At 37.5% G+C, this 144179-nt stretch overlaps 4 protein-coding genes across 7 annotated transcripts in view; 1 reads left to right on the top strand and 3 right to left on the bottom strand.

Moving 5' to 3' along the window:
* Positions 1-3617, top strand: part of LOC101737320 (uncharacterized) — a 6602-nt gene extending 2985 nt beyond the window's left edge. Inside the window, exons 4-8 of the mRNA XM_004932777.4 lie at positions 1-414; positions 488-586; positions 1464-1641; positions 2271-2406; positions 2829-3617. The exon at positions 1-414 is cut by the window's left edge and continues 794 nt beyond it. Coding sequence (XP_004932834.1) covers positions 1-414; positions 488-586; positions 1464-1641; positions 2271-2406; positions 2829-3429 — 1428 coding nt within the window. The 3' untranslated portion in view covers positions 3430-3617. The remainder of the gene's footprint in view (positions 415-487; positions 587-1463; positions 1642-2270; positions 2407-2828) is intronic.
* Positions 3618-6603: 2986 nt separating this feature from the next.
* On the bottom strand, positions 6604-49880 carry LOC101744584 (band 7 protein AGAP004871). The gene is made up of 7 exons (XM_038013806.2): positions 49675-49880; positions 49294-49403; positions 35641-35713; positions 34140-34222; positions 32328-32587; positions 12670-12850; positions 6604-8395 (listed from the first exon to the last, which is right to left on the bottom strand). Exons 1-7 carry the CDS (start codon positions 49694-49696, stop codon positions 8294-8296), a joined length of 831 nt encoding a protein of 276 aa, XP_037869734.2. The 5' UTR covers positions 49697-49880; the 3' UTR covers positions 6604-8293.
* Positions 49881-55046: 5166 nt separating this feature from the next.
* Positions 55047-68716, bottom strand: LOC101744434 (uncharacterized). Its single transcript, XM_012695986.3, has 8 exons — positions 68590-68716; positions 66968-67120; positions 65929-66064; positions 65354-65481; positions 64625-64750; positions 63338-63502; positions 59713-59937; positions 55047-55198 (listed from the first exon to the last, which is right to left on the bottom strand). Exons 1-8 carry the CDS (start codon positions 68714-68716, stop codon positions 55077-55079), a joined length of 1182 nt encoding a protein of 393 aa, XP_012551440.3. The 3' UTR covers positions 55047-55076.
* A 12227-nt stretch (positions 68717-80943) lies between these two features.
* LOC101744290 (transient receptor potential cation channel subfamily A member 1) lies at positions 80944-143781 on the bottom strand. Of its 4 annotated transcripts, XM_062670970.1 has the most exons (22): positions 143636-143781; positions 130553-130705; positions 108449-108605; positions 105565-105655; positions 104280-104349; positions 97324-97449; positions 96592-96888; positions 95613-95852; positions 94436-94543; positions 93320-93498; positions 92476-92755; positions 91398-91567; positions 89055-89199; positions 88246-88344; positions 88083-88190; positions 87335-87602; positions 86809-87014; positions 86109-86297; positions 85239-85511; positions 84976-85135; positions 84660-84790; positions 80944-84258 (listed from the first exon to the last, which is right to left on the bottom strand). In XM_062670970.1, the coding sequence occupies exons 1-22, from the start codon at positions 143777-143779 to the stop codon at positions 84115-84117; spliced, it is 3738 nt and encodes a 1245-aa protein (XP_062526954.1). In that variant the 5' UTR covers positions 143780-143781; the 3' UTR covers positions 80944-84114.
* Positions 143782-144179: the final 398 nt, after the last annotated feature.

Genomic DNA, 144179 nt, shown 5'->3' with positions numbered 1-144179 from the left:
GAAGACATTATTTTGTTAAAAATGATGAAAAACAGAGAAAAGGTTAAGAACGTTAAAGAAAAAATAAACAAACAACCCAAAATGACTCAACTACCAAGTTTTGGAAAATTACCCACTATAAAAGTAAAAGAAAAACAAGAAGTAGTAGATTTATCATCAGAAAGTTCATTAAAATGTGGTGATTTTGAACCAAGCAAACCAAAGGATATGATCCAAGACACTAAAATTGTGCCGTTTTCGTTTGCTTATGAAAAACATAATCCCTTCGAGCCAATAATATTTAAGGCAAATATAGACTGTAGTGATCCTTTTACTGAAATAATTCCAACATCAAGTCCTAACGTAGAATTGAAAAAGAACATTGATAAAAATATGAAGATTAAATCTGATATGGTTCAAAATAGTGATATCTCGGTTAGCAATCTTAAATAAGTTATAATGAAAATAATGAGATAAGTAATATCATGTTCAATTAAGATTTTTTCAGGCTACTTCATTAAGTGGTATCGTGAAGTATCAATTATCGAACAAGGAATTCATTGAAAAAGGTTGGACAAAATTACCAACTACAAAAATAATGCGTAAGGTATCTAAAAATGGAATTAAAATTTTACTTCATTAAATAAATGGTGATAATGTCACATACTATTTCTTTAAAAAAATTCTGACTGTGATCAGTTAGACTAGTGGAAGAGAAGGAAGCAGAAAATGCTCACTGAGCCAAGCCAAATGAGCCAAGATAGTCAGTTTTGGGATACAATTTTAAGCAACAACCATAACTGCTACCCTAATTGATATATTTTGCTAATTGCAGTCATATGAATCTACAATAATTAAATTACTATGTATTCATTGACAGCACTGAAGCGCTTCTGACCAAATTAAAGGTTCACAACGATTACGTGACGGTCGATTGTGACGTAGCTATTATCGACAGGTAAAGTACAGATTGGCTCAGTGGTATCGAATAAATTACTCGATGTAATATAAGCTATAGCCTCAATAGCTCATTACTACCGCATGACAATAAAAAGGGACCGCTAACAAAATATTACTTCTACCATTACAAACAAAAAACTAAAATTATTATTAATAGACAATTAACAATCAACAGAAGAATTTGTAGTGTTAGGAACTGATCATGGTCTTGTAGTGTTTCTCAACAGGTGACCTTGAAACTCATCTACATTGGCAATTACCGTATTATGGCATAGAGCCAATTAATAAGACTTTTGTTAGATCTGTTTATATTACGATCTTCGCCCTTTCTCTTGAAATGATCGATTGAAATATGATCTGACAGAATTAGTCTCTTCGATTGGCCAAGTGTCAGATAAGGAGCTCTTCAATTTCGATGTTTTGAGATCTTTCACTTCCATCGAAGACCATGCCTTTGTTTCAAAAAATATTTTGAGGTTCTTCAATTTTTACAAGAAATGTCGTTTTGTAATTGGTATTTTTAGATTAATATTTACAAAATGGTGCCAGCTAGTCTTGAAGGTGATTGGTTCGAAAGGCACAGGGAGGAAAAAATTATGCACTACAATTCCGGCGAAGTTCTAGCTGAAATAGATGAGACCGGCCACGGTAGATGGTTTTATAAAAATGGAAATGTAGCGTTACATCATTACCAAGCTAAAGGTACTGTTCAAGATAGATATGCTTTTTATTGGTAATAAGACTTAATTTGTGATTGTGTCGTATAGCTTGTTACAACGTCATATCTATTTGTGCACCAAATTACGTAGGTATTGTGAAGACTTCAACTTTGGATGCAAGCCACGATGGGCCTATCTATGCGGCGCTGAAAATTGCGATCTTGAGTTATTAGGGGCTGTAAAAATATCAGATTAAGTGTATAATTACAACCCTAAAGCAAATTGAAATTTACAGAAAACTGTATTGAAAGTTGCAGAATATATTATAATATAATTAGACTGCACTGTAGTTTCTTGGCGTAATATAACAAGTGTGATCGCCACAAATAACGAATGGTAGGTGGTTTTACTGCGAACAGAGGTAAAACTGAAGATCGTCGTTGTAATGATAGTGTCTCTGATGTTGGGATTACAGTTTAGATATATGTACTTAAAATTGGAGACTTGATGCATTTATATCTTGTATACTTTCTAAACTCAAAGGTATAAAATTTAACTCCAAATTCCTCTAAATGTATTCTCGTAGCCTACATACACGTTTTCTCAGGGAAATTACGTTAAAGTTGGACACTGGTAAAAATAAAACAACATGAAAATATTATAAATTTTTAGAGAAGTTGGCAGATCAGAGATATGTCGTGTATGGTTCTGGAGAAAGCCTTAATGGTAAACCAGTTCGCGTAAGCATTTTGGCAGCCTTTGACTATTTAGGAAATGGTGTTGTTTACGATGATTTTGGAAACACCAGGTAACTTTAAGCACGTTTTATATTCAAGTAAACAATCATTATGAGCTTTACGTTGATTAATAGAAATATTTACTATGTTTCCATATTTATGCGCCTAAGTATGCATATATTTTTTTTTCTTTTTTTTTTATTGCTTAGATGTGTGGACGAGCTCACAGCCCACCTGGTGTTAAGTGGTTACTGGAGCCCATAGACATCTACAGCGTAAATGCGCCACACACCTTGAGATATAAGTTCTAAGATCTCAGTATAGTTACAACGGCTGCCCCACCCTTCAAACCGAAACGCATTATTGCTTCACGGCAGAAATAGGCGGGGCGGTGGTACCTAGCCGTGCGGACTCACAAGAGGTCCTACCACCAGTAAAAATCATATCTAAATCACTTATGAAAACACGCATTAAAGAAATGTATTTATTTTAGGTTGAAATACAATCAATTTGAAGGGATTGTGTGCGATTCAAAAATAGCACCGTTCACCCGATGGAAATGGCACGACCTGAACGATCCTCTTGTATTGGAGTCGGTCTTCATTGATACGTACGAGAAGAATATTAATTCATCATTTCCTGAATTCGTGAACGAAGACAAAGATGCAACACGAGAACAATCGAAGAATCCAGAAATGCTTGAGATTGAATTGGAAAATCAAGTCAAAGAGAAATCTGATAAATTACTCAAAAAATTTAGGCCATTTCAAATTCGAATGAAGGCTTTCAAAATAAATCAACAGTTTTCATTAAGAGTGATCGATCAAACGAACATTTACCTGTTGTTTAGGGTTGGAACTATATCACTGAAATTGAATCTGGGGATGTTCTTGGTCAGTAACGAGATTGTTGATACGGAATCTGTTGACGTTAGTCAAGTGGTCACTCCCTACGACAGACTCCCGCCGAAATCGCAAAGCGTAGCTGATATTCAACGAGTATTGTTTGAAGTCAGGAAATGTCGAAAGGCCGATGCAGCCTCTCGAGTTAATACTGTTGGTAGAAGTACACAGACGACTAGACAACTTGAGTGATCAGATAGACTAGGAAAATAAATGGAGCGTAACAACTAAAAATACTGAAGACCTACTAAGCTTAGTTATAAAACTAAGCAATAAAGAAGATATGATTTTAATAATAATTTCATATTTAAACTTAGTAAAAAACAATAACTAGAATGTATGTATTATGGTGTTACAATAAAATGTTAAAAACCCAATAATTTGTATGTGTGTTTTAGTACATAGTAATATTTACCATTTAATAAATTGTTTAAGACTCGCGTGGAGTGCTCATGAGAGGTCAAAAAGCGTGTTGTCAGCTACGGATAGCTGGTTTCTTGATTGCATTTTCTTATCCCGAGGACATCGTTATTTTAATATTAATAAGCTAGCGGTGTGATACATTTTACCAGGTGGCACTCGAGTTCAACGACCTCGTTTGCGCATCCACGCTTTTATAACCGTTCACCCTCCATTTTTTTATTGATGTCAAAGTCAGCTGTCATTAGTTACACTTGGATGATTATTGCCAGAGTTTCTTTGCAGCGTTGTTTTTTCTTTCTTCTTTTATTTAATTTTCTTATTGAAAAAATCAGGACTTAACAATGTTATACTCGTACATTATAAGACTTTATTTTACAATCCGATGACAAAAGAAGTTTTATTTTTAGGAATTAAAAAGTCGTCGTTTGAATTGCAATATAAAATAAATTAATACACAATGTACTCAATGTGGTTCCTTGAATTTTCTGTATATTGACATTAATTACATTACATACATTGTACATGAATGGTGGTAGGACCTCTTGTGAGTCCCCACGGATAGGTATCACCGCCCTGCCTATTTCTGCCCTGAAGCAGTAATCTGTTTCGGTTTGAAGAGTGGGGCAGCCGTTGTAACTACATTGAGACCTTAGAACTTATGTCCCAAGGTGGGTGACGCATTTTCGTTGTAGATGTCTATGGGCTCCAGTAACCACTTAATAGCAGGTGGTCCGTGAGCTTGTCCACTCATGTAAGCAAGAAAACAAACTATTAGTTTCATTTATTTATTTACTATTTTTTTTATTTACTACATGTAGAACCAACAGCCAACTAACATAGTATAATAATATAACAAATAGTTAAACAAAAATTAATTTAATAAAAAAAATAATTACAAAACATTTAAATTGGGTGAATGGGTTAGAAACGTATATAGGGCACAAACAAAGATACGATATTAAGTTGTTATGACATATTTTTGAAATAAAACCCGCGATGAGACAGAAAATAAGTGAGATACATTAATCTCTACAACGCGACCATAGTTACGTGATTATTAAATGCAAATATAGGTACTATTATTATTTTCCCAATAGACCCGTAGTTTGTAGTGCAACTAGCTTCAAAGCAGCCGCTGTGAAGAGCAAAGTATTTGTTTCTGCAGCCCAAATTTCTTCGTCTTATATCGAAATATGAATAATAAACAAACTTCTAGGTACTTTGTGTCGATCTTGAACATTATCACCGCACACGCAGCATTACACACTCTTTCCGTCGCGGGTATCTTAACAAATATCTTAATAGGTAAAGTCGTCGTGGCCTAAAGGATAAGACGTTCGGTGCATTCGTATTGCATCGGCAGTCGATGCACCGGTATTCGAATCTCAGGCGGGTACCAATTTTTCTAATGAAATACGTACTCAACAAATGCTCACACGATTGACTTTCACAGCGAAGGAATAACATCGTGTAATAAAAATTAAACTCGCAAAATATAATTTGCGTAATTACTGGTGGTAAGACCTTTTGTCCGCGCGGGTAGGTACCACCACCTTGCCTATTTCTGCCGTGAAGCAGTAATGTGTTTCGGTTTGAATCGTGGGGCAGTTGTTGTCACTATACTTCAGACCTTAGAACTTATATCTCAAGGTGAGTGGCGCATTTTCGTTGTATATGTCTATGGGCTCCAGTAACCACTTAACACCAGGTGGGCTGTGAGCTCGTCCAACCATCTAAGCAATAAAAAAAACACGTTGACAGGTTACCGGTGCCCTGCGTGACGCACTGAACTAATTATGTCGATTTTTGTTACTAAGGCCTATGTATTGCCTAAGTTTGCTTTATTTTGTCTGTTAATATATGTTTTAGTATTTTAGGTCTCTCAGAAATAGATTTATTATTAGTAGTATCAGATTTGTGTTTCCCAGAGTCTACTACTCGTAGATATACTAGTACCTCAGTGATAAGATCGAAGAGAGAAATTGAGGTAATTACTTCAGTGCGTTACGTAGGTCACCGGTGATATACATGGCAGTCAACGTGATAAAAAGGGATTAAGGAATTTAAAAGATAATGGGTAACGTCTATGAACACCAAGAGCAACCTAGTCCGCATACTAGTGTTTTCAATATTCATATACGGAGCAGAGACATGGACTATAAAGAAAGCTGACCGCAATCGGATTGATGCCTTCGAAATGTGGTGCTGGAGGATGTTGGGTATTCCCTGGACCGCACACCGTACCAATGTATCCATCCAAGCTCAGCTCAAGATCCAGACTAGACTCTCCACCATTTGCCTGCGAAGGATTCTTGAATACTTTGGCCACACTGCAAGGAAAGACAGTGACAGCTTGGAGAAATTGGTGGTCACTGGAAAGGTCGAGGGCAAGCGACCAAGAGGCAAGAACCCGACCCGTTGGACGGACCAGATTCGTTCAGCCCTTGATACCACAGTGCACGATGCTCTGCACTCAGCTGCAGATAGGAACAGATGGCGGTGCATTATAAAAAAACAAACTGTTTCAAGGCCATGACCACGACCCTCAGTAATGAGGAAACCGACGCAAGGAGGAGGAGGAGGAGGGCAACGTCATACAGCAATCGCCATGCACTAGGATCTCTTGTGAGTCCCCACGGGTAGGTATCATCGCCCTGCCTATTTCTGCCGTGAAGCAGTAATCTGTTTCGGTTTGAAGAGTGGGGCAGCCGTTGTAACTACATTGAGACCTTAGAACTAATGTCTCAAGGTGGGTGGCGCAATTACGTTGTAGATGTCTATGGACTCCAGTAACCACTTAACACCAGGTGGGCTGTGAGCTCGTTCACCCATATAAGCAATAAAAATAAACCTTAATGAGTAACGTTTAGATTCCGATGTTCAATGACATCTCTAGCAAACGTTGAGTAACATGTAAATATTTAAATTAAAATAAAACACGCATTGCTGCTACACGTACATTTATTCATAACAATATGATATTATTATAAGGTAAAATATGTTAATCTTTAGCCATACGATATTAAGTACAACGTCGATACATTGAATGATTGTAATCAATATCAGAGAAATTAAGAAGATAGTTGTTCTTAAAAATTACAAACATTATTTATACGTTCAAAAATCTATCTTATTTTGAGACACTATCAAGGAGGTTACTGTTAATAAAGAAATAATATGTTACTGTAGCAAGCTTTTGGACTATCTTCATCAATTTAATATGCCACTTCAAAATATTATCATTAATCCGTTTAATTTTCTTTTAACAGTTTCGATTTAATTAAGCATCGAATTGCCTTACAAACAGTTCTCTAAGCATCGATCTACAACATTTCCAATAATGAAATATAGTCCATTGAGATTTAATGTTTGATATTTAGAATATTAATAAGCAATTCACAAGAAACGTAATTACGAATCTAACTCAGATGTAGCGGTTCTATTGTGTATCATTCAATATATGTATCATTACATTATCATATACATCAATGTTTGTATCATTTTAAGAGATTATGTAATATATTCCTTAATGTATAATCTTAAAACAACGAATTTGTACTAAAGGTGCATTGTCAGTGAACACGAAGTGTGTTTCTTTTATAACATAAAGGAAATGATAAACTTACAAACCATCAAAGGACGGCTTATCTAAGTATCTACTAACACTGCGATACGTCCTCCGCGGCAGTCCTTACACTAACTTAGTAAATTAGTACTTTCTTCTTCATAATAAATTTATAGTCATAGTTTTTTTTGTTTACGAATAAAATGAAATGTCTACATGATAAAATTAGTGGCTTCAGCAGCCTCGCCCGCCTAAACTACAACGATTAAATATTTCCATTAAATATGTCAATTATTTTTATTAGAATTCCCGCTCTCATGAACTTCACTAATATAGAGCCCTTTATTACGTGAGGTTCAGATGAAGGTAGCCGCGTTCATGCGAAAGGCTTTCATCATGTTTCATCCTTTAATGCAATGCCCTACGAACACCTTCATGTACATACAAAGTACTAAGGGCCTAGACCCGTTTACGGGCTACAAGAACTACTAAAAGACGGTTAGCCTGATATTTATAACACGTATCTTAATATTAATAGTGTCTTAACTACTTTATTGTTAAGTTGATATTTAAATAAGCTAAATTACGTGCAGTGTTTTTTTTTTCGTGCAACTACTAAATAATGTTAAGTATCAATGTATATTATGGGATTCCTTGTTCCCAATTGTTTTCTTTCTTTCTTATTAACCGTTCTATTTAATGTGCAAATTTATACATAATAATAGCAATAACATTAGTTATATAAACCTAAGTGAAAACAAAACGTTGATAGTTTATATTACCATTGAACTATGATGTATTATTACATAAAGTGCATACGTTAAAATCCAACCCAGCCAGTCGATTTTAACGCATCTCTTTCAAATAGCAAGGTTTTCCGAAACCCATATTGTTAGTTACCAATCAACGTTAAAATAATAACTTATTATTCATAGTGGTATAATAATAATATATTCAGTGTGCACTTAATCGATATGATTAATTTATAAAATCCTTAGAACGTAGATAAAATATTAAATAGAATAGCATTGGTCAGTAGAAATACATTCCAACGTTGGGGAATCCAGTTTACACGGATTCCTCTCGCGCCTTGATGAAGTAGGTGAGGAGGTCGATTGGCAGTGGAAACACGATGGTCGAGTTCTTCTCAGCCGAAATTGTATTGAGGGTCTACGTCAAACAGAAAAAAAATACATAATATCTCTGGTATTAAGGTAAATGAGCCAGGGAACTGTTCATATGGCTAGATAATTGAAGGCAATCGATAATCTATACTATTATAATATATAAATCTACAGTGGTTTTAACGGATGTTCCGTTATAACTACTGAACCATGCATCCGATTGACTTGAAACTTGGTATCCATGTAGAAAATACATGTACTTAATGGATAGGCTAATTATACTAAATTGTGTGTTTTATATATTATTACTTTACATGTATATTATATTGTGTGTTATTATGTGCATGTATGTATTTTACTATTTTATACATAGGTATATTAAACTGTAGTATGTGTATTCTATAATACTGAGATGTTATTTTAAGGAAGATTTTTGTTTTGAGTTTGTTCTTTTTTTTTTGTTTTGTTGTTGTTTGTTATTCTTTTGTCAATGCATCTACCATGCATTATCTCTGCACCACCCTATGGTCGACTGGAAGAGAATGCCCATGGCATTAAGTCCGCCTGTGTACAAGTTTTGTTTTGTGCATAAAGTATAAATAAATAAATAAAATAAATAAATATATATGAGTAATTATTTATATCAGTGTTGGACTCCCTACACTAGTTACGGGGGCGTTAATGATTAGAATCTTTGTGGGGGTAAGAAATAATAATGTTAATTTTAAATGCCCAGCGAAGCGGACGGGTACAGCTAGTACTACCATAAATCTGTTTAATTAAGGCTTTAGTAGTCGTTCGACCGTGAGCACTCATAACTAAGTTCAGGTCAGACGACTTCTAAAAATATTAAAAACATACCTAGTGACGAAACTGCGGCCATCGAAAGTTAGATTGGGTAAGACCATGTACCTTTAAAGCAAAGCTGGAAGAGTCTTTGCTATACGCAAACTGTTAGAAGCGTATTTGGAACCAACAAATGGACATGGGCGGCTGGGTTGCTTAATTGCGCATTGGCATGACGTGGTGCTGGTTGGCTTTTGTGAATTTTGTTTTTATTGCTTAGATGGGTAGACGAGCTCACAGCCCACCTGGTGTGAAGTGGTTACTGGAGCCCATAGACATCTACGACGTAAATGCGCCAACCACCTTGAGATATAAGTTCTAAGGTCTCAGTATAGTTATAACGACTACCCCACCCTTCAAGCCGAAACGCATTACTGCTTCACGGTAGAAATAGGCGGGGTGGTGGTACCTACCCGCGCAGACTCACAAGAGATCCTACCGCAAGTAATAAAAAAAAAAAATTAAGTAAATTTTCGAAGTTCCCTATCACCGGTGACTGATGACCCATAAAAACGAAGTTAATAAGTAATTTACTGGTCCACTAACATCAAAACATGCCTTTGAAGTTTGATGTTCGATAAAATTCGATTTTGGTATTATTAGAAAATTGTAAGAACCTCGATACAAAAATCATGTCCAATTAACAAAATAATATTAAAACGAGGCCTTGTTTTGTTGAGGCTTTTAAATTTCCCTCACCATTTTCCATTTTATCGATCGATGATTTTATTTATAACCGTTACTGGGAAATAGCAATATGGGATTTCGAACTTACAAATATGGTGGTTGTTCTTTACTCGATATAATTTAATTTTACTATTGACCTACTGTGTACAGTACAGTAGTATATTGTACCTTTAGTAGTAGTATACTATAATCTACTAGGAACCTTTTTCAATTCATGAACATGCTATGTAGCTGTCATGGTTTAATGTGAAGGCTAATCACAAATGAACAAAAGGATTTTTTGGCGGGAACGCGAGGAGTGAAGTTGTGTGATTTATTTTATTTTGTTTATTTAGTGTTTCTTCAGGTTTAAATGTGTAATAACGGTGGTTTATTAACTGTTTAATATCTGTGAAAGTGCACGAATGTGGGAAAATGAAACAAAGCCGCTGGACGTAATTCCGTATAATTAATTTCATCCCAGTTGATTAATATCTCGAATTAATCATCTTCACTTCTTTTCATTTCATTTTACTTCAAATTATCATTTTTCATAAAAATAAGAATATAACTTAAAATAAGACATGACTTAAAGGCCTTAGTTACCAGGTCATAAAATTCCTTAAAAAAAACAAATGAAAAAAAGTATCTAATATGTTAGATCGCCTGGATCTAAGTAACGAAGTATTGCACGTAGAGAGTAAAATTTATAATTCGACGCAGACGACGGTGCCACGCAAAGCTACCGTCGCCTTAAGCACTTCCTATCTAATCCTCCCGTACCAATCTTAGTGCTTTTAGGCAATCCAAGCAGCGATCTTATTTCTCGTCGAATATGACGAAGGGTTCGACGTGCAATCTAACCCATAGCAACAGCCTATTGAGTTTCTCGGCGGATCTCCTCTGTGGGTCGCGTGTCCTATCAGGTTGAGCTCTGTGACCTTATCTGTCAAATCGCGCGTCACTGGAATAGCCTGTTCAGGCTATCTGTGATTAGGTAGGAAAAAAAGATAAAAATTTAAACATTACTAGATTTAAAAAGAAACAGAATGCGATACACTTCAAAATTGAAGCTTAATAATACTCCGATATTTCGGTAACCATGAATTTTTTTATTCCTACTAATTCAATTTTTAATTGATTCCGTTTTATTCAATATTAATCTCATTAAAATAGTGCCTTTGATCATATTTATCAGGCACCGGTGGCCATCAATTTTAAACTCAATTTTGTGCAGATGGGTTTCTGGTTGTTTCTTGTTAACAAGCCGCAAGGGCGCTTGCAGCATGCGTCATTGTTTTCGACATAATGCAATAGTTAATGAAGCCGCGATAATGTTGATGTAAAATCCATGCTGCGCTTGTGGTCGCTTCGTTACGAAGTATTTAATTAGTATGGTATCGGTGTGTTGATTTTAATACTGTTAATAGGCAAAAAAAGCTTTCGATAAATAAACCTCCTAATGTTTGGAACGAATATATGAAAGAGTCAAATGTATGTACATACATGAGGCATAATAGGATTTGTCTGGTCTCCTATATAATTTTTTAAACATTTAAATGCCTGATTCATGAAGCGTAATTACAAATCCTTCTAAAGTAAATAACTAAACAATCAGTCGTAGGTTTAAGACCGAACGTAATACTCAAACTATTCATTTAAGAAAAAAAGTAATTTTTAGGCTTTACAAAACTAATTTAAAACAGTTTAAAATACTGAAAAATCGAAGGTACTGTGGTAAGTATTTCTAATAAGCGATTTATTATGCTATCAGCTTAGAAGCATGCGGCTCATGTGAATTTGGGCTCACATCTGAATTTGGGGTCCTTTGACCATGGTCCTCAGAAAGCCCAATAAACGAGCAATCTGTAGCAATCACTCTTGTAGTGAATTTTAATTTAGGATTATACGTGAAATTAAAATATCAATTCACAGAGGGCGCTACCTTACAATTATTTACTAATGACAAAATTTTACATATACTTAAGACGTTTAGGATAATTGTATTTTAATTTTGGAAGGTTTCACTTCTACCACGTGTGAATTGTACACATTTTTTTAATATTTTTGTTACTTTAGGATATATATAGGTAATCCTCCTTTCAAGATAAAGTTTTATTTTTGTGCATTTACCGTATGTTAGTTGAAATTATCTTTTTACTGGTGGTAGAACTTCTTGTGAGTCCGCACGGGTAGGTACCACCACCCCGCCTATTTCTGCCGTGAAGCAGTAATGCGTTTCGATTTGAAGGGTGGGGCAACCATTGTTACTATACTGAAACCTTAGAACTTACATCTCAAGGTAGGTGGCGCATTTACGTTGTGATTGTCTATGGGCCCCAGTAACCAGTTAACACCAGGTGGGCTGTGAGCTCGTCCACCCATCTAAGTAATAAATAAAAAATCCAGTTATACTTACACCTTAGAAAGATAAGAGAAAATTGTTCGCAATCCGTCCTAGATGTTATAATCTTTCAGAATAAGTAAAACGCTATATGTACCATTAAATATTATTAATACATATTGTTTGCTAAAATGTGAACTAAACTAAAATAGGAATTAAGGTTTGATAATTTCAAAATTTTCGATGAAAATTTGTATCTTTGGTGTTAATTTATTACGTTCCTAAAGATAAAGTTGTCGTGGGTTTTTTATCTTTATTAAGACATATAATAGAAAAACACGTATGTGTGTATATGTAAAAATCGCTAATCAGTTTCCTTAGTAGCAATTAATAATTGAAGACGTTGTGAAAAGTTTCAAGTTCAAGATAAAACGATTTTGTTGTTGTTTTCGCCGTCTTCTTACCTGTAGGTATCGTAGCTGTAAAGCGGCAGGGCTGTCACCAATTACTTCTGAGGCCTCGCGGAGAGCTCGAGAAGCTTTCTGTTCTCCCTCGGCGGCGATGACCTTGGCACGAGCCTCGCGAGCAGCCTCGGCTTCGGCGGCCATGGCACGTTGCAACTGCACCGGTAGACGGACGTCTTTGCTGTTAAAAAATAAATATGCATCTTAACCCATGTACTTGAAGGTAGACATTGGCTTGGCCCTGCCATAGCTGACGTCCATGAGCGAAGGTAATCACTCACTAATAGGTGGGTTGTATGCTCGCTTGCCTACAAGGACAATAAAAAACCTTTACTTTTTTTTATTGCCCCTGTAGGCAGACGAGCATATGACCCACCTGATGGTGAGTGGTTACCGTCGCCCATGAACCTCAGCAATGCCAATTTCTATATAAAGATAAAGTAAAAGTGATTAGTGCATAATAGCTATCTATATCTATACTAATATATAAATCTACAGTGGTTTTTACGGATGTTCCGTTATAACTACTGAACCATACATCCGATTGACTTGAAACTTGGTATCCATGTAGAAAATACATGTACTTAATGGATGGGCTAATATTTATATGAGTGTTGGACTCCCTACACTAGTTGCGGGAGCGTTAATGATGAGAATCGTTGTGGGGGTGAGAAATAATAATCTTTATTTGAAATGCCCAGCGAAGCGGACGGGTACAGCTAGTTTACTATAAGAATAAAGAAGTCGTGTTTTAGAAGTACCTGATCATGGTTTACATTTGCCTGCGCAGAGCATCTATTCCGCCAGGCATATAATAATAAGATGGGGTATTCGAAATTATTCCAAGTTTATTATCCTACTCGTGTAATACGAAGAGATTTGGGCGACGTACGTATTATTAATAAGATACGACGTCCAGATCTTTTAAATTCAGTATAATCGATATTTTTAATTTACAAAGAAATTGAATCAAGTCAAAGACTCTAGAAATCTATTTTATCTCGCGGGACAAAATGCTCGTTTGACAACTCATATCAAATCAAAAAAAAAAAAAATTATTCAACATAAATGAAACTACATACTTGTTGAACGTCAAAAAGAACTACCGCCAATTCATAAAAACTATCCTCCGTCCTGAGAAGAACTGGCAAGAAACTCAGCGGGCATGTATTTTTTTTAAATATTAGATTTTTTTAATATTCATTTTTACAAGATGTGTTATAACGTAACAATTATTGCAATATTGAAATGCCCGGAGCGAGCAACTCATTCCCACTTTGTGCAATATTCTAGATAATACTTGACTTTATAGTAAGCTTTATTGCTCAGATGTTCTTTAATAGTTTTCTTAACCCTGTGTATATGTAGGTTCTGAACATCTTGTGGAATTTTGTTGTACAGGCGCACAGACAAACACCCGAATGAATTTCGTATCTTATGTAACCTACTCGTCGGCACAACAAGCTTGTGTTTGTTCCTAGTATTTCTATTATGTATGTCCGACTTTTTAGGAAACTCCTCAATATGTTTACGAACATACATCAAATTTTCAAAAATGTACGGGAATGGCATCGTGATAGCTTTAATTTCTTTAAATCTTTCCCTCACGGATTCCCTTGAGTGTTATGTTATAAATAGCACGTATAGCTCTTTTCTGCAGAATAAATATTCGAATAGAAATTCCACAGCGTGAATATTCCTTTGAGTATTCCATAGTGGAAATGTCATCAGAAATACTAATATGGCTTTATTCCTTTCGTCATATCGGGATTGCGCACGGTATGTACGCTTTGCATTTGAGACGTATGTTGCAACTGACCCGTTTCGGCCAAACTAGATGTTTTCCGGTTCAGAAACTAGTTACCGTAAAACCAATTTCACTGCTCCTAGTATCTAGGGCAGTATGAGGTCGTTCCGGGAATATTATTGGATTCTGAATTTGTCCGTGGAATTTAAATAGTTATTGTCATTGAGTGTCAACAAAAAATATCAGAGACATCAAATTAAAACAAATTTTCAGACTTACATACATTTTTTTCCTTTCATTATCTAAAAATGCGAAAGATATGTTTTTTGTTTGTTACGATTTCACGTCTTGATTACTCAAGTTGTTTTTTTTCAACCACGTCATAAAATAGATACAGGAAGGTCATAGTTCTTTTATTCCCCTCATATACCTTTCATACAAAACACAAGTATTATTTCCAAATACAGGCAGGTTAATTTTTGATAGATAGATCAAAGCTACGTTTAAAAGCTAGCTGTATTCTACTGATAATTTATTATAGCATGCAAACAAAGTCAATATAAAAACCAAATATTAAAACCTTTGTGAAATATCGTTTATATCAACAATTCAATCCATTTCCATTTGAATCAAATTGATTTTAATCCTAACCATCTAAAGTTCAAGGATGTATCAATTTTGACATAGACTTTCAAATTATGGTAAGGCATTTATAAAATTGAGACTTAGAACTCATGTCTCAAGTTGGGTGTCGGTATTTGCTTTGTTGATGTCAATGGGCATAGATAACTTCTTACCACCAGGTTGGTCATGAGTTCGTCCATCCATGTAACTAATAAAAAAAAGCTAAGATCTTGTTCTCATAATGTCTTAAACCCCAAGGATTGGCAACGCAAAAAGGAGACCAAGGATCTACCACGCACACTCCCAATTCAACGAAGACCGCTCTAAGATTAAACACCTAAAATTAGAATTTCCAAATTTTCCATTTAATCATCCAAACTTGGTTTTCACCGTTATCAATTTGACTTTGTTTAAAAAATGTATGTTTAAAAAATGCATTAAAAATACATTAAATCAATAAAAAAACATACACATACATACTACCAATATTGAACGATTTGTGTAATAGATGGCGAAAATCAAACTCTGAACTCAGTAACTCCGTAAATTCGGAGAGGCCTTTTTTTTCTACCTTTGCTGATACTCTTGAAAGGCTATATTAGCGTTACCCTAGCGTGTAGGTCTCGGGGATGTTAAACCCGGAGATGTTGCTAAGACTGGCCCTAGCAAGAGCAGTGCTTCGCAGAATCTACCACCGGATCGGAAACGCGACCCACTGAGAAGATCTGCCGAGAAACTCAGTGGGCTATGATTAGGTTTTTTAATTTACTTGCAGAGTCCTTGGTCGCAAGCGACGAGTTCGGCGAGGATGGTGACCGGTGATAGGGTCAAGTCGACTGTTTACCATTCGGTTCACAAGACCAGGTATGTAATTTCCGGCGGCCACGACAAGAGGGTTTTCGTGTCGTACCGCATTCACAAAGTGGTGCATTTATGCCAACTGTATATACTTACTGATTGAGTCAAGCTCCAGATCATCATGGAGATCCACATTCCTTAAGAACCACGGTGTTCTGACGAGGAGAGGCCTATGTCCAACAGTGGACCGACCGATAATGACTATGTGGTTAGTGAACATAGAATAAAAAAAAAAGTCTAACAGAGGTTGGATCGATTTGTTGATTAAAGAGGATGAACAGATAAAGGTGCGTCGTGCCATTTCATTAATAAGTGTGCCAATTGTATCAAGGGTGTGTTCGGACTTGCGTAATTCGTTACATACTATTAATTAATTAGACGACAATTACTGAACTTCAAACATGCCACAATTAATATTTTCCAATAATGTAGTAGTTGACTTTAAAAAATTAGCACTTATAGTGTGTAAAATGACACGTAAATACGATAATTAATACATGATAATATTATTATATTGTGTCTATCTGTAGTAATTGAAGCCAAAAGGTCATTGTGATACTGCTATGTAAAATTGGTCTTAAAGTTATTTAGGTAGTCTGCAATGGAAATCAATTACACTGGAAGCGCCAAACCGTCTAAATTTGTGAGCTGCGATACACCTCGTAATTTTATACATATATTTCTTAATTACGTTCAATCGATCACATGAGTAAAAAGATACGAAAACATAATTCTTTTTTTTTTCGAGATACAACGGCATTAATGTCAGAAATAATATTATAATAAAGATATGTATCTGACGCTTAATGAAGAAGAGCTTACCTACTACTACCTTCTCCTCAACCAGTAGTTGGTAACATTTTCGCATTTTTTTAAAAGCGTGTCCGTGTGTGAAGATGTACTATCTTCGATAGGTAATAGTGATCGGTGGTAATTTTAGTAAGCGGTGTACGTTTCAACAAATCGCACCGTTAGCATTATAGAGACTCAACCCAAAAATATGTTTTTTGAATAACACCGAATAAAGTTTTCTAACCGAAAAGATGTAGAGGAAGGGGACGGAGTGAAAGAGACCAATAGTTAAGTTTGTCCCTTTTATAAGCTACTTTTGGTCATTTGATAATGAAGAGTCGCTGAAAAAGGTCGCGTACTAGGTTCATTTTTGGATTAAAGTCGAAATAAAAAAAAAATCCGAATTGGGTCTCTATAAGTCTCTATAAGGGTGCGAAATGAGTGTTTATTTCCTGGGAGTAGTCACAGCGAAGCATGACTGGATTTCATTAGTAAGAATAAAGTTTTTTTTTTTTTTTTTATGTTTGAAAGTTTACTGGTGGCCCGAAGGCCTTTCCAGTTTCACCAGGACAGGTGGGCGAGCAAAGGCTCAGCCAAGAGGGGCGGGATTTGCTAACAACTGCCCGAGCGCCTCCGAAGGAGACCTAACAACTCAAGAGCAATTGTTTCGCGAATGAATCTACTACCGGATCGGAATCGCGACCCGCTGAGAAGATCCGGCGAGAAACTCAGCGGGCTGATGCATGGGTCAGGTTGCACGTCGACCTCTTTGTCGAGTTCGACGAATACGGTTACCGGGGTCCCTAAGCCTGCTCCTAGTATTAGAGCTGAAGGCGTCTAATGCAAAGGTTATTGGATCTGATGGATCCGTAAGGACGTGTCTAGGGCGTCGACGGTGACTGGCTCCTGCATGATCAGGATTCGGGGAGTAGTCAGCGGCGGCAACGATAAGGCGATTATCATGACGCATAGCCTTATCGAAGTATCGTTCCGACGCTGACTTCATGTATTTCCGAATTGATTCGAGGCCCAGGTCGTCGTGTAGGTCAACGTTCCTCACGAACCACGGAGCCCCGACAGCTAACCTGCAAAAGCGGGATTGTAGAGATTGGAGGGTGTCTATGTGTGTGCGGGCCGCGTGAGCGAACACCACACTCGCGTAAGTCATGACGGGCCTTATGCAAGTTTTGTAAAGTGTCACCTTGTTCCGAAGGGACATTTTACTCCGCTTACAGATCATGGGGTAGAGTCTACCGAGAATAAACGCGGCACGGTCACGGACTGATTTTATATGCGGGCGGAATGTCATCGATGCATCCAGGGTAACGCCCAGGTACTTGACCTTCCTAGCCCAGGGTATGGATTGACTAAAGAGAGTAATCGGGGGTGTGAGATTCCTCCTCCTAATGCGGGAGGAAATCCGTGTGGAGCTTCCCCTCTGAAATAGCACCGCAGTACTTTTCGCTGGGTTGATGTCTATGCGCCATTTTCGGAACCACTGTCCTAGGGCTAGGGCTGCGCTCTGAAGCTTCTTCGCGATTAGGGACTTGTTTCTACTGGAATAGTAAACAGTCGTGTCGTCGGCGAATAAAGCTAAATGGGTCGGCGGCGACCGGGGAATATCGTTAACGAATAAGCTAAATAGGAGGGGTGAAAGAACAGAGCCTTGCGGGACTCCAGCTGTGAGAGGTCGTGGGGAGGAGCGGGTTCCCTCGACTCGATATCGAAAAGAGCGGTTCGACAAGAAGTCCCGTATGATGAGCACGAGACTATCCGGCACGCCCATGTTGAATAGTTTGAAAATCAAACCATTGTGCCAGACTTTGTCAAACGCTTTTGCGACGTCGAAGAAGAGAGCTCCCGTGTATAACGGTTTTGGTCGATTAAGCCCCACAAGAATGTGCTCCGTGAGGCGGTGCACCTGTTGAACGCATGAGTGATTTGTACGGAATCCGAATTGTTCATCGATGAGAATGCCCTTGGATGAGACGAAGTCTCTGAGGCGTTTGTAGAGCAGACGCTCATACAGTTTGCCTAGAGACATGAGGAGGCTAATCGGGCGGTAGCTCGTCGGATGATTTTTTGGTTTACCGGGTTTATGTATGCCGATAACGTCCGCTTCTTTCCACACCGCGGGAAAGATACAGTTCGCCATAGCGGCATTGAAAATAGATGCCAACATCACGATGAGTTGGACGGGTAGAAGTTTAATAACGCGGTTGGATATACCGTCGGAACCGGGAGCCTTGCGAGGACGTAGGTCTTTGATCAAGTCTTTAACTTCTATCGGGGTGACGGGTGGTAACGCATCCGATGGTGGCAAGGAGGCTCTGCGTTCTACCTCACTGTCTACTAATTCTACATGAACAGGGTCCACGGATTGAGTGCTGGGCGTGCACTGGGTTTGCAATGTATCGGCCAGCAGCTCTGCTTTTTCATCATCATCTAACGCCGCGAGTCGGCCTGAGGGGCCTACGAGGGGGGGCATAGTTACTACCGTATCCGATTTGAGAGTACGAGCTAAGCGGTAGTAAGACCTTTGGGAGGGCGCGAGTCTTTCTAAGAAATCAGACCATCTAGCATCTCGGACTTCGGCGATGCGAGACTTTACGTCGCGTTGTAGGGCATGCATTCGAATACGATTATCCACGGTAGGATACCTATCGTAGGCGCGGATCGAGGCGTTCTTAGCTCTAAGGAGTTCCCTAATATCGTCGGCCAATTTGAAGCGGTGAAGGAAGTCCTCCGCTACAACTTGCTTCGATGACCTATCTAATGTCGAGGTGATGTGTGACGTTAAGATGTCTATGGCTTCAGCGGTATCCTGAGGAGACGGGGTAGAGTCCGGGCTAAACGGGAGCGATGGTGGATCAGATTCAGCCAGGCTGATGCCCAGCGTGTGCCAATCCACCACAGTCCTCGTGACGGGAACGGAATCGGGAGCGCGACCGAGCTTCATAACGACGGGACGGTGGTCTGAATCTAACTCTGAAAATACTTCGATCGAGTGTAAGCGCAGAGTTACGTTTTTTAATAACGCTATGTCGAGTATATCCGGGCGATGCGCGATATTTAGCGGGTAGTGAGTCGGGGTTAGCGGAGCGACGATATCGAAGGCGAGATCATTGACTAACGCGTCAAGCCGCCTGGCATTCGGGGTTGTGGTGTGTGAGTTCCACCTGACGTGTTTACAATTTAGGTCGCCCGCCAGAATGACAGAGCTCCCCATGCCGAGCAGCGCCTCGATATCACTGCTTAGAACGATCTTATCCGGTGGAAGATAAACGGACGCGATAACGATCGGCGCGTGTCCCGTCAGTGAGATTCGGCATACTGATGCTTCGATGTTAGAAAGCGCGGGGGGGTCGAGTGGGACGCAGTGCAAGGCTCGTCTATAGTAAATGACGGTACCACCACCACGTGCAGTGAGCCTGTCGTTCCTAACCATGTTATAGTTCGCGATTTTAGGGTCGCGGCGCGCGGGCTTAAGCAGGGTCTCCTGCACCAAAAAGATGTCAATTTGATGGTCACGCAAAAAATCACAAACCTGATCACGTTGATTTGCGAGACCGTAAGCGTTAAAAAATCCTATCGTTACGGATAGGGGCTTTATTCTACTTATGTACGCCATTGATTACCGGCGGAGTGAGGGGAGGACGTACGTATTTAATGACGCGTATACGTCGGCGTATTCTTGCACAACGGCGATAAAGTGTTGTGCAGTGGAGGCAGCGCGAATGGCGTCGCCCAAAGCGTTAACGCGCTCAAAGTTGATCGACTGAAAGAAGTCGATCGCTAAAGCGAGATTGTCGGACGCGGTCGGAGGGCAAGTCGCGGGAGAGGGACGAGTCGCGGGGCCGGAACGAATCGCGGAGGAGGGAGTTGTAGCCGTGTTCGTGAACGGCAGCGGTTTCGCCCAGGCCGAGACACTGGGCACCGGCGCCGGAACGAACGCTGGCTTAGCCTGCGACACAGAGGGTGCCGAGGCTTTGATGTCTGGGCCGGAAGCTCGGAGGCGGTTTTGGCAGGTGACGCGGCGATTTATTTTCGGTGCTCGGGGGCATCCGCGGTAATTTGCGGGGTGACCCTGTGTGCGACACAGGACGCAGCTAGGCGGTTCCGTCGCGATTTTTTGATCGCGAGTGCATAGGGCCGTGGCGTGATCGCCTAAACACTTGACGCATCGGGGGCGCGCGTGACAGTTACGGGAAGAATGCCCGTATAATTGGCAGTTATGGCACTGGCTAGGTGTGCCTTTCTTGTGTGGGGTTTCGACGGCGATTCCGGAAAGGCTACAGACCGTTCGGATGTTGAATATTTCCTTACCCTCGGGGGTAGGCTGGAGGGCGACGAGAACCATGTTATATGGCTCCCTACCGCGGCCTGTGTGCATGCAGTGTACGGAGTTAACCGGTAGGCCTTGTTCGAGAAGGTCGGCCTTGACGAGCTCGGCATCCAACTCTTTTGGGATGCCACGTATGACAGCACGGAGTTCACGCTCCTCCTGGAGCGTATACGTGTGGAAACTTATACGCTCCTTACGGAGGTAAGAAGAGGTAAGAAGCCCTATGGTCGTTGGGTGTTCGAACCTTAATTTGAATGCCGTTCGCGAGGTTACGGGCATTCGTGAAATTGATATTTTTGGCCTTAAGGGCCAGGGAAACTCGATCCCAAGCTGCCTTCTCTTGAAGGATTACCGGGGGAGGGGTCTGGGTTTTATTTTGTGCCCCCGGACGCGGCGACGGAGTGGCACGGGCTGGAGGCGCAACGGGAGTCTGAGGGCGGGGGCGCGACGCGTTCGCGGCTTTGCTAATTTTAGCGGCCGCGGGAGCTCGAGACTCCGCGGCACGCTTCTTACCCTTTTGTACCAGGGTGAATCCATCCGTCGATGAGGCGGAGGCGAGGTCGACCTCCATCTCCGAGTCAGAGTCGGAGGACGAGGAGGCGGACGCAGGTGACCTACGAGCAGGTGTTTTGGAGGGCACGACGGAGGCTGCGGATGATCGCGCTGCTGGAACGGTGGCCACGGCGGACGACGCAGCAGTTTTACTCGCCAGTATAGGCGACGCGGGAACGGCAGGCACGACGGAGGCTGCGGTGCTCGATGCAGAAGCTTTGCACGCAGGTACAGGCGACGCAGGAGCAGCGAGCTCGGCGGAGTTCACGATAGGGCTCGCGGTGTGATTAGCCTTGAAAATCAGAAACTCTGAGGCGAGCTGTGGGTAGCGAAGTCGGAGGAACTCCGCAAATACAGCGTCCATGATCGCTGAGTGCCCAGGTGGGGCGGCCCCGGGTCTTAAAAATACTCGCCTTGCGGCGAGGCCCCAACTTCTCGGACCTGAGCGGTTCTATTGAACGCAGGTGGCGATGCAGCGCTATTACTAAAGAGAACACAACAAAATAGAAATAACAAAAAGAATCAAAACAAATAAACACTTCCAGGAACACTTTGTCGGCAGATGTACCACGAACACAGAAATAACAAAAGGAAACAAAACAAATAAAAACTTCCAGGAAAAACACTTGGTCGGCAGATGTACCACGAACACAGGGCGCGCGAACAATGGCCGGACTAACAAAAGCCGGGCGAACAAAGGCCGGACGATCGAGTGGTCGATGAGCACATCCGCACGTGACGGGTGCCTCTATCGGAATGAAGAATAAAGTTTATGTGTCATTAATAGTTAGTTATTCTGTATTTTTTCCGGTGCCTGTCTGAGCATAAGAATTATACAAGATGATGACGTTTTTTTTTTTTTTTTGGGAAATTGTGTTTTTTAGAAATTATATTTAAATACGAATTACATATTGATAAAATGATGAAATATTCCAAGATCGCTTAGGCATTTTTAAGCGAGAACGTGAGTTAAAAATACACAAATAATATAAATAAGCAAATCATTTTCTTGGTCTAACCTTAAACCAAACACTCATTGGCTTCTTGTAGCTTAACAACGCCATCTGCTGAAATAGCTTTAGTGTCATTGTGTCTTTAAAGTAGTTAGTTGCTTTCAATTATGAAAAATAGTATTATTATTCGCCAATAGATGTCGGGAAGAGTCATAAAGTTGATTATCGATAAAATCGATTATTGAAAACACGAATAAAACAACATTTTCTGAAAATAAATCGTAACTAGATCGTTTTATCGCCCACGAAATCCCCTGTATACTAAATTTTATAAAAATCGTTGGAACCGTTTCCGAGATTCAGGTTATATATATAAATACAAGAATTGTTCGTTCAAAGGTATAAATAAGTGCGAGGGTCGGTGCTAGCAACACTCCAGTTTCAGCCCCGTGAGCTCACCTACACACGTTAGGGTGAAGCTGAAATAGCATCTCAAGGCTATCAGCATAGGTAGGAAAGAAATTAAAGGTATAAGATATAATTCAAATTACACGAAGATATTTTGTGGTTAGTATAATCGCGGTCTTTCATTAATGCTTTGTACGTGTATATCTCGTAATATTTCAAGAAGTTTGTTACCAAAATTTAATGTAATAAGAAAAGATGTTAACGTTTCCTTGTGTGCGATATGTAATCTTGTTGCTATTGAATTAAGATTAATTTTCATGGATTAGTCGCAAAATCGATTCGGATTTAACTGCTGCGTAGTTGAATTCTCTGGAAATTTGAATCTACATAATATGTTGATGGTTTGATACGTATGTATATTAATTGCTTTATTTATTACTAGCGACCCGCTCTCGCTTTGCTTCAGAAACATTAAATTTTATTATTGATAGGCGAGTCCCGCCATGCTGCACAACAATAACTGCGGGTGACGCCGCGGGCGAAGGTAGTCTAAAAAAAAGTAGCCTGAGTTACCCCTTATAAAGTCCCGTCTAAATCGTTCCAGCCGTTCCAGAGATTAGCTTGAACAAACAGACAGACAGACAGACAGACAGGCAGACAGACAGACAGACAAAAATTGTATAAAATGTTATTTTGGTGTATGCACCGTATATATATTCATATGGATGTAGTAAAAAGCGGTTATTTCAATATTACAAACAGACACTCTAATTTTATTTATATGTATAATATTTATATGTATGTATTTATTTATATGACGATTCGGACGATTTATTGAAGATTTATTTCAATAAGGAATTAACAAAAGCTGTTGAGATTTGAACCTCAGGTGCCGTAATATTAAAAACACATCAAACGCTAACTAAATCCCCCATAAAACAAATTTGAAGTACATAGTCTGTTTTTTTTCATTTTTCCACTTTATTTTCTAGCATTCGTACTTTATAATTAAATCTACATTTGCGGTTCATTTATCGGTCACCATTCATTCATTATGATCATTAAATACATTCTTTTCACAATTTAACTGGCCACGGTCGTCGCCATTTAATTATTGTGGTTATTACCGTTTAATTTCCGATAAATTTTATTTTTTATATTTCCTATTTCTATTCACAGAGAAATAACGATTTATATCTAAAACTCACGAAAACCGAAGAAAATATGTATTATTTGTACTTCATTCGTTTTGTTAAATTAAAAATAAGAACCGAGAGATATCTTTATAATATATAAACTCGTAAACAATTCCTAGATACTAGAGGTCCCGCAGTAGTCGAAATTCGACTATAATTAATTGGAATTGTAAGTTTGTACACTATTATGATTGTATTTTATACTTCTGTAATCACAAATTTCGCCAAGACTACACTATAAAAAATATTAACAAAGACAAACAATAATTAATCCATTCTCAATTTGACGTCAGGAACACCAGTTTGACAATAAATACTCGTAGTACTAGGCTGCACTAAAAGTATCGGGAATGGAATATTTCCACTGTTCCTGTCATATTAAAATCTTTTTAATTGAAAACTCCTTGGTTTTAAAAATCGAATACCATTTATTTATTTAAAAAAAGATTCTCGGTCTTGTCACGAGGTTTTGTCAAACTTGTTTAGTCGTTGAGAAAATGGAATTGACTCGAGAAAATTCAAGAGCGATGATTTATTATGACTTTCGAAGTGGTTTAACACAAAAACAGTGTGTTGACCGGATGATTTCTGCATTTGGTGATGGTGCCCCATCCAAAACCACAATTTATCGCTGGTTTGCTGAGTTAATGCAGAATGGTATGCTAGCATTTGTTTGCCACAGGTCGTTTCTGAACTCCGTAAAGAGAACTGCAACCGCCGCATCATCCTCCATCACGACAATGCGAGTTCTCACACCGCGCACAGAACAAAAGAGTTTTTAGAGCAAGAAAACATAGAATTATTAGACCATCCGCCGTACAGCCCCGACCTAAGCCCTAATGATTTCTATACTTTCCCTAAAATAAAGAATTAATTGCGTGGACAGAGATTTTCATCACCTGAAGAAGCTGTGGACGCCTACAAAACGGCCATTTTGGAGACCCGAACTTCCGAATGGAATGGTTGCTTCAATGATTGGTTCCATCGCATGGAAAAATGTGTCAAATTTCGCGGAGAATACTTCGAAAAGCAATAAATACATTTTTAAATAGTAATGTTGTGTCACTTCGTTCATTCCCGAGATTTTCAGTGCCGCCCTCGTATGCATGCGTGTGTGCGTCAAATACATGGTATGTGGTGTGTGTAATGTTTTCTTTATTGATTTAATGTATCTTTTATGAATTATTTAAAAAAAATATTAGCATTGTGCACTTCTTCTCTATATCTATACCAATATTATAAAGAGGAAAGATTTGTTTGTTTGTTTGTTTGTTTCGAATAGGCTCCGAAACTACTGGACCGATTTGAAAAATTCTTTTTCCATTAGAAGCCGACATTGTCCCTGATGAACATAGGCTACTTTTTTAATTTTTTTTTTACTTTTATTTTTTTGTTTCATGTGTGTTTTAATGTTTCCGAAGCGAAGCGAGGGCGGGTCTCTAGTTCTCTATAAGTGTGGAAAATTTCATAATCATCCGTCCGCGCATTTTTCGTTAAAAGGGATACAAAGTTTTTGCTTCACGTATTAATATATAGATGACGGCGCCTTCGATATAAAATAACGACCTTAACCGCTTCCGCGTTGGTAGTCATAAATGACACACCCTAATGTTACTAAGTCTACAGTTTATCGACGGGACCGTGTTTACCTTCTATTATACAATGTATTAGTGCGTGTGAACTGAAAATTTGTACAAATAAACTTGTTATAGTTATACAAGAACCGAATTTTGCGTAGCAATTACTCACATGATACAAGATGGTACGTAAATAGGAGCCTTATAATAATATCTTGCTTGTAGAACCAGAGCGAGTTGTATAACGAAATCACTTGTGTATTGTTTCTTGTCGAAATTACTCAAATTCGAAAATATACTTTAAGGAAACTTTATTTACACATTAGAATTAGAATTTAGAATGTAGAATTTAAAATTTAGAATGTAGAAGTTAGAGTTTAGAATTAGAATTAGAAATTACACATTCATAGAAGAACACGTGTTCGTTTCGAATACGTTTAAAAGAATCTGTTCATTTGTATTTATTATAGATTTTTAATCTTCTTAATGAACCTTATTTCAATGCAAACAAGAAATATTTTTTTACGTTTATGCTCTTTATGATTTAGTCCAGCTGCTTAAAGAGAATTTAAGGATCTTCCGGGCAGCCGTGAGTCATCATAATTAAATCAATATGAGTTAAAACAATGTTAAATAAAATAATCTTATTATCCTACCCTGTACCATATTTGTATTGTGTGTATTTGAATTATTAAAAAACAATTTAACCGTCTATAAAACTATAATGTCATGTTTAATATAAGATTTTTTTATGACAAAAGATACTCATATTTTTCATAGAATAATCACCGCGAATTATATGAAGCCGTCAGCGCAAAAGTGGCCTAAGCTTACCTGAGCTTACTATAGTAAGTATGGAGACAACAAGGTCTCAATTTACTTTTACACTGCCTCATAGGCAAAAACAAAACGCGCAAAAATAATGTTGACAAAGCCATTTGTTATCTATGGGCGAAACTAGAGATAGGCCGGTTTTGCATCAAAATTTATTATGTTTTAAATAAATTGTAATATAGTAGAACCACGAATATGAAAAAAATTAGGATAGGCCACTTTTATGCTGACGGCCTCATATCTACGTATACGTAATCTTTTAAAACGTTAGTTATGATAAATTTAAATATGAATAGTATTAATTTAGATGTATGTTCATCATGGCTCAATGTGACTAATGCTCATTCAACTTATGTGAGCTCTGGTAAGGCTGCCCAACTCTGCTTTATTATTACGTTGTATAAAGATTTAATTTAAAGCATTACAATAAAATACAATGTTTGTGAAATTAATTTAAAAAATATATTCAAATATAACTAGCCCCATTAAAACTGACTAACAAAACGAAATAAAAATTAAATTTCAAACTTTCGAAGAGTACTAAGAATAAGCAGTTCCATATAAATAATAAATTATAATTGTAGCGATTACGGAACACATCGATTAATTTTGTACTTACTATGTTTGACAAATACAGATCTTGTGTCGTGAATTTTCAATGACGTGTTACGTAATTAAATTAGTAGCTTCGACTTTATTGTTGTAAGCTTGTGATTTGTATTTCCAAAAGGTTCTTGTTTTCGTTTCTAACTTTCTGAAAGTCTTCAATTAAGTTCTTGAAATTGACTTTCAATTGAATTTAAGTTACAGTCAATTTCCATTGAATCTTTAATTTAAAATTGAATCGAAGGAGATGCCCAAAAGTACCAGTAATAAGTTAAGTTGCTAGAACCAATAGGTACATAATATTCACGCCGCAAATCGCCTTGAAATCCGAGGCTAAAGTCTTCAAACGAATGCACTTTATTTCACGAAAGAAATAGGCAAGTACCCGCAAATGCGGGATTGATTTTGATATGGTCTATTGTCTCATTAGGGGAAGTTGTTGATCATGACGTATTATAAATGATAAATGGTATCTTTCACATTTGAAGCCTGTCATAATCGCATTAGTCGAATAACCTGGACATATTTGGACGACAGATGATTTTCTTACTTTTCGAGACCTCAATCATTCACAAGAAGGAGACGGTGCCTAATAAACGACAGGCTACAAAACTTTAAGCCAAATCAAATTGAAACATTATATCCTAACCTATATAATTACAACTATATTTTTGTAAATCAATTTCGTTTGATAAAGCAGACTACCAATTTAGCACTGAAGTATGAAACCTATAGGTCTATGGAATTTAGTTACCACTTAATTGACATGATCCATGACAGATAGACGTAACTAAAACATGACATCTGCCATTTTGTGTCTGGTACAGAAAAAAATGGCTATTTTTATAGTTCATACCGGGTGTAGGATTGTGTTCACGAACAAAGATTTGGTGGCGCTGGACTCAAAGTTAAACATGAAAAGCGGTAGTGAAATGCTATTTACAGGCACGCGATTGACTTTGTAATTTAAAACTAAGCTGATACTCATAGGGGCGTTCACCTATCTTGGTTTTTGTGTGAGAGTCCAATAAACCTTCCCAAAATTTTAGTTTTCAAATCAAGATAGGCAAGTTGATGATTCAGGACGCATTTTCATAAAAAAAATCTTTATAGATTTGTCAACTACCGCCTTGTAAACAGCAGGCAATCTAACGTAATTAAAAACAGCTGACGCTGACAAGTGCATTGGCTGGTTTGCTGTCTTCGTTGCGGATTTAGAAGGTATTAAAATCTTAAAACGATTTGTATTGGCTCTCATGTAATATTTTCCTCAGTTTTACTTTCCTCATATTTTATTTTTCCTTATTCTGTAGATGAATTTATACTTGGATCGATTTGAAGGTTTTTGTTGAGGGCTTGCTTTCTACTTGCGTTTCAATGTGGTTTACGGTATTAAAATCGATATCATTAGTTCTACATATCACTGATTTCAGAAGTACTGCTTCGTTAGGTACCGAAGCGAGCATTTTTTCTTTGTTATAGAACAAATGTCAGTTTTTTTTAAATGTCATGTTTCCAACTGGTAGGTGTCTACGGAGATTACGAGGAAATGATTTGATATGTCACAATTTATATGAATATTTTCTTGAGATTGCTTACGAAATTCTCAGCGAGAGCGTTAAATTTCAATATTGAACATTGCGTTTTTCACTCCGTTAGTCAACGAAATGAAATGCTCGAAAATAAATTTTCAGCGAAATATCCTCCTGTGATATTTTGAAGAATCCGGATTAAGTTGCTACAGTTTAATTCCATCTTTTTTATTTTGTTCAAAATAAAATAATCTTATTATCCTACCCTGTACCATATTTGTATTGTGTGTATTTGAATTATTAAAAAACAATTTAACCGTCTATAAAACTATAATGTCATGTTTAATATAAGATTTTTTTATGACAAAAGATACTCATATTTTTCATAGAATAATCACCGCGAATTATATGAAGCCGTCAGCGCAAAAGTGGCCTAAGCTTACCTGAGCTTACTATAGTAAGTATGGAGACAACAAGGTCTCAATTTACTTTTACACTGCCTCATAGGCAAAAACAAAACGCGCAAAAATAATGTTGACAAAGCCATTTGTTATCTATGGGCGAAACTAGAGATAGGCCGGTTTTGCATCAAAATTTATTATGTTTTAAATAAATTGTAATATAGTAGAACCACGAATATGAAAAAAATTAGGATAGGCCACTTTTATGCTGACGGCCTCATATCTACGTATACGTAATCTTTTAAAACGTTAGTTATGATAAATTTAAATATGAATAGTATTAATTTAGATGTATGTTCATCATGGCTCAATGTGACTAATGCTCATTCAACTTATGTGAGCTCTGGTAAGGCTGCCCAACTCTGCTTTATTATTACGTTGTATAAAGATTTAATTTAAAGCATTACAATAAAATACAATGTTTGTGAAATTAATTTAAAAAATATATTCAAATATAACTAGCCCCATTAAAACTGACTAACAAAACGAAATAAAAATTAAATTTCAAACTTTCGAAGAGTACTAAGAATAAGCAGTTCCATATAAATAATAAATTATAATTGTAGCGATTACGGAACACATCGATTAATTTTGTACTTACTATGTTTGACAAATACAGATCTTGTGTCGTGAATTTTCAATGACGTGTTACGTAATTAAATTAGTAGCTTCGACTTTATTGTTGTAAGCTTGTGATTTGTATTTCCAAAAGGTTCTTGTTTTCGTTTCTAACTTTCTGAAAGTCTTCAATTAAGTTCTTGAAATTGACTTTCAATTGAATTTAAGTTACAGTCAATTTCCATTGAATCTTTAATTTAAAATTGAATCGAAGGAGATGCCCAAAAGTACCAGTAATAAGTTAAGTTGCTAGAACCAATAGGTACATAATATTCACGCCGCAAATCGCCTTGAAATCCGAGGCTAAAGTCTTCAAACGAATGCACTTTATTTCACGAAAGAAATAGGCAAGTACCCGCAAATGCGGGATTGATTTTGATATGGTCTATTGTCTCATTAGGGGAAGTTGTTGATCATGACGTATTATAAATGATAAATGGTATCTTTCACATTTGAAGCCTGTCATAATCGCATTAGTCGAATAACCTGGACATATTTGGACGACAGATGATTTTCTTACTTTTCGAGACCTCAATCATTCACAAGAAGGAGACGGTGCCTAATAAACGACAGGCTACAAAACTTTAAGCCAAATCAAATTGAAACATTATATCCTAACCTATATAATTACAACTATATTTTTGTAAATCAATTTCGTTTGATAAAGCAGACTACCAATTTAGCACTGAAGTATGAAACCTATAGGTCTATGGAATTTAGTTACCACTTAATTGACATGATCCATGACAGATAGACGTAACTAAAACATGACATCTGCCATTTTGTGTCTGGTACAGAAAAAAATGGCTATTTTTATAGTTCATACCGGGTGTAGGATTGTGTTCACGAACAAAGATTTGGTGGCGCTGGACTCAAAGTTAAACATGAAAAGCGGTAGTGAAATGCTATTTACAGGCACGCGATTGACTTTGTAATTTAAAACTAAGCTGATACTCATAGGGGCGTTCACCTATCTTGGTTTTTGTGTGAGAGTCCAATAAACCTTCCCAAAATTTTAGTTTTCAAATCAAGATAGGCAAGTTGATGATTCAGGACGCATTTTCATAAAAAAAATCTTTATAGATTTGTCAACTACCGCCTTGTAAACAGCAGGCAATCTAACGTAATTAAAAACAGCTGACGCTGACAAGTGCATTGGCTGGTTTGCTGTCTTCGTTGCGGATTTAGAAGGTATTAAAATCTTAAAACGATTTGTATTGGCTCTCATGTAATATTTTCCTCAGTTTTACTTTCCTCATATTTTATTTTTCCTTATTCTGTAGATGAATTTATACTTGGATCGATTTGAAGGTTTTTGTTGAGGGCTTGCTTTCTACTTGCGTTTCAATGTGGTTTACGGTATTAAAATCGATATCATTAGTTCTACATATCACTGATTTCAGAAGTACTGCTTCGTTAGGTACCGAAGCGAGCATTTTTTCTTTGTTATAGAACAAATGTCAGTTTTTTTTAAATGTCATGTTTCCAACTGGTAGGTGTCTACGGAGATTACGAGGAAATGATTTGATATGTCACAATTTATATGAATATTTTCTTGAGATTGCTTACGAAATTCTCAGCGAGAGCGTTAAATTTCAATATTGAACATTGCGTTTTTCACTCCGTTAGTCAACGAAATGAAATGCTCGAAAATAAATTTTCAGCGAAATATCCTCCTGTGATATTTTGAAGAATCCGGATTAAGTTGCTACAGTTTAATTCCATCTTTTTTATTTTGTTCAAAATGTAATTAGAGCATTCGTTGTGTCCGCAATAATTAAGCCGATGTTTCTTGGTGTCAAAACTCTCGTAATGATGATATAAACGGCAATATTATACAAAATTCTTATCTAAATTTCTTAGTTGATTAGACCATAACTATACTGTTATTGAGATTAGAAAGCGAAGTGACGTAAAGTTTGGTCAGGATAGCTCATGTACTCATAGATTCAAAGGCTTATATTAGCTTCAGGACATTCTTTATAGATACAATACTATTGTTCTATATTCAGCTTCCTTAAGTATCGTGTTAATGTCTTGTAACAAAATTCTGTAATTATGTTTATATGAAGAAGATCCTAATTCCGACCGTGTTAGAAACCACTAACGATTTAAAGTAATTCGCTAACGATGACACGATCACAGTCTATTAGATTTTTATTTCTTCTAACGAGACCTTCATAGTGTTTTGTAAGTAGTCTTAACGATCACTGATTCGGAGTGCCGTATTACCATTCAAATATACGACCGCTCTGATCCCGGGTAATAGGGATAATAGATTCTATTCCAGTGGCTTGTGCGATGGTAAAAAGGAGATTATGGGATCCTATCAGCGGGTCATCTGAGTTCCTTCAATGGGACATACTTTAGACAACAGAGAGATAACTCAAGGCTAAAAATAACAATGGATTAATACTAAAAAGTAACGATGCTAAAAATGGATTGGGAGAGGCCTATTTCCAGAAGTGGACGACTGTGGGCTGTTGATAATGATGATGATGATGAAAATAACTAAATGAAACAAATATCTTACCTGAACATGTTATAATACTTACATCTCAACACGCTCCACTTTGATCCCCCAAGCCTCGGTGGCCTCATCCAGTGACAGCTGCATGTTGCCAGAGATCGTTTCGCGCTCACTCAAGATCTCGTGCAGAGGTCGAGTGCCCATTGTATTCCTCAAGGTCGTCTGAGCCAAGAGCCTGGTGGAGTGGTGAGCGTTCTCCACGTTGGCGATAGAGATAGTCGCGTTGTGGACGCGGTAGTATACGACGGCGTCCACGGAAACAGTTACGGAATCTTTGGTCAGCACCTGGTGTTTACAGTAATGTTTAGCACAGATGTTTTACGACCATTTGAAAAGAGACCAGTAGACGAACGAGCTTTAGCCATTTGAATTCCGCCAGTCATCTTGTGATATGAAATCGAGACCTTAATAGTATTGTGGAGCTTTTCTATCCTTCAAACCACTTTCGATGACCCTGTGCAGTTTTTCAACCGTCGTGGTCTAAAGGATAAGACACCGGTGTTCGAATCCTGCAGGCAGGTACTTAATAATTTTTCTAATAAAATATGTACTTAACAATTGTTCACGATTGACTTTCACGGTGAAGGAATAACATCGTGTACCTAATAATAATCAAAACCCGCAAAATTATAATTTGTTTAATTTCTGGTGGCAGGACGTCTTGTGAGTAGTTCCCACGATTCTGCCTATTTCTGCAGTGAAGCAGTAATGCTTTTCAGTTGTAGGTGGGGCAGCCGTTGTACTGTAAAAAAAAACCTTACAACTTATGACTCAAGGTGGGTGGCGGCATTTACGTCGTAGGGGTATGGGCTCCGATAACCATTTAACACCAGGTGTGAAGCTGGAAATGTCCATGGCCTACAAATAATAATTCCTCTAGTCGAAATAGACAATAAAGTATCAAAATCAATAGGCGAGCGTTAGTTGTTCCCTCATCATGGAAGCCGTTCATGAATACTTCGTAGGGACCAATTCATTGAGAATAAAATTTGTTGACCAGATAAGCCTAGCGCTTGAATCCTCAATACGAGTTTGGAACATTTAGGACAGGTTTAAGACAGACTTACTCATCACTATATAGTATAAAACAAAGTCGCTTTCTCTGTCTCTATATCCCTATGTATCCTTAAATCTTTAAAACTACGCAACGAATTTTGATGCGGTTTTTTTATAGATAGTGATTGAAGAGGAAGGTTTATGTGTATAATAACATCCATTAAATAGTGGAGAAATCAATAATAAATTACAGTTTCCGAAGCGAAGCGAGGGCGGGTCGCTAGTTTACAAGTATCCAACACAACAAAACTGTAAATATTTTTTTATTCATGGCTTACTCGTATAATCTTAACAGTAAAACATATGATCTCTGTTAATGATAGGAAAACAGACCGCGGCACAATATGCCTCCAGGCTTAGTGGGTCAAGCTATCGATACATTTTTCATGCGAGTTAAAACTTCATGAGCCCATCGCTTAGCCATCAAATCGATAACTGACCCGAATGACCCTTTTCTGTCATTGTATTAGAAATAGTTATACGGACGTTGTAAAGTAATAAGCATGCCGAGGGGAATCCATAAAGTGAAAAGGGGTGTATACTCCGTTTGAAGTTGTTCCGTATTGTCGAAATTGATATTAGGGCAATTGACAATTTATTAAGGTAACAAATTGATGAATTGTTAATTGACCGATATTCGTTTACAATTAAATAATCTATTAGTATTAATAATTAAATTGTAGAGTTTTATTAAAGACTGAAGTAGTTCACACAAAAAAAAAACAGTACGTATTTAAGGTGTTTGCCTATTAATGAAAATCTGTATAGGAAAGATACTTACTTCTTGTGGTGGAACATCATAGGTACGTGTGCGTAGGTCGACTCGGGCGTACGTGTCAATGCAGGGCAGGATGAAGAATATTCCTGTACATGTTAAGAAAAAAAGTAATTCTTATCTATACAAGTAAATAAAATTGTATTTGAAGTCTCTGATGTTGAAGTGAAGCTTATAGTATTGTTCAAGAGTCGACAGTCGAGAGAAATTTCAGAACAAAACCACCACCATTAATGTGATGTTTATCTTTACGTATTTTTTTTTCCTGGGTGGGGACAAACCTCCTACGAGATCCCCGCATCTAAGGGGAGCGTGGGGTTTGTAGGACTACACTGCGAACCGCGGGCCTAAGGAAATTTTAAGGGGCCCTACCGTACTAAACGACAACTGCTACCTTCCCTGCCATAACTTTCCTTCATTCTCATTTAAATACTGAAATTAAAACCAATTAATTTATTGAGTTCGAAGTATTGAGGGATGAGACGTGAAATTTAAAAAAAACAGAGGTACGGGTGTTTTTGAAAGAATAATATATTATGTTGTTAACACGTAAATATCGGATTGAAAAAGGTTAGTTAAAAATAATTACGCGTAAAAAACAACAGAAGTCTGTGTTTTACAATATTGAGTCAATGAAGATTAAGAGAGCCTTTGTTTCGAAGAAGGTGGCTTTGCAAGACTAGATTACCATTTCGATGAGCTTATTTTTCACTGGATTTACGTTTTGTAGGAATTCTTTTACCAGTACTATCAGATCATTATTTTGTTGACGAAGAGGTCAGTGCACCCTAAGTGTTGTTGTTGATGGTCTCACCTTCATAAAGATAATTGATACGATCAATCACCGCCACAAAATTTTCCGACACATTCGGGTCTAATACAAAAATAAAAGTGTCAGTGTAATTGTTAGTACGTAGTTATTCGGAAGTAAATAAGTAGTCACGGTACAGACTATTGTTGTCCAATCATCATCAGAAAATCAAAATACAGTTTTCATTTCAGACTTTGGGTATTTTATAATTTCCTTCAATTAATTAACTTCTTTTGATTACGTTGTTACGTTATTAAATTTACTCATGGTTTGATGCGTAAAATATTTTTCGGCATGCCCAAATCATTATTTTTTGTTGTCCTTTGTAATATTAATTTCCCTATCTAATAAATATTATTAAACAAAAAAACTCTGCTAGAAATAAGGATTGACTTATATTTTATAGAATTTTAGATAGCTGTCGATCATAATTTAGTGATTCTAAAAATGGACTGTCAATTTTATTCCTTAAAAAGAATAAAAATAACGACGCTTGTGCTTGTTCAACAGAATCTCTTTGAGATTATGGCTTTTGAGATTTTTTGTTGAATTATGTTAGAACTTTACAAAAAAGGTGAGCGATAACTAAGAAAACATCGGTGATCCGTGATGAAACAAAGTAAAAGTCAATCAAAAATATTAGCACTATTGAAGATAAGCGCGCTTTCTTGGTTTATTTATGGGAGAAATACTAACCGGGTCCTTTGGCACCTCCAGACAGTAAACGCCCCAAGCGAAAAATTACAGCTCTTTCATATTCTTGCACCACCTGTTGGCAATAAAAATAATAAATTTAAACAAAATAAAGCTATTCCTGAGCTAAAGATGTTTCTCTAATTGAATCACCTGATCTAAATTGGAGAAATATTGAGCATTTGTCTTTAAAGCGCGTCGCGAAATATTCGTAATAATTCTTTGATTTTAATTATTTTATTATCTCTCTTGTACAGTTGGTATTAAGGGGTTATTGGGTTATTGGTTTTAGTGGTGGTAGGACCTCTTGTGAGTCCGCGTGGAAGGTACCACCCTGCCTATTTCTGTCGTGAAGCAGTAATGCGTTTCGGCTTGAAGGGTGGAGCCGTTGTAACTATACTGAGACCTTAGAACTTATATCTCAAGGTGGGTGGCGCATTTACGTTCTAGATGTCTATGGGCTCCGGTACCCACTTAACACCGGGTGGGCTGTAGCTCACACGTCTACCCATTTAAGCTATAACAAAAAAAAAAAAACATCATGGCCGTCGGCTATCTTGAGATATGACGTTAAAGTCTCATTTTTATTTCACAAAGGCTGCCACAATCTTCAAATCGAAAGAGATATGTAATTACTTCGCGGTATTAAGGGATGGAATTCTGATGAAAACCTTGTTAAATATGTAGATTATATATTTACTGGTGAAAATTAAGGAATGTCCAATTTGTCCTTCATTATTTAGAGCATTAATTCTGTAAATAAGTAGATAATTCATCATCATTATCGATTCATGTGTCTGTACGGTGCATCACGAACCTAACTGCTCTCGATTTTATTTGTTACTAGCGGACCCGGCGAACTTTGTTCCGCCACACAGTTTGTTTTAAACACGTCAACTTCAAAGTTCAACTATAATTAACCATAGAATATATTACGTGTAGCTGTCAGTTGCGTTTTGTTATTACATATCAGTTGCGTTTTGTTATACCACGTTTTATGACACGTCCCAGTGGGAACGTGATAAAAAAAGTATCCTATGTCCTTCTCCTGGTTCTAAGCTACCTCCTCACCAATTTTCAGCCAAATCAGTTCTGCCGTTCTTGAGTTATAAATAGTGTAACTAACACGACTTTCTTTTATATATATAAGATTTCAGATTAATAATTAGAACATAATATTCCGCATTACTCGATTAATTTCAAAACTATCCTTTATATGCGCCTTGTATCGTCTACAAACTATTTACGTCCACTAATCGGAGTTTTACATTTAAATTGTATTACAGAACTTCTTTAGAGTCAGGTAAGAGAAAATAATTTATTTGCGTTTGCATAATGAAGTCTAGCACAAACAAACCACTGGCTCGACTATGAAGATCCCTTTTATATCCCTAACAACTCAATTTATTATGGAAACCAATGTTTTCTTTCCTACGCTTTTTTTTGCAGATAAAGTCACTAGAATTCTTATTTATATTTTCACTGAAGATTTGTTTAAGTTCTTAGTATCTCGTGATCTATAATGCTAGAAAATTACAAGCTGATCTGAGATCAAAACGATTTCATTTCTTAAATTAATTTCATATCATGGACGGTGATAATACGAAACGGAAGCTAAGGTTATTTTTATTATTGCTATGATTTAGTAAAATTACTTTGTATTATTATTTACTATTATTATTTATTTATATTTATTTAAAATCTTATTAATTACATAATATTTTTTAAAAAAGATATTGAAAATACAATTTTTAAAAAACACTATATAAAAATAGATTGCCGCTGATGGCGGTGTCTACGACACAAGCCACCAGTGGTTAGGACTCCAGAGTAAGAAATCTCCTCATAATGCGTGCAGTATCGAGGATAACTGCTTTCTGTATTAGGCCCTTAACCCAGCTGGATAACGAAAGTTTCTTAAGATGTTGATCGAAACTTTTCGCTATCAAGCCGTGTACCGACACAACTATTGGAACAATGATGGTTGAATCAACATGCCACATGGCGGTAGTCTCGTGGGCCAGGTCTAAATATTTTATTAATTTATCCTTTTCTGCCTTCACGAGGTTCTCGTCACGAGGAATGGTGACATCAACCAACACTGCTCGACGCGCAGATCGATCTATTATCACAATATCAGGTTTATTGGCAACAATATACCGATCCGTGATAATAGATCGGTCCCAGTAGAGCGTAACATGACCATTATCAAGAACTGGTTGAGGTTGGTATTGGTAATAAGGTACAGCAGAATCAAGAAAACCATATTTCAGAGCAAGTTGTTGATGGATAATCCTAGCTACTTGGTTATGTCTATGCAAGTACTCGCCGTTAGCAAACCGAGAACAGCCAGAAACAATATGTCTAATAAACTCTCCCGGACGGTGGCATGCCCGACAAATGTCGACCGTCCCATCCTTTAGTATATATTTACTATTATTATTATTTTTTATTTACATACAATAAAAATAAAAACATTGATTTAGATCAAAATATTACTTTAAGCGATGTAATCTTACAGAGAAATATCATAGCAGTTGGAGTGAATGGATATGAATTTTAATAGAATAAAAATCTGTAAACAGTTTTCGGAACATTGATTTCGGTTGATATCCCAATTATATTCGATAAGAACTATCCCACCCTTCAAACTGGAACACCTAAATGCGTCGCGGCAGGTCTGAGCAGGATGCCAATAGTTACCGTCCATTTTAATTTAATCTATAAAATCTATATTATCTATTTAATCTATAAATAAGGTTGATTGTGACTATTACGTGCCACATTGAGTTTCTAGCCGGATCTTTTCAGTGGTTCGCGATTAAGGTCCGATGGTAGATTCGGTGAAGTACCTACTGCTCTGCTTGTGTTCGTTTTTGTTTCAGGTTAAGCCCGTGAGCACACCTACCCGTCCGCGAGTAGCTGGAATAGCCCCTTAGACAAAAAAAAATGTACAATATATAATAAAATAATATATACTAGAGGTCCCGCAGTAGTCGAAATTCGACTATAATTAAATGGAATTGTAAGCTTGTACAGTATTATGATTGTATTTTATACTTCTGTAATCACAAATTTTGCCAAGGCTACACTATAAAAAAATATTAATAAAGACCACAAAGACAAGCAATATTTAATCTATTATCAATTTGACAACAGACGTCAAGAACAAAAGTTTGACAATAAATAGTATGCATGCGTGTGTGCGTCAAATACATGGTATGTAGTGTGTGTAATGTTTTCTTTATTGATTTAATGTATCTTTTATGCATTATTTTAAAAAAATATTAGCATTGTGCACTTCTTCTCTATATTCTCTATAATCCTTCGTCCGCGCAATTTTCGTAAAAAGGGATACAAAGTTTTTGCTTCACGTATTAACATATAGATAATATATAATAGAATAGACTTACATTAAAATCTGTGGCTGAGTTACAGAAAAGGTTTGTAAAAAAACTGCGTTATACAGAAATATGAAAATCACTTTTAACAATCGTACCACATTTTTTTGTTGTGATCTCTCTGGGTATATACGTCATTACGGATCCTCCCGATCTATTAACGGTGCTTTTAGGTACCACAAGCATCAGTCACCGGCCTCGCCGAGCCCGTCGCTTGCGACGAAGGGCTCGACGAGTAAATTAACCCATAGACACAACCCACTGAGTTTCTCCCCGGATCTTCACAGTGGGTCGCGTTTCCGATCCGGCGGTAGATTCTGTGAAGCACTGCTCTTGCTAGGGCCAGTGTTAGCAACACTTCCGGTTTGAGCCCCGTGAGCTCACCAACACGTCGAGGCAAAGCTGAAATAGCCTCTCAAGGGCTATCAGTATCTCTCTCTCTTCGATCGGTTCCTCACTGCTGAGGATCGTGACTCCGTCCGATTTCGTCAACCAACTATCTCCATCGATCCCGCCCTGCAGCCCGGTGGAGTGCGTCGCTGATAGGCATCCCCAGTTCCTCCGCTATTTGGTCCGACCATCGTTTGGGACCTCTACCTCTATAATATCAGTATAGGTAAGAAAAAACCGGAATATATTCTATCTCGCCCTTGTCGCCCTAATATCGAAGAGCACTGTTACAGTTGTATGTTAACCACCGTAAGACCTTGTAAAGTACTCAATTATTCCCTCAGGATTACCTTGTTACTAGTCCGGTATGTTCAAGGACGGCACATGCTTTAACAACGCGCTGTTATGATATCACCATTAAAAAAATCAATAATAAGTAAATCTATTGACGTATTGACATTGACTGCTGACCTGTTGGCGATAATGAAAAAGGCAAACCAAGTACCGCTATTTAAGCTATTTCGATTAGCAAGTTCAGAAGGTTGTATTTGTGAGGTTTTAATAGTGTAATCAGTTCAAATAAAAAAATCTGAGCGTATGTTTTTGTTAATTATCGAAGGGATGATGAGTTCAACGCCCACCAGTTAACCGGCTGCGGAACACAAGTCAATTGATTTGGTAGAAAAGATTTTTCTCTTTTGAAGCCGGAACGCATGATTGCTTAGTGGCAAAAATTAAGCAGTGTAGTGATTACCGACCAACCGACTTAAAATATATACGAGTGATAACTTAATGTCGAAAATATCATAAGAATGTCTATGAAAATATTTTTCAGAAAAACTGATGAGATACAACCCACACAGATTCTTTGATATGGCTTTCAGATAGATGCTTTATTGCCTTTTCCATCTTCAGTTTTATTATGATTTTTTTTTATCATTTATAAACGAGATCTCTTTAATAAAACTTCTCATGTTTCAAAAACCAATCTAAGAATTCGATGGAAAAAAAACATGTTCTTATATCTTAAAATAAAACGACAGAATATTTCAATTATCGAAAACAGAATAAGAAATGAAATATATATTATTTATGCTTGGATGTTAAGTGATAACGTCGCGAGCACCATCACGCAGCTTGAGATCGATGTTGCAATTGGATTTGTGTTTAATGGCCGTCCCAAATTTTAAACTAGCTTTATTGCTTAGATGGGTGAACGAGCTCACAGCCCACCTGGTGTTAAGTGGTTACTGGAGCCCATAGTCAACGTAAACGCCGCCACCTACATTGAGATATGAGTTCTAAGGTCTCAGTATAGTTGCAACGGCTGCTACGTCCCGCAAACCGAAACGCATTACTGCTTCACGGCAGAAATGGGCAGATATGTACCTACCCGGCTTACAATGCACCTTACCGTTGCAATGCAACCTTTATGTGGTCTCAAAACTTCACACCAAGATATTTCGATAAACCAATTCCTTAACAAAAAGCACGGCCGTGTTCCAGCTAAGTGAACCGCAAAAGATAATATACTGTATTATACTCCCATTAGGTGTGACAGGTATAAGATGCGATCGCTTAATTAATTGCGAGCTATTGGGTAGATCCTTGATATATGTAGCTAGTTACATGTTATCGGTGTGCCTATACGTTTTCTTAGAATTTGTTTGGTCCGTGTAACTCTCAGACACAGCCCACTGAGTTTCTCGCCGGATCTTCTCAGTGGGTCGCGTTTCCGATCCGGTGGTAGATTCTGCGAAGCACGGCTCTTGCTAGGGTTTGTGTTAGCATCGTCATCAGGTTTGAGCCCCGTGAGCTCACCTACTAGCCACGGTTACGCTGAAATAGCCTCTAAAGGCTATTAGCTTAGGTAGGAAAAAGAAGAAAAAAAATTGGTCCGTGTTTGGACACGGTTACTAAGGTATCGAATTCATATTAGTGATCAGTCTTAAAACATATTATTATGTTAAGTCTCATAAATACAGATGGGACGATACTAATGGTGGTACGGACGGTGTTCTAAATTCGCAAAATTCAAACGTTTTTTTTTTCTACAAAAATTAATAAATATATATTTTTAGTGGACCGGATTGTGAATTTTTGAATTTACTGGAACACGCACAAGAAACATCCTCAAAATCGATTATGTTTTGGTCATTTTTGTTTAAAGCTGGGCCGGTTGTTAGCTAAGGTATACATTACCGAATAACATAAAAAAAAATTATAAACATCAGAAATGTAAGGAGTGTATTTAATTCTGTAGCAAATCACTCTAGTCATAAGAAACGACAAGTGATTTTTTCGTTTTGAAAGTCAGAAACATTTGTGCGTAATTTTATTTTTAACAACTTTCTAGTATTTAAGCTTGTTTTAATATATTTTTTTTTCTGAAATAACACTAGTATATTATATCTTCAATGGACTAACTGCTAATGAAGAAATCAGCTACGGCGGGTCTACGAGGAGCTACACAACGTAGGCATCGACAGTAAAAAGACTATTTGCTACGGAGATTCTCATTTAAACAGTATAAAAGCCATTGAGTATTAAACTCCGTAGTGGATTAAAGTTCATTTTCACTGGAAACTTTTACAGGTCGTGGTAGCTTGTAAGCTCTAAGTCCGTTTTATGTAGTCGTGAAACTGTCGCGAAACTCCTAATTTAATAAAGAGGCTACTTTTAGGAGACGAAACGGTACGAATACGGCTACGAACTTTTTGGATATGTTTTTGAGTTACCATTCTGTTTGTGAATTAGATCATTAGGCTACTACTTATATGTAATTTCTAAGGAAACGCGTACCTTAGTAAACAGTTTTTATGTAGCATTCTTATTAAAAATCATGTTTTAATCGATATAAAGACATTATTGCTAAGAAGTGTAGTATATATCTAAAACATCGTTAAAAGTATTTTTTTACTAAAACAGTATATAGCATTTAGAGAGTTTTAATGTATTTTTTTATTTAATACTAGCTGACCCGGCAGTCTTCGTAGTGCCTCAATCGATAAATAAAATACATAAGCTTTTGGAGGACACATCAAAGGAAAAACAAAATTGTTATTTTTATTTAATTCCCAGCATTTTCATATTTATCTAAACCTTTTAAACCTTCTCTGGACTTCCACAATTAATTCATGACCAAAATTAGCTCAATCGGTCCAGCTGTTCTCGAGTTTTAGCGAGACTAACGAACAGCAATTCATTTTTATATATAGAGATATATAATTATTTTAAGCATAGCGTCTTTATACACCTCTCCAATTGAATGTTGCAACATTAACGAAGATAGACTCTGTTTGATCAATTGGAAAAAAAGCAAGTGCGTTTATTGTTTTTCACCAAGAGAACCAATAGCGTTCAGTAGATAGCAATTAGAATTGTGTGCAATGGAATTAATTTGCTGTCTGGTTCAATTATCAGCATGTACCACTGATTTAATCACGTTGAAGTTAATAAAATGTTACTATACATGCTAAGCGATAGAAAACGTTCGGACGGTGTAATTATATATTTAATCGATTCTCGAATATATATATCTATGTAATTGTTTATGAATGAATGAAAGAATGATTTATTTTATTTCAGACAACAATAAGTCCATATGTGTACATAGTATCATTGAAACATACTTAAAATTAACAAAGCCAATCAAATAAAAAAGATACATTTATTAAAATTAGTTATCAGTTGAATACATTTCAAATATTCCATTCCACTGATACCTACTTCGAACCATCCATTATTATTATTATTATTGTTTAGTCCGCAAGTGAACCATGGTACAATGGTTCAAGTACTGACAGTCATAACGGTCTGTTAATGCCTTCAGGATGCTGTTAGGGCTGACCCGGACCCGGCCAATCAGGGATGTGCACCTTTTCCGCATGGTTTAGTTCTTTTGTCCCTATCTTATCTAGTAAGTTATGTATTTTTAATGTGTAGGCGTCAATATGTGTTGCGGTATGAAATGTGTTGATCAATGCCATTGAGACTTCAATAATACGTGTTTGAGTGGAGATGTTCACAATATGTTGACAAAACGGCCGTCTGGTGTAGTGGTAAGTGACATGGTCACTACACAAGGGGGTCGCAGGTTCGAATCCCGCCAAGGGAAGATATTTGTATGATAAATATAAAATGTTTGTGTATAATAAATGTATGTGTATAATAAAAATCTTACATTTATTTCCGTTATATGGTACCTGTAACACAAGTTCTTTACGAACTTAGCACGGGACCAGTTAACGTGGCGTGATTGTTAGTAAATATTTATTTATTTATTATATTAATATTCACAATATGCTATTTATGGAATCTACCAGGAGAACCACGCTCAGAAAATAAACCTATTCATAAGTAGGTCTAACCGCAATGAATTTGGAATTTTGTCCAAGCTTCAAGCGGAACGAGTAATATGTGCGAACACAAATATTCATTTTTATTTCTTGATTCTATTTTACTGACATGCATAACACAATATAACTCCTCCTTTATAAGAAGATGTCAGGGACATTTTCAATAAACTACACGATACAAAAGGAGACACGAGGTGTAAGAAGGTCACATCTAGAATTGCAAATGTTTTACTTGGCTTCTCGACATCCACGTTTTCACTTGTAGATTTCAATTATTGAAAATAAATACGAACGGTGTGTTAAAAATAAATTAGAACTGATTTGTAATGTTCAGTTTTGACTGTCGAGTACCGAGGACTGGGGAGTCATTGTAATACCAGCTATTAACACGTTGATTAAAAATGGAAATTGAGGTCTCGTAATTGATGTTTTCTGTCTGAAATAAAAAAAAAAAACAAAATGTGTGCAATTCACACGTGGTAGAAGTGAAACCTTCCAAAATTAAAATACAATTATCCTAAACGTCTTAAGTGTATGTAAAATTTTGTCATTAGTAAATAATTGTAAGGTAGCGCCCTCTGTGAATTGATATTTTAATTTCACGTATAATCCTAAATTAAAATTCACTACAAGAGCTTTCATACACACGTTAGTATTAAAAAATCTCACAGATGGCGCTGTATTAAATAGTATGTATATTTCTGTCTCATTCTTTGTATTTGTGTCTCTTACCTGTCGTTTTTTCCGTTGTATCCGGTTTGAAATCACAACGATTCTAAAGAAGTTTTTCACTTCAAAAAAATTCTGAGACCTTTGTTTCAGTTGAATTATTTTCCAACTGACCGATATAGGTATTTTTAAATCAACCTTTGTTTTAAAAATAAGGCATGAGTTCCCGCGTTATAGCACCAATGAGGCGTAATTGGGCCTGACTTAGGTACTTCGGAGATCTTCACGTTTTATTGAAATTATGATTAGTAAATGTATTGTTAAGTAATTGTTGTTTGACAAAAAGTGTAATGACGTCGTTGTTGATGCTACAAATGATTATTTCTCTATCTTGTAGATGTCTATGGGCTCCAGTAACCACTTAACACCAGGTGAACAGTGAGCTCGTCCACCCAAATAAGCAACAAAAAAAAATAAAAAAACAAAATATGTGTGTGTGCAAGTGTGATACTGACTATCCCACTACACAGAAGCATACATATGGACAATGTTTAGTAGACGATAATGGGGATGCTACCAAGAGGAGACCGAGAACGTCTAATGTGTTCTATCTCATTCTCTCACCGGCTGAATCCTATACATTTATGTGTTTGTGTCTCTATGGACTTATTTTTTCGTTTCATCGAGTTTGAAATCACAAAGATCTCTAAAGAAGTTGCACTTCAAAAAAATATTCAAAGAAACTTCTGGGTGCACCAAAGAATTGCCCGTTGCTTCAAAGAAACCAATATTTAGTATAAATAATTTAAGAGTACTTGAGGTTGAGTAGCGGTCTACATGTGCCCCTGGAATTGCAGGCATCAAACGCTGCGATAACCAATAACTGAGGCGGGTGCTCGTTTGACTTCGACAACAAAAAATATATGTTCGAACTGTTTGAAATAATAATTGCATGCAGTTATTGTGACGAATAAATACCGGAATCTATATATTAATACGTGAAGCAAAAACTTTGTACCCATTTTTACAAATATTGCGCGGACGGAGGAGCATAAAATTTCACACGCTTATAGAGAATATAGAGAAGGAGTGCAGAATGCTAATATCTTTTTCAAATTATGCATTAAAAACACATTAAATCAATAAAAAAAACATTACACACACTTATTTGACACACACATACAATTTATTTGTTTATTTTCAAACTTTTCTTATTATTTAAAGTCTCTGGTCAAATTGAGAATAGATTAAATGTTGTTTGTCTTTATTAATATTTGTCTATAATGTAGTCTTGGCGAAATCTGTGATTACCGAAGTATAATATATAATAGTCTTTGACAATACATTCATATAGTGAACAAACTTATAATTAATTTCAATTGATTATAGTCGAATTTCAACTATCGAGGGATCACTAGTTATATACTAAAAGATGAGACGGTCGACGTTTGTCAAGTATGTCACTTTACATCCAGGAGTGTCTATTATACGAATACTCTATTCCAATTACGAAATCCCATTTGACAGATGTTATTATTATGTTATTGTATGTGAGAATTAATTGTATAATGATTTAGATTGAATGTATATTTGTAAAGAAAAACCTTCATAGTCTAAAACTTTTTAGTTTTAAAAAAAGAATTTTGCTTATAATATGTCATTCAGTAAAAAGAAAGTTATTTTCTCATTATACACATAACAGAAAACGCAATTAAGTCTTTCATTGTTTATTTATTCTGCAGTACCCAATATCATTATAAAACAACATTCAAAGCCCATAATTTAATGAAATTATTATTTTTAACAAACTGAACTTTCTTTTTACTGAATGTCAAACTTCATTGATTGACATATAAGAAAAATTATTTTTATAAAACTAAAGAGTTTTAGACTATGAAGGTTTTTCTTAATTAAATGATGATTTACGAACATGAACAAAAAATGATTATTATTTCAAATTATGCGAAACGTGAAGGGTTACGTTCTAAGAAGTCTCAAAAGGGACTTCGTAATTGGAATAGAGTATAAGCATATTGTTTCTGGATTTTCTAATGGCGAGTACCTGCATAAACGCAGCCATAACAATATTCTATGAAACATGGTTTTGTAGATTCTGCTGTACTTCATTATTAATACAAACTACAATCCAGTTCTTCAGAATTATCACGTTACGCTCTACTGGAAACGATCTATTACCAAGTAAAGGACTATTGTCGTCAATAATATCGTCTGGTGTCGTGATAAAAACAACGATCTAGTGACGAGAAATTCGTGAAAACGAAACAGAGTAAATTGTTAAAGTATTTAGACCCGTCCCGAAGGTTAGAGTTAATTCAAGTATGCTTGTCCCGATAGTCTGTGCAGTGCTTGGTTTGATAGCAAAAATTTTCGAACAACAACCTTATTCGGCTGGGGTCAAGGGGCTTATGCCGAAAGCGCTCATTCTTGACACGGTATGTTTAGTTAGGAGGTTTCTCACTCTGAGGCTCTAACCACTAAGTCCTGGAAACCGCCACCAATAGTAATCTACTCTACTGTATCCTCCAGTGTACTCAAGTGTTTAAAAATATACTTTCTAATCCACATTCTTTAAATCTTGTTTTAAATATGGAACAAAAAATATCTACAATAAATATGTCGGGAATAATGCATATTCAAAAATAAAATGCAATTTTAACCGATAGTCCGTAATGTAAAACTGAAAAACGCGTTATAAGCATAGGAGTCTACAGTTTATCTAATGGCAAATGATTGTTAATGGTCACGGACATCGGCCAGAAGCACAGCTCTATTCCGGATTCTATTTAAACCTCCATTTTGTTTTTAATCTCAATCTTAAAAGCGAAATCTTTTATTTATTTTTCATCATATAGCATTTCACTGAGCATTTATTTTTACTTCAACGTAATAAATAATCTTATTTTCCGTTTCCTTTAAAAAGAACGCTGTGAAAAATACATTATTTTAATTAATTTATTCTGAAGACGAATATTTTATTATAGCTCCCGAAACTTTTATTTAGATTCCTCAGCGTGCTTACTGATCGATGTTAATATAAAATTCTTTTTCAGGAAAGTAAACGAAGTCAATGTCTATTACCAGGCGAAGATCAGCTTCGCAAGTCGGCTGTGTCACACCTCATGGTCGCGTTTATTTGAGAATTAGATTTCGTTTTAATGGGTGTTGCTTTTTAATGTTTTTTTTTTTGTATTTCATTCACAGTCAAAATTCGAACGAGACAGTGTGGCTTTGAAATTAAAAAAAAAACTTTCATGGCCTCACTTTCGAACCATCTAGTGTGAAGTGGTCACCGGAGCCGATACGACATCACAACGTGAATGTCACCACCTATCTTGAGACATCGAAGTCTCAAACATAATAGCAGATACAATACTAAAATGGCTCCAGCTAAAATGGACAGGTTAATGGTACCGACTCGTAGGGCTTACAAAACGCCTTACAAGCGCTTAACAGAGATAAGAATCGAGGAAAGAAAACATATCTCAATATGTAACTGTTCTATATTGTATTATTAGTTTATTTCTGTTCCTTTGCTACGATTTTATTTTACTTTTACTTATTTCCCTCACTTTTGTACCTTAAGTACGTGATTGCCGATAACAACGGCCGAAATAAAATGCTTTTAGCTTTAAATCCACCCTTTGTAACTGTGTGTTTATTTTTGTCAGTAAAGATTAAACATTCAAACGAGAAGGAATAAAAGTTTAAGAAGACACCTTAAGATATAAAATTGTCTAATGATTTATTCGTACAAACTATTTTCGTGTAAAATATTCTAGCTAAAAACCATCGGATATTGTTTATTGCGACAGTATACCGATCGCTGTCACTTTTTTTTTCAATTGCTCTAAACACGCACTTAATATTCCGACCAATCTCTTGATATCAAAATCTGAATAGCGCCACCCACATCAGATGTGAGGTGGAAATGTCGAACGAAATGTATAACGGCTATCCCACTTTTCCAAACAAGCCCCCATGACTGCTTCGCGATAGAAACAGGCAGGACGCCAAAACTTACGGTAGTAACTACGCAAGTAATTTTTTACGTTGAAATGTCATTTGCACTAATTGGTAATTTTTTTTTTGCTTTCAACGAGCTCAGGGCCCATCTCGTTACCGACAAAGTAAATGCCACCCCACCTTGTGGCATCACTTCTAAGTTACAGTTTTATAGTAAAACGGTTGCCTCATCGTTCAAATTGAAACGCATTACTGCTTTACGGCTGGAATGGGCAGGATGGCAGTACCTATCGGGCTTACAACACACGCTACCTTTAAACCGAACCCATAGCTATCAACAATGTAAATGCCGCCACGCTACCTTGAGATATCACTTTTAAATCACAGTTTTATAGTAAAACGGTTGGCCTAACGTTAAAACTGAAACGCATTACTGCTTCACAGCAGAATTAGGCAGGGAATGGTACCCACCCGTGCAAGCTCACAAAACGCCTTACCTCTAAGTACCATTATAATTTGTGTTGTGTAAAGACTTTAGTAACCACTTAAAATCAGATAATAAAAATGACATCTGTCTTAGTTATTCAAACACCATCGCGCTTTAATAAGATTGGCAACGACAAATTAGTGCAAATATTTGTTTATTATGCGCAGTAAATTGTGAGACGTTGCCGCGCCAGCAAGTACATATGTAATTATTCGTAGTAATCGTAGTCAAATAAACAAACTGACGTCTCGGTTACAATATAAGAAAAAAATTAGCAGCAGTCCAGAACTTTCGCTTAAAAGGTGAATGAGTTTATCGAGTTCAGTGATATAAATTGAGGTGTGTGTGAAATTTATTATAAACTTACCTTGAAGCATATGAAGAGCGAAAACGGCATGGTGAGGATCACCAGCATCCATGATAGCACCACCAGGATCTTGCCACATGTCTTCGACTCTGAGTCGACGTCTTCATTCGCTGAAACCGTTAAAATATATTAGAAAAATTGTGGTTTTCTTTTAACAAAATAAAACCGTAGTAATTTTTTACATGTAGTAATGGTTGGATACAAATTCTGGCGACTAGACATTTCTACCATCATGTTTTCTGAATGTGATAAAATAAATGATGAACCACGTTTGTTGATAGGAGAACTACTGCCGCGTTGAACCGGCCAATATATGTTTTAATAATTTACGTGGGAATTTTAAAGGTGGCTATGACGTCAGTCATGTTTAATGATTTGTACCTGTCGCTTCGGTCACCACCATCGTGGTGGAGTCGGAGTAGCGAGCCAGGGTTGCTGCGTGGATGCGACCGCTTCTGACGACTCTTCGCTGTAAACTGTGAGGAGGCTGAGGGCCTGCGGGTAAATATACTGCGCGGGGAGGACGCTACGCCGACCTGTAGCTCGTTTTTGTATATATAGGGATTTAGTTTTTCCTTTGACCATCACTTGCTACAACTTTTAAACTTTGCACTGCCGTAATTTCCATGAGCCTTAGAGCAGTACAAATTTAACTACAGTTGATTCGATTAAAATCAGTCTATATATTTTATGTTTTCTTTTTGTAATAAATAAAATCGTCATCTAAATTATATTTTCGCGTTTGCATTTATAAGTTACAGCATCAGCGGCTTCCTATTGCAGATTGGTGTATTTTTTTCATTATCGGAAAAGAACCGTAGGTGTGGCAGGCATTTATTGTATGAATATTAAATGAAAAGTTTTAGAATCTATCATCTATATTACCTATATTACCATGACGATACCTTAATTTTATCGAAAATTCATTTTAGCGTTATTTTCTTGACTTTTAACTATTATATACAATTTAAATACGTTGTTTTTACTACAAGTATTTACCTTTTACCTCAGTATATATAATATTTATGTTACCTTTGAAACATGAAGATGCGCTTAAATGTTACCAGCTGTAGTGATTAGAATAGCCCTTTATAAAGGCTAAGAAAATATTAGATTTTTGTACTCTTTGTATGATCTATGATAGGCAGATGAGTTCATAGCTGATTTGATTTGAAGCGTTTACTGGTGGCTCTGTCTGGTTACTCTATCTTTTGCGTGGATTTAGTTCAAAAGCTGTACGACTTTTATGTTAATGATCTGCTCTTAAAAATATCTCCTTGTGGCGCCAATATCTACCTGCCACCGAGCGGCCGGCGGCTGGTCGAGGCGATTGTTGTACTTACCTCGCTTCTATGGTAATCTACCCTGTTTATACATTTTAAGAAAATAATCTTTATAGTTTTTGTTAAATAATTGTCATAGCACCGCATGTTGTTACCATAAATTATTGTCATGTACTGCACGATCTGAATTAATTATAACTATTTTAATGTTCTCATTTAAGTGAATTTATGTAATTCTTTTGAGAATAAAGAATATCTTTAACCCGAAAATACCTTATGAGGCTTTGTTTTTGCAGGAATACACATTTGAGCGCAAAATTACCGCTACACACAAGCTGAAGCGACTCAGGGTAAATAACTGTGAATATAACGTAAATATTTCGCTTCAAATTGTTATATTCTCTAAGTTTCAATGTAGGACACAATGCTGTGCATGTCAGAAGTTGCATAGCGACCGCCGCTTATCCTAGTTAGTTGCATTACTCAAACATACAGCGTTTATTCAACATTTTAGCCTGCATTTTCATCATTTTAGTCTTGCATCATACGTGTATATTAGAATTCAATGGAAATTGTTAATTACTCTTTTATTTTGGCCTCTGTAGGCAAACGAACATACGGCAAATCTGATGCTGAGTGGTTACCATGCTACCATACTATTACCATATATACCATACAATTACCATATTATTACCATACTATTACCATACTATACCATTCTATTCTCACGGATGTGTGCTGAGGCATAGCCAATTGGCTGTCTATCACTGAAAACTCTCTGGAAACCTCTTTTGAATAGAGGCATGTCACAACGCTCTAGATACATGGTAGAGGGAAGTTGGTGGGAGGTGCATATGTAGGAAGGAGATGATGGGAACATTTTGAAACATTTCTCAGAGCACTCTTCATAGAACATATGGTACAAAACATAAAGAAAATGGAACCTATCTATCTAGACAATAAAAAGGGCGTAGACTCAGCAATTCTCGTTTACTCTATTTCATTAAAGCAAAATGATAAAAACTTAATGTTCAACTGGGCGGTCCTACTCCTCAGACCGGAATGGCGTGGCTGCTTTGAAGCAGAAATGGACAGGATGGTGGTACTCACCGGTGTCTGCTCACAAGACGCCTTATCGCCAGTAACTACGCAAACAGCTGTTGAAGTTGAAGTATCACTTGTATTGGATAACATTGTGTTGCCTATATGTGTCGGTATCTATTGAACATCCGGTGAGTCGTTCGAGAACTTACTGGTGGTTAGCTTACTGGTTCGAGTCTTACTGGTGGTAGGACCTCTTGGGAGTCCGCGCGGGTAGGTACCACCACCCTGCTTATTTCTGCCGTGAAACAGTAATGCGTTTCGGTTTGAAGGGTGGGGCTGCCGTTGTAACTATACTTGAGACCTTCGAACTTATATCTCAAGGTGGGTGGCGCATTTACGTTGTAGATGTCTATGAGCTCCAGTAACCACTTAACACCAGGTGGGCTGTGAGCTCGTCCACCCATGTAAGCAATAAAAAAAAAGTATAATTTTACTTAAATATTAATAAAGGCACAGAGGGAAAACGTGATAATGTCGCTTGGAAACTTCACAAAACGACCACAAACAAATTCATTTAAAGTTGGACAAAAGCAACGTCGGTATCCCACTTTTTAATAAGAATAAAATAAATATAATCTTAAAATAGTTCTTTCAGTTTTTGTATGAGTTTAGTATTTTATATATACAATTGTTATTATATACATTTAAATATAATATAATGATTTAAATATGAATGAAATGGTCTTATTCGAACATAGTTATTACTCTATAATATTTAAATTTAGTGAAGTCTTCAGAGCACTGTATCTAAAGACTTAGACTATTAAAAACAAAAATATTCAATTAAAATGCATTTATTTATAACGGTAATATAATAGTTGACTTTAATGGAAATCTATTTTTATTTAATGCGTAGATTGGTCTCTCTCTCTCTCTCTGGAAAAATCTCTAGATTATACTTATGTTTACGAATAATTTTGTGTCACAATATTATCCAAGTAAAATGAAATGTACAGAAATAGAACAAGGATCAATTTTATAAATTGTCATCGTATCTTCTGAATTATATGACTTCGGATCTACTTGTAGGAAAAATAACTTTTACGTCGATCCATAAGTGATCTCTTGGTTTTTTTCTTGGGACAGCGACTTTTAGCCAATAACTAGTTTTTTTTTTAATAAACGGTATTTCACAAATGGTGTATTATAAACCTATAAAATTCTACTTTAGCACCAACAACGATTTGATATTGTTAGTTCGCAAGCTGAAATCATAAACATGCGACCTAATGGCTGTAAAAGTAGAAAAAAAACATTTCATATATTAAAATATATAACTACCTTTATATATACGCAGCTAAGAGTGGAAACTATTTAATTAATTATATAACTAAGTTGAAATCCTAAAATCTAACAATCTATAATATCATTATCTCGCAGAACAGTTATTATAAATTTATCTTTAATATATTTATATTATAATCTATAAGAATATCTTTAATATTTATCTCTTTTTATTGTCACTTTTTCTTTTCATCGAAATTCGAACGCCAAAAGTCTAATAAAGTTTATACCTCAAAATTTTAATGTTCACGTGTTATTTTGTTGTTCACGTTTGCATACGAAAGAGAAAAATTGGGTTTCAGGGGAAACTTTGTTTTCCTAACGCTGCCATACATCATACTCGTAAATTCGTGAGACTATTTTTTTGACAAATGTAACATCCCACTGGATTGTTGGTCACACTACCAAGGGATCTAGTTACGCTGGTTTACAGGAATACGTTGGATAAACTCGATTTACCTGAACCGTCTTAATATAGTACATCTTGTTCACTCGAGTTTTAATGAGTGATATTCAACGGAACGTGATGAAGGAAATGTTAAATTTAATGTTTCGTCTCGTATGGAATATCAGAGTTAATATTATGTAGATATATGGATAATTAAAATTATTATATTGAGAATTAGATTAGAATTAGTCTGCTGAATATAAGAAAGATTCAAAAGATCAGACACACAAAAATCAGAGAAAAAACAAAATCTATAGATGCTCTTGAATATGCCAGAAACTTGAAGTGGAAGTGGGCTGGTCATGTAGCCAGACTTAAGGACCAGAGATGGACTGCAAGAATAACTGCATGGGAAGGGCCGCAAGGGAAAAGAAAAAAGGGTCACCCGATATCAAAATGGGAGGATGATATAAAAGCTATCGCTGGCCCTCGATGGATACAGGTAACCCAAAATAGAACCAAATGGAAGGTCTTGGAGGAGGCCTTCACCGTGTTTAATGGGTTCCTGCCAAACATAAGTGAAGAAAATTAAAATTATTATATACCTATTTACTTTGTATTTTAGCAGGAAATTAAAGGCTTTTTATTTTATTTTTTATTATATTGAGAATTAAAACGAATGTTTCCACATAGGTAGACGATACTAAGGTATTTAATGAAATGTTTCTTAGTAATAGTGCCATTGGGAGCTACAAATCGAATTGAGACCGAGAAAAGCTGACCTGTATTTTCTTTGTGGCCTTACGGTGGCATCGTTTCTTTTGAATATTTTATGCTCAATAATATCTGTCAAGTATTAAATTATTTTACATCGATTACAATGTAGATAATAATAGATGTTAATTGAACGAGAATAAATCGAAGTAAAACGATTTTTTTGTTTCATTTTATGAATTAGTAGTTGACAATTGTTGTGTGGTACTTCGGGCAAGATTTTTGACTTCGTACCATAAAATACTGACTGGAGTACTGGTAAGGGGATGCGTGAGTCAATTTTATGATAGATTGTACTCGTTTAGTCATAACCTCTCTGGAGTCTGGGTTTCACTAGGAGCAGAGGAAGCCACAATAAGCAATAGTTGTTATCATAAAAAAATCGGTTAACTGTAAAGTCGGTTTACTGACGATAGTTGAACGTGACAACGTCATAAGAAAATACTGATGGAATGGTTTCATTTTTAAATTATCGCAATTATCGTTGCGATAAACAAAGTGAATGTGCACTTTTCACTGAACTTCATACTTGACGAAAACATGTACGCCTCAGAGCGAGGTAACGCCGCATGAGTCATGTTTTTTCGTGCGTGCAGCCGGCTCCATCGAATTTTAAGATGTTGTCACGTCAAAACTTAAAGGCCGCCACCCACCTTGAGATACGAGTTCTAAATTTCAGTTTTTTGTTCGTCGAATGTATACGGAAATAATATTCTTAACGGGACTTCAAGTTTTATTGTGAAGCCGTATGTATACTTTACGTAAATTTTGTGACGCTCCTGAAGTTTTATGTGAAACGCTTTCCCCAAATCATTTGTCACGTTTGACATTTACCAGCATTCCCTATTGTTACACCCGCGCAAACACGTTTTAGTTACGTAGGTCTACACAAATGTTTGTTTTCAAACGAGCTCATAGGATTGTGTACTTTAATTGCATACAATTTAAAACTAAATTACGTTGTTGGTGCAAGGCTGTTGAACGAAATTGAGGCAGAATCCACGGTTGTCAACATCTATCGGCGCCTCCACATTGTCCGCGTGGAACCATAGCCGAAACGGCTTCACCGTACCTGTACGAATGGAAAATTGATGTACATTAGTTCTATTAATAAAAACAAATTTAAATTGTATCAAATTATATATTATAATAGCGACCCGCCCTTTGGAAACAGAGACGACGATGATGAAGTAAATTTTAAAGTGTTCCAAACGTCGACCATTAAATGAAAATAATAAACGCGAAATGATTACAAATCGTAAAATCTGAGTTACATATAATTGTATCTAACGAAACGCGAAAACCGAAGAAAATGCTACTATACTCTATGAGTATTGTTACGCCGGTAAGAGTAACGCCATCTATCGTCGAATAGTCGAACGAATATCGAAGGATCTAGTAGCATCTAGAACGCTCGAGAGGTACAACGCCATCTATTGTCGGATAGCGAAAACACAATACTCGACTTTTGTAGAATATTCTCGATAATTCTAGGGATGTGGTATCGCCTATAAAAGCGTTATAGAGATGGCACGCAGCCAGTCAGTGACAGGAACTACTCGAAGCGAAACAGCGAACGGACTACCTGAAGCGAAGCAGAAGAAGCGAATTGAGAATTTAAAAGTGTCTGTGTAGTGTTTTAAGTGTTCTAAGTGCTAATACAGTGTTAACTTGTAATTCGGTAGAATTTTTATTTATTCCGAACCCCAGCGTGTAACAGTATGTTACGATGTTATCTTCAAACCTCTTCCAGACATTCTATTTGGTTATGAATTTGCAAACGTTTATGATTTACGTCAAAGGGAAAATCATGAACCGAGCGAGTGCTATTGCTCGGTAGACCGACGTTCTGAATGTCATTCATCGGAACTTAACTTGAAAAAGCGTTAGCAAGATTCAGGCATCTGTCAAATATATTGTATTCAGTGATAGGTAACCGCCACAAACGTGTCAATGCCTAATGACCAAAATCCAGGCCAGATCCGGAAAAAATACTTGACATTAAAGCCTGTTTTAACCGACTTAAAAAAAGGAGGAGGTTCTCAATTCGACTGTATGTTTTTTTGTTTGTTTCTTCATATCTTTTGACTGGATTTTGATGATTCTTTTTTTATTAGAAAGCTGACGCTTCCGGTATGGTCCCATTTCAATTTAGTTTAGTTCTCATAATGGTATCCATGAGAAAACCATATAAGTCTTAAATTTGCATTAAGTACGTGCGCGACAAATAGATGAATAACTCAATAACTCAATATCACGCCAACCGATTTCAATGATTATTGTTTTTAGTGTATACTAATTTGTTTTGGAATATCTTTTTTTTTTTCTAATAATTGAAGTCGGTTTTTATTTTTGTTAAATTTTATTATTGTTTTTAAATTATATTTCTATTTCTTTTACAGCGATTATTATTGTATAGGTGTATATACGGAAAGCAAAGGCAAACGCTATTAACCAATCTAAAATACATAGTCGAAGCGGTGTGTTTCCAAAAGAACCGAACGGGAAGAGTAAACGGTCGCCATCAATAATAACTACGATTGAAACAATATGAACAAGAGAGAAACAATCACAGCGTACGCTTTTAGTCGGGTACACAGAATTAAAAATCAATTTCCACGTCCATTGTGAGTGAGTAGTACCGTGCTGGGACAGATTTGATTTTATCATGTGCAATCGAAGTGTCCGGCGTTCGAGCGGAAGCATCCGTATGCTTAGTGCGTGTTTTTTAACGTTCACGATAGCGTAAGAGTTAGCTCATATTTGTATGGAATGGGATCGTTTGCGTATGTTTGGGCGCTGTTTAAATTGCATAAAAATTCGGCTTAACTTTTACGCTATCGAGTACGTTAAGAAACTCGCACTAAGCACACCGATTTGTATACGCTTCACTTTGCTTGTTTGTCGTAACAAAAATGCGATGGGGATTAAAAACGTTTGTACTGTAAAGTGCAAGAGGAGATCGTGTTTGCTTAATCATTTTTCTTTCTGCGTCCATATACGCGTAATGTAAGCAAACATTTCATGAGGGCGCACATTGATCGACATAACGTCCGGGACGATGTTATTCCGTAATGAATATCTATATATTTTGTTATTGCCTATACATTATTACTATTACTGGTGGTAGGACCTCTTGTGAGTCCGCACGGGTAGGTACCACCGCCCCGTCTCTTTCTGCCGCGAAGCAGTAATGCGTTTCGGTTTGAAGGGTGGGGCAGCCGTTGTTGTAACTATACTGAGACCTTAGAACTTATATTTCAAGGTGTGTGGCGCATTTACGTTACAGATGTCTATGGGCTTCAGTAACCACTTAACATCAGGTGGGCTGTGAGATCGTCCATCTAGCAATTTAAAATTAAAATTTGAATGGACGAGCTGACAGCTAAACTAGTGTTAAGTGTTCATCGAAGCTCATAGATATTCTGAACGTAATGCCGCCACCTATTTAGAGACACGAGTTATAACTCTCAGTTTTATAATGCAACGGCTGTTTCACTTTTCAAACCGAAACGCATTGTTGGTTCACGGTAGAAATAGTTAGGGCGGTGACACCTACCCGAGCGGGCTTACTAGACGCCTCAGGAATCAATAAGGAAGAAAACGTATTAATACTGGTGTTACGAATTGAATATGTTTTCATTCATTAAGTCCTTCCTGTTTGGCGCGTGAGATGAACAATTCCTCTCTTCTAGGAATTCGTTTTATTTCAATATTGTTTTTCCGTTCGATGACCAGTATTCTGAGGCACCCACAGACCGGTCTCATCGTCCAGTGCTTTTTCTGCCGCGAGTAGTATCTTAGCCACTAACATTTAAAAAAAAATACACGCCCGCTGAGTTTGTTGCCAGTTCTTCTCGGGACGGAGGCTAGTTTTTGTGAATTGGCGGTAGTTCTTTTTGACGTTTAGCAAGTATGTACTTTATTTATGTTGAATTTTTTATTTTATTTATTTGATTTGATTTAGCTAAAATCAACATAGAACTTTTTATTTATTGGCAGACAAATAACTAGAATATAAATGATTTCATTTACCAAAAAACTCGACTCAATTAAAAATATTAACAATAAATTGCAGACTTTGTCTTTCGGTTTAGCGGTAATTAGGCTTTAAGGCGTGTATTTTCATTGGTCTCTATAACCTGTCTAACTTTTTTATGTGAATCGGTCATAGCCGTATTTAATAATTACGTTGATAAATTTCGTTACAGATAAGGTAATTATAAGATACAGGTCAAGCTAATAAAAATGTGTCAATAATATTTTAAAATAGCAGTTTAACATGCTAGGCGAAAACCTTGAAAATGTACATATGGGAATAACACGCGGCACTCACATTATTGAATTTTTTTTTTCATCACGCACCTTTTTTTTCCAGACTACGCGTAATTTATACGAGACATTTTAAAATGTTTAGTAAGAAGGCACGTTCATCGTAATTTGAAGTCGTCGTGGCCTAACGGATAAGACGTCCGGTGCATTCGTGTTGAGCGATGCACCTATGTTCGAATCCCGCAGGCGGGTACCAATTTTTCTAATGAAATACGTACTCAACAAATGTTCACGATTGATTTCCACGGTGAAGGAATAACATCGTGTAATAAAAATCAAACCCGCAAAATTATAATTTGCGTAATTACTGGTGGTAGGACCTCTTGTGAGTCCGCGCGGGTGGGTACCACCACCCTGTCTATTTCTGCCGTGAAGCAGTAATGCGTTTCGGTTTGAAGAGTGGCAGCCGTTGTAACGTAACTATACTTGAGACCTTAGAACTTATATCTCAAGGTGGGTGGCGCATTTACTTTGGGGATGTCTATGGGCTCCAGTAACCACTTAACACCAGGTATGCTGTGAGCTCGTCCACCCATCTGAGCAATAAATAAAAATAATAATAAAAAGACACCTAAGCCTTTTGAAGAACATTTCCATGAAGACTTTTTAATTGTCTTTATTTGCAGACGAGCATACAGTCCATCAGATGGAAAGTGGCCACCGTTAGATAGAGGTCAGCAATGCCAGCTGCAGAGCCAACACTGCTGATAATATCATCGCCATTTTGAATATATTTATATTTTTTATTGATTTATATTATGTACCAAAACATATCTGCGCCGTAATCCTAGATTTACAACCTAGAATTCTAGATCAGCAATAAGTAATTGCAATTTAACGTAAATAGCTATTTTGAGTAGTTTTAGAAACATAGAATAAAGTCTACTGACCTTACTTAGTGTCTATTGAGGCCGAATACTATGTTCTTGTCTTCTTTAATAATTTTGAATAGGTATGTTCATTTTTAATTGTTAGCATTACGCATGACTTAGGTTTGTCAAGGTAGTAGTAGGTCATGAGCAATTTACTTACATTGTCAACTTTATAGAAGACCTCACCTTACGACCTTCTGCTAGTTTCTCGCCGTAAACTAATAAAAAAGTATTAAAAACAAATCTCCAGGCTTTGTGCAACGTCCCTAGATGGATAGTTACGTCAGTCTACGGCAACGAACACCGCTTACTAATAAAAACAGCCATAAAAACAACGGTAAAGCTGTTACGGAAATGTCTTCGTGTAATAAAGGACGCTTACTAAGTACTTGCGAGGCTTGCATTGACAGATCAGCAGAGAACGTCCCGCCGCAGATCCTATCGGTGCAAAGAGCTTGATTGGGCTGAATCCGGCCAACGTTTGCCGCACAAGGTACAAGCAGCCAATCATTCGCGCAGTTGTTGGGTCCAGCTCCGGAACCAATCATTGAGTTGACTGGATTGTTGCTGTTTCCGCTCAAAGTGAAAGATCTTGAGCGATTGTTTACTGAAATTAAAGACATTTGACGTTTTTTATTTCACTTTGCATTTTAGTTTATGAGATAGCTTAAATAAGAATCAATTAACGAAAATCATAACAGTAATTTTGAGGCGGTACGAGATCTAACATATTAATTATCGGGTGCTTTCTTAGTTACGTGAATAATCGGCATAAGGCGAGATTCGAGCTGGGTACCTTACTAATTATCTTTACACTATCTTATCTTCGGTTGAAGATGAGAGATGCCATTAAAATCAGATTCATTACATGTTGTCTGTAAAATATCTAAGTCGATACCATCGTCCTAGATTATTTTCGTGGTCACGGATGACTAAGGCGTCGTTCGATGACATTTGAATATTGTCATAACCACCGTCTATTTCTCTATAAAAATATTCTAAGACTTCTAAATTTAATTCCATACAAAACGAACTAATAGTATCTCGAGGTTTGTTCGAGTCAAGTTTTGGTCTTCACGATAATTGGAATTCAGATGTCTCATAAATACTAAACATCTTCTTTATTCAAGTTAGGGCGTTCTGTTTGAGTTCCATAGCCTCGCGAACCACATGTCGAATCAATTTCTTCTCATTAGCGAGTATTTAGATTTTGTCAAATCTTATAAAATATTTGATACCAATGTTCAAAGCATGTTGACAATTTTTTTGTTACTTAAACGGGTTGACTATGTGCAACTTACAAACGCTCGCACGATTTGAGGTCATTATATACGTGAGGGAAGAAAACTGTCATGCAAAAAGAAATGTCAAGGAATACTCATATATCTATATTTACGTTGACTTACTTCAGAACTGCATGTGTGGAATTAAGTAATTAAATTTACATTTCCTCGACTCAGCCCCAAGGCGACTCAACATGATTGACCATCCACTACGAGATACAATTTAATCAATTAACTACCATCGAATGTACATGCAGTATCTATATATTATTAATACGTGAAGCAAAAACTTTGTATCCCTTTTTACGAAAATTGCGCGGACGGAGGAGTATGAAATTTTCCACACTTATAGCGACTATAGAGAAGAAGTGCACAATGCTAATATTTTTTTAAATAATGCATAAAAGATACGTTAAATCAATAAAGAAAACACTACACCCACTACCATGTATTTGACCCACACACGTATGCGTATTATTTATTTATTGTCAAACTTTTGTTCTTGACGTCTGTGGTCAAATTGAGAATAGATTAAATATTGTTTGTCTTTATTAATATTTTTCTATAGTGTAGTCTTGGCGTTGAAAATACAATCATAATAGTGTACAAACTTACAATTCCAATTAATTATAGTCGAATTTCGACTACTGCGGGACCACTAGTCGTTAATGAAAATGTTAAATAATCGCGGCTTAGAATAGAAATCGCGGCTTTGCATTAAAATACATTTCGCCATGAATAATCACATACAAGTGTAATCAGTTTAATATTACGAAAAGCATGAGACGATAAAACGGTCCAAAAAAATCCGGACGGTATTCCAGTCATCCGTGACCATTCCCATCAGGTACGAGGTGTGGGTGCTCGTTTGTCTATAAAAGCTGCTTAACTTTTGAAAGCACCATACTGAAACAGCCATCGAAAATGGCTTATTGAAATCGATTGTAATGAGTGTATCTATTTATGGAAGACTTAAAAGGTATTTTCTCGTCCTTTATTTCGCAGAACGCACTCGAAGTCGATAGCCTACAAGCCGTTGGAAATCTTCGCGCAATAAAATCATAAAGAGAATAAAACAATCACAGTTCGCTAGTGCTCCTCATCTATAACATCCGATAAAATCCTCATTTTAATATCAAAGGTCGTTTGGGAATGCGAAATCACGATCGTTGTTGAACCGAAGTAATCCCAATGCTGTGAGGGAAATGAGACTTCTACTCAAGTTAACCAATGATGTACTCGTGCTAGAAGAGAATTTCTAATCAAATTTACATGCGTTTAAATTTATATTTAACAAAATCTATTTCCAGAAATACTAGGTACACGAATTATTTATTATTTGAATATAGTATTACCAAATTCCAATTATGTATATCGAAGTTTTCTCATTATCCCGACATTATGAATAAGTTTCCGTGGCCCAAAAATAGGATATCAAGTCTATTCTTAGCATCAACCAAACAACCAAAGGTAACATTAAAGGTCATCCTTAATTACTTTTAAAATAATTGACAATTAAAGTTTTAGTTTATCATTAAATTTATACACTCATTAAGATATTGATGTTTTCGATGAGAAATTAAAAAAGTAAATTTAAAACAAATTATTGAGTAAATGATCACTTAAATATAATTTTACAATCGTAAATTGATTGTAAATTAAAAGAAGCCTCGTACCTCGCGAGTGTATAAAATATGTAGTATTCCTGAGAGAAATAAGTGACGTAATTGTCTAATTTTATTTAACTAGAGGTCCCGCAGTAGTCGAAATTCGACTATAATTAATTGGAATTGTAAGTTTGTACACTATTGTGATTGTATTTTATATATAATCACAAATTTCGCCAAGGCTACACTATTAAAAAAATATTAATAAAGACAAACAATATTTAATCTATTCTCAATTTGACCACAGACGTCAAGAACAAAAGTTTGACAATAAATAGTATGCATGCGTGTGTGCGTCAAATACATGGTATGTAGTGTGTGTAATGTTTTTTTTATTGATTTAATGTATCTTTTTTGCATATTTTAAAAAAAAAATTGCATTGTGCACTTCTTCTCTATATTCTCTATAAGTGTGGAAAATTTCATACTCCTCCGTCCGCGTAATTTTCGTAAAAAGGGATACAAAGTTTTTGCTTCACGTATTAATATATAGATGCCTTCGAAATTAGACAATCATGTCACCTTTCGTTGTCTGCTTACTAGGATTTTATTGAAACCTTATTTTTCAACTATCACAGATCGCAGATCGAGGAGACTCATCTAGGCCCGACCTATCAATATTTGTAACTAATATTTACATTTATTCCGTTAAGAATGATAACGTTTATTGGGCCGGTCTTAACTTGACCTTCAAGAGTGTCTGTCAGCCCTCAAGTTAAGTACAAAATTATATTAAGTAAATTTTCTTAAGTAATCATTTCCAAAATTGACCCTATTTATATTTATATAAGATATACGCCTTCATTGAGATTCGATTGGTTTCGTGGTTAGCTATGTAATAAACTGGAAAATACAAGCGGTCATCAAGCATCAGTACAAATATAAAGGTCACCGATCCCCAGAACAATGTGATTATAAAATGTTTGTTAAAGATATTTGAGGTCTGGATCCTGTAGCACGGTGCTTGTGGATGTCCAATGTTTATATTAACTCACATTTTAATAGGATTTGTCAGAAGCGTGCAAATTTTTTTAAAGACTTTTAATTTTAAATATACCTTGGTCGGGGCAGGCGGTGTACAGGATACCGCAGAAGTTCCTCTCCATTCTGATGCAGATGCCGTAGTCTTGATTACTCAGCTGGAATCCTGAGGCTGGGTCATAGTTGAAAGAGCGTAATTGACCAGACACGCCCGTGTAGTACTGGAGGCAGCCTTCGTCAGCTGTTATCATTTAAACAGGTATTTAAAACATTGGGAATAATTAAGGTACCATCTTTGAAATGTTTCTCTTAAAAACGTGAGCTGACCAAGAGTGAAGTGACAATCAAAATTTAATGGCAACATTTCCCACCATTACGAGTTCAAGCCCTCAATTGCATTGATTTTTCCAATCACTGTCCTCGCCGAACCCGTCACTTGCGACGAAGGGCTCGACGAGTAAATTAACCCATAGATACAGCCCACTAAGTTTCTCGTCGGATCTTCTCAGTGGGTCCGCGTTTCCGATCCGGTGATAAATTCTGCGAAGCACTGCTCTTGCTAGGGCCAGTATCAGCAACACTTCCGGGTTGAGCCCCGTGAGCTCACCTACTAGTTCGGTAGATCTAGAATAACCCTTCGAGGTTACTAGAATAGGTAGGAAAAAAAATTGATTTTGATCGGTGTGACCATGTCTCTATCTATTCTTTATTATAAACTCGCGAAAAGAATCCATTAACTAAATGTGAAAATCTTCAATAATTTACTGTGGATTTCAATTAATATACTAAATGAAATAATGTACGCCTTAACATACTTCGTTTGACAGTAACACACTGACTTAAAAACATATGATGAATGATCTTTACCTAGTTTTGTAATTACAAACAATTCGTCAAAGTTTAAAGAATAAGAAAATAAGAAACACGACGTACTCGTATTAAGCGATGCGACTAGGCCATTGTTCAAATTACAGGCGGGTACTAATTTTTCTAATGAATAAACGTACTTAGCTTATATTCACGAATAACTCCTACTATGAAAGAATATTATCGTGTAATAAAAAATATCTGCGAATTAATGCTCGTGAGGCGACTTGTGAGCGTGCACGGGTAGGTAATCGGGTGGACAAATAATGGTGTACTGAAATAGCTTAGACAGTCATAGAAATCTTGTAAGTCCAACAAAAGATACCATCTTCATCCTAGTCGTTTGCACTGTTGGCAGAGTGGCTATCATTGCGGGTAGAGCGCTTCGCAAGACGTCGCCATTCCTCGCGTACTACTTATGGCCTTTCTTGTGCACTCGTTGACGTAAAAAGATACCGTACTTACATATTGATGATTCATTAAATTCATAACTCACCCTTATAGGTTGAACTGCAAGGAATCTGCGTGACTTTGACTTTCCAGATTCTTTCGAACGTATTCCCGCTGGTTACGAATGTTAACTTAACCGGATTTGTTGTTCCGATGCCCGCGTCTATGTACACTGGAGGAAAACATTTTCACGGATTAGCACCTTCACTGGGGAATAGGTCCATATGGACCCGCCACGGTACTTTCAGATGGTGCGGACGAAGATAACTATGTCCCTCTCGCTGGTGAGAACCAATTATTTCAGTTCAGATTATACAGTAGGTATGTTATCTCAAAGTTATAGCATTTTAATGTACGCAACCCAATTTAAAGTTAAGGAGCGAAAATATGTAATCATTGAAATGTCAAGATCTATGAAGGCGACATCTTATTGTAATAGCGTTGTAAGTGTTGTCATTCCTATATTCAAAAACCTTTATATATGTACATAAAGAAAAAATAATAACTTGTACATAGCCGTAGTAAAACTTCGACGTAGCTTACAGAGTAATGAATTTCTTAATAATTAAGTTTATTTTCACAGATTCAATGCCCAATACGGCTGATGCTGTATTAATGAGTAAATACATTGAGTTTGACTGGACTTCGTAGCGCTTGGATTCTGAAGTTTGTTTGAATTTAATATCGCCACTCCGAGTTTCTTCGAAGACGGTCCGACTCGGCTGGACTTTGTACATATTTGATTTCTACAGTTTTGTATTTGGCTATACTCAACTGTGATGCCCTTGGTTGACTCCGCAGATGGCGGGGACCGGGTTACCACCGGACACGATGAACTGGTCCTGGTTACAGACATGGTTTATTGGCTCGGGTCCCGCGATTGTGAATCGATCGAAATCTAATCTGTTGAAGGTTTAACAAAAACAATAAGAACGAGATACTAGGTCCGACACTTACATTTCAAAAGCATGACTGCGTTAGCTATTAGTATAGTAGTAGCAATTAGTATAGTAGTAGCTATTAGTATAGTAGTAGCTATTAGTATAGTAGTAGCTATTAGTATAGTAGTAGCTATTAGTATAGTAGTAGCTATTAGTATAGTAGTAGCTATTAGTATAGTAGTAGCTATTAGTATATTAGTAGCTATTAGTATAGTAGTAGCTATTAGTATAGTAGTAAAGGCAGAAACAAGGGTTGTATAAAAAAGTTAAGAATTTTCAAATCGCGATTTGTTTTTGGGTTTTATTGTAATTGAAATAAAAAAAATCGACCGATATGGAAAGGCCAAGATGTGGCAGGATAACCGTTACGTGTAAATAAATAAACGTGGGAACGATCAGACATAGTTACCTTATCTGACATACGTCAGGATGTGATTTTATGACAGTGAGTTCGCAGGATCCCGTACCGTCGTACGATGAAGGATACGCAGAGCTGACGAAGTAAGTTCCATTCTCAGACGTCGTACTCCCACACGATGTCATGACTGAAGATAATTGAGGTAATCAATCGATTTGTTTTCCAAACTAATCACGTTTATTTCTGAACTCAATAGCAGCAAAATTCGTTAAAGCTTTTCGAGAAATATTGACACGAAGCTTATATGATACAATTAAAGTAAATCGTTTTTTTATCTAGTTGTAGATTGTGTTGTAACAACGTATTAGTAGAGTAGCACTATTGCCTATTTCTGCCGCGAAATAGTAGTCAGTTCCGCCTTACGAGATGGGAAAGCCGTTGCTTAAACGGTAATTTCCAAGGGGCTAATAATAATAAGGTAATTTTCTATCAGCTCCGGTAACCACTTGACACTAAATGGGCCGCGATTTCGTGCATCTGTTCGATAGGTGGTGGAGTCTTCGAACCCCTCAGCTTCTTACCGATTTGTCTGAATGCGTCGCGATACCGGTCCAGTGGTAGAATCAGCGAGGCACTTTTTTAAGAAGCTTCTTGCTAGTGCATATATTAGCAAACCCTCCCAGGTTGAGCTCCGTGGGCGCGCCCATCAGCCATAATATATCCTCAAAGCTACTGGCAGATAGGTAGGCAAAAAAAGAAAATTCCGTTTTCGTATTTTACGTTTTTATTTATTTATTGCTTAGATGGGTAGACGAGCTCACAGGCTACCTGGTGTTAAGTAATTACTGGAGCCCATAGACCTACAACGTAAATGCACCAGCCACCTTGAAATATAAGCTTTTAGGTCTCAAGTATAGTTACAGCGGCTTCCCCACCCCTCAAACCGAAACGCATTGCTGCCTCACGGCACAAATAGGCAGGGCGGTAGTACCTACCCGCGCGGACTCACAAGAGGTCCTACCACCAGTATTGGTTATTAAGTGACTTCACTCACGTAATACTGGCTCGTTCTTTGATAATTGATACTCACAGATACAGCACAGTCCATAGCCGTTGGCGCAGTATCCATTAGCAGAGCCACCTCTGGTTGAGCATTCTCTTGCTGTCATACAGGTGCCGTTGTCACCGGAGGCTCCAGCGCAACCACCGTTTGGGAATGTCACTACAGTGAAAAGCGAGAGGACTGGAAATACAAAAAAACGACCGAACGAATAAGAAAGTCACCAAACAATACCAGCAGGGAAGTATTTTTTTTAATTGCCCTTGGATTGCCATTTTTTAATTGCCCTACCTAGTGGTGAGTGTTTACCGTCGCCCATGGACGTTAGCAATGCTAGTGCTAAGTGCTAATGCTAGTGCCAAGCCAATGCTTACAGTTAAGTACTTTCCAAACTGCTACTAAAAACTTGGTTGAAAAATTGAAGTGTTTTTTTTTAGTTGCCATTGGAGGTAGACGAGCATACAGACCACCTAGTGGTGAGTGGTTACCGTCGACCATGGACGTTAGCAATGCTAGGGCCACAGCCAAGCTACTGCCTACTGTTAAGTACCCTCCAAACTACACTAAAAACTTGGTTGGAAAATTGAAGTGTATTTTTTTTATTTGCCCTTGGAGATAGAACGAGCATACAGATCCCCTAGTGGTGAGTAGTTACCGTCGCCCATGGACGTTAGCAATCCTAGGGCCACAGCCAAGCCACTGCCTACCGTTAAGTACTCTCCAAACTACTACTAAAAACTTGGTTGAAAAATTGAAGTATAATAAAGTATTAGGTCAAAGTAATAAAATTTCTGGTTTGTAGTCGGTCCTTGAAAGGTTTGCAATTTTTTTAAGTTAATTAAACATTTTGAAGTTGTTAAAAAATACGTTGCATGATTCCGTAACACAGGTATTTGCTCAAGCTGATAAAAGAGTGAAAGATACATAGAAAAGTGTGAAACTTTTATAGAATTTGGATTCATATAAAATAAGGTATACCTTGGTACGTATAGTTTAATTCGCGTGCGTATTGTCGGTTCTTAGAATGGAAACAAGATGTTAATTACGTTACGTAGACAATGTATGTATGAAGTATGTAAATGAAGTGTAGACACAAATTAGGCTGTAGCATGAAACATGGAAATTTTACGGCTTTTTCGACGTTAAACATTCGAAGCGTCAGAAAAAATAACTTGTAATTAATAAACCTAAGATTATACCGTAAAAATAGCTATCATTTGTATCTAAGACTGTCGAAAATCAAAGAAAACTCTACTACTGTACTACATAATTGTTTCGATAGGAATACTTCGTCACAATTTTAAATCAATAACACAATATATCATCGCCAAGCATGTGACTAGGAGACGTATGGAAATGGTAGTGCACGGTAGAGGGGGAAGAGGTCGACCGAAGAAGACATGGATGGTATGTTCAAACGACGATATGAGAGGGAGAGGAGTGAGTGTTGAGATGACGGCTGATACAAGAGAATAGAAAAAAAATAATTGCTGTGCCGATCCCACCTAGTGAGGTAAGGTGGAGACAAAGAAGAGAGTATACCATCACCATTGAAATGCTGGCGCGTAAAAGAGATGACGATATATAGTTATACGCAATGTTAAGCAATTCATGTAACAGAAGAGAATTGTAATATGATTTTTGGCACTCACAGCGACTTTCCTTGGGCGCTGCAGGCCAAAATCTTCGTTCTTGTTTTATGTCGTAATAATTCTTTTTATAGCTTCGATTTAATTTTGGCAATGAAACACCATTCAACATGCCTGTACCGTGCACCATTTCTTTTGCATCCTGCGATGTAGCCAACTCTATAAACCTAAACAATATTGGCAGGTAATAAAATTTCATTTTTTTTTGTGTAAGCTAGGCAGTTTATTTGTATACTTTCAGCTGGTAGCGTACGAATGGAAATGTTTTATGAAACACAAATAAAGCGGCCATTTTAATATATATATTATATGTATAGGAGTAGGGGAACAATGGTGTTAAGTTTCTCCTATTATGGGACATTTGTGACAATGCACGTTTTGTTTGTACAGTTTCCTGGTGAGTGTGTCTGCAACGAAACGGAACGCTTTTCCACTTACATCATGCACGTTTGATAATCACTTTATTAATTAGTGAACGCAGGTTGCGAGTTAGTAAGTATTAAAATAAATAGAGAGGTTAACGTGATCATAACGTGCTGGCAATTATGAGCACTTATGAACAATCTTATTCTATAGCCAGAGATACTCACCCGCCGTTCTCGTTTGACAATCGAGGTCAAGCAGCATCGGAAGTGGTCAGTGCTGGGATTGGTGACCGCCTGGGCAAACTAGGTGATGACGGCTTTTAATCTCTTTAGTTTCTCACCGGATCTTCTCAGTTGGTTGCGAGTCCGATTTTTTTTATTGCTTAGTTGGCTGGGCGAGCTCAGACCTGGTGTTAAGTGGTTACTGGAGCCCATAGAAATTTTCAACGTAAATGCGCCACCCACCTTGAGATATAAGTTGTAAGGTCTCAGTATAGTTACAACGGCTGCCCCACCCTTCAAGCCGAAACGCATTACTGCTTCACGGCAGAAATAGGCGGGGTGGTGGTACCTACCCGTGCGGACTCACATGAGGTCCTATCACCAGTAAATTACTCAAGAAGAATTACCCCGCGATTACTCAAGAAGCATCAGCTCGTGAAGTTGTTGGCAAACATTCCTCTTCCATCTGAGCCCTGGAGCTCATCCACCGTTTCTAGCTAAGCCTTCGAAAAGTCTCTCTAAAATAAACTCTTTCTGTTCAAAGCAAAGTCGCTTAAGGCAATAAAAAATGAAAAATATTAATTTCCCAGTAACAAATTTACTTTAAATATTGCGAAACAACCACCGGTTCGTTTGAAAAAAAAAACGTAAAAAATATTATGATTGCATTTTGAAGTCGACGAGTGTCTGAAAAGCTTTGATGAGATTACGGGAACGCGGTTATTTTTTTCTCGTAGAATTCTAAGTCGATGTTGCTGATAATTTAATATAAAAGGACGACTCCGTACAAAAAACGAGGCAATTCGAAGTGCGAATTGAAGAGAACTAACTCATTCCTCTTATGTGCGTAAGCTAAGCAATTTAAACTTTAAGCGAAGTATTTTACGTCTAACTTAAATATAAATATGTATAAATCTAAAAAAAAGATTAGTTGATTTCGTAATAGGTTTTCATTTGATTTTTCGATCATTGTTTTTTGAAGTGAAAACTCCTTTAGAATCGTTGTGATTTCAAACCGGATGCAACGGAAAAAACGACAGGTAAGAGACACAAATACAAAAATGTGTAGGATGAAGCCAGCAAAGAATGAGACAGAAATATACATACTATTTAATACAGCGCCATCTGTGAGATTTTTTAATACTAACGTGTGTATGAAAGCTCTTGTAGTGAATTTTAATTTAGGATTATACGTGAAATTAAAATATCAATTCACAGAGGGCGCTACCTTACAATTATTTACTAATGACAAAATTTTACATATACTTAAGACGTTTAGGATATTTGTATTTTAATTTTGGAAGGTTTCACTTCTACCACGTGTGAATTGCACATATGTATTTTTTTTTTTTTTCTTAAGCCATAGAAATTGTTCTATAACACACAATAAGCGAATAAAATGGTCTTTTGATGATATTTTTGAAGTTACGTAATTATGAGTATTCAATAATTATCATATGACATTAGAATTTAGATTCAGATTTTATATAAACTTACGTCCTTTAAACGAATTTCTATGGAGTTTTTTTTTATGGTTAGATGGGTGGATGAGCTCACAGCCCACCTGATGTTAAGCGGTTACTGGAGCCCATAGACATCTATGATGTAAATGCGCCACCCACCTTGAGATATACTGGTGGTAGGACCTCTTGGGAGTCCGCACGGGTAGGTACCACCACCCCGCCTATTTCCGCCGTGAAGCAGTAATGCGTTTCGGTTCAAAGGGTGGGGTAGCCGTTGTAACTATACTGAGACCTTAGAACTTATATCTCGAGGTGGGTGGCGCATTTACGTTGTAGATGTCTATGGGCTCCAGTAACCACTTAACACCAGGTGGGCTGTGAGCTCGTCCATCCAAGTAAGCAATAAAAAAAAAAAAAGATATAAGTTCTAATAGTTACAACGGCTGACCCACCCATCAAACCGAAACGCATTACTGCTTCACGGCAGAAATAGGCAGGGCGGTGGTACCTAGTCGTGCGGACTCACAAGAGGTCCTACCATCAGTGTAATTACGAACCGTATTAAGTTGTAATGTTGATAAGAAAACTCCTATCTACATTTAATTTTCAGACAACCATCGCTTGTCATCAGTTTCGAATTGCAAGAGGCCTTAGTTTTGAGCACCTTCATAAATATATATTGGCGTCCCGAAAAGCATGCTTTAAATAGTATCTTATTACGTCTGACCGCCATATATATATTAGTCCCTGTAATTTATTTTTCCCAAAGCAAACGAGGTTAAGAGGATTTCTTTTGAGGCGATTTTTCCATTTATGTATAAGTGTATCAAAATAGATTAATCGTCTAGACTTTCAATATATTTCTAGTAAGGAAAACAATCTCAGGTAAATTTATGTATGAGATGAAAATGAGTCTTCGTAATGCATAAATAAGGTGTTACGAAGATATTGTGTTTAAATTTAATCTTTGTCGTAGACGCATACTTTGAAAAATGGGTGGTAGCCACAGATGAGCGATAGAGAACTATAGCGACAACATGCGATCTATTGACAAAAATATATTTATTGACGCAATATCAGTTGATGTTGATCATAACTGTAATTTGTTTTATCACTACAGCTACGATTATGGCTTCATTAACATAAGGAAGATAGTTATTAGAAAATACGAATAAAGCATAATTAAGATAAATAAAATTATAATTATAATTGAACTAGCGACCCGCCCTCGCTTCGCTTCGGAAACATTAAAACAGACATGAAACCAAAAAAATAAAATAAAAAAAGTAGCCTATGTTCATCAGGGACAATGTCGGCTTCTAATGGAAAAAGAATTTTTCAAATCGGTCCAGTAGTTTCGGAGCATATTCGAAACAAACAAACAAACAAATCTTTCCTCTTTATAATATTAGTATAGATAAGAAAGCGTACTCATTTCTTATCTGTATCTCATTTTCGCAGAGAATAAATTAGAAGACTTTACAGGTACCCGCATAGCAAGTACTTAGAACCTATTGTTGAAAACAAAAACAAATATTTTTGTATTGTAATGTAATGCCTTTGAAAAGATCTTAATTCAAGTGTTTTAAAGAATTAAACAACTATTTATGAATCTATTTTGGTAATGTCTGAAGTGGACACTGAGACAGCTTGTGTAGATCTATTGGTTTATAGTCTAGACAATATGTTCCCGGGGCACTGCGATATGTTTTTTTTATTGCCTTTGTAGGCAGACGAGCATACGGCTCACCTGATGGTAAGTTTACGGTGTTTCCTCCACGGCGTTTCATCACCGGGGCTTCCCGAGCGCTATGACATGGCCTTCTTCAAACGAGGCTTGTGGAGAGTATTAACCGGTAGGCAGCGGCTTGGCTTTACCCCTGGCATTGCTGAAGTCCAAGGGTGACGGTTATCACTCACCATCAGGTGGGCCGTGCGCTTGTCTACCTACAAGGACAATAAAAAAATTAAAAAGTTGTCACCGTCGCTCATGGAGGTCAGCAATGCCAGGGGCAGAGCCAAGCCGCTGCCTACCATTAAGTACTCTTTTGGTTTGGAAAGAATCTTCAATAGAGACTTGATTTTCCTGGTGTATATGTGATTAGTGAAAATAATCACTTGCCATCCGTTGTAGCAGATATCAGTCGACCTATGAAAGCAATAAAAATAAATTTCATATAAGTGAGCTCGTATTATTAAGCTTTAGACTTGTGTGGGTCGCTGCCTCAGTCTTATTAGCATTAATTTCTTTAGCTGTTTCTTCAACTATAGAGAAGTTAAAGTATTATTGTATTACTTTCTATTTTATCTTCACATTGTATTTACATCGTATAGCGTTGCGTAGGACTGTGTGTACATGCTCGTCGTGATATGATCCCATAAATATATGCACTTCATTTCAGCAAAATGTGTTGTTGGCGATAGACATTTATATTCGATATTTCAAAGGATGCTATACAAGTATATTTCTATAGCTTGCACTATTCAAACAGTACTTCGCGGTCTTTGAGACTTCGTTTGTTTTAAAATGAAAAATTAAATTTTATTTATGGTTTGAGTAGTGCATAGCCGGCGCGGCGTACCAGCTAATAGAATTCGCTAAAATAATTTCAAGTTGTCGAAACGTATAAAAGTAATTTGTAAAAGTAAATTACAAAATAATCACAAAGCCTTTGGATACAAAATGTTTCAAACGGATTTCAAAGAATTCTTCACTACACGAAGCTGCACAGAAACCAGCCAATAAAACAAAGTTGTAAAAGAGTGAGAATTCAATTTCAAGTTTCGATTAACTTGAAATAATATTTCCTCTAAGAGTTTTCCGTCTATCCTTTATATGTGTCCTCGGTAAATGAAAGAAGTCGATCTAATAAGAGCTAAGTCCTAAAGACAACCAATCTCGATGTTCTTAACGAAATTTACAATGCAGTGAATGTAGTAGACAGCGCAAAAGCCAAATTATGCCCACACAAAAATTGATTGGAAATAACTAACTTCTACATACACCTAGTAATTGAAATCTTCAAGAAATTTGAAATTAAAAATGTCATGTTGAAATTAAAAATCTATGAAATGAACGTTTTGTAAATTGAAATTCATTTTTGTTATAACGTTTTTTAATACCATCAATCAAAATATTAATATATAATATATTACATCCATGGTATTGATGCATCTCAAGTCAGGTGTATGGGAGCCAACAAACTCTTCAAAGTTATTTTGTACTGCCTCTTGGGTATTGAATATTGAATTTCGTCCCTGCCAAGAAGTTGTTCAAACTCAGCGGTAGGATTGAGTATCGTTACTACTAGGCTGCACTAAAAGTATCGGTAATGGAATATTTCCACTGTTCCTGTCATATTAAAATCTTTTTAATTGAAAACTCCTTGGTTTTAAAAATCGAATACCATTTATTTATTTAAAAAAAGATTCTCGGTCTTGTCACGAGGTTTTGTCAAACTTGTTTAGTCGTTGAGAAAATGGAATTGACTCGAGAAAATTCAAGAGCGATGATTTATTATGACTTTCGAAGTGGTTTAACACAAAAACAGTGTGTTGACCGGGTGATTTCTGCATTTGGTGATGAAGCCCCATTCAAAACCACAATTTATCGCGGGTTTGCTGAGTTTCAACGTGGCCGTGTCAAGCTCAGTGATGATCCCCGTCAAGGTCGTCCAAAAACTGCAGTCACCCAAGAAAACGTTGATGCTGTGCGTAAGCTGATTGAGGAAGATCGACATGTGACATACCGCGAAATTCAGGCAACTTTAGACATTGGCATGAGTCAAATACAAATAATCTTGCATGAACAATTAGGTGTAAAAAAGTTGTTTTCCCGATGGATACCGAATTCGCTCTGTGAAGAGCAAAAAGCGGCTCGCGTTACTTGGTGCGTCAGAACTCTCGAAAGATTCCACGCAGGATCCTCAAATGCTGTATACAACATTGTATCAGGTGACGAATCCTGGATATACGCGTACGAACCCGAAACAAAAAACCAGTCACGAGTTTGGGTGTTCGAAAATGAGTTAAAGCCAACAAAAATTGTTCGCTCAGGGAGTGTTGCAAAAAAAATGGTGGCCACGTTTGCCTCCAAAACCGGCCATGTTACGACTATTCCTCTTGAAGGACAAAGAACGGTTAATGCAGAATGGTATGCTAGCATTTGTTTGCCACAGGTCGTTTCTGAACTCCGTAAAGAGAACTGCAACCGCCGCATCATTCTCCATCACGACAATGCGAGTTCTCACACCGCGTACAGAACAAAAGAGTTTTTAGAGCAAGAAAACATAGAATTATTAGACCATCCGCCGTACAGCCCCGACCTAAGCCCTAATGATTTCTATACTTTCCCTAAAATAAAGAATAAATTGCGTGGACAGAGATTTTCATCACCTGAAGAAGCTGTTGTGGACGCCTACAAAATGGCCATTTTGGAGACCCCAACTTCCGAATGGAATGGTTGCTTCAATTATTGGTTCCATCGTATGGAAAAATGTGTCAAATTTCGCGGAGAATACTTCGAAAAGCAATAAATACATTTTTAAATAGTAATGTTGTGTCACTTCGTTAATTCCCGAAATTTTCAGTGTCGCCCTCGTACTATATATAGCCTTTAATTCTTGTTGTTGATTTTAGTTTTCAGGTTAAGGTCCTGTTATTTAATTTTGAGCTATTGAAATATTTAGTTTTGAATGCTACTACTAAAACACTTTTCAGTAGCGTGAAAATATAATCTCGATTTTAGAACATAATATCGAACAATGAATCAAAATGCAATCTCCGCTTTATGACTCAAGTAAATGTTGATTAGTCAATCCAGGCGCAATAGCCATTTGACAGGAAACTGTTCCCCATACCAATCGGTCAAGTGCGAATCGTCCCTATTTTAATTAATGTGGAGAACTGATTGTTCGACGCTAGACTACCTGCGATCTATATATTTCGTAACATAGTATATCGTGGAACAGTATACGAGCTTTTGGTTAACGGATTAAGAGAAATGCTGCTTCGATATTCGATAGGTGGTGGCATTAACGTTGTAGATGTCTATGGGCTCCGGTAATCACTTAACACCAGGTGGGCTGTGAGCTCGTCTACCCATCTAAGCAGTAAAAAAAGATTTAAGAGAAATATTTGCAATTTTAAAGGAGAGCCATTTAAAGTTTATAATATCTCCATGATGACCTGAAGCTTGACTCAGTCAGTAAGTATATACAGTCGGCATCATTGCGCCACTTTGAAAAGACACCACGTCACGAAGACTCCCAATCCATTAGCGGTGCTTTTAGGTACCTAAGTACCGATCACCGTCCTCGCCGAACCTGTCGCTTGCGACAAAGGGCTCGGCGAGTAAATTAACCCATAGACAAAGCCCACTGAGTTTCTCGCCGGATCTTCTCAGTGGGTCGCGTTTCCGATCCGGTGGTAGATGCTCTTGCTAGGGTCAGTGTTAGCAACACTTCTTATTTGAGCCCCGTGATATCACCTACACGTCAAGATGAAGGTGAAATAGTCTCTCAAGGCTTTCAGTATATGTAAGAAAAAAAAGTCTAATTTGAAAACAATATCATAAGAAAAACACTTCTTCAGCTATTTGACTGGAGTAAACTTCATTGAAGTTCAATTAAAAACATAAAATTGTTGTACCTTTAATTACAAAGATAAATGTCGGTTATTAAGCGAAATGTCGCTCAAGCCAAATAGTCTTTCACCCCTCTATTTCCACTCCATTCCTTTCGGTCTTTTGCCATATTTCAGTATCTACATAAATATTTTAGGTTATTTTCGAACGTGATCCTTCCCTTTACTTGAAGCTTATTGCGGAATATTATCAATTAAACGAATTGTATAGTTGTTAGCGCTGGATTTGCATTCCCAGGCTCTAGCTAATCTAATAATTATTTATTATTAATTCCGGCATTTATATTTTCAGTAAAAATATTAACTGCAAATAACAGACGTAAAAGAGATTGACACACCGTTCTGACATATTCTGGATTATAATTGTGTTACATTTCAATGATGGAACTGAAACCATATTTTCAGTTGCGGTCAGAGGCATTCACGATGTCTAATGCTTTTGAAATGCAATTTCAATCCAATCGTCTAGGCATTATGCATGCGGTTCCCACTTTAACCATGGTATGAAATGGTTTAATGTTTACAACACACTTCAATCTCGGCTACAGGACATTCGATGGGGTATATTATGACAATTCATTATATCCAGTAAATAAAATTTACTCTGTACGTGGCCAAGCTTTGCCTATTATTATTATTCGATATTCGAAGTTCGAAAGTTGATGTTCAGATGGAGTAGGTAAACATATTTTATCAAAAGCTGACTACAGGTAGAATGATTAAGATCCGTTTGCAAACCAGTGGTTAATATAAAACTGGTTTGTAAAAAAAAAATTACTCTTTATAGGATGCGAGGAAAATTAGTTTTAATTTTATTGAAAAGCAAAGATACTATTTACCGAAACGTAAAAAAAATATATATGTGGAAATAAACTTTGATTACAGATAGCTGGTTTCTAAATATAGGAAAGTACAATGCATTGCTAAATCAACTCGAAAACGATGTGCAGTTGACACAGTTAGAAATAAATTATCACCACATTGTCATTTTCCGTACACATCCGGTAAATGCTAAAACGTTTTACAACAACGGCGTAATTATTACAACATTATTGTTGTACATTTAAATTGTCTGATATCATTTCGTTCATACAAAATACGTTTCAGTATATAGAATTTACCATTCATTATCCGGCTCTGGTATAAGAACATGTCCAGGATGTTTTCTGACAGCTACGATACGATTTTTTTTTCAAATAATATGGTTTTTTTTTTAAGCTATTGCATAGATTTTCTCGCGGGCCTTGAGCGCGGCTTGAGAGCGGAATCATGAAATTCCGTAACGAAAAAAATCTTACACCCCTCACTCCGCCTACCATGTAGCTCGCGTTCAACACATTCACACGTTGCGCTTGTGTAGTGTCTGTGAATAAGCGCGTGGCGTGACGTCACACTGCATGCGCATCATGAAAAGTTTGCCCATCTCTCTCTCGCACGGTCTAGCTTATGAGTGCGAAGGGGACAGTTATGGTTTTGCTTTTATTAATCTTTAATATAGCGCGGTCTTGTTTTATTATTGTTTTAATATTAAATTATCATTGTCTAATTATAATTGCATAAGTTGATAAAAAATGCTATGCAATAGCTTTACCGCGGCAGTTCCCGAGTGCCACACGTTTTTTTTTATTCGGTATGTCCCAAGACTCACAAAGGCTTTAGTCTACAACGTTATACTAGTTATTTTTTCACGAACACCAGTTTGTTTAGTAAAACTAATAACTGATTCATCAAAATCTAATCGAATAGCATGATTTCTTCGAAGCAGAAATAGGATACAATATTGGTATCATGGGTTTTATAAATACTTTCTGTCATCGGTAATGGTTTATAATTACATGTACAATACAATATAATACAATACAACACAATCTATCTATATATATAAAAATGAATCGCTGTTCTTTAGTCTCACTAAAACTCGAGAACGGCTGGACCGATTTGGCTAATTTTGGTCTTGAATTATTTGTGGAAGTGGATAATTAAGAAAATGCTCGGAATTAAATAAAAATAACAATTTTGTTTTCCCTCTTTATGTGACCCCCGTCGGACGGATTCCTTTTGTTTGTTTTAAATTTATTTTATACAAAAGTTTAGGTCTTTTATTTATCGAATGACGCACTAAGAAGTCTGCCGGGTCAGCTAGTAATTAATAAAATTAGAAAGTTCAACGGGGGAATAAAGGAAAAATTTAATATTTTTTGTATTCTTCTGAAGAAAATATTATACTTTTACTATACACACATTCCATAAAATTAGTAGATACAATATTTGAATCCTAATAAGATTTTATAGATTACTTTACTGAGTGGTGGAAAAGTTTAATAAATTCTTTAGCATTTTCCCAAAGGATAACTTTAAGGAAATTCTATCGGTCGAATCCTGTTTCTCTGAGAATTGCCTTGGATCGTGTATTTATATCGGTTACTTTTATAACATTTTCAAATAAGCATGTACATAAATGAAGTTTCATTGTGCTCTTCAGAGATGCATAGCTCTTTGGCAAATATCCATCGCAAACGACAATTAAGAAAAAAATTACGACAGAAGAAAGGAAATTATTCTAAGGTACGGTATTGTGGTCAGTAGAATCTTAGTTGATACTTAGACAGGAAATAAATTGATGCACTTGCTTTAACGGAATTAAATGCAGCTTTTATTAAATTAAGCTTGTAAATTTTGATAAATTAAAGAAAGCACTCAAATCAGACAACTAACAAACGTTAAATGCGATCTGCAATTTTTAACTTTAGTTCCAGGTCAGTGAACCAAAAGCCAAGCTAGTAAAAGTCATTTCAAAGTAAAATAGAACAGCTCGTTTAAGCCAACGGAGCCGTGATCTTGTTGTACCAACTCTAGCAAACGAATTAAATTAATAAATATACATAATTGTATAATGGCTACTACCGTTAAAGATGATAGATCAACAATCGGGAATGGATGATTTGTTTAAATTAGTTCTAAATTCATTTCTATTGTTTTTTTTTTAAATTGGCACAATCGTTTTTCATTTTGACGCGGAGTCGGAGTTGCATTTGTTATTTAGATTAATTATAATGATGTTTTTAGTTATATCATATCTAGTACATATATATATTGGGAATTTTAAAATAGACAAAAACATCGAACACAGTTTTTTTTTCACTTTTTCATCGCCAATGGAAATTTATGTTTTGAGTTTTTTGAGTCACCGTAAACGATACAGAAGGCTTACAGTGAATCGACTTTATCAAAAATACATACTTATGAGTGGTACAAAGCGTTTAAAACAATCGAGATGTGACCAAAAATTTGCTTCGTTTTGGAAGGCCATCAAAGTCTGCAGCTGAAATTAAACGTCCCAAAAGTGAAGGAGATAGTGATTGAAATTTTTTAAAGCTTGAGAGAGAGAGAGAGAGCTGCCGAACATTCTGTGTCTGACGATGCGACCCGTAAAATTTTAAATAATCACTTCGGTATGACACATGTTGCCGCTCGGCTAGGCCCAAAAGATCTGAATCTCCAAAAACTCAATAAGGCTCGCTGATAACATACTCGAACGTGTCAATTCCGACCCGACATTCTTGAAACGCGCTGTTACTAATGACGGGATGTGGGTTTTTTAAATGGTTTTTCAAAAGGGACGCTCGAACTTTGACAAGTCATAGCGGCCATCTTGGTAAAGCGATAACTGACAATATATTTAGTCGTAGCATCAGAAGATCCGCAAGGACCCGCGATCACTCTCAATGACGACCGATATCGGATGACGTTAACAAACTTTTTGTAGCTTAGGATAGATTGTATGGATATCACAAACATGTGGTACCAACAGGACGGCGCTACTTACCATACAGTACGGGAAACATTAAATTTATTGGATGAGAAATTCAAAGACTTTATCATCTCGCGTAGGGGCGACATCAGCTGGTCACCGAGATCGTGTGACTTAAAACCGCTCGACTACTTTCTGTGGGGATACTTGAAATCTCAATCATAATTCAACAACAGTCAACAAGCTTCGCAGTGGTGTCTTCCAACTAAACCAAAACTCTAAAAAATCACGCCAAAGTTGATAAAAAGTCCAAGTTATGTTGATTGTTTTATTAGACTACCGCAGTGTGTACCAGGAGTTCTTGCTGAATGGTAAAACGTTAAATAAGGAATATTAATATATTTGATCTTTATGTGGCGTTTAAGGGAGAAAATACGACGAAATAGACCCGATATGTAGAAAGAAAATTCTTGGATTTTGTACCACGATACCATCAATGGCCTTCGCTGCCCAATGCTATCAATGTGAACCAACTTTGGACCAAAAATTCAACAAATACTATCGAGCAACAGCCTTCTTCATCAGATATGGCTTCGGCCGACTTCTTTCGTCAAATTACCCGCTCATGGCACTCGTATTCTTTCGATAAAAGATATAAATTAGAATCCGCGACGAAAACTAAACTCAATTCTGGAAATAAGCGTACATAAAATGTTTCGATGATTGGATTATTCGTTGGGGTAAGTATATTGTTTCTGAAGGAGCATACATTGAAGGTGAAAATAAATTTGGATGAATAACTAACATTTTGTGTATTATTGATATTTTTTTGACACTTTCTTGGCAAAGTGGTACTTGAGATGTGGTATGAAGAGAATCAAGTTTTTTTTTAGAAAGAAAATAAAACAAACACTAGTGGTTTATATTTATTTCACCAAATGACATCGACAAGTCTAATTAGTAAACAAATAATGAAATATTATATATTTTAAGTGAATACTTGTAAATCCTTTTATATATTCGCGGGCTGAATTTCCATTTAAAATCACTTATTAATATTCATTTCTAAGTTGACAGAGAAAAGGAAAACTTTTTCAATTAGATTTTTTTATCATAGTGCGACTTATGGAAGTTTTGAAAATACACATACAACGCGCGTGTTTTCTCTTAAACACGAATGTATAGGTATTTTATTGAAATTATTAAATAAATAAGATTCAGTCATTCGAGAACCAAATTAAGATAAACATTGTTTTTCACAAATTTATATTGTTTGCAGTAAAATGAATTTAAAAAAAAAAAACAATTTTGAACTGTAAGGTATATAATAAAATATGTAAAAAAATATTATTCTTTTTTTATCATACAAAAATATATTACCGATTTTGGTTGTTTGTCTAATATGTGAAAACCAATAACTAGTAAATATTTAACGAAAATATTAATTGTAGTGTTCGAAGTTCACTTTGAACATTTGATTTCGATTTCAGTTTATAGCTATGAATAAATAATAAGTCTATTTATTCGTAGGTTTATAGAGACTATTAAAACGTTTCTGTGATGATACGAAATTTAACCAATGTCAAACTTTATTGATAGATTTAAAAAGTTTGACTAACATAGAATATTTACCTTATGTTTTTAAATCCGAAAAAATATACCTTTTAGTTGATTATAATTATAAAGATCTATATAGGAAAAACTATATCTTATCTCTAATCTAGATTAAGTACTAGTACTTAGCTACTAACATTCAATATTCCTATGACTAATTAAGTTATAACATTATATTTTTAATGACTAGCAACGACACTTATAGCTTTTATTCAAACGAAACAGTCATATCAATATATTGTAAACTTTAATTTAGAAAATGTCAGATTGTAAATTTTCGCTGTAAATTATTACTGATAATTCAAAATCATAAAAACTAATGTTAAATAAATGAAATTCATTAGAGTACTTCAGCAGACAAGCGACGTAGAAAGCAAAATTTACCATTAAACTCTTTGTAAAACATCATATAATTAGTAGGTACTTATAAACTATTTTTTAAAACACCAACATAAGCTTACAAACTTACGATTAACGTCTTTACTAGACTTACTCATTTCAGATTATATAAATACAGATATTCAATATTAAATTCGGAATCGTAACACTTACATGTAGATATCAAATATTTGATTTTTACTGGTAGGTACCCACCATCCTGCCTATTTCTGCCGTGAAGCATTAATGCGTTTCGGTTTGAAGGGTAGAGCAGCCGTTGTAACTATACTTGAGACCTTAGAACTAATATCTCAAGATGGGCGGCGGTATTTACGTTGTAGATGTCTATGGGATCCAGTAACCATTTAACACCAGATGGGCTGTCAGCTCGTCCACCCATCTAAGTAATAAAAAAAAGACATGTGGCACTCGGAGACTGCCGCGGTAAAGCTATTGCATAGCATTTTTTATCAAGTTATGCAATTATAAATCGACAATAATAATTTAATATTAAAACAACAATAAAATATAATTTTCTATTTTAAAATTCCGTTTGTCGCCGATAGATGACGCAAAAGCTGAATCGCGTTATCGTTGTTGTTACCCATGAAATTATATGACATATTTTGATAGTACCTAAATCGGTGTTTAGACTTCTTACTTTAAACACTATACAAGCGCAACGTATGAATGTGTTGAACGCGAGCTACATAGTAGGCGTAGTGAGGGGTGGAAGGTTTTTTTCGTTACGGAATTTCACGATTCTGCTCTCAAGCCGTGTTCAAGGGCCGCGATAAAATCTATGCAATAGCTTAAAAATTCTATGATTATTATGTCTGGAGAGTTATAATAGGAACTCAGCAATGTCAGTGCAGCTTCAGAACCGATTGTAACGGTTAAAAATAGATAAATGTACGTATAGTTCGTTTCTATTACAATAAATAGTTCTTTAAATACTTAACAATAATTTGACACCAATACAAGTGATTAATATTATATTAATTATAATTAATCTACGTTAAGCCTGATGACACGTGCATTAGTGCAGGACAATAGTAGCGGAAGTCACTACAAAACACACAGCGACGAGACAAAAATTAAATAAAGAATTAAAAGAGAATTCCCAAAAAAGGTATTAAGCTTAGATGAGGTAAGCAAAAAAATCCCAAGCTGTAGTATGCTGCTGTAGATGCTAGTTGTATCTACTGTTTCTTCTTTACACGTCTTTCACAATAATGGCCCGACTAATGGTCGCGAATCCAATCTGGTAGAAGATTCAGCGAAGTACTGCTCTTACTAGGGCCAGTATTAGCGAATCCTTTCAGGTTTCGGCCCGTGATCTTACCTTTAATCATAACGCCAGAATAGCCCCTTAGGCTACTAATGATTAGGTAGGGAAACAAAACTACGGACAAATTAAGGAGAAGTAACAGTAGTTGGAAAGGGGAAATACAGAAAAATACCACGTAAGATCTTTACTTCTTATTCTCATATAATATATAAAATGCTATTTCGACGGTATTAACACTTAAAAAATTAATATGACCAAACCCAAATTTTACTGGCTGTAAGACGTTATTGTAAGATCCCACAGCTAGACAACACTAGCACACAGCACACAAAGCCACAAATCATTAACCATTAGATTTTAGCACTCGAGATATATGGTGGGATTCATGTTGTGCTATCTACAAGCTTTAATGAATAGACAATGTTGAAGTTGAAGTTGATGTATGTTGATACCAATGTTGAAGATGTCGGTTGCGTGTTTAATCAATAAAGTCTTGTCGGGCCAGACTACGTCGTATATTCATTTGTGGAATCACACTTATATTTTACAGCTTATATTGTTGTTTGTACCGCAAGTCTAATTTGAGGGAGGTGATTTTAGGACGTTCTAAAGTGTCCGGTACCGGGTGCTTAAGGCCGTGATTGCGGAGTGACTGGAGAGCAATAAAGGCTTAAACTGCGATTTTTCACGCCGCCAAATCGTGTGTGACCCAATAAAAAAAAAATTAGAAATCTCAGAGCTACGTGTTGTGATGAATGAGAAATATCTCTATTTCAATTTGAAACTAAAAAGATGCGCAAATCAGGTCGACTTGTTAAATGAAGCAGCTCGGGCCGAATGCAACTTCTTGCGGTTCCTATGAGAGCTCCAGCGGGGAACCACTTTAGTGTCATTCGGCGATACGCCTTCGTCCACATCGTCGGCTTCGGTTTTGATTTCCATTTTCTTGAAAAATAAGTAATTTATATAATCGAGACTAATCTGTTAACAACGCAAGCAACAGTAATATGATACACTATATTAGTCTGCTGTGACAAGTAAACTGTAAAGTATTGGAAACGTCAAACATAAGCCCGAGCGAGTCCAAAGCGCTGGTCAGACCAGATACGCTCTACTCTCAACACTTCAGTCAACGTTGCCATCTACACAGCCGAGCTGGAGATAGGAAGAAGTGACGCAGGATAATCCAAGATAAAGTTATCAGAAGGAGGCCACTACCATCAGCAATGAGGATTATCGACGCAAGGAAGAGGATCTTAAAATATAGCTCTTACCATGTATTAGTATTTTATGATTACTACTTCCGTTGATCAAAGATTACCTAGAAATTATTTTCTAAACAATACCTGCACAATTAGCCGGAGTAGTAAATATTGTTGGTCCAATACATTCTGCATCTCACGGAATTTACGCTTCTGCTTTTCCATTTGTTCCGTTACGTAATCGTCGTTGTTCTCCAAAACTAAGTCCAAGCCAGCTGATTTCAAAGACATTGTAAACAAAATAGCCATCGTTGAAAAATACTATTTGGTTAATTTTTTTCTACTAAACAGCACTCATTCAAGACTTATTTCGCTTTGCTAGTAAATCTTACAGTAATAGGGCACTTAATTATATAATACAGGGTAATAAAAATGTGTAACCAAATCTATATGTACTTACTATCTTCTGTGAAAGGATTACAAAACCATTTATGCAAGATTAAATCCAAAAATCCGAGTTTACATTTCTTATTATTTGGGTATTCGATCAGTTCTAGTTTGTCGACTTTCTCCAATAGGAATGCTGGTAGTTTTCTTTCAAGTTCGGTATGTAAGACGACCTACAAATTTTCCATTATAATTTCTCATATATATGATACCTATATTTACATTTAAATATAAATTTCAATTAAATCGACTAAATACAACTGGTGTTTGACGAACCTGCATAGCCAGCCGTTTCAGCTGAGCGTTTCTCCTAACACTCTCAATATCACCAACGGCCAAACCAATAAGCAAGTTCATTAGAAGTATGGGCATCAAAATCATGAACAGAGCAAGGATTATGAACGTCGGTATCGGGAAAGGCAGAATTATATCAGAGTCATCCTTGTAGTAGGGCTGCACATAAGTTCCGACAAAATCTAATTCACCAAGCATCATAGCGAATGTTCTCATCAAAGCAATAGGGATGTTGCTGAAAGAAAGGTGATTCCCCTGCAAAGAAAGATCGTAGATATATCGTCGCATAGTTTTCGTTGCAAGTCGCTGAGCCTAGCTGGGCACATTCGCTTGGCTTACAAGTACATTCAAATATTACTTGATGGGTTTCTTATTGTTTGAAAAGAAGACGACTAATTTGGAAATCGATTTATCTTGTTAACGAATTATAATAAAACAATAAGTTCCCAGTTTCGATTGAAACATTTCGAATAAATTTTCATGACGTCATGAAATTAACGTTTTTTTTTATACAACCAAAACGACTCAATATGAAAAATAACAAAACTGTAAAATTTTCTAAAACAAGCACCACTCCTGGAAAAAGGTGTAAGAAGAAAAGAAAAAACACAAAAAATGAAAAAGAAAAAGAAAGAAACAGAATAGCAGATACAAGAAACAGCAGGAAAATAAAAAGAAAATTGAAGAAATTTAATTGTTCAATTAAAATGAGTCCAAAGCTATATTTATTGCTTTCTAAGTTCATGGGGACGTTCTGTTTCACGACTATTTTAGTCAGGCCCCTGAATACAGGTCATGCTAATATTTACCAAGAGTAGTAAAGTTTATAAATACCATTTCGACTGAACCCACTTTAGAGAGCAAAATGTAAAAGGCCAGGCCGAACGCGATGATCAGAATGGAGAAAACCATCAACACTTTGATGAGAGTCTGGAGTATTTCGAGAAACATCACAACGTAGATCCCGACTTGATCGAAACGTTGGAGCAGCAATAACAGTTCGAACCAAGACAGGAATACGGTTATCGATGCCGCTGAGAACTGAAAATTAATTTACATAACGATTAGTTTCTTTATGTCAACATAATTTCTATTTATTTTTATTTTTTATCTTTACTCCACGAGTAGTTTGTTTCCTAATGCGATTCTTCTCTCCGTGATATTTGTCTGTCTTAGCGATAAAACCGCCCATTGTATTTTTTTGTATTAAATTTTTCGCATTTCATTTGTTTTGGTGTTTAATAAAGCAAACTCTCCTTCTCCTTCATTCTTTGTTTCTCTCCTTCTCTCTCTCTCTCTCTCTCTCTCTGTCACTTTGTTTTTAATAGTTTACGAAATTACATATTAATGTAAAGATATTATGTAGGTCTTTGGATTTTTGTGATTGTTTTATTTTAGTTCAGTGTTTCTAGTAATTATTACTAATTGACATAAGCTGTTTTTAATAATAAGCAAATTTCCCTTATCCTGTTTGAAGATGGAAGTAAGTGAAATTTTCTTAAAAAAAAGTTGGTAATAATTTTCTTTAACGTAATAACTTAAATCGAATTACCTGATAATTACTATAATGTCCATAGAGAGTTGGAAATACTGTTATAGTGGCACTAATATACAATGTCCAAGATACAAGGTTAGATGGGTCCACTATGTAATGCCATTTTTGCTGCTTTAAATTATATGCTTCCCGCATCATACAGACGGAAATATAAACCATAATAACCACAGAGCTTGTATACATAATTAAGATGGCTTCGAAATCTGTAACATATTAGACTAAGGTTCGAATTGAAAAGAATCGAAATTCTTTTATCGCAGCCCAAAAAAGAAAATGTCGCTTTTATGTAAGATTTAAACTTTCATTGAGCCTCAGTTTATTTATTATTCGGAGCTGGCTGACAATTTTCGAAAGTCTTCCTTCCCTAAAACCTTACTTGGCCTATAATTAAATTGAAAAATCCATATCGGAAATGATGCGCTTACTAATGATCAAATATCATTTTTATCTGTGCCCCTTAGATTATTGTAAATCTTATCTTTTTTAATTTTATAAGGCTCTAAGCATGTTTTTATTTATTTACCTGCATCAATATCCCAGTTTGTTTGTGTTCGATTTGTAGCGGTGTAATTGTAATAGACATCACCAACCCGACTCCTTTCCCTTTTATTTATTGGATTCACGTGCTCCATCAGAAGATATGAATACACAGTGACGAAGATCAGGAAAATACAATAGAACAGCACATTCACGAGATGAAAGTATTTTCCATAGGAATTCCACTTCATTTGCAGGTATTTTTGGCTCAAGGGATGCGCCAATAGCTCTACACGCCCGTGTGCTACCATCGCCTAGATAGGTCCAAAATTTATTAAAATGTAATCGATCACTAAAATAGCAGCGTGTTCAAGTGTATGTACAAAGATTTCGTGTAAACACAGAATGTTCCACCACCAGAAAGTGTAATTAGTTTAACAAAGACGTACAAATTGGTGGGACAGCGCGTGAATCTTCTTTTCCTCTGTTACGAATGGCACAATCTACGTAATGGGTGATTTGTGATACCCTGATTATATTATTTAACGAAAATGCTTTTATCTCACATTAGTACATAAAAATATGTTCGAAACATTTCAATTATATCGCAATAAAACAATGACAATCCGTTTAGTGGTTTATTTGTTACTGATAGCACCGTTTTGCCTAAAGGAACGTGTCCTTGTTTTTTTTATTTTTTATTTAACATGTTTTATACGTAAAGTGTGTCTTTCCGAGTCAGAGTTATAACATTTAACAAAAAGCCAGACGCCAGTGTTCGTTTATCGACTCACGTTGATAACACTCAACGGTTCTGGACGATATTTTGGGTCATTGTGCGCCAGTCTTAGCGCTTCGATTTCATGCTTGGATTTCTGGTAGTATTTGAACGAATACTTAATCTGTGATCAGGAAAAAAAGGTAAAGTTAAAATACGTAACTTATTTACGGACTTACGTTGAGAGCCGGTAAAGGTATTTGCTGGGCCTGTTGAGATTTCCTAGTTCCGTCCTCGTCCATCAATTGAGGGCAGAGCGCCTCGAAGCTGTACTTGATCTATAGTTTTTAAATTGAGATATCTATAGTTAGGAGCGTTTTCAGTCACATCAACTCGTCATGCAATTGTAACTACTGATGTACTTACAGGATTGAAGGCGGAAGACTACCGTCGCGCAACAAGTCTAATGTGAGTGTGTAGGCAAAATATTTACTACAACATACGAAGCAGTGCTACGGTGAAGAGCTTGAAACTTTAAAATTAACCTCATTTAAGCGGCACAATAAGTAAATTAAGAGGATATTCTGATCTCAAAAATTGATAAGACTTTTTTTTATATTTTCAAAGTTTTGATCTGTATGATGCTGAAACATGTGTTTCAATATTCGAATTATTTTTAGAGATAAAGCGGTTTTAAAAGCATTAGACTACAAAAAAATATTTGTAGACCAGAATACACCCTTAAAATCAAAAAGCCAAAAGGTCGAAATGACAATGCTTGCGTCAGGTATAAAACGTTACAGAAATTAGGGGAAAATAACCTTTTTGTTTCCGTATCACTTACATATAATACACTCGATGACGATGTACAGACATTTTCGGTACACACACAACAAGCTTTCTACTGTTATATTTTATTTTATGTTTATTTAAATAAAATAAAAAAAATACATACCCTAATATTTGATAAATGCGTCAAATTCGATACAACGAAAATGTTACCTTTCACGATGATTAAGCTAAAAGTTTATCCGCTATCCAGACTTACATAGAAGCTTTTTGAATCCTTCTTGCAGTTGGCTTTGGTAATGCACTTATCTTGTACAGCTTCAAAGACTCGCGGCATGTAGGCGATGAGAGCCAAGGTCACGCAAGGATGGCGATCTGAACGTAAGGCCATAACTTCTTTGGCTCTGAAATTATTACAATAGGTCCGTTAAATTACTTCCTATTTTGGTTTCAAACATTACTGTATAATAATCGTTAATAAGCAATAATATTTCATTATTAAGGTAAAGTGTGTAAAGCATCCGTTGGCAAAACGCAAACGCAAAACTTGCAGCGCTGCACACAAATACACTGTATTTGTGTGCAGCGCTGCAAGTTTCTTGAACATTTTCAGATTCCAGATAGATAATTGTAAATAGACATAAATGCTTTAACAAAAACCGACTTTAAATAGAATAGAAAAAAGATATTCCAAAACAAATTAATATACACTAAAAACAATAATCATCGAAATTTCAAAACAAAAATCATTTAGGCACCACCATCCCTCCCTATTTCTGCCGTGAAGTAGTAATGCGTTTCGGTTTGAAGGGTGGGGCAGCCGTTGTAACTATACTGAGACATTAGAACTTATATCTCAAGGTGGATGGCGCATTTACGTTGTAGATGTCTTTGGGCTCCAGTAACCACTTAACACCAGGGGGGCTGTGAGCTAGTCCACCCATCTAAACAATAAAAAAAAATTAAGAGTATTGGTTCCCGTACATCTGACTTCTTCAAGAAGGACATTGAAAAACTACCATTGCGCTGGCGATGCATCGATACCATGTGTGCATATTGTGAGTAATAAAAATAAAAAAAAATCTATAAAATAACTTCCAATTTTTGTATACCTAGGCGGCACTGAAAATTTCGGGGATTAACGAAGTGACACAACATTACTATTTAAAAATGTATTTATTGCTTTTCGAAGTATTCTCCGCGAAATTTGACACATTTTTCCATACGATGGAACCAATCATTGAAGCAACCATTCCATTCGGAAGTTGGGGTCTCCAAAATAGCCGTTTTGTAGGCGTCCACAGCTTCTTCAGGTGATGAAAATCTCTGTCCACGCAATTTATTCTTTATTTTACGGAAAGTATAGAAATCATTAGGGCTTAGGTCGGGGCTGTACGGCGGATGGTCTAATAATTCTATGTTTTCTTGCTCTAAAAACTCTTTTGTTCTGTGCGCGGTGTGTGAACTCGCATTGTCATGATGGAGGATGATGCGGCGATTGCAGTTCTCTTTACGGAGTTCAGAAACGACCTGTGGCAAACAAATGCTAGCATACCATTCTGCATTAACCGTTCTTTGTCCCTCAAGAGGAATAGTCGTAACATGGCCGGTTTTGGAGACAAACGTGGCCACCATTTTTTTTGCAACACTCCGTGAACGAACAATTTTTGTTGGCTTTAACTCATTTTCGAACACCCAAACTCGTGACTGGTTTTTTGTTTCGGGTTCGTACGCATATATCCAGGATTCGTCACCTGATACAATGTTGTATACAGTATTTGAGGACCCTGCGTGGAATCTTTCGAGAGTTCTGACGCACCAAGTAACGCGAGCCGCTTTTTCTCTTCTCTTCCGCTCTTCACAGAGCGAGTGCGGTAACCATCGGGAAAACAACTTTTTACACCTAATTGTTCATGCAAAATTATTTGTATTTGACTCATGCCAATGTCTAAAGTTGCCTGAATTTCGTGGTATGTCACATGTCGATCTTCTTCGATCAGCTTACGCACAGCATCAATGTTTTCTTGGGTGACTGCAGTTTTTGGACGACCTTGACGGGGATAATCACTGAGCTTGACACGTCCCCGTTGAAACTCAGCAAACCAGCGATAAGTTGTGGTTTTGGATGGGGCTTCATCACCAAATGCAGAAATCATCCGGTCAACACACTGTTTTTGTGTTAAACCACTTCGAAAGTCATAATAAATCAGCGCTCTTGAATTTTTTCGAGTCAATTCCATTTTCTCAACGATTAAACAAGTTTGACAAAACCTCGTGACGAGACCGAGAATCTTTTTTTAAATAAATAAATGATATTCGATTTTGAAAACCAAGGAGTTTTCAATTAAAAAGATTTTAATATGACAGGAACAGTGGAAATATTTCATTCCCGATACTTTTAGTGCAGCCCTCGTACTAAACGACAACTTCATTGTCAAAAAGCCTAATATACTATTTTTTGGTTATGTTTATATGAAATAATTTGTTCTAGATCCAATAGACGAACAATAACCATGAAATATAGTTAATTCTGAAAGTTTTAGAATACAAAGAATATGATTGAAACCGAGATCTTTACGAGACAAAATTAAGTTTAACTCACCTTTGCTCATGAGTGACCATAGCAAGAGCGGCTTCAGGGAACTTGTAGTATATAGCGTAATCTATTGCGCTCATATCCATATTATTATAGCTTAGTCGACAGCCCATAGACAATAGCAAAGCAATGGACGACGGCTTATTCTCCATTGTGGCCAAATGAAGAGAAGTATTCTGGAATATTTGAAAGATTTTGAAGGTAATTCACTTATATCTGTTTTAGTACCCGATATTTTAAAGGTTTCTTTACAAACATATATTAAATATTTCTTGTTATATGTGTATTCATGATTGGAAGGGCAGTTGCGTTATTTGGTGTTTACGGGGTCAACTTAGCATAGCCCTATGCCATCGTGATTAACTTAAGAGGAAACAAACCGTAAATTTACCGCAGACTGGACAGTAGCGTTCTTGGAGTGTTCTACTGCTGGAGTGCTGATATCTTCAACCAATATCCTGCCACAAAGCAGCTACGAGTTCCGGTTTGAATAGCGATACAGTTATATATCACAATTGAGACATCGACCTTGATATCTCAAGGTGGAGGCATTCACATTGTGACATTATTATGAGCACCTGTGACACAACTTTGCATCAGATGGGCCATGAACTCGGATTCATAAATAGGCGACAAAAAATATTTTCTTAAAACGAAATCGTCGTGGCCCAAAGGGTAAGACTCCCGGTGCATTCATAACAAGAGATGCAAGGGTATTAGATTCCGGCTGGCAGGTACCAATTCAACTAAAGAAAAAATGTACTTAACAAATGTTCACGATTGACTTCTACGGTGAAGGAGTGGAGGAAGGACTTCCATCGTGTGGTGTAAATCAAACCGGCAAAATTATAATTTGCGTAATCACCGGTGGTAGGACGTTGTGAGTCCGCACGGGTAGATATCATCACCACCCTGCCTATTTCTGGCATGAAGCAGTAATGCGTTTCAGATAGAAGGATGTGTGTTCGAAGAGAAGATTTACGTTGTAATGTTTATGGGCTCCGATAACTACTTAACACTAGGTGGACCATGAGCTTGTCCACATATCTCAACAATAAAAAAAAAACAAAAAACAAGAACCTACCCCATCCTTATCAATCTGGTCCAACAAATGAGAATGAACAGAATGCAACAGTTCAATGGTTTTTGTATATCCACTCATAGCGGCCAGATGCAAAGGGTTTCTTCCATTATGATCTCGATGAAGCAAGGCCCCGCGGTTTAATAATAAGTGCACGACTCTTGTATGTCCTTCGCGTGAAGCTATATGTAAAGGAGTTAGGCCTTCGCCGTCACTCTCATTGATAATGAAAGTGCCTTTATCAGAATCGAGGAGTTGACAGGCGGTGTGAAAGCGTCCGTATCTGAAATTATATCAACAAACCTATTAATTAAAAACTAAATCACTATCGGAAAATGCTGTAGATTGATACTTTGCCTCAACAAAAATAAATGTTGGAACAAATCGTCTTTTCGCATTCAAAGTGAACAATTTCCAAAAATATTCGAAATTGAGTTAATATGCGGAATCATTTGGTATAATCAGTATTTTTCTCATAAATACTGTCAAAAGAACATTGTTTAGTTTTTTTTTTTTTAGTTTACCTATGTTTTGACTACTAATAACAAAATTAATACATAGTTTTGTCTTACTGTAAAAGACAGATAATGTAACTAGTAAAAAAAAAAAAAAATGTTGCAAAGATGATTAATATTAAAAATATCACATATTAAACCCTTAAAACACTCTCCTGTAAAATTAGTAAGTTTTGAGATTATAGTTTTAACGCAAGAAGGCGAAATACGATCAAATTAAAAAGTCGATTAGTAATAAGTCTGAATCTCCAAAGATTTTTTTAAGAACCACGCTTAAACTACGAACTAACTGACATGGATGGTAGTAATGAGCTAAAGATTAATAAACTGACCTTGCAGCGAAATGCAATGGACTCTCATTGTTATTGTTCTTGAGATTGATGCAAGCTCCCAAGCGTATCAAGTTCTCCAAAGACCTGATGTGACCTTCACGACTCGCGTAGTGTAGTGGCGAGCACCCGGTGTTGTCTTTTTCGTTCAACAGTTGTAAGAGACTTTTCTCGCAGTGATCCTGGAAATATTTAGTGCAAAATTTAAAGAAAATGAAAATGAAAAAGCAAGCCCGGCCAATCTAATGTTATGTTAATCGTATGAAAAAAAATTCGTGAAACTCTGTTGCAATGTATGTATAATATATTGTGAATTTTCATCAAAATTCGTCTTGAGGTTTTTGTGTACTAAACATTCAGTCATCTTCACTAACTTTCAAGTTTACAATATTCGTAGGATATTGAATATAGGGTACGAAAGCATTACTGGACTTTGTTCATTTGTTTTAACAAACAAAAAAAAACTAAATAAAATAAGTATCATATGTTAGAAAATTCTATTCTATCTGATTCTATTCTTTTTCTGTGACAGTTTCATGTTAGAAGAAACGAATTTAAAAGTAAAAGCATCTAATTTAAGCGGGACAGGATTTTTATCTAGTGACTGAAGAAAAATTAGGCTTCAGCTAAAATCTTGTTATTGGGTTTATTAGGGTTCACGAATCTCCGCGCTCAAATAAATAATAAGACTTAGTAACGTTCTCGAGAATCTGCACAGTTTATTATGTTACGAAATTATCAAAACATAAATATACATAAATACATAAATATATAAACAATAAGAAATTTCGTGTTTTCTTCAGACTTTCTGTATCACAATGAACTTGATGAATTACTGAAATAAAATTGAAAGCAACAGGTTATAAAGTTACACTTCTAAAGCAAATGTATAATTAAAAAAATGAACTTTCTAGACTAACCGGCGGACTATCATAGATATAAGGCTTTAACCTAATATCCCGAAATGGGCAGTGACGTTTCTGATATTTACTTCGATGCTTTTACTAGCGTGTGTATAGAGTGACAATAATAAATAGTTTCATTAATTTACTACTGAATTAGCTCTTCATTTATTTTTTAATCGATAGAGAATTCAGTGAATAATCCATGTGTACTAACCTTGCAGCTCGCAGCGAAATCCTCTAGGCGACCACCATTCATGACGACCAGATGCAACACGTTGCGACTGTTTATGTCCTTTAGTTGTATGTCAGCACCCAAGCGTATCTATACATTATTAATTATACGCTTTTTTAGCTGTTTAGAGAATGCTACACTTACAATAGCCTACATGGGATCTTTAGCTAGTATATTAATCCTTAAGACATCCGGTGTAACAACAACAGCATTGTCCATAGCTTCCTAAATTCTTTCTGGCCTGCCCTTCCCTATTTACCACGTTTACCGTAGCTTACCATATTTTACCACCTCACCATGCTACCTATTTCTACTGTATTCGTATCTTAGGGTCTAATGAACAGGACGTCTTAAAACAGATGACAACATGAAACCAGTTGGACCATGACTATTTTCACCCATCTACGTAATTAATAAATAAATATTGAGACTTCAATTCATGTCTCGTAAAAAATTTAGCCTCATAGTCGTTAATAAACAGAATTTTCTAATACCATTTAATGTAATTTATATAAAAACAATTTGGCTTCCGAGTACAAATTCAATTATGTAAATTTATAAAATTTAATTTTAGAATCCAAACAGGTCAATCAGTAGATTGGTTTTTTAAAAGACTCAATCAACATGATATAGGTTTTATTCTGATTAAAATCACAATTTTAATATCAAACTCGCATGCAACGTTTTATTAATACACGACAAGCTTGCATGAAATTTTAAAATAATTTCCAACTTAAAATGTTAGTGACCTCTGTTTCGCTGCTTAGCTTATAAAGTCGTCGCATTTAAGCTAGAACTGCGATTTATGTAAAATTCTTTAATTTATCGCCACTGCGCTTTATGGACCTATAAAGTCTCTGCATATTTAGGGTTTAGAAGATAAGAGGTCCACAAATTAGCTAACGGATTTTAAATGTCGGATTTTTATTTCATGAGTGAATATTTTAGCAAGATGCTTAAAGCTTGGTGATTACGTTATTAATAAAAAAGTGTTAATTTTTTTTTTCTATTATTATTTATTTATTATCATTGTTTGTCGTGAAATCCGTTATCAATTTGCTTTTATTCTTTTCAATTTCAGGAAAAATATGTTTCTGAAAAAGGTAGATTGAGGAATATAATGTTAATGTAAAAAATTTTTATTCAATATTTTTATTACCAAAGTGTGAACCGTACGCCATCCCGCCCTAGATGCAGCCAAAAGTAAAGGGGACCTTCGCTCCTTATCCAGAGGGTTGATATCAGAGCCTTCGTTGATTAAATAGTTTACGATCTCCGGGTGGTCGAACATGGCGGCACAATGAATAGGCGTCATTTTCTGTACGTCACAGGATGTCAGACACGCATGCTTCTCTTTTGGTTGCATAGTAAACATTAACTTCACGATGTCGAGTGCTCCCTGGATGTGATATCAAGATAATTGGGTATTAATTAAACATAGGCGTTTTGATGATTTGATGCTTGTGACTTTAGTTAGAAGTTAGAAGGGGAAGAGGTCGACCGAAGAAGATATGGATGGAGTGTGTGAATGACGATATGAGAGGAGTGAGATGACGGCTGATAGAAGAGAATGGAAGAGAAAAATTTGTTATGCCGACCCCACCTAGTGGGATAAGGTGGAGAAACAAAGAAGAGGTGTTTTGATGATTAAGTTTTTTATGTATTTGCAGTGTCAGGAAACGGCTCTCAAAGTTAATATACCTGCCATATAGAGTAACTAATATATTAAGTCCCTTGTATCGAAGGTGGGTGTATTTTGATCCTGAATATACATTCCAGAAATATGGATTCCCGGGTTAAGGGTGACACTGCCTTACTTAATCGATCAACCGAAATAAAGGTTAAATTTTGATCTCCATGGACTCTAATGACCTCCATTAAGGTTCGTAAGCTCAATTATAACATCACATTAGTATGTCATATAGTCCTTTTGAATGTAATCATCAATAGAATCAAAAAATATATTTTGAAATTAACCATACTATTTATTTTAAGGGTGTTTATGAATTCAAAATTTCTCAATCTAAAACAAAGATAGTTTATGGATTTCACGCACGTTACCCAAGACCCAGCTGTAGTCGCACGGACTGTTCAAACCTCGCTCGTACGTACGCATATTATAATACAAAAACACTCACTTGAGCGCAAGCTAAGTGCACAGGTGTTGACAGATCATGTTGCTGTGTGGATATTTTTGCTCCGGATCGAAGACACAGCTCTACGGCCTTGATATCACCTCCATGAACGGCTGAGTGTAAAGGGACGTTGCCTTCGTTGTCGTAAAGGGAAATCATTTGCTCCCTAGTACACCCTCTTTGTTCGCCCCACTGCAGGAACACTTCTATAGTCCTTGATGAAGCATTTTTTGCCGCCTCGTGAATGGGATAGTAACCGTTGTTGCAAGGCTTCTTCCATTCAGCGTCCAGATCGGTTATCTGTTTTTAAATCGGTTCATTACCAGTATTAATACTCATACAATATCGATATTTTAATATTATAAAGCTGAAGAGTTTGTTTGTTTGAACGCGCTAATCTCAAAAACTGCTGGTCCGATTTGAAAAATTCTTTAAGCCCATTTATTGAGGAAGGCTATAGGCTATATAACATCACGGTAAGACCAATATAAGTGGAGCACCAATAAATAATGTTTCAAAATAGGGGTTTAAATAGCTCCTAAGCATTCTATAATTCAAAAATATTTATCTTTCTACGTAAATGAAGTGGGAGGTAAAATTTAGCGTTATACCAAAGTAACTATTCCATGCGGACGGAGTCGCGGCAAAAGCTAGTATTGATATAAAATTATTATATAAGTATTCTTAATCGTGGTCCGTCTTTTTAACAAAAAACAAGTCTATAAAAATAGGTACCAATATTTTGGCGCAGAGATCGTGGTCGTGTATTGCAGCGAAATGAAGAGCCGTTCTGCCGTGTTCGCCACCTTGGTTGACGTTGAACAAGGACTTGTACTTCGCAAACACTTGAAGTACGGATACCTGAGCAACATCATACTTTTATTGAAAACTTGGTGATTGATTTGAAGTCGTCGTGGCCTAACGGATAAGACGTCCGGTGCATTCATGTTGAGCGATGCATTGGTGTTCGAATCTCAGGCGAGTACCAATTTTTCTAATGAAATACGTACTCAACAAATGTTCACGATTGATTTCCACGGTGAAGGAATAGCATCGTGTAATAAAAATGAAACCCGCAAAATTATAATTTGCGTAATTACTGGTGGTAGGACCTTTTGTGAGTCCGCGCGGGTGGGTACCACCACCCTGCCTATTTTTGCCGTGAAGCAGGTTTGAAGGGTGGGGCAGCCGTTGTAACTATACGTGAGACCTTAGAACTTATATCTCAAGGTGGGTGGGGCATTTACGTTGTGGATGTCTATGGGCTCCAGTAACCACTTAACACCAGGTGGGGCATTCCGATAGAGGCACCCGTCACGTGCGGACGTGCTCATCGTCCACTCGATCGCCCGGTCTTTGTTCGCCCGGCTTTTGTTAGCCCGGCCATTGTTCGCGCGGCCTGTGTTTGTGGTACATCTGCCGACTAAGTGCTCTTTCTGGAAGTTTTTATTTGTTTTGTTTCCTTTTGTTGTTTCTGTGTTCGTGGTACATCTGCCGACAAAGTGGTTTCCTGCAAGTATTTATTTGTTTTCTTTCTTTTCGTAATTTCTGTTTTGTTGTGCTTTTTCTTTGTCCTGTAGTAATCGCGCCGCATTGCCACCTGTGTTCAATAGAACCGCTCAGGTCCGAGAAGTTGGGGCCTCGCCGCAAGGCGAGTGTTTTCAAGACCCGGGGCCGCCCCACCTGGGTACTCAGCGATCATGGACGCTGTATTCGCGGAATTCCTCCGACTTCGCCACCCACAGCTCGCCTCGGAGTTTTTGGCCTTCAAGGCCAATCACACTGCGAGCCCTCTCGAGGACTCCGCCGCGCTCGCTGCTCCTGCGTCGCCTGTACCTGCGTGCAGAGCTTCTGCATTGAGCACCGCAGCCTCTGTCGTGCCTGCCGCTCCCGTGTCGCCTATACTGGCGAGAAAAGCTGCTGCGTCGTCCGCCGTGACCATCGTTTCAGCTGAGCGATCATCCGCGGCCTCCGTCGCGCCCTCTAAAACACCTACACTTGCTCGTAGGTCGCCTGCACCCGCCTCCTCGTGCTCCGACTCTGACTCGGACATGGAGGTCGACCTCGCCCCCGCCTCATCGACGGATGGATTCACCCTGGTACAGAAGGGTAAGAAGCGTGCCGCGGAGTCTCGAGCTCCCGCGGCCGCTAAAATTAGCAAAGCCGTGAACGCGTCGCGCCCCCGCCCTCAGACTCCCGTTGCGCCCCCAGCCCGTGCCACTCCGTCGCCGCGTCCGGTGGCACAAAATAAAACCCAGACCCCTCCCCCGGTTATCCTTCAGGAGAAGGCAGCTTGGGATCGAGTTTGCCTGGCCCTTAAGGCCAAAAATATAAATTTCACGAATGCCCGTAACCTCGCGAACGGCATTCAAATTAAGGTTCAAACACCCGACGACCATAGGGCCCTCTCTTCTTACCTCCGTAAGGAGCGTATAAGTTTCCATACGTATACGCTCCAGGAGGAGCGCGAACTCCGCGTTGTAATACGCGGAATCCCTAAAGAGTTAGATGTAGAGCTCGTAAAAGCCGACCTGTTAGAACAAGGCCTACCAGTGAATTCTGTGCACCGTATGCACACCGGTCGCGGTAGGGAGCCATATAATATGGTTCTAGTCGCTCTCCAGCCTACCCCCGAGGGTAAGAAAATCTTTAACACACAGACCGTCTGTAGGCTCTCTGGTATCGCTGTCGAATCCCCCCATAAAAAAGGCACTCCTAGCCAGTGCCATAACTGTCAATTGTACGGGCACTCTTCCCGTAACTGTCACGCGCGCCCCCGATGTGTTAAGTGTTTGGGCGATCACGCCACGGCCCTCTGCGCTCGCGACCAAAAAACCGCGACGGAACCGCCTAGCTGCGTCCTGTGTCGAACACAGGGTCACCCCGCGAATTACCGTGGTTGCCCCCGAGCCCCTAAAATAAATCGCCGCGTCGCCCGCCAAAACCGCCTCCGAGCTTCCGGCCCAGACATCAAAGCCTCGGCACCCTCTGCGTCGCAGGCTAAGCCAGCGTTCGTTCCGGCGGCGGTGCCCAGTGTCTCGGCCTGGGCAAAACCGCTGCCGTACACGAACACGGCTACAACTCCCTCCTCCGCGATTCGTCCCGCCCCCGCGACTCGTCCCTCTCCCGCGACTTGCCCTCCGACCGCGTCCGACAATCTCGCTTTAGCGATCGACTTCTTTCAGTCGATCAACTTTGAGCGCGTTAACGCTTTGGGCGACGCCATTCGCGCTGCCTCCACTGCACAACACTTTATCGCCGTTGTGCAGGAATACGCCGACGTATACGCGTCATTAAATACGTACGTCCTCCCCTCACTCCGCCGGTAATCAATGGCGTATATAAGTAGAATAAAGCCCCTATCCGTAACGATAGGATTTTTTAACGCTTACGGTCTCGCAAATCAACGTGATCAGGTTTCTGACTTTCTGCGTGACCACCAAATTGATATCTTTTTAGTGCAGGAGACCCTACTTAAGCCCGCGCGCCGTGACCCTAAAATCGCGAACTATAACATGGTCAGGAACGACAGGCTCTCTGCCCGTGGTGGTGGTACCGTCATTTACTATAGAAGAGCCCTGCATTGCGTCCCGCTCGATCCTCCCGCGCTCGCTAATATCGAAGCATCAGTGTGCCGAATCTCACTGACGGGACACGCGCCGATCGTTATCGCGTCCGTTTATCTTCCACCGGATAAGATCGTTCTAAGCAGTGATATCGAGGCGCTGCTCGGTATGGGGAGCTCTGTCATTCTGGCGGGCGACCTAAATTGTAAACATATCAGGTGGAACTCACACACCACAACCCCGAATGGCAGGCGGCTTGACGCGTTAGTCGATGATCTCGCCTTCGATATCGTCGCTCCGCTAACCCCGACTCACTACCCGCTAAATATCGCGCATCGCCCGGATATACTCGACATAGCGTTATTAAAAAACGTAACTCTGCGATTACACTCGATCGAAGTAGTTTCAGAGTTAGATTCAGACCACCGTCCCGTCGTTATGAAGCTCGGTCGCGCTCCCGATTCCGTTCCCGTCACGAGGACTGTGGTGGATTGGCACACGCTGGGCATCAGCCTGGCTGAATCTGATCCACCATCGCTTCCGTTTAGTCCGGACTCTATCCCGTCTCCTCAGGATACCGCTGAAGCCATAGACATCGTAACGTCACACATCACCTCGACATTAGATAGGTCATCGAAGCAAGTTGTAGCGGAGGACTTCCTTCACCGCTTCAAATTGCCCGACGATATTAGGGAACTCCTTAGAGCTAAGAACGCCTCGATCCGTGCGTACGATAGGTATCCTACCGCGGAAAATCGTATTCGAATGCGTGCCCTACAACGCGACGTAAAGTCTCGCATCACCGAAGTCCGAGATGCCAGATGGTCTGATTTCTTAGAAGGACTCGCGCCCTCTCAAAGGTCTTACTACCGCTTAGCTCGTACTCTCAAATCGGATACGGTAGTAACTATGCCCCCCCTCGTAGGCCCCTCAGGCCGACTCGCGGCGTTCGATGATGACGAAAAAGCAGAGCTGCTGGCCGATACATTGCAAACCCAGTGCACGCCCAGCACTCAATCCGTGGACCCTGTTCATGTAGAATTAGTAGACAGTGAGGTAGAACGCAGAGCCTCCTTGCCACCCTCTGATGCGTTACCACCCGTCACCCCGATGGAAGTTAAAGACTTGATCAAAGACCTACGTCCTCGCAAGGCTCCCGGTTCCGACGGTATATCCAACCGCGTTATTAAACTTCTACCCGTCCAACTCATCGTGATGTTGGCATCTATTTTCAATGCCGCTATGGCGAACTGTATCTTTCCCGCGGTGTGGAAAGAAGCGGACGTTATCGGCATACATAAACCCGGTAAACCAAAAAATCATCCGACGAGCTACCGCCCGATTAGCCTCCTCATGTCTCTAGGCAAACTGTATGAGCGTCTGCTCTACAAACGCCTCAGAGACTTCGTCTCATCCAAGGGCATTCTTATCGATGAACAATTCGGATTCCGTACAAATCACTCATGCGTTCAACAGGTGCACCGCCTCACGGAGCACATTCTTGTGGGGCTTAATCGACCAAAACCGTTATACACGGGAGCTCTCTTCTTCGACGTCGCAAAAGCGTTCGACAAAGTCTGGCACAATGGTTTGATTTTCAAACTATTCAACATGGGCGTGCCGGATAGTCTCGTGCTCATCATACGGGACTTCTTGTCGAACCGCTCTTTTCGATATCGAGTCGAGGGAACCCGCTCCTCCCCACGACCTCTCACAGCTGGAGTCCCGCAAGGCTCTGTCCTCTCACCCCTCCTATTTAGCTTATTCGTCAACGATATTCCCCGGTCGCCGCCGACCCATTTAGCTTTATTCGCCGACGACACGACTGTTTACTATTCTAGTAGAAATAAGTCCCTAATCGCGAAGAAGCTTCAGAGCGCAGCCCTAGCCCTAGGACAGTGGTTCCGAAAATGGCGCATAGACATCAACCCAGCGAAAAGTACTGCGGTGCTATTTCAGAGGGGAAGCTCCACACGGATTTCCTCCCGGATTAGGAGGAGGAATCTCACACCCCCGATTACTCTCTTTAGACAACCCATACCCTGGGCCAGGAAGGTCAAGTACCTGGGCGTTACCCTGGATGCATCGATGACATTCCGCCCGCATATAAAATCAGTCCGTGACCGTGCCGCGTTTATTCTCGGTAGACTCTACCCCATGATCTGTAAGCGGAGTAAAATGTCCCTTCGGAACAAGGTGACACTTTACAAAACTTGCATAAGGCCCGTCATGACTTACGCGAGTCTGGTGTTCGCTCACGCGGCCCGCACACACATAGACACCCTCCAATCCCTACAATCCCGCTTTTGCAGGTTAGCTGTCGGGGCTCCGTGGTTCGTGAGGAACGTTGACCTACACGACGACCTGGGCCTCGAATCAATTCGGAAATACATGAAGTCAGCGTCGGAACGATACTTCTATAAGGCTATGCGTCATGATAATCGCCTTATCGTTGCCGCCGCTGACTACTCCCCGAATCCTGATCATGCAGGAGCCAGTCACCGTCGACGCCCTAGACACGTCCTTACGGATCCATCAGATCCAATAACCTTTGCATTAGATGCCTTCAGCTCTAATACTAGGGGCAGGCTTAGGGACCCCGGTAACCGTACTCGTCGAACTCGACAAAGAGGTCGACGTGCAACCTAACCCATGCATCAGCCCGCTGAGTTTCTCGCCGGATCTTCTCAGCGGGTCGCGATTCCGATCCGGTAGTAGATTCATTCGCGAAACAATTGCTCTTGAGTTGTTAGGTCTCCTTCGGAGGCGCTCGGGCAGTTGTTAGCAAATCCCACCCCTCTTGGCTGAGCCTTTGCTCGCCCACCTGTCCTGGTGAAACTGGAAAGGCCTTCGGGCCACCAGTAAACTTTCAATCATAAAAAAAAAAAAAAAAAAAAAAAAAAACACCAGGTGGGCTGTGAGCGCGTCCACCCATCTAAGCAATAAATAAAAAAGATTAGAAATAGCTGTTGGCGTCTATAATAAATCAAAGGGTGATTTTCTTGATTTCTGTCCAGACCTGAGAGGTGTTCGGATTTTTCGTTATGAATTTAATTATGGTTTGTACACCAGCTGCTTCGACTACAAATTAATCTAAATGCGGTGCACGAAAAACATCTAAAGATGTTAAAACACAAATTAGATAGAAGTCCGTTTTAATTGTCTGCGTGGCTAACGAAAGCCTAAAACAATAAATTTGCAAAGGATTGCGTTTGGCGAGATTCTTGAGGGTTACAACTCTAAAATAATTGTGGAGAACAATTAACTTTTAATGAAGCTAGTGAATATCCTCAAGAACACAAATCGCAAACGGCCATATTTATAAATTAAATGTGATGGATATAATGTACAAATTACGTTGTTTCTGTCGTAATTTAGTCTTCATTTTTACAATGAACATGAAATGGAGGTAGATGAAATAGATTTAATTTTTTTTAAATTAGTAGGATTGTATTAAGCTGCGCAGGTTGGCAACATGCTATGGGCCGTTAGTATGATTAGTTAGACGTAGTTGAATCGCATTTACTCCATTTTAATAACAATAAATCATGCCAAGGTAGATTATGTTTCGACATCTAGCCTTAACCTAATTATACTGGCTATCTGAAATCCAAACAGACGGTACTACATATCTGCATCTTTCGGTACTACGCTTGGCCGAAACATACATGGTCTTTTATCACCCAGTATAAAGTAATTATTATCCTGGAAGAACTAGGCGTCTCCTTAAGACTCTCCAACATTTGCCTACGTAGAATTTTAGAGTTTTTTGGTCACGCTGCGGGGAAAAGGGTGACAATCTCGAAAAACTTCTCATCACCGGCAAAGTGGAAAGAAGAGGCCTAGGGGGCGTAGTCCCATGCACTGGTCCGATCAGATTAAGACGACTTTGGAATCCAGCATCAATGTCGCTATCCACTGCGCGGAGGACAGGAGTGAATGGAGGAACATAGTCCTAACAAAAGTGCTCAGTAAAGGTCACGACCCTTAGAACTGAGGAATACGACGCACAGAGAGAGATAAATTATATAGGTTTTTATTATGAAGTCTGTTATTTTGGTACAGGCAATTGAATTTCATATCGGCTTATATTTTTAAGCAACTGGAAGACCACCCATCCCTTACCTTATTTAGTTCAGTTGCCATGTGTATTGGAGCTTGACACTTCTCGTTGAGGACAGAAGTTTCGACGTGTCTAGAACAATAATATAAAGTTTCAAATGCACCCACGAAAGCTATATATATTTCTGGTTATAAAATCGAAATTTATGACAGGAAAGATAAATAACTGTCAGCAACGCAACGACGACAAATAGGAAGTACGTTAAAAACAAAACAATAACTCAAAGCTGTATCAGAAGTGATTTGTTTTGGGAATATTGTTCTTCGTAAATATTGTCTTCATTCATAAATACTAGAGGTCCCGCAGTAGTCGAAATTCGACTATAATTAATTGGAATTGTAAGTTTGTACACTATTATCATTGTATTTTATACTTCTATAATCACAAATTTTGCCAAGACTACGCTATAAAAAATATTAACAAAGAAAAACAATATTCTCAATTTGACAACAGACGTCAAGAACAAAAGTTTGACAATAAATAGTATGCATGCATGTGTGCGTCAAATACATGGTATGTAGTGTGTGTAATGTTTTAATTATCGATTTAATGTATCTTTTATGCATTATTTAAAAAAATATTAGCATTGTGCACTTCTCTATATTCTCTATAAGTATGGAATATTTCATACTCTTCCATTCGCGCAATTTTCGTAAAAAGGGATACACAGTTTTTGCTTCACGTATTAATTAATATATAGATAGTTTTTTTAAGCTATAAAATAAAATGTTGCTTGTGTGTAATGTATTTCAGAAATTAAGAAAAGATTTACAGTATATTTTATCTACGTTTTACAATTATTCAAAAAGCCTAGGAAATCCTTAAATTTTTTGGATACAAAACATCGCCAGCAACGTTTAGTAATTATCACAAAGTTCATTAGCCCGGCTTGCGGTAAGAGTTGACTGATAGAAATAGTAACGTAAGGAGAAAACGTTATACCCCCTCCATGCGACTTTCTCTGGCTATCTCTTTCTTTTATATACCAGTAGGTGTGTGCCATGATTTATTGTCTCTTTTTGTATTTAATATATAATAATTTTTAATAAATAAATGTGTTCTTAAGATATTTATAAACGTTTCGAAAACCTTTTTGATCATAAAAAAATCGCCTCTGACATGGATCCCACGATAGGACATAATTATTTCTCTTTTTTTTAAATATTAACTCAACCATGGGCTTGCGTAGAACCAAATGCTCATTTCAAGCAGCACCTCAAGTATTGATTAATGGATTAATAAGTTAAAAGCATTAAATTTCTTAGACAAGTAAAGTCAAATACTCACTGCTGCAACAAATACTCTATAGCGTCGAGGGCTTCATTCTCGACAGCCACGTGGAGCGGTGTGTTCCCGGCGTTATCCTTAGCGTTAAGGTCTGGAATTTATTGACAGAAAGTAGTTTTGTCAAAATTTATTTATTTTCATGAGCAAGCTCCACAGAGAAGATGCTCTTTTGACATTCATAGCTCAAGTAGATGGAACGAGGATACTAAAGCATATTGTACTTGAATTGTAGGTATATAGCATCAGTTTCATTTGTATTTGTATTGTATCTATTTAAATGTATACGAGACATTACCCGTGATGATGTTTTGAATTTCCACCCCTAAGAATAGATATGAAAAATTATAACTGGGTTGTCTTTTTTTTTTCTAACGCCCGCGAAAAATCTTGCACTCAGCACAATATTTCGATGATGGTTTTTTAAATACAATAATTGAAATATGTACAGTGACAGCAGTTAATAATACATTTCCAATGCACTCCCTAATATGTACAATATTGTGCAATAATGAATCATTTGAATTTCCACTCCTAAGAATAGATATGAAAAATTATAACTGGATTGTCTTTTCTTTTCTAATACCCGCGAAAAATCTTGCAATCAGCACAATATTTCGATGATGGTTTTCTAAATACAGTAATTGAAATATGTACAGTGACAGCAGTTAATAATACATTTCCAATGCACTCCCTAATATGTACAATATTGTGCAATAATGAATCGTGAAATATTATTAAATCAAAAATGAATTCTAGAGTTCGCATTCTCTTTCCGATATAAATATATTTTTCAGAGTCACAGCCAAACTTTTCAATGTCGCAAGTGTATGACGGAGTTGAGCAAGAGTGTAAGAGCTTTATACCGAAATATTTGAAATATCCAAATCCGATTATTCATATCATTCTTCGAATTTCGTCAACTTAAAAATGTTTCTTAAACTGCAGTATCAGCGGTGCAATCTTGAATGTTTGATGGATACTCGTATATAATTTCTGTTTTAATATAAGTGGTTTTACATTAAAAATCATATTATTTTTATGTATGCGTAGTGCTTGCTCACGCGGCCCGCATTAACTTGAAACCCCTTAAAGTCATTCAATCCCGTTTTTGCAGGATAGCTGTCGGAGCACCATGGTTCTTAAGGAATTTGGATCTCCATGATGATTTGGAGCTTGACTCAGCCAGTAAGTATCTACAGTCAGCATCATTGTGTCACTTTGAGAAGGCGGCACGACATGAAAACTCTGTTGTCGTGGCCACCGGTAATTACATACCCGATCCTGTGGACCGAATGGTAAACAGTCGAGGTCGCCCTAAACACGTCATTACGGATCCTCTCGATCCAATAACGGTGCTTTTAGGTACCTCAAGCACCGGTCACCGCCCTCGCCGAACCCGTCGCTTGCGACGAAGGGCTCGACGAGTAAATTAACCCATAGACACAGCCCACTGAGTTTCTCGCCAGATCTTCTCAGTGGTTCGCGTTTCCGATCCGATGGTAGATTCTGCGAAGCACCGCTCTTGCTAGGCCTAGTGTTAGCAACACTTGCGCTTTGAGCCCCGTGAGCTCACCTACTAGCTCGGTGAATCTAGGTTACTAGAATAGGTAAAAAAATATATTTTAAGATTTTAAAATTTAATTAGATTAACAAAAACACTAACACTAAGAAAGGCGTGAGATTGTCAGCAATTGAGACGAAATATTGAAGATTGATATGACATTGCAGTCGGTTTGATTCTGCGTGACGAATTGACGCTAGATTAAGATAAGTTGCATTTTTTGTCGATTCTGTACATGACCTTGTTATCAAACTTAAAAATAGACATGTAATTTTTTTATTGCATATGTGGGTGGACATCTCACAGCCCACCTCGTGTTAATTGGTTACCGGTTCATAGACATCTACAACTTAAATGCCACCACCCACCTTGGGATATGAGTTCACAGGTCTCAGTATAGTTACAACGGCTGCCCCACCCTTCAAACCGAAACGCATTACTGCTTCACGGCAGAAGTAGGCGGGCTGGTGGTACCTACCCGCGCGGACTCACAAGAGGTCCTACCATCAGTAATTACGCAAATTATTTTTTTGCGGGTATTATGTTTATTACACGATGCTATTCCTTCACTTTGGAAGTCAATCGTAAATATTAACGAAAAATACTTTTATAAGATTTGTAACCAACAACGTAACAAACAGCCTATAATAGAATTGTCAAATAAAACTCAAACCGAAAGAAGCATTTTCATAAACAGTATCGATAATTTTATTCATTTAATTTTCTTTGAATTCAGGGCACTGTGAATTAAGTTCTCGGTTTGCATCGCCAATAAGCCAAGCTCAGTTACATCGGTTTTCAATTCTCCCTTAATGTGACCGAGGCGAAGTGACGATCTTATTTAAATTAGAAAAAAGCTATTTAATTTTATAAAAACTATTCAATGACGAAGCTAAGTAACAGAATACAAAATAAATGAGATAAAACTCTGAGATTTTTTTCTAATAATTTGTCAAGATATTTGTGATTTATCCGTGTCTTCAAAAGTTGGGTTATCCCAATTACCATCACGCATTATAAGCCAATTAGCTGTACTCGTCCGCTTCGCTGAGCATTTAAAATTAACATTATTATTTCTCACCCCCACAAAGATTCTCATAGTTAACGCCCCTGCAATTGGTGTAGGGACTCCAACACTTATATAAATATTAGCCTAGGTATCCATTAAGTACTTTCTACATGGATACCAAGTTTCAAGTCAATCGGATGCATGGTTCAGTAGTTATAACGGAACATCCGTAAAACCACTGTAGATATTAGTATAGATTATCAGTTTATATGCAATGAATGATATGATAACAAATCGGTCGAAACTAGACTAACCTCCAGCGTAGTTATTGATGAAATGCAATATATTAGTGTTGTTTCGAGCAGAGGCTTGATGTGCAGCTGTACGACCCCTTCCATCGCGCACAGCAAGACGAGAAGGCTCACTGAGGTACAATCGCATGAAGTCATCGACATTTCCGCTTTCAGCAGCCTGTACAAAAAAACTAAGATTAACCTTGGTAGAGGTAGAGAGGTGAATGTAGGTAGAGTGATATAAATGAACGCATAGAAAGACAGATGAAGGCTAATATCAGCACCATGGTGCGCACATGGCGGTGCCTGGCGGTACCCGCCCAGCCGGAGTGGAGGAGCTCGTTGGGGTCTAGTCGGTAGTCGTTAAGCTGGGCGGGTTTGACGAGTGCCGAGCTTAGCCCAGCGCGCCTTTCTAAAGACGTAGTCTCCTATGACTAATTGGGGGAGGACACGGACCTCGGTTCGCGACCTCTCACTCTTTTTGCACTGGAGGCGCGGAGTCCAACATAACTCGGTCCGACCCCCGTCGGCAGGGTGTCCGTAAAAACTGGGATTCCCCATCGATACCAAAAAAAAGGTTAATATCAGCAACATTACCCAGCAGTACCGAAGAAATTGACGTTAAAATATATTGCCAGACAAATTAATGCATATTACTAGACATGATTTTAGTGCGTAATCAAGTTATAATGATTAGTTATATTGCGTGACGAGTGAAGTGTAATTTAAATTAGATTTATTAAAAGGCCATTATTAAAGATTTGGAACAATTAATATTGAAAGTGCCCAAAATAAGTTCTTCTATGAAGTAAAATATGAGTGTATCGCGCTTGGATCAAAGCTTCCGAAAACATAGAGAAGCGCTCATTAAGATTTTTAAAACAGAGATCGACAAAAATGTCCTAAATTGCCTGTAGTCATTGCGTCTTCGGTGACTTGAAGTTCCTGAGGAACTAATACAGATAACGCCATTGCACTTCTTGGTACCAGGGAAAATTTCACATCTCCTATAACCACTTACTTACCTTCTATAATGGTTACACAGATTCTATGTACCTAAAATATCGGCATTGGACTGCCTGATTCGGTGTTACCCCAACGACTAGCATGTCTTCTTCTAAAGTTTCTTCTTCTAATTCTACAATGGTTACAGAGATTCTATGAACCTAAAATATTGGCATTGGACTGCCTTATTAGGTGTTACCCCAACAGCTAGCATGTCTTCTTCTAAAAATAGCTCAAGTACTAATTTATAGGTATGTATGGCTTAACTGGTTTGCAGTTTGATACTATTCCATTTGTCAGTGTCTGACGTCATGAAGTCATCATAAACCCTTTGACTGCCATGTTTGTTACCGATGCCTACGTGGCACACTGAAGTAATTATGTCCATTTCTGTTACTAAGCACCTGCTTAACCTTGGCTCCTATTATTTTTTTTTCTTTTAATCTTTTAAATCTCTTAGAAATAGTTTCTTTCTCAGTACCCCATGGCTATGGAATGAGCTCCCCTCCACGGTGTTTCCCGAGCTCTATGGCATGTCTTTCTTCAAACGAAGCTTGTGGAGAGTATTAAGCGGTAGGCAGCGGCTTGGCTCTGCCCCTGGCATTGCTGAAGTCCATGGGCGATGGTAACCACTCACCATCCGGTGGGCCGTATGTTCGTCTACCTGCAAGGGCAATAAAAAAAATTCGTCTTTCCCATAGACTAGTTATTACATATTCCGGCGCCTTAGTACAAATTCCATATCCATTACCAGAAATCGACATAATTAATTCAGTGGGCCGCGTAGGGCACCGGTGACCTACATGGCAGTCAAAGGCTTAAGCGAATTGATGGACCCTGGCGGTCTTCGGCCATCGTTAGCAATTAATCTAACGAGTTCACTTTACATATCGTTTAGGTATCATTATGAAAAATATCATTCAGATTTATTGTAGAATACTGTTTTTTTAGGGACGCTTCATTAAGAAATAGTCGATTCGACAATCGATTATTTAAATGAGCTATCACAAACAATTCGTTCGCGATATAGTTAAGATTCATTGGAGCAAAAAAAATTATCTTGTCTGGAATTTGTGTCATAAATTATATATAGTTGCGAAAACGTTGTTTGGCTAAATTTTAGTTAGTATTATTATGCAAAATCTTGAATATATCAGGTTGAACAGATTAATTAGGTCGTGTACTGTAGTTAAATGAGCTCAATAACGTCACGAGCGGCGCTATCTACATTAACACATAGGTCGTAAGTTTTATTATACAGTGACTGTCAGTCTGACTGACAAATATTAAAGGTATTTTTTTTGTTTTTTTTTGTTTGTTAAATTGAAAACTCTCTCAACTTTTGGGATCATAGAAGGAGAACTGAAGGAACGCCGTAATGACTTGGGCGTTATAAAAATACTGGAACAGACGTCATCGATTCTAAAGTTCACTGAATTTCAATTTTATTCTTTGGCAGTTCAATTTACTGTCTGTCTTGATTTTACTGAAGAATTTGACCGTACCTTTGATACGAAAATAATACGTTATAAATGAATTTGTAAATCGAAATTAATCTAATACGTTTTCTTACAACGTTTGAAATGGCGCTATATTTAATAAGTCTCTATTTTTCTTTAAATATCAAATAATGCGTTTTGATTAATATTATTATAGTGCAAGCCTTTTTCAAATCACTTTTATCTGGAATATTTAAGAGATTTTTTTATTTTTCTAGGTGAATAGTGGAATTTACGGCGCGCATGCTGTGAGCGGTTACCGGAGAAAAGAGTCGAGAAAACGTCGATGCCACTACACAACTTCAGATATGAAGTCGAAGTCTGAATTGTATCTATTTTTTATTTATTGCTTATATTGGTGGACGAACTAACAGCCCACCTAGTGTTAAGTGGTTACTGGAGGCCATAGACATCTACGACGTAAATGGGCCACCCACCTGGAGATAAGTTCTAAGGTCTCAAGTATAGCCACAGCGGCTGCCCGACCCTTCAAACCGAAACGCATTAGTGCTTCACAGCAGAAATAGGTAGGGTGGTGGTACCTACCCGCGCGGACTCACAAAAGGTCCTACCACCAGTAAAAGTTAATCACAGTACAATTAAGTATCAAACTGAAAGGCATGACAGCTTCACGGCACATGTAGACAGGGTGGTGGTACTTTTTTCTTCTCGGACTAGAGGCGAACTTCCTAATAAGATACATGGAGGAGTATGACAGGGATTGGGATCGCTCTGCAGTTCCTTAGCGCAGAAGGCAGAGTGCCCGATGCGCAACTGTCGGTCCGGTGGTAATACAGCGCATGGTGGCCCCTGTGCACTATGCTCAGAGTGTCTCCAGAGACGACGTCCTTAGAGATTTTCCCGGGGATGAAGCCCCGTCCTATCATCAGGACGGGTAACTGCAAAGGTGGACTTTTGCCGCCCACTACGCGGTACCGTAAGTTACATTTAGGCGATTTAGTGGAGCACGATGGGGCTTAGCCGGTAGTCGATTTGGTGGGGTGGATCTTGCGTGGCTCACGCTGCGCTCCCCCTCGCGCGCCTTCCTCAAGGCGTAGTTTCCTGGGAGGAATTGAAAGAAGAGGAGGAACTCGGTCTTCCTCTTCGCCCTCTTCTTCTCTGGGGACGCCGGAGTCCGACATAGTCCGGTTGGCTACCCCCCCTCGACCCAGTATCCGTAAAAGGATTCCCCAGCGATAAAAAGGATAGATTCCGCGGACTATAATCAAACGTGCAGCTCTCCCCAAGGGTGCTCAGCCCACGGAGACGTAGAGACGATAGTCGTTGACTCTACGTCAGCTGTCGCGAGAATGGTACTTACTAGTCCAGGCTTACAGGTAGGTAGTTCCAGGTATTGTTAGAAATTGAACGAGTTACACATCTCTGTAATAAAAGTTCAAAGTATATTACACATTATGTATTTGTTTGAAGAACGTGTACTCCCTACTGAAATACGTCTACGTCTAATTTGTATCATGAATACCGTAACATACAAGGTAAAAGGAATATTAAGACAATTCAAGAATTCAGGAAAGTTTACAATCATTTATTGGCACTTTGATAAAAAAAATCATTTGAAATTTCCTTTTGTTCTGCTTAAATCATTTTAAATAAGCTACCGACTGATTAATTGGATCAAATCAGGTGAAATTTGTATTGTGTTTTCAAAGAATGAATAAAGTAGTTAACCAAAAAGAGGCCATTTTTTGTCTTAAAAAATTTAATTTTTTATTTTAATTTCATGGATATGGACGATTTTTTTTAAATGATTTTATATTCAAGAATTTCTTCAAAACATGTGATTCCTGCAAATATGTGTTCAGGAAGGATCTTTATGACCATACACCACAGAAATCGTAATATAGGGTAATAATAATCACAGTAAGAATATACATTCAATTATTTTAATCGTTATTAGCGAGTCGTAGACATGATTAAAACTACTATTACGATTTGATTTCGTTTTTTTTTTTTTTCAATATTTATATTAATTGTTTCCGATGTTTCGAATACTGTACAGTTTCCTTGGTGTTACTTGGTGTATGTGGATGATTATGGTGTTATTCTTAACCCTTTTAGTGCTGACTTTATTTATATATTATATACTAGCTGACCCGGCAGACTTCGTAGTGCCTCAATCGATAAATAAAAGACCTAAACTTTTGTATAAAATAAACTTAAAACAAACAACATCAAAGGAAAAACAAAAATTGTTATTTTTATTTAATGCCGAGCATTTTGATATTTCTCTACCTTTTAAACCTTCTCTGGACTTCCACAAATAATTCAAGACCAAAATTAGCCAAATCGGTCCAGCCGTTCTCGAGTTTTAGCGAGACTAACGAACAGCAATTCATTTTTATATACAGATTTTGCAGAAGCCAAAATTGCTAAAGTTTATTGGAAAAAAATCCTTATAACAAATTTAAGTTAATAAAAATACAAAAATCAATGCTAAATTCACAACAAAATAATTTTAAATAGTTATTTATAAATTTTATTACTAACTTATTAAAACGTTATACGTGCGAGCGCTAAAGAAAGACCGTACAGGTCGATACCTAATATTTATAATCAAACAGCGAAATAGTCGGTATTCCTACGCTCCGCTCTTTATACACATAAATAGGGAGTCGATCTATCGACGGCTCGTGCTCAAATGGTTAATAATATGTAGTTCTTAATAAGATGTTATTTATAGTAACATAGTAACATGAACGTTTAAGCAATAAGAGTAAAGGAGATGAATCTTAACAACATTGTAATCGTATCAAATTAAAAACGACAATTAAAAACGTGAGATTAAGCCGTAAATAGAGTTTTGATTACAATATTCATTAACTTGTGTAATCATTAGTGGCACTGTGAACTCTCATAGATAATTATATCTGCAAATTGATATATTACTGCCATCCAGCTTATTTCTCTGAATATTCTAAAGAAATTGTCAGGTCGGTCACACAGCATGTCGGTTTGAAGGGACAGCCCAGCTCCATTACATTTAAGACACATCTATATTCATAAAATGAGTGTCGTTGTCTATACATCTATATAAATAAATAAAATTGGAGTGTCTGTTTGTAATAATAAAATAAACACTAAATGCGTAAGTATGTATACACAGTAAATATACCAAAATAACATTTTATTTTTATTTTGTCTGTCTGTCTGTTTCTCTGTTTGACGGGACTTTCTCTGATATGTAGCTGATACTATAAGGAGTAACTTAGGCTAGACTTTTTTAGACTAGCTTCGCCCCGCGCCGTCATCCGCGCGTACGACAATAACCGCGGGTAACATCGCGGGACTCAGCTAGTTATAAAATAAAAACATTAACCATTACTTAGTTTGTATGTTGCATTAATACAATCTACTGAACTGAAAAAGCCATCAAAAGATAGTCGGTATAAACGACGGTAGCTATCAAGCACTCTTACTTATTATAACTAATTGCTCCGTAGCACGAACGTAGGCATCTTGGAATGACCTAAATCGAGCTGTACTCACATTGCAGAACAGATACTAAACTTAAGATAGGAGAATAAAAAAAAAGGCGAATAAAATTTTTTACATAATTTAATTATTAATTTAATTATTTCGTATTTGTTCTGACGTCATGGAAATTCTTTATTACGTTTTAAATGATAATAAATCTGACGGCGTTTGTTTTTTGTCGGCAAAAATAGCTCGAGAGGAATCTTCCGCCCAAGGGAGATGAGTGTTGCTCGCCGCTTTTGTTTTTGTTCTAAAATCTCACATGGAAATGTGGGTTTTTAAAAAAAAACACGTAGATAAGTGGACGAGTTCACAGTCCATCTGGTGCGGAGCCCATAGACATCTACAACGTCAATGCTGCCACCCACCTTGAAATATGAGTTCTAAGGTATCTGTATAGTTACAATGGCTACTCCACCCTTCAAGCCGAAACGCATTACTGCTTAACGTCAGTAATAGGCAGGGTGGTGGTATCTACCCGTGCGGACTCACAAGAGGTCCTACCGCCAGTGTTGTGAAATGCTGCGTGGAAATTAATTTTAGAGCAATGCCGTCCATGATCCTGTTTCTGGCAGGGTACCGTACCTCATAGGAGGTGGTCGCGCCTAGGAGACGGACGGGGTATGTGGGATTGACAGTCAGCAGGTATTGGGAGCAGACCGCTGGCCTAAAGTGATACTTGAAAATGTACTGTAATTAGAGGAATGTATGTATTGGAATGAACAACGCTTTTGAGTGACCTCTAAGTTCTTCTTTCGGCGCTGTGAGAATAAAATTGTCATTACTTTGTTTCTTTACCGGTATCGGCGAGATTATACAGGCTAAAGGATAGTGAGTAATAAATGTAGATAAACGTCAGTAATAAAAAAAAAATTCTCAGTCAATGCTGCTGTGAACTCTCAACGAAGCATGTTTCGAAAAAGAATATCCGAAAGCACTCTGTGGATAAACTCTATTATCAGTTAGTATGATTGAACTCTACATCGGACGTGGGTGGCGCTATAGTAATAAAGAAATAACCCGATAACCTCCAATAATTCATCACAGTAATCCACATTAAACATATAAAACGGTATATGATATAGAGCAAACCGTAGTCTATATAGATTCTTTAAGCATTTGTCTACTTAAAGCTGTAACTAGAAATATAAGAATAGTCCTTAATACACATTACGTAAAGACTCATTTTACTTTAAATAGAAAACATCCACCCCGAAGCATGAAAGTTTCAGAGTTCTCTCAATAGATGTCGCTGTGCATTTTTCTGAATCGCGCCTCTGTTTATTGACACGGGTCGTATAGTAAGGCAGGCTAACCAAAGTATCGGCACAACAATTCACCATGTACTAAATATATACTGTATACATAATTATCAGGAATATATTTCCACAATTTTTGTATGGGCGGCTGGCATAAAATGCCACGAACCCTCATAAACTGACATAAATATGGAATGAGGAGATTCTATCCACGCCAACGTAGATGCGACAATTGAATAATTTTCAATATTGTGATATTTCGAAATAAATTTTATTTACAAATCGACCTGCGTTCGTTTTAAATAAATATAGCGTCTCTTTTCCATCCTTCAACTATTTTCAGAACATCTGTTTTACGTATTTTTTAACTAAGTTTAGTCTAGTTCAGATTTAAGTAAGCCTAATAAGAAACTTGATTACACTGGTATAATTAAATATTATCCACATTAAATATAATTATTAAGATTTATGAAATAACTAGTTCGTCGACTGAATGGAGTTGATTTTTACTATATCTACATAAAATAAATTGAAGTGTCCATCTGTGATATTGATATAAAGGCTTTGTACAAAAAAAAAAATGTATGAATTTTATAGTATTATCTTTTCTTTCTCTTTTATTGCTTCGTATGTGTAGAACGAGTCGCGGCTCAACTGCTATTAAGTCAAGACTCAATTCTATTTTTTACAGTTGTATCACTACTTCAAAGGAATATTAATTGTTTTGCTTCGTCTACCTGACCATAATTATCAAAATATGAGAAAGTTTATAACAACTTGGCCGTTTTGGGAAGTTCTCCGTTAAATTGACGTTTCGTTTCTCATAGTTTATCTAATCAAAAATCTATAGAAGAAAAGGATTCGTAACGATTAAGCCTTGGTAACCACACGTCTAGTCAATGAGTTACGTAGAGGAGTAAGACAACGCTATGTAATATCTCCCATGTTGTTTAACATATATGAAGAGTATATATTACATAAAACTCTGGAAGTATGAAAAGGAAGAGTCATAGTCAGAAGATGGAGTCGAAGTTGGTTAACTTCGACTCCACCTTCTCATATTAAGAATTTCCAACTATGAATAGGCTGATGACAGCACTCTACCAGCTGCCTCGGGATCAGAAATGAGGGATATCCTACGCGGTTCAGAGTAGGCTGACGATGAACTTGGTCTCAGTATTTTTGTTTTATTCCCCTTGTAGGCAGATGAGCACACGGCCCACCTGATGGTGAGTGGTTACCGTCGCCTATGGACTTCAGCAATGCCAGGGGCAGAGCCAAGCCGCTGCCATCAATAATTTTATTTAAAAAAGCTGACCAAACTAATGATGTCCGCGTACTCTGAACGGCTCTACGTACTAACGTCTCCATTCTCCGAAACAACTCGATATCGACAAGCACCAACCCCTCTCTACTTTAATACCTTTACAGGATACTTCAGTACCTCACTTATATAGCTCGCCGAAGGACAGATAACATGAAAAAGTACTAATTACGGGTAATTTAGACAGTAAAAGTCCTCAGGGAAGAAACCGTAAATGTTGGTTATACTAGGCGACCGAAGAACTCAAAATACCAATTCCTCAGACCCTCCATCAGTCCGAAGATCGTAACAAGGAGATGAGTTTGCTGTAGCATTTCTCTCGAAGCCACGATCCTCATTAGTGTTTTTTTTGGTCATGAAAAAATCGCCGGACTTCCGCCCTTCACTGGGGATGGCGGGCGGGGTATGTCAGAGTCGAACTGACTAAAACCTCCTGTTGCTCAACAACCAATATCCAAACCTCGCATGAGACAGAACTCATAAAAAGGCAAAGAGGGGAAAGTGAAGCGTTTAGTCCGGAGCACATCTCTCCCATCACCCTCCCCCTCGGGACGCCGGACCGGCGGTCGTCGGCGCCACGACCACTAGCCTTCTCGGTCGGCAGGCTATCCGAAGCTCGCCTAGATGACGCCGGTTAGAGTGAGTTACCCTACGGAATACCCCGCTGGGCCAGAACCAGCGTGGGTCGAGGATAGCCGGCCTTTCATCACCCGGATGCTCTTGCGTAAAACGCGTGCAGAGCAGCTTGCAGGTCGTCTTCTTAGGCCCCCCTCACCGGTCCCCAGACCGACATGTGAGGGGGACTCGAAACACTTAGAGGGCCAGGGCTTGGGCGAGATCCGCCTCCCTGGCCCCCACTCAACGGCGGCGGGATTTTGCGTCTCTCACGCGCCCCACCGCCTCTTTCTTCGAGATGGTGCACTCGCAGAAGTCGAGCATCGCCTTCCACGACTCGTCGTCGCCGAGCATTGATGCCACAACACTCGGCAACGACAAGTCGTTTCCTATTTTTGCGACGAGGACACGGCGCCAACCCTCCCATGCGGGACTGGCGACGAGCGTATGCTCTGTATGAAGCAACCATGCACAGTGAGCACCTGCGTGAGCTGGAAAGTGAGGCGTCCTCTGTCACGATTCACCTAATCCACAAGGATCGGGCGAATCGCCTCGACGGTCCTACGACCAGCCGAAGGATCAGCCAGCCGTCTAGACCATGACTCCAGCACGGACCGCCGAGATTGGGCCCTCCGCGCTCTGACCACACTGGGGTCCTCATTAGTGTGGGAACGAATTGAGATGGAAGAGAAGGAGAGCTATTTTCTGCCCAAGCACTTTGCAAGCAAAAGGTTACTATTAGTTACAGTAATAACGTACGTAGTGCTGCTTATGAAAAAATATATGCGTAGATGGGTAAACAAACTTACGACCTACCTGGTATCATTGGTTACCAGGACTCTTAAACGTCACAATGTGAATGTCACTACCCGCCTTAAAAGGAAACTTAAGTCTCAATTGGATAGTACAACGATCGTTCCACCGGAATTCATTACTGCTGTACGAGAGGGGGGTAGGGTGGTCGTACCTGCCGATGCTAGCTTACAAGATGCTTTACATTAATCGAGTATCCCGGATACGTATTGGAGCACAACCAGGGGGCCAAACTTAAAATGTGGTGCTTTAGGAGATGGAAACGCGTTTGTATCGCCTTTCTTGTAACACTAAAAGAATTCCGCCTTCGTTAGAACGTCCACGTCCATCCTAATCCCAAGAAGGGTTGGACTCCTCAAGTCACACGCCTTTTGCGATAGCTTCCTTGCTTGCCAAGGTGATAGAGCAAATAAAAAATACACAATTCCTTAAGTATTTTGAGGATTGCCAGCTGTTCAGTGACCGATAGTAGCGTTTCTGCCACCGTCACTCAGCTGGTGATCTTCTTATTTACCTTACTTACAAGCTAACTGAAGCTTTGGAGAGAAAAACCTTCGGCTGGGTCTGATATAGGGCACTTCTGTCGAAGTTTCCAAGTTGCGAAATCCCCGAGGAACTCTGCAAGTATATTACATAGGTACTAGCTTTTTGGATGAGCGGCGTATGGCTTTCGCCATTGACGGCTAGTGCTACAATACCATGACTGTTAATTGTCACATATGTTGGGCATGTTAGCACTTGTTGGCTTTCCAAAAGGTTAGGTGCTCTCCCTCACGCTTTTCATCCTCTATATCAATCAGATGCTATGTGTTGATATGTTGATATGGATTGATGTATGCATGTATTAATAAGCTAAGATGAAAGTACGGGGAATAAACAATATATTGGTCATCAGTCTCTCACTGCAGAGTGCAATACAGGAAAGATGATCAAAACATATATTTTAAGACGAAAACTCTCTGGTCTCCGAATGCGATGAATTGAATTTAGTTCCGTTCAACCCCTTCAAGATGCATGCAGATTTGCACATTCACTACGAAGATGGACGCTTTTATTATTGAGTGGCACCGCAATTCCAAGAAGCATCTCGACAACTTTCGACTAACATAAGGATTCTTGAGATTTACTTTTCGAGCGTCTCCAATATCAGAGTCGTTTGGAGGGAGGGCAAAGCCAAGTTGGAGTAAGAAATTCTGTGAGTTCTTCTAAAGCGGTACTTTACTCCCGGACAAAGATTTTTTTCTTTATAAAACACAAGTCCGACCTCGTGTGGAGTATTAATTCTATTTGAATTCACACTGAAGAGGGTTGTTCAGATGGTGGTAATTCTCACGGATCATTAGGAACCTCTAAGTCCACGGAGAAACTTTGGTTCTCACTGTGTTTTGTATCGTATTTTTGTTGGGGACTGCTCAGAGGAATTTGTGTAAGATGATCATCTTGATTCGTCGTCTCATTGTTACCATCGTACCGCTCGTTACCAGGGCAGAGTTTATCCACACTACCTCTAACCGCTGCGTTCATCGACAGTGCGTTATCAAAGCTCTTTTTTACCGTGTCCAATCGACTTTGGAATAAACTTCCCTCCTCGGTGTTTCCTAAGCTCTATGTCAAGTCTTTTTCAAACAAAGTTTGCGGATACTATTTAGTGGTAGGCAGCATTGAGTTCATGAGTGACTTTAACCACTCAACATTAAGAGGGCCGCATATTATAAACGCAAAAAAAAAACTAATTTGTTTAATTTACTTAAAGGCTTGAATGAGTACGTTAAAAGATGATGAATAATTTTTTTCACGATGTAGTACTATACTTTTATAAGTAACGAAACAAAACTACGCGTCGGTTACTTTTGAATTTAATTTAACGCAAATGACATCGCCGGTCACCTTTGGCTTTAAGTATAAAAGTTGACATAAACTTATATTGGTTCCCAACGTGGTTCTCATATCGAAGTGAAAACTACCGCTACCGGAGGTTGCTGCTAAGAATATTTCTAAGATTGTTTTTAATATTAACATTCATATAGATCTCGTTATGGATAATTACGATTGACCGTCGTCCGCGACCAATAAATCTATAAAATATTTGAAATGTCGAAAATAATAAAATGATAATTATGAACGCGATATTAAATTACAAAAATACTGTAACTGTGCCACCGATTAGCGAAAATCGAAGAAAATAATCGCTCAAATAAGAAAATTATATTATGTGAAAATAATGCCTAATACAATACTGTCTCTTTGGAACGTAATATATAGGTAGTAGGTATATGTGGCTCGCCATACCTTATAAGCAAAAATGAATTTTAATTACGTAAAAAAAGGTAAATCTGTTTTGAAATTTAGTGATTTATTTATTGATTAGTGTTTCGTTTTGATTACATTTGTATCTCTTTCATCAATATGGACTCGATAAAAATAAGTGTAATTATGGAACACGAGTTCCGTTGCGGCAGCAATATCGCACTTGCAACGCCTTACAACATTAATGAAGTGTACGAAGAGAACACTAAAAACGGAAGCACTACTCGTTATTGGTTGTTCGAAAACTAATGTCAACAATGACGAATTAAAGATGATAGTAGAAGCTGACGATACTCAAGCTATCGCTGAGTTAGCAACAGCTGAAGCTGACGATACTCAAGCTATCGCTGAGTTAGCAACAGCTGAAGCTGACGATATTCAAGCTATCGCTGAATTAGCAACTGCATGCAACGTTAGCATCAAAACAACATTGGTCCATTTGCGTCAAATTGGCAATGCAAAACGTGATATGTGGGTACCGCATGAACTGAACGGTCGCCAGAGCGACAAACGCGTTACGGAGCATACGTTGCGTTGTTTAACAGACATAGAAACGAAGGAATTTTAAGCTGTATTATTACTTGCGATGAACATGGATAAAACCAAAGTGATGTTCAATTGTTACATTAGCCCGGGTCCGATCGTCGTGAAGGGCTGCCCGCTTGAAGCTGTTGATGAATATTTATACCTTGGGCAGACGCTGCAGATGGGTAAACACAGCTTGGAGAGGGAAATCAAGAGAAGGATCCAACTGGGCTGGGCGGCGTTCGGCAAACTACGTGGAATCTTTTCATCGCACATCCCACAGTGCCTGAAAACGAAAGTTTTTAACCAGTGCGTCCTACCGGTAATGACTTACGGAGCCGAAACATGGACACTCACAGTACGGTTGGTCCGTCAGCTCAAAGTCGCTCAGCGAGCCATGGAAAGAGCCATGCTCGGAGTTTCTCTGAAGGATAAAATACGGAATGAGATTATTCGACAGAGAACTAAAGTCATCGACATAGCTCAAAGAGTCAGCAAGCTGAAGTGGCAGTGGGCTGGCCATATATGCCGTAGGACTGACGATCGCTGGAGCAGACGGGTCCTCGAGTGGAGACCGCGCAGCGGAAGACGTAACGTGGGACGCCCCTTGGCTAGGTGGTGCGATGACCTCCGCACGGTGGCCGGCAAGAAGTGGATGAGGAGAGCCGCAGACCGTGCTCAGTGGTGTGGATTGGGAGAGGCCTATGTCCAGCAGTGGACGTCTGTGGGCTGTTGATGATGATGATGATGATGATTACTTGCGATGAAAAATGGATTCTTTTTGATAATCTTAAGCAATCATCATGACTAGACCCTAATTCAGCACCTAGGCAACGCCATACACCTAAGCTTATGCCTAAAAATGCCATGGACTTTGATTAGTGATCTAGTGCCGGAATAATTAATTATAAATTCTTACCAAATATCACTTCCGTGCTGGAGTCTTGGTCCAGGCAGCTGGCTGATCCTTCGGCTGGTCGTAGGACCGTCGAGGCGGTTCGCCCGGTCCTTGTGGATTGGGTGAATCGTGACAGAGGACGCCTCACTTTCCGGCTCACGCAGGTGCTCACTGGGCATGGTTGCTTCGGTGATTTCCTGCACCGGATCGGAGCCGAGGAGACGGCAGAGTGCCACCATTGTGGTTGCGACTTGGACACGGCGAAGCGCAAGCTCGTTGCCTGCCCCGCATGGGAGGGGTGGCGCCGTGTCCTCGTCGCAAAATCAGGAAACGACTTGTCGTTGCCGAGTGTTGTGGCATCGATGCTCGACAACGACGAGTCGTGGAAGGCGATGCTCGACTTCTGCGAGTGTACCATCTCGCAGAAGGAGGCGGCGGGGCGCGTGTCAGACGCACAAGCCCGCCACCGTCGAGCGGGGGTCAGGGAGGTGGATCACGCCCAAGCCCTCTAAGTGTTTCGGGTCCCCTTCATATGTCGGTCTGGGGCCCGGCGAAGGGGGCCTAAAAAGACGACGTGCAAGCTGCTCTGCACGCATTTTATGCAAGAGCATCCGGGTGATGGAAGGCTGGCTATCCTCGACCCACGCTGGTTCTGACCCAGTGGGGTATTCCTTAGAATAACTAACTCTAACCGGCGCCATCTAGGCGGGCTTCGGACAGCCTGCCGACCTAGAGGGCTGGTGGTCGTGGCGCTGACGACCGGTCCGGCGTCCCGAGGGGGATGGGAGAGTTGTGCTCCGCACTAAGCGCTTCACTCTCCCCCCTTTGCCTTTTCATGAGTTCTGTCTCATGAGAGGTTCGGACGTGGGTTGTTGAGCGATAGGAAGTTTTAGTCGGTTCGACTCCGACATACCCCGCCCACCATCCCCAGTGGAGAGTGGGAGTCCGGCGATTTCCTACTGAGCAAAAAAAATAAAATAACAAATGTCACCAGCATTACTGTGGAAGTGTACTGTGAGGAATTGGCTTGGTTAATCGGTCGTCCTAGCTGCTACTACACGACAACGTTTGATCTCATACTGCACAACAGATTTCTGAGCTACCAGACCTAGGATTGGAAGTTTTGTGGCATCCACTGTACTCACTAGACCTTAAGCTGACAGCTACTTGTTCCAAAGGTTGGACAAGGCTTCTTGACAGCAAAAAATTCAATACAAAATGCTTCTGTGTTTGCTACCGTAAAAATGATTTCTACAAGAAGGTCTTTGAAAAAATACCATTCCGCTGGCAGAGATCCGTCGATAATATGGGTGGTTATTTTCATTCATAGCAAAAAAAATATATTTATAAATAATGGCTAACTTTCTGAATAATAAACAGCAATTTTAATAGCTAATAGCCCTAAGCGGTTGTCAATGGCTCTGCTAAGTCCTTTGCATTGCTGATGCCCATAGCTATTGATAAAAATTCACCACGAAGGTCGTTTGCTCGTCGGGATATAAAAGAAATGTTATAATAATAAAACCTACCTATTTATGTCCTCCGACAGATACGGTGAAATCTCATTAACTTGGAACTTCTGTAACGCCACCGAAATAATGAATAGGCTTTTTATAACCATGAAGAGTTCGTAAACTTCTGAAGGTTTGCCGTAGTATTTTCAAACAGATACCAAATTATCAAATTAGGTAGTGAACGAGCAAAGCCTTTCGTAGAGTCATATGTTAATGGAATAATAAAGACTGAGGCTTTATACTTTTTCTTATTTTCTTTTTCTGAAGTCTCGTTATTTTCAGAATGCGACAGGTATATGTCATGACGTGATATGACTTTGAATAAGACTTATTTATTGTAAACTCGTTGGTATCGGAGCCGTGCCGGCAGAAATCGGCAAACGGACATGGTGTGTGAATGACAAGACAGTCATTAAGGTGAGCATTGTGATGCTTATAAGCCCTGGTAAGTCACCAAGAGAGTCGTGATCTCTTCTACCAATTCAGTACAAAACAAATAAACATTTCTTGATTCGCTTGACTTTTCGATAAGAGCATACAGTGCACCGATCGAAAATTTCCCGTATAGTTTTGTTTTCCATCCGTCTAATGATCGAATCCGATCATGATGATTGACGTCTCAAGATTTTAGATCCATTTTATGTGTTCGCTTTTACTTATTTTTTAGTGATTGACATTTAACTTGCAAATGTAGTAAAAATAACGTTTCTATTTCTTTTTGTTTTTTTTTTCTGTTTGGTTAATACTAAATAAACCTCGTTAGTAGACAAAAATAATCAGTTGACGAATATAAAATAAAATTGGGTTTAACTGTTTTGTCTTTGACCATTTTTAGGTAAACTAATAATTTTTATTAATTAAAATATCATTCATGAAGCCTATGTTATTTTGAAAAAAATTAAAACTTTGTCTAATTAATCTTTGTACTTATTGTGATATTTCGAAAATAAGTAGAGAGTACTTATGTTACAAAAGTGGCATCAGCATTGTGATACATAAAAATATTTAACAAAATTCCAACAATTCTAAGAATGGACTATCCAATTAACCCTCCACGATGGACGTTTCTTGGGGTATGTGAGCAATTTCATAATGTCTTTCAGGGATCTACCCGCCATGGCCTGGGCTTAACGGTAGTCATTAATTTGTTTTGGTTCTTTAATAAAATATGATTAAATATAATTTGTGTAAAAAGATAATTTGAAACTACTCATTTTAAAATCATTATCATTAATAAGTCTGCATTTGACGTGTCATAGTTCTAAATTAACGAATGAGATTTTTTTTTATTATTCTTCCAAATACTGACCTGAAATAATTCCTCAATAGTCGCTTTACTGATGTTCACAAGTCCCAACATCTTAGACCAATGACGGGGAAGTTTCATCGCGCCACTTTTTAAATTTTGCAAATTTTTCAAACGTCTCGATTGATTGAACGAACCCATAACGGACACTTTTAGAGATTATATTTAAGATAGGCCCGTTGTTCCACAAAATGTCATGACTTCGAGCAGTGTGATAAATCGACTTGACCCGAGATTATTTATGTGGCTGGGACGCGGGCATCAACAACGACCGCATGACTCCAACTGAATGTAGAGAACGGGAATGTTGCCGTGTTTTGACGAAGCTAGCTATCTGGAAATTCGGGGTATCGCTATTATTCAAATACAATTAAGCACTCAAGTCGTTGAAGACAAAGAGAATCACTATACCACCGAAGACTTTCATCTTTAAAAGCTCTCTGCTTAAAACTAAACTAAAACGTTTTGAACAAAACAATTTCTGATTGATTTAATAAAAGGAATTTGTACTTTGTAACAATCTTTCAGGCAACGTTATTTTTCCATAAGCTTACATTATTAATTATGTCCTTTGAAATTTAAGGATTTTCATGTTGATCCTTAATCAACTTGTAGATAACAATTTAAGGACTTTAAGAATTAAATTTAGTTTGTGCAACTCTCAAAGATTGCGGATGCCTTTTCTTAAGGGCATATTCTTTACAATTACGTGCAAACCGTGGCAATACAGCCGACGGTTACGGATTTAATACAATTACCTTGAACGTGAACCCTTGCTTATTACACCGGTTTTCTCGAGCTAACGGAGTCAGACTGAATGACCTCATATTCAGAGAAAATCTGGTGAAGAAACGCAAAAAGAAAATACAGGGTTTTTTAATTGTTCATATAGTCTTTGGGTTTGCTTCTATTTAACGAAGCGAAAGAGTCGTTCTAAAGATCAACCTCAGCGATCAACCTCTATTAGCAAGCCTTAGATCCAAAAGTGCGTAAATAAGGGCCGAATAGTTATATTAATAATGTTTATTATGTTTTTTTAAGTATGCACATTCTTTTAATAGACACATGAGATTATCGATTATAATTAATTATCGTTGTTGATAGTCAACGCTCACCATAGACCAGCGGTCGGGGAACCGGGGTAAATTACCCCAAATGGGGTAAAATGACATTTTGGGGGGTAAAAATGAAACTTTTGTAAGTAAAAAGTATATATTGAAGTGAAACTTCTTTAGAATCGTTGTGATTTCAAACTCGATGAAACGAAATGAAACGAAACGAAAAAATAAGTCCATAGAGGCACAAACACATAAATGTATAGGATTCAGCCGGCGAGAGAATGAGATAGAACAAATTATTTGGAAACACAAACTTCACGTGATTGACCCAGGTATTTTATTGGGGGCTATAATATGAAAGATGCTAAAAAGAAGCGAATTCGTTTTTTTGTGTTCTTCGCCATGGGGTAATATCAAGTTACAAAGAATATTTTGGAGTAATAATTAAAACAGTTCCCCGACCGCTGCCATAGACCTTAGATCTTCGATTGGATAAAATTTCCTTCGGTCCGATACCAGAGTATGCAAAATATAATCTAACATTTAGTTTTATCTTTGAAATGAATTTGTAAGTTGAATTTTATCGTTTAGCATCTTGGCTGTAGCAATTAAAATCATAAACCTTCATCTGGTGCGGCGGTGATTCGAAATTCGCCCCCAACGATAGTTCCACCAGTGCGAGGCAAGTCTTTCTCGACCCACCAACACTAGGGTAGTTCAAATGCTGTAACTTTGCGCGAACATACTGTATACAATTTATAGTATATAGTTGTCAGTGTCTAACTCTTACAAATACCTAAAATAATCGGTCCGCACAAGCGAGAGGGACATCGTTTTCTTCGTCTAAACCATCTGAAAGTACCGTGGCCGGCCGATATGGACTTGTTCCGCAGTAAAGATATTAACTAACCATGTTGCGTAGGTCAAATTCGTTAATAAAATACGTTTACGATACACTCAGCCATTAATGGGCACATGAGATAATATATGTGACAAATTCCAGTATATACAGTTTTGTGTACTCTTCAAAATGAGCATAATAATGTTAAAAGAGCATATGGCTTATGCGGTATTGTTAGCTAAACGTAAGTTTTAAAACATTCAGGAACATCCTTCAAATTAAAATTATTACACCGAATGAAGTTATGTGGAATAACTCTCTATAGTTTCGTTGGATTTGTATGATAGATAATAATAATAATAATAATAATAATAAACATTTATTCCAAACACAAATTAAGTACAAAAAATAAATAAAAAAGATAACAAAAATAACGAGGCTTGGAAACGGTTACCGGCTCAGCAATGCCTAACAGTAACGTAAGATGAATAATTGTTAAAAACCCGATCATTGTACCGCGGGGTCTCAATTCGTTTTCTTGTCGATCTTCGTGACAGACATTTTGACGGCGACATCTATAATTTTTAATTATATATTTTCCATCCAACTAAAAATATCAGTCACCTATTTTAATTAAATCAAAACATTCATCACATCACTGCACATAAATAATAACTTCGCTAAAAATATTGAATGATTACAGGTTTCTTGTGGCAGCTGAAGCAGCAAAAAAAATAGACTATAACTATCAAACATCAAAAGGATGAGATTGTAATCGATCCGTAACTCAAAAGAGTCGACGACATATTATTTGGTTTGTATTACAGAAAAGGTGTTCTTGAAAAACTCAACCTTCTCGATAAAGCGATGTAAATGGGTTAGTATGAGTATATCCAAACTCTTCAGAACTAAACTTGTGAATGTCAAAAGTCATTGATCGATTGGATGCTGAGTATGCAGATCGTAGGACAAGGACCTTGTATATGGAAAAACGTTTAGAGATGCGTGAATTTGTCAGTGAAATTCCCTTTTTACACATAATTTCCTTTATTATATTGTATTGTTAAGATAGCTAAGCGCGAATGTGTTTCGAACCAGAATTTTTGTTCAACTGACTTTTTAGATCACTATCTATTGATTACATCAACAGGCAATGATTTTCATTTTAAGTGGAGACTTCGAATACGAACGAGGTTAGCCATACTAAATACGTCGAATACGTAATAATAACTCGTTCTCACAAAATAATGAATTTATATCATTGGCGAACAGGCAACTGCAATTTCCACTAGATTCAGTCAATTTGGAAAACAGCCAGAACGGAGTTCTCAAATACAGCACACACAACCCTACTATTTCGATAGAGTAAAGCGTTATTTCAATATTGTTTTATAGTTTTTTGTTTTACTAATACACAGGTCCAAAGAGTTGGTCAAGATAAATTATCTAGATCGAAATTAATAAAAATGGTTGCTTTTATGTTCACTGACTCCGATCAACCACGGTATTTAGAAGGTTCCATTTAACATACACCAGACACATTTTTCGAAACTATTTTGCTACATAAATTTTCAGAGATTTTACACAATTAACTGTGCGAAAATTTACCGAGCACACTATTTCGTAAAATCACACCGAGTTCCAACTATAAAATTACGAATTAAAAAAACTAAAAAAAGCAAAACCACCTAGTACAGTAAAACTTACCTGATTTAGTTTACAGGCGGCCACAGGAAGATTTGGAGCAGTTTGAGAGCGCCTAAATAACCACATTTTTCACGATACGACTGAAAACTTCCCTACATTTGCACGTCCAGTTGTTGATAAAGCTTTTATCAGGGCGACAAATACGCTTTCATCTAGCGTATCTATAACATGATATAACCATTATTTTTTGTTTGCTTTTCCCTCATTACCTACCTAGTTCGTGGAGAGATTAAATTGCAGTACTTTATTACAAAAAAAAATTACACACAACTAGAATTAATTAAGCCAGAGTATTTGGTAATGCGTAAGATAATTGAAGTTGAATACATAGAGACCTAAATTTGAGTTGGCTTGTACTTAAGAAGTGTGCGTGGAAAATTTTCATGATTATCAGATCACCTACGCTTGTCTCAGTTCATTAATTGTGCATAAGTGGCAATGGGATCCCAAACAAGAGCTAATCCCACTTTAGTGGGGATTTTCATAATTGGACCCAAATGGTACGTTCTTCTAATTAATTTGAGCTTCCAAATGTAAAATTTTAACATATTCGTTTTTATTGTTAAAAATTAATTTGTCTCTCATCACGAGGTATAATATTCAAATGTCTATTGTATTGGTCCAAAACCGTGACGTTTATTTTTTGGTGCAACGCCTGTTGTACCCTTCCAACTGAAACGTGTCATTGCTTAGCAGCAGGAACGAGGAGATTTCCCGTGTGCAGGCCTACAATATCATTCACTTCCAGTACTTTAAGTAGGATGAAGTGACTTAGGAACCTAGGAGTCCGGTCGGATTATAAGTGAGTGAATGCTATTACGGGTGAATGCTACGTCTAATGCCGATATCTTCGGAATAGACTATTGTGTTATGAGCTTTCGACCTCATTAGAAGAAAAAGTCTTAGGCGTATTATCAAAGTCAAGTGTATATTGTTTCTCAACTCCATCAAACAACGTGTTAATAGTAATATTAATGGTATTAATATTATCATTTCATAGATACATTTTGAGCTGTAAAACTGGATATTAACTTGACATTAAGTAAGTAGCTTTTACTTAGAATAAACTAAATAAGAATGAGAATTAAATTTGCTTACAAATTAACCTTAAATCGTTGATACTAAAAATTTTTTTTTTCAAAAATTTGTCTAACTTCTAATACGGTAAAAAGCTTTTGTTAAATTTGTATGTGTTATGAATAACTACGGCCGATTATATCAATGTATGGTTTGTAGTATTGTAAATAGAGTGTTTGCCAATCCATTATTATGATTTTAAGTATGCAATCGATTTTATTAGTGTATAATATTTATACCCATTATAAAGCTTCGGTTTATCTTTCATCCGAGTATTAGAAAACATTACATTATAATAATACGTACACTCCGATTTTGTCGTATCGACACATGCAGAGCCTTCTTGTTAGAAAAGCAATCTTATGTCATTTGATGCATGCCAATCCTTCTCTTCTGAGTTTAATTTAAAAGTAAATATCAAAAATTTCGACAGTCCTTATGTACAAAGCGATACATTAAAATTGTGTGTTTATTTTTCATTTATGGCTTTGTGTTGTCCATGCCCTTATACGTATAATGATTTTTTTCTTAATTACCATGTGCTAACTAAATGTTCTAATCGTATAAGAGAATAAGTATAATGGTTTCAAAGAATTGGTATTGGTATAACATACCGATATCTTTGTTTTTTTATCGCTTAGGTAGGTGGACGAGCTCATAGCACTCAGCCAGGGCCCATAGACATCAACAACATAAATGCCCCCGGCCATCTTGAGATATAAGTTCTAAGTCTCAGTTTTATAGTAAATCATTAATTCTCATATTCTTATTATTCATATTATCATCATCATCATCATCATCATCATCTCAGCCTGTCCACTGTCCATGCTTTATGATGTGAAACCAACTTTGACATAGCTAGTTAATTGAAAAATGTCTTACCCTCAGTATCCTGAACGGGCTCTCGGCTAGGAAGCATACTTCCCCCGAATTCAGCATATCAGTCGTACTGGGAAGCATTGTCTGGAGTTCTCCGCCGGGATCTGGCGTTTCGTGCTGCTGTTGATTCCTTCCACTAAGAGTCCACATCCAGTCCTGATTTGAAAAAAAAGTACTTTCAGTGTGTTGTCTTTATTTTAATTAATTACTTGGAGTCTTTTGTAATTTCACCTGTATGAAATTTCGGATAGGATATCTGAAGATACTTAAATTGGCAGTTTATATTTTATTGCTTAGCCAATACAAAGTTGCATAGCACCAATACCCAAGTTTGATAACTTTAAGACATACAATTTCTACAAGAAAATGATAAGATTAATTAGCAGCTGCTCGAAAATACCGGCTATCCTTAAGTAGGACCTCTTGTGAGTCCGCGTGGCTAGGTACCACCACCCTGCCTATTTCTGCCGTGAAGCAGTAATGCGTTTCGATTTGAAGGGTGGGGCAGCCGTTGTAACTCTACTTGAGACCTTAGAACTTATATCTCAAGGTGGGTGGCGCAATTACGTCCTAGATGTCTACAGGCTCCAGTAACCACTAAACACCAGGTGGGCTGTGAGCTCGTCCACCCACCTAAGCAATAAAAAATATATAAGTCATTTCCTATAATGCATGTACACCTAAAAATATCCAACTATAAAATGTATAGATACTCGGACCAAACATTCCAAACTGGAGCACAAGATAAATTAGTCTGAGAACCGAACCCAAAGGTTATTACCAAACCGTATAACATCACACACATTGATAACAAAAACAAGTCCTGTTTACACTACCGAATCAACCCGAGATTTATTTGAAGAAGTTTAATTAAACTCCTGATAACATAATTTATTATGTTCCCGAGAGGGCCATCCGATGCCGGGGCCCAATCCTGATGATGGCCTTCAAATGAGGGTCTACCTCTCAGGAATTTCGTAGTTGGTTGAAATCTAACCGCATTATATTATAACCGTCTTTAGAACTCATATAATGATGTAATATTTATTGTCATCTAAAAGCTAAAGAAGCTATTTAATTACATATACACCGACAGACAGAAAACAATAAATTAATAGTTAAAAGTGTTCATTCAAAATGAAATAAAAATTAAATTATTAGTTATATTAGGAAGAAATGAACGAACAATAACTAGTCGCCATTTACTTTGCGAGTACTTTAATAAATAAAAAATTTCAGTGTTTATTCAAAACCTGAACGAAATATAAAAAAAACAAAAAAGAAATATTATATTAAGAAGAAAGAAGTAAGAAAAATTATTCGGCACGTACTGACTGTAAGACTCGAGTTGTGATTTGACTGAAAAAAGGAAACGATCCTTCGAACAGATATCGAAACGATTTGCTTAGAGCCATAATAAGCTTTGAAGTTTGAAGCTTTGAAGTCGTCGTGGCCTAAAGGATAAGACGTCCGGTGCATTCGTGTCGAGCGATGCACCGGTGTTCGAATCTCAGGCGGGTACTAATTTTTCTAATAAAATACGTACTGAATAAATATATAAATATAATAGCCCGTTTGGAGCCTCTGGGTCTGCGGAGGGACTTCGGTTCCCTCTGTATTTTGTACCGTATGTTCCATGGGGAGTGCTCTGAGGAATTGTTCGAGATGATACCAGCATCTCGTTTTTACCATCGCACCGCCCGCCACCGGAGTAGAGTTCATCCATACTACCTGGAGCCACTGCGGTCATCCACAGTGCGTTTCCAGAGATCTTTTTTGCCACGTACCATCCGGCTATGGAATGAGCTCCCCTCCACGGTGTTTCCCGAGCGCTATGACATGTCCTTCTTCAAACGAGGCTTATGGAGAGTATTAAGCGGTAGGCAGCGGCTTGGCTCTGCCCCTGGCATTGCTGAAGTCCATGGGCGACGGTAACCACTCACCATCAGGTGGGCCGTATGCCCGTCTGCCTACAAAGGCAATAAAAAAAAAAAAAAAAAAAAAAAAAAAAAAAAAAAAAAAAAAAAAAAAAAAAAAAAAAAAAAAAATATAAATATAAATATTTACTAACAATCACGCCACGTTAACTGGTACCGTGATAAGTTCGTAAAGAACTTGTGTTACAGGTACCAGATAACGGAAATAAATGTAAGATTTTTATTATACACATACATATATTTAATATACATCCATAACCCTGGAAAAGACATTTATATTTATCATACAAATATCTTCCCTTGGCGGGATTCGAACCCGCGACCCCCTTGTGTAGTGACCATGTCAGTTACCACAACACCAGACGGCCGTTCACGATTGACTTCTACGGTGAAGGAATAACATCGTGTATAAAAAATCAAACCCGAAAAATTATAATTTGCGTAATTACTGGTGGTAGGACATCTTGTGAGTCCGCGCGGGTAGGTCCCACCACCCTGCTTATTTCTGCCGTGAAGCAGTAATGCGTTTCGGTTTGAAGGGTGGGGCAGTCGTTGTAACTATATTTGAAACCTTTGAACTTGTGTCTCAAAGTGGGTGGCGAATTTACGTTGTAGAGGTTTATGGACTCCAGTAACCACTTAACACCAGGTGGGCTGTGAGCTCGTCCACCCATCTAAGCAAAAAAAAAACTTGTGACCACCTCACGAGCTCTTTTAGTTTACCAGGCAAGATAATGCCAATAACGTCTGCTCCTTTACACGGTACGGAAAAGGTGCAACTCGACATAGTGCTATTCTCCGCCGTCAACCTTCCTATCATGTTTGTGAATTCGAGGTCCGTGGATTGAGAATTAAAGGTACACTGGGTATGCCGTTTATAGGCAAAGTAGTTACTTCTGTATTTTCTTCGTCATCGCATGCCGGTTTGGCTGAAGGTCATATAAGTAGAACTTGAGGTTCCGACAGCGCGAGACAACTCGTTGCTAATGAACCTTAAGGCTTCGTCAAACAGAACGCGTACTTAGCTCTGCGTTTTAACGTCGCGTTCTTTTCATGTCACATAAATTGACTAGATGAGTCCAACGCTCCTTGACGCAACGCATTCGCCAAATCATAAAACCTTTCGATAGCAGTGTGAAAATTTAAAAGTATTAAGATGTCGAGAGATTCAGATGTGGCATTGTATAAGCATGGGTATTTTCTAACTAATTCTATAAAATTTTCGGGCATTATCCAGTATTTTAATACACATTCACTCGGACGCTAAAATAAAATTTGTAAAAAATTACGATGCCTGACGTCAAAGCGTCTTAACGCCGCGACAGAGCGTCGCATACTCCTAACGCTGGCGCTCTGTTTCACAGTATATTATCATAGTAGTACGACACATCTCGGCGTCATAGCGTGGCGTTAGTTTAGCGCTCTGACGCGCGCTAATTACGCGTTCTGTTTGACGAAGGCTTAAAGGCTTATCGTAACATACCGTCAAACAGAGCCCCAGCGCTATAAGTACGCAGCGCTATATCGCGGCGTCAGGACGCTTTGGCGTCAGGCGTTGTAATTTTTTACAAATTTAATTTTAGCGTACGAGTGAATGTGTATTAAAATACTAGATAATGCCCGAAAAAATGATATAAATAGTTAGAAAATACCCATGCTTATACAATGCCACATCTGAATCACTCGATTTCTTAGTACTTTTAAATTTTCACACTGCTATCGAGGGCACTATGATTTGGCGAATGCGTTGCGTCAAGGAGCGTTAGACTCATCTGGTCAATTTGAAGAGCGCGACGTTAAGTACGTGGCGCTAAGTACGCGTTCTGTTTGACGAAGCCTTTAATGTTTTCGATCAAGACAAAATTAATCGAATCGTGTAAATTTTCATCAAAGTCAAATATCAATGAAATAAGCTAAATCGTTACTAATTAATTTAGTACAAAATTAATAGCAAATTTAAGTGATTTCCAATTTAATTTCATGTGAGCATCGATACTCGTGCATCGCCACGTGACACACGTTCTGTTAATCGTTTTAATAAAACAATAAATAATAAGAGCGTCGTTCATATTGAACGTGATCAGAGAAAGTTGTTCGATAATATCTTGACTAGAACTTGTTGCTTTGTAACAAAAAAAAACTTTTGAACAGAATATGGTTCCTACTGGTGGTAGGACCTCTTGGGAGTCCGCACGGGTAGGTACCACCACCCCGTCTATTTCCGCCGTGAAGCAGTAATGCGTTTCGGTTCGAAGGGTGGGGTAGCCGTTTTAACTATACTGAGATCTTAGAACTTATATCTCGAGGTGGGTGGCGCATTTACGTTGTAGATGTCTATGGGCTCCAGTAACCACTTAATATCAGGTGAGCTGTGAGCTCATCCATCCTCCTAAGCAATAAAAAAAAATGTAAGGATTACAAGAAGGTATGCAAAGTGTGAAGAACTTAAAATGCTACTTGTAAAAGCATGTTGATGAGGTTTGTTAATTTATGTTATTTATTCTTTTTTTTTTATGGCTTTGATGGGTGGACGAGCTCACAGCCCACCTGGTATTAAGTGGTTATTGGAGCCCATAGTCATCCACAACGAAAATGCGCCACCCACCTTGAGATATAAGTTTTAAGGTCTCAAGTTAAGTTACAACAGCTGCCCCACCCTTCGAACCGAAACGCATTACTGCTTCACAGCAGAAATAGGCAGTGTGGTGGTACCTACCCGTGCGGACTCACAAGAGGTCCTACCACTAGTAATATATTGTGTGCACAGATATTGTGCTGGAGCACACAGAGACCATAAAGATAGGAAGCCTGCAATGAGCAAGGCCTGTGGTGTAAGCAGTCGAGGTAGAAGTACCCAAATCCCTGGTGAAGAGCCGAAGAGCCGCAAAAATAGACATAGGCCCAATCTCAGATGGTTGAACGGCGTCGAACAGGACACTAAGAATTTAGGGTTGATAGCTTGAAGAAGAAAAACCATTAATAGATTAGACTGTATAGATTTTTAGCCGGGCTAGGGCATTAGCCGCTAATGCGACTTAAATCAAATCAAATCAAATCAAAAAAAAAAATTTTTCAACATAAATGAAAGTACATACTTGTTGAACGTCAAAAAGAACTACCGCCAATTCATAAAAACTAGCCTCCGTCCTGAGAAGAACTGGCAAGAAACTCAGCGGGCATGTCTTTTTTTTTTTAATATTAGCTTTTTGTTTTAAGTATTAGATTTCTTTTAAATATTCATTTTTACAATAAGTATTTTTTTTATTGCTTTGATGGGTGGACGAGCTCACAGCCCACCTGGTGTTAAGTGGTTACTGGAGCCCATAGACATTCACAACGTAAATGCGCCACCCACCTTGAGATACAAGTTCTAAGGTCTCAAGTATAGTAACGACGGCTGCCCCACCCTTCAAACCGAAACACATTACTGCTTCACGGCAGAAATAGGCAGGGTGGTGGTACCCACCCGCGCGGACGGACTCACAAGAGGTCCTAACACCAGTAGAAGTATTATAACGTAATGCTTCAAATGATGATGATAAAGCACATGCAGACAGGTAAACGCACATAATTGTCGTATCGTCATATACTATTAACAATTTACATTTAAATTTGAGTCGTACGCTACGTTCTGAAATACATCAAAAAGCATTCGATACGTCGGAACTATAAAATAAAATTTATTAAAAACGAAATTAAAACCATTAAAGTACATTTAGTGTAGCCGCGATTCGCTAAAGCCAAACATCAAGAAGTGAATGCCAGCATGCGATAAAGGTTATTTAATTCTTCACTTTTTTGTATATTTTTTCTTTTTATCGAAAGGCTTCTTTCACGCCTTTGATAATCTTCTAAATCTCCAACAATAAATCCCTTAAAGCATTTAAGGGTCCGTCTTAATTTCTGGCACACGAAGCCAATTACGCCCACATTGAGGCCGTCACAAGACATAAAGAACAAGGACGACACTATAAAGACAGAGTGCGTTTTGTCACAGGTCAGTTTTCGGGGTTAAAAGATGTACCGAATTTTTTTGCTTGGCAACGCTTATATTCAAAGACATTAATTAATATATTTTTTTTAAAAACAACAGTACAGGAGTTATTGCAAATTTTTATATTGCAACCAAAATATCACACAGCTAAAATTGGTTTTCTGTTTTCCTAATTCCACTGACTCACAAATTTAATAAATAGATTTACTATAATTTTAGTTTCCATTAGGTACTATGGCTCTTGTGATTTCTCAAAATTAGTTTTTGCTAATTCGTTTTTTTTTTTTAGTTTCAAAACTCTAATTTTTCTCCAATTTATGATTTGAAACTACCTACATATTTACAAGAAACAAAAACCTATCTGAGTTAGCAACGGTAAAAAATGTTATTGAATTTTTTCATGAATAAAAAAGTAGCCGTCTTGATTGACAATGTTAAAACGAGTTAACTTGATGGGCTTTTAACGTTTTATGTAATGCTTTTTGATATACTTGTCGTAGACGAAGAGTAAAGTGGTGGAAGAATGAACAACGGAAACTTGCAGTAGTAAAATTTATTATTAGAAGCCCAGAAGAAGGATAATATTAAAAAATTTCATTAAACGTAGATTAAACATACTGTTATTACGGCTTAACTTTACCTTGGTTATTATTGTTTTTATTGTTGTTACGCCGGTAAGAGTAACGCCATCTATCGCCGAATAGTCGAACGAATATTGAAGGATCTAGTAGCATCTAGAACGCTCGAGAAGTACAACGCCATCTATTGTCAGATAGCGGAAACACACAATACTCGACTTTTGTAGAATATTCTCGACAATTCTAGGGATTTCGTCTCGACTCTAAATGCAGAGATGTCACGCAGTCAGTTACTGATCGGAACTAATCGAAGCGAAACAGCGAAGGGATCAAAACGCGAAGCGGAAGAAGCGAATTGAGAATTTTAAAGTGTCCTGTGAGCGCTCTAAGTGCAAATTACAGTGTGAACTTTATTTATCCCGAACCCCAGCGCGTAAGATTATTTAATTTCATGTGTTTTTGTATATTAAAAAACCAAAGTAGCTTGAAAATTTGTACTGCAGTGAAGATCAGCGAGTCAACATAAAAATTACATGCATTGTTAAGTCCTCATACCAGTGTGCTTAGTGCAAGTTTTTTAATAAGCTCGATAGCGTAAAAGTTGACTCAAATTTGTATGGAGTTGGAACGTTTGCTTACGGCTGCCGCTAGGGGCGCTGTACCCAGTGAAAAAGAATAGTTACCAAAAACGATGATAGTGACAGTAATCCATTTTGTTGGGCCATCACTGGAAACTGGATAATCAATGAAACCTGTACACAATGACGTCACTGACATGTTGCCAAAAAAATATCGAATCCAAAATAGAACTCAAAATTACTATTTTTGCACTGAACGTAATTTACTATGGCTGATATGACCCTGGGTTAGTCCGCTAGCTACCTTGTCTTTAGATCCCAAACCTGCGTTAAATGAACTACCTAACTAAAACACCAACTATTTGTAAATATGTAGGTGGATAAGAAAATAAATATTGTTTTCCTTTGTTAGGGTTCGTTTTCTTGGCTTCGGACTATTTATTTTTTTCTACAATATTGAAAGTCACGAAAGTTTGAAACAATTATTGTTACATTACAGCATACGCAGTTAGCGTATGCTCCGTATACCAGTTCACAAGTAGTGTATTTAACAATTAATTTTTTTTTTTATATTGTCGATACTTTTCAAATATTTCATATACTGTGTACCGTGCATAAATTTAAAAGGAACCCTAAAATTCCAAAACGTAATAAGCAACGCTACCTACGTTAAATTATTCACGAATACTCTTAACGGTTTTTTTTCATGTTCACTCAAGTTCCAATTTATTATAAACATATTAAAAATTCATAAGCAAAATGAAATAGCGATGCTTTGCAAGTTTCCTAATCGCTTTCAAAACTGTTTTTAACACAACCACAATAATTTACATGTCCAGATTCAACAGTTCACTTTATTTGACATGCTTTATAAATTAGCAATCAAAAAACAAATAATCACCACTGTTTTGTCTTAGATTTCAAACAGTATTGATATGGTTTACTATAAGCCTCCAAAAGCAGGTAGAATCATAGGAAAAACGTAATTACGGATCCTCCCGATCCGCTTACGGTGCTTTTAGGTACCTCAAGCACCGGTAACCGTCCTCGCCAAACCAGTCGCTTGCGACGAAGGGCTCGACGAGTAAATTAACCCATAGTGAGTTTCTAGCCGGATTTTCTCAGTAGGTCGCGTTTTCAATCCGGTGGTAGATTCTGCGAAGCACTGCTCTTGCTAGGGCCAGTGTTAGAAATACTCCCGGTCTGAACCCCGTGAGCTCACCTACACGTCAAGGAGGAGCTGAACTAGCCTCTAAAGGCTATAAGCATATGTAGGAAAAAATAAAGTATCATAGGTTTTTTTGACTGATTTTACTACGACAAAGTAAGACATTCCTGTAGAAAAGATAGGGTAAGAAGTTGGTAATAAAATTAATGTTGCTGGGGCCAGCTACAGGAAAAAAATACCACGATCTTACCTTAGTTTAGATAGTGGAGATAAATTTATTCTCTGTTCCCCGTTTCATAATATTTTAAAACGTAACCGACCCTTTAGAGGCCACACTTAGAAACCGAGCAGTTTCTAATTGGATGTTGTGTTAATGATACAACATCTTGTTATGCTCTAGAATGAATCTGTCTAGTTAAAGTTAAGAGCGGAATGGAGAACGGATAATGTTAACGAAAAATTTGCATTCCACAAAAAAATATTAATCTACTTTTTACTCTAACTAACATAGCATTTATGCATTATTATATAAATATATAAGGAAATGAAGTTATAATTACATATTTGGTCATGCGTTGTATATATTTATATACAACTGTATATATTTATACTGCTAGAAATTGTTAATTTATTTTTTTATTCCTTCGATGGTTGGACGAGCTCACGGCCCACCTGATATTAAGTGATTACCAGAGCCCATAGACATCTACAACGTAAACGCCGCCACCCACCTTGAGATATGAGTTCTAAGGTCTCAGTATAGTTACAACGGCTGTTCCACCCTTCAAACCGAAACGCATTACTGCTTCACGGCAGAAATAGGCAGAGTGGTGGTAGCTACTTGTGTGGACTCACGAGACCTCCTAGCACCAGTAAATTAAATATTGGACCCAAAAGTAAAATACATCTTATTCATGGTTAAGGTAAGAAAATATCGATTCCGGCTTAGTAATAATCATTTCTTTAAATCTATGAACTAAAATGATCCAGAACTAAGTTCTTTTGTTTTTTACTGTATTAATATAACATGTATGGGCCAGCCCTTGTAATGTAAAAACAGAGACCTTAGAACTCATGTCTCGAGGCGGTTGGCGGCATTTACGTTATAGATGTCTATGGGCTCCAGTAATCATTAAACACCAGGTGGACCATGAGAACATCCAATTATTTAAGCAAAATAAAAAATAATTAAGAAGTTTGAAAAATGTACTTTAGATAAACAGCAGAGCTATTTATAAGAGGGATTATTAAAAGAAATTTCGTGAAGTGAAATTTAATCATATTTGATAGTTAAAAAGCTTCGTTAAAAAGTTCATCATCACTTTAATGTAATGCTTAAAGTAATGATTGATTGATAGAAAGAGCATTAGGGTAAAAACAATTGAAATTTTGATCTTAAAAGGTCTATACAGTTTTTGCAGATAACCACATATCTAACAGTGGGATGCGCAAATATTGTTCTTAGAACAGAAGCCGATTCATTGGTAACATCTTCAATGTGAGATAGATATTTTTTCGGATGTACAGCCAAAGAAAACTTGAAAAGTTCACATACAATTTTCCGGAGAGCAAGATAAAAACAGTAACGATCTTGAAATATCGCTAAAAGCCATACACTGTACCGAATTTTAAATAGCACGTTCGCTGTTAAACGTCGCGATCGTGACGAGCAATTTACAAAATGAGGACTTTTATTACATACACGAGTTAAAAACCAATTGTACCTAAAACCTCTTAAGTTTGTTTATTGTCAACGTGGTAGAGAAAACAAGAACGTTTTTTTAAGTAACAGATTACCTATGTATCTGTTTGACAGGACGAAAATTTCGTATTTCCGTTCGTGCGCTGAGGAATCTTCTAACGTTGGAAATGAAGTATCTAGTCTATCTTATTAATCCACCGGCGACAACAATAGTTTTTTTTTCTTTACCTATACGTTGGTATGGATTGGTCTAAGGGGCTATCCAATTTCGCATGAACCTTGATAGAATTGCTAACACTAGCCCTAGCAACAGCAGTGCTTCCCTGAATCTACTACCGGATCAGAATCGCGACCCACTGAGAAGATCCGGCGAGAAACTCAGTGGGTTAATGGGTGTCTTTAGCATAGATAAAAATCGCCGGAGCAACGAAACGAAGCGAAATGTGCGCGATACGCATCTTTTTCTATAACGTAGCCCCAATGGAACCCAGTCCAGCTAAGTCCCTGAAGCCCACCAACCATGAAGATTCTACAGAAGATCTGGTTCCTCCAACTGCTGCTATTTAATTCCCAGTACTTATTCATATGTCCCTAATTCCTCTAATAGTTAAACTATATACACACTAAGTATGGCTATGTATGGCTGATTATCCATGCCGTTTATTTCTTCTGAGAATACATTTGTTTCATGTAGGGTAACAGAATGGTCAATCAATCTCTCATGTTCTTCTTCTTTTCATAGTGTCGTCCTTTTGTCTTTTCTCATGTTGGAAAGTGGCATCTGCAGAGGTGTCACTGGTAGCGGGGTCTTGAAATTGATTAACGTTCGGCAGACCGTGAGCTCATCTGCCCTTATTAGCTAATTCAAAAAGCGAGATGTTAAAAATTTCTAAGAATTTAATTTAAAAAAAAACTCTCTATAAGTTATCAGTGACTTTTGCAACTAAATATCATCATGAAATTTTATTTAAGCAACAAGTATTCGAATTAAAATACTTTTGGCCTTGTTATGATAATAAGCGTAAACTTAACTGATAATATTATTGTAATTAAAACTATTTGTGCGATTTAATCTCGTGTTTGTTATATTCGTTTTATTATTTCTGCCGTTTCGAATGCTCTACTATTTTTGTGATAGCAGACGACTATAATTAGTTTTCATTATGTCTACAACTCGCCGAAAGTAGATAAAACATGGTAATATACTAGTAGTGAGGACATGATGAGGACGCATATACTACAGTTTTTGGTAGGAAGAGCACTTACACAGAGTACTTACTCTTATGGAATGACTCAATTTCATGTCAATAACGGCTATGGCATTCGTTAAAGTAGAATCCATGGTTGATTTGCGCCAGAAATAGATAGCATGGAGACGTTAATTAAAAAGACATTATTTAAAAATCACTACATAGTACAAAACAAAGTCACTTTCTCTGTCCCTATATCCCTATGTATACTTAAATCTTTAAAACTATGCAATGGATTTTGATGCGTTTTTTTTTTATTAGATAGAGTGATTGAAGAGGAAGGTTTATATGTATAATAACATCCATTAAATAGTGGAGAAATCAATAATAAATTACAGTTTCCGAAGCGAAGCGAGGGCGGGTCGCTAGTACCGAATAAAATTGACAATTAATTTGTAAGGCTATGCAAATATTATAGTAACATTGAATTGTCGTGCGAAAATTTTTCAAAGGCTATATAACAACATTAGACTAGTTATGAAGTGATAAAATCTCTACACGATTCATCCTTTCCGCATTTTAGCAATATTTATAGTATGAAATTAAAATGGATAATAATAATTGTAACAAAAAAAACAAGGCCTTGAATTCTGACCACACAGCAGGTTCGTTTAATGAAATTATCACAATTTATTGCCAAATGCTTGTACGTGAGTACACGAGAGTGTAGTTTGATTGTGGGTCCTATGTAAATACTGCAGGTAAACTGTCGGCTGTTATATTATTACGTTTGTGTAATAAAAGCGATCTTCGGTTGCAGCTATTTGTGAGGTGTCCTCATAAAGTTCATCTACCTATTAATGTGGACATTACCTGACTAAGGGGCGGATTTTTAAACGACACTTACATATTTTATCAAGTTTAAAGCAACGTTATGTCAATCGAGAAATATTTTACGTAATACTGCGCATTCGTTTGAAATTGATAAACTTTTTCACTGAATTTATTCATCATATTCGAACTAATTTTAAACAGTTGTAAAAGTTCATTCATGCGTATTATATCAAAGTTAATATCGCCCGCTCACTTCAAGACTCAAGGTCGAAATTTGAACTGTATTGGAAATATGATATGAGTCCAATAAAGTTCCTAATTTGTAAATTAGGGAGGCAGTAACCTACATAGGAATACTGCTACTATAAGTAATATTGATTTAATCATCACTCACCAGACTGACATAATAATAATAATTCATTCGATTTTGTTGCGACGACTAACTTCTATTATTTGGGAATAAATTATCAAAGCCATATACTAGTTTTACACGAGGTAAGTTATCAGTCTACAAAATGTTTCCCGGTAAAAAAATCCTCACAACGCCCCAATTTGGTAGTATTCAATTTCAAGCCTAAACGTTCTTTCAATGCATTGTAAGATGCTGGACTAGAAAAACTAAATATCGTTTTTAAAGACTTACATAACGATTTGTCGTTCTTGAAAAACATTACTTCGTTTAAAATTGATTCCAGAAAATCACAACCGCCATTTAAGATCGTTTTCAATTCTGAACCTTATTTAGTTGTTAAGTATTTAACGCCATATTCATGAAGAAGTATTATGGAAGAATTCATGTAAAAGTACGTATGTCTTAGTACAGCCTTTCCCAAAGTGGGCAATAACGCCCCCTTGTGGGCGCTGCAGGCCTAAAGGGGGGCGGTAAGAGACCAGAAAAAAGGGGGCATTATGTAGAGGATTGGGAGGCGATTTGTAACTTCATCTAGGAGGACTCTTAAACACCGACTGAGCTTTCGCTATAGTGGGTTTTTAAGTAAGGGAAAAAATGGAGGCGCTAAAAAGTAATATATTCTCAGAGTGGGCAGTAGACAAATTAAGTTTGGGAGCCCCTGTTTTAGAACATTAATTATAAAGGTGTACTCACGATGAAGCCTCTCTTTCTTGAATTACTTTTGGCGACGATAATACTATCCTCGACATGGGCGATTGCTCCATCAACAATGATGGCCGGACCCAGCTCAGGCCTCTGAGGAACGGGCCGCGAAGCTCTTAACTTTCGAAACCACATGATTGTCTCCACATTGGGATCTGTAAAGGAGAAATCATCAATAAAATGCATGATATCATACGTTAGTGGAGCATTTATAGTTTTACTAACCATACTCGCCCGCTTCGCTGGGCATTTAATATTAACATTATTATTTATTGTCATTGTAATTAGAGAGTCCAACACTCATATAAATATTAGCCTATCCATTAAGTACATGTATTTTATACATGGATACCAAGTTTCAAGTTACTCGGATGCATGGTTCAGTAGTTATAACGGAACATCCATAAAAACCACTGTAGATTTATAAATATATTAGTATAGATATGTACTTCTTTTTCCTTCCTATACTGTTGGCCTTGAGAGGCGATATCAGCGTTACCCTAGCGTGTAGGTGAGGTCTCGGGGCTCAAACCAG

This window comes from Bombyx mori, chromosome 1 (assembly GCF_030269925.1).
Source record: "Bombyx mori chromosome 1, ASM3026992v2".
In the NCBI taxonomy this organism is placed as follows: Eukaryota; Metazoa; Arthropoda; class Insecta; order Lepidoptera; family Bombycidae; genus Bombyx; species Bombyx mori.
Note: the sequence above shows the minus strand (reverse complement) of the source record. Positions and strands in the feature narration are given on the sequence as shown.

What these genes read in the sequence shown, in the direction of transcription:
- LOC101744584 (XM_038013806.2), bottom strand. Translation starts at nt 49,696, where the DNA reads ATGGTGGTGACCGAAGCGACAG. An exon ending in TGGAGGTGCCAAAGGACCCG is followed by an intron (nt 34,223 to 35,640) that starts GTTAGTATTTCT and finishes TAACATGTACAG; the next exon opens with GAATATTCTTCATCCTGCCC. An exon ending in AAAGTGGAGCGTGTTGAGAT is followed by an intron (nt 12,851 to 32,327) that starts GTAAGTATTATA and finishes ATTTTTTAACAG; the next exon opens with CAAAGACGTCCGTCTACCGG.
- LOC101744290 (XM_062670970.1), bottom strand. Translation starts at nt 143,779, where the DNA reads ATGTGGTTTCGAAAGTTAAGAGCTTCGCGGCCCGTTCCTCAGAGGCCT. An exon ending in CCATTGCATTTCGCTGCAAG is followed by an intron (nt 92,756 to 93,319) that starts GTCAGTTTATTA and finishes ATATAATTTCAG; the next exon opens with ATACGGACGCTTTCACACCG. An exon ending in ACCAGATTGATAAGGATGGG is followed by an intron (nt 91,568 to 92,475) that starts GTAGGTTCTTGT and finishes CAAATATTCCAG; the next exon opens with AATACTTCTCTTCATTTGGC.
- LOC101744434 (XM_012695986.3), bottom strand. Translation starts at nt 68,716, where the DNA reads ATGGTGCACGGTACAGGCATGTTGAATGGTGTTTCATTGCCAAAATTA. An exon ending in CCTGACGTATGTCAGATAAG is followed by an intron (nt 65,482 to 65,928) that starts GTAACTATGTCT and finishes AACCTTCAACAG; the next exon opens with ATTAGATTTCGATCGATTCA. An exon ending in AGTCAACCAAGGGCATCACA is followed by an intron (nt 64,751 to 65,353) that starts GTTGAGTATAGC and finishes GTTTTCCTCCAG; the next exon opens with TGTACATAGACGCGGGCATC.